General features: G+C 42.1%; 2 protein-coding genes across 4 annotated transcripts; one reads left to right on the plus strand and one right to left on the minus strand.

The window, feature by feature from the left end:
- Nucleotides 1–26688: 26688 nt before the first annotated feature.
- On the minus strand, nucleotides 26689–49562 carry bbs12 (Bardet-Biedl syndrome 12). 3 transcript variants are annotated; one of them, XM_043674053.2, is made up of 3 exons: nucleotides 49506–49528; nucleotides 49315–49395; nucleotides 26689–29208 (listed from the first exon to the last, which is right to left on the minus strand). In XM_043674053.2, exons 2-3 carry the CDS (start codon nucleotides 49339–49341, stop codon nucleotides 27049–27051), a joined length of 2187 nt encoding a protein of 728 aa, XP_043529988.1. In that variant the 5' UTR covers nucleotides 49342–49395; nucleotides 49506–49528; the 3' UTR covers nucleotides 26689–27048. The 3 variants fall into 3 exon arrangements, 2 of the variants coding, with proteins under 2 accessions (XP_043529988.1, XP_043529987.2); XR_015753357.1 differs by lacking the exon at nucleotides 26689–29208 and adding an exon at nucleotides 41090–45100 and having other exon boundaries at nucleotides 49506–49562; XM_043674052.2 differs by lacking the exons at nucleotides 49315–49395; nucleotides 49506–49528 and adding an exon at nucleotides 39141–41079.
- A 155-nt stretch (nucleotides 49563–49717) lies between these two features.
- Nucleotides 49718–82337, plus strand: cetn4 (centrin 4). The gene is made up of 5 exons (XM_043674055.2): nucleotides 49718–49872; nucleotides 66478–66633; nucleotides 72146–72274; nucleotides 72387–72524; nucleotides 81673–82337. Exons 1-5 carry the CDS (start codon nucleotides 49870–49872, stop codon nucleotides 81760–81762), a joined length of 516 nt encoding a protein of 171 aa, XP_043529990.1. The 5' UTR covers nucleotides 49718–49869; the 3' UTR covers nucleotides 81763–82337.
- The last annotated feature ends 61842 nt before the right edge of the window (nucleotides 82338–144179 follow it).

The raw sequence follows: 144179 nt of genomic DNA on the forward strand, positions 1-144179 counted from the left end.
CTATATCTTAGGAATTCTGATTTTAACGCTTCATAATCACATTTACCACTAATCGTGTTAATTAAACTATCTATGGATTCTCTGGAAGGTGAATTCTTCTTTTAAATCTAATTGTGAAAATGGAAACAATTACATTTTTATGTCGCAATACTTTACTAAAATGCCATTTGGTAATACCCTGTTAGTGTCACTCACTTTTAAACTACTTTTGTTAGCTCAATTACATTTAGCATGTCAATCTAGAATTATGCTTAGGGTCAATGCAAAAAATGCTAAATGTGATGACAAGGACATTTTTAAATTGTGTGAAGAGTGTCTCCTGTGTTTTCCCTGATTTACCTCATCATTTTCAACAATCTGAGTCCTACCAACTCAATGATCACCTGTTGTAAACATTATTTAAGTCCTTTAGCTCAGACTTTTGGAAATGTACATTTCCAGTAGGACACTCTTCTAGAATAACTCAGGCAAAGTTGTAGTCAGTATGTCAACCATGAGAAAACTTTCTTTTTCATTTTAATCAGCCCTACATTTTCTTTAATTTCTTCATGTATATTTGTAAAATCTTTACTATTTCCTTTCACGTTACCTTCCTGTGTCTTCATAACACTTCTTCACCTTTCTAATTTGTTTTGTTTTTCCTTATAGCTTCTACATTCAACTTTTTTTTGCATTAGTAGATCTGGATACTTACATTTCTTTAACAATATAATTGTAATTTCTTGACTTGTCCAAGTAAAATAGCTTTTGCAGTTTTACTTGCTGGAGGGAATATTTTGTCTGTAACTTAATTGCTAATGCAAGGAGTAGTCAGTCGAGTGAAATGACGTTTGTGCTTTTTTTCCAAAGTAGTAGTGTCAAGTATAATAAAATACATTACAGTTGGGGTTAGCCCTAAGCCTAGGAAAGTGAGTGTGGTGTATGGCAATAAGATGGGGTTAACCATAAGCCTAGGAATGGTAAATGTGGTGTAATGGTGATATGGGTCTTCTGGCCTTTGCTCCGCTTTTAATAAACATTTTCAAAATATGAAAATGTAGCAAATTCAGTAAGACATCAATATTATCAAACATCAGTTGCTAAATTTTACACATCTGAGTTAATTAAAACTTTTTTTAAATTTTAAAATAGATTTTAAGTCAAGCATATTATTCCAGTGCTAAGAAGGGTTTCATGACTTCAGTTATGTAAGGTCTATTTGTATATGTGACCCTGCCTTGAGAATGTTCCACACAGCAACAGTGTCTGGCCATATGCTTCGTGGTTAACACAGGAAGTTCACTACCACAAATAGGACACTGAGCCAAATCCTGGCAAATCAATAGTCAATGAAAATAGTTACTATATGATGAAGATGGAAGACAAAGAATCTCCTTAACCCAACTGGGCAAGCTACTATGGGAAAGTTAAGTCTGGTGGCCAAAGCAAACTAGTTGAAAAGGGAGGGAAAAACTCCAAAGACAGAAGATTCAAACACACAGCAGTCATTCTGGATTTATAAAACGTAGTTGTATTTGGGGTGTCATGCTAATTCTATAAGAAACGTGGCAGAAGTCCAAACTCGAACATGTTCCCACTAACTTGTACCTCCCCACTAACTCACACACCCATCCCTAGTCCCTTTCACAAAATCCCCAATCACCAGGCACCATGCACAGTCCCACAGACCACCTCAATTCACTCACTACACAATCTCCATATCCACACTCACTCACTCACCAGCCCTCAGCAGCCTTTACTTTATTTTATTTTATTCGCCCCCTCCCCCCCCCATTAATAGCCTGCCTCTCATTCAGAAGGTGTGTGAGAGAAAGCAGGCACAACGTACATTCTCACTGAGTTTATATTGTGAGCAAGCTTGAATAAATTACTCTCTGTTTCTTCGTCTAAGTCATTCATCTGTAAAAGGTAAAAAATCATCATAATCTTACCAGGTCAGAAGGCGGCTCTCCTGTTGGAGAGAGAGATAATTGGTGGTGGTCTCATCTGATGGCCACCATACCTCAGGCAAGTGGAGATGCTGACTAGGAAAGCTGGTAACCTCAGCTGAATCCATTCTCTTGGTTCATTCTGCAGCACTAACCAGTTTTGATTTGATTTGATTTATTATTGTCACATATACCTGGGTACAATGAATAGTTTTGTTTTGCACTCAGAACAGGCAGATCATACTATACTTAGAGCAATAGGGTAACAGAACAGAGTGAAGAAGCCTATGTAAAGATGAGGCGTGAAGGTTCAATTGGGGCGATTGAAAGTTATAAGGTAGCCAGGAAGGATCTGAAGAGAGAGCTAAGAGCAGCAAGGAGGGGACATGAAAAGTCCTTAGTTGGTAGGATTAGGGAAAACCCTAAGGCTTTCTATAGGTGTGTCAGGAATAAAAGAATGACTAGCATAGGAATAGGTCCAGTCAAGGATAGTAGTAGGAAGTTGCGTGTGGAGGCTGAAGAGATTGGGGAGACACTGAATGAATACTTTTTGCCAGTATTCACTCAGGAACAGGACATTGATGCCGATGTGAATATTGAGTCACAATTAATTAGAATGGACGGCTTCGAGGTATGTAGGGAAGGGGTGTTGGAAATTCCGGAAAGGGTGAAAATAGATAAGTCCGCTGGGCCTGATGGCATTTATCCTAGGATTCTCTGGAAAGCAAGGGAGGAGATTGCAGAGCCATTGGCCTTGATTTTTTATGTCCTCGTTGTCTACAGGAATAGTGCCAGTAGACTGGAGGATAGCAAATGTGGTTCCCTTGTTCAAGAAGGGAAGTAGGGATAACCCTAGTGATAGGCCGGTGAGTCTCACTTCTGTTGTGGGCAAAGTCTTAGAGAGAATTGTAAGGGATAGGATTTATGAACATCTGGATAGGAATAATGTGATCAAGGATAGTCAGCATGGTTTTGTAAAGGGCAGGTCGTGCCTCACAAACCTTATTGAATTCTTTGAGAAGGTGACTAAGGAGGTAGACGAGGGTAAAGCGGTAGATGTGGTGTATATGGATTTTAGTAAGGCGTTTGATAAGGTTCCCCATGATAGGCTACTGCAAAAAATACGGAGGTATGGCATTGAGGGCGAGTTGGAGGTTTGGATTAGGAATTGGCTGGCTGGAAGACGACAGAGGGTAGTAGTTGATCGTAAAGGTTCATCTTGGAGTGCAGTTACTAGCGGTGTTCCGCAAGGATCTGTTTTGAGACCATTGCTGTTTGTCATTTTTATAAATGACCTGGAGGAGGGGCTAGAAGGTTGTGTGAGCAAGTTTGCGGGGTACTGGGCTAATGGTCGGATACTTGGTAGTGTGGATGAGCAGAGGGATCTTGGTGTCCATGTACACAGATCTCTGAAAGTTGCCACGCAGGTAAGTAGTGCGGTGAAGAAGGCATATGGCGTACTGGCTTTTATTGGTAGAGAAATTGAGTTCCGGAGTCCTGAGGTCATGTTGCAGTTGTATAAGACTCTGGTGCGGCTGCATCTGGAGTATTGTGTGCAGTTTCGGTCGCCATACTATAGGAAGGATGTGGAGGCACTGGAACGGGTGCAGAGGAGGTTTACCAGGATGTTGCCTGGTATGGTAGGAAGATCGAGGAAAGGCTGAAGCACTTGGGGCTGTTTTCATTGGAGAAAAGAAGGTTTAGGGGTGACTTGATAGAGGTGTACAAGATGATTAGGGGTTTAGATAGGGTTGACCATGAGAACCTTTTTCCACATATGGAGTCAGCTATTACGAGGGGGCATAGCTTTAAATTAAGGGGTGGTAGGTATAGGACAGATGTTAGGGGTAGATTCTTTACTCAGCGAGTCATGAGTTCATGGAATGCCCTGCCAGTAGCAGTGGTGGACTCTCCCTCTTTATGGGCATTTAAACGGGCATTGGATAGGCATATGGAGGATAGTGGGCTCGTGTAGGTTAGGTGGGCTTGGATCGGCGCAACATCGAGGGCCAAAGGGCCTGTACTGCACTGTATTGTTCTATGTTCTAAGAATACAATGTTACAGCTGCTGAGAAAGTGCACAAATAGTGATAAAAATCACACAACACCAGGTTATAGTCAAACAGGTTTAATTGGAAGCACACTAGCTTTCGGAGTGACACTCCTTCATCAGGTGATAGTGGAGGACACAATTCTAAGGTACAGGATTTATAGCAAAAATTTACAGTGTGATGTAACTGAAATTATACATTGAAAAATACCTTGATTGTCTGTTGAGTCTTTCATCTGTTTGAATACCATGATAGTTTCACTTCTTTCATGTGTAAATCACAAAGGTCTGAGGCTGAATGTCCTGGACCACTGAAGTGTTCCCCAACTGGGAGGGAACACTCCTGTCTGTTGATTGTTGTGCGGTGCCCGTTGTTGTAGCCTTTGCTCGGTTTCCCCAATGTACCATGCCTTCGGGCATCCTTGCCTGCAACGTATAAGATAGACAACGTTGGCTGAGTCACATGAGTACCTGCCATGTACAAGGTGGGAGGTATCCCCACGTGTAATAATGGTATCTATGTCCACACTCTGACACGTCTTGCAGCCCCTACTGTGACAGGGTTGTATGGCGTTGTCCTCAGAGCAGGGCAACTTGCTACGAACAATGATTTGTTTGAGGTTTGGCGGTTGTTTAAAGGCAAGTAGTGGAGTGTGGGGAAGGTCTTGGCGTGGTGCTCATCCTCATTGATAATGTGTTGCAGGTCACGAAGAACATGGCGTAATTTTCCAGCTCCTGGGAAATACTGAACAACGAAAGGTACCCTGTCGGTTGCAGCACGTGTCTGTCTCCTGAGGAGGTCATTACAGTTCCTTGCTGTGGCACGTTGGAACTGGCGGTCGATGAGTTGGGCATTGTACCCCGTTCTTGTGAGGGCATCCTTGAGTACTTCCAGGTACCCGTTACGTTCCTCCTCATCTGAGCAGATCCGGTGTATGCATAGGGCTTGTCCATAGAGGATGGCTGTTTTAATATGTTGGGTAGAAGCTGGAGAAATGTAGCATTGTGAGGTTGTCTGTGGGTTTGTGGTAGAGTGTGGTGCTGAGGTGTCCCTCCTTGATATAGATGCATGTGTCCAAGAATGAGACAGGTAGTCAAGAGTAGTCCATGGTGAGTTTGATGGTGGGATGAAACTTGTTGATATCACTGTGTAGTTTTATCAGTGACTCCTCACCATGGGTCCAGTAGAAGAAAATGTCGTCAATGTACCTGGTGTATAATGTTGGTTGGAGATCCTACATAGAGAAGAAGTCTTGTTCGAACCTGTGCATAAAAATGTTGGCATATTGGGGTACAAATTTGGTCCCCATGGCTGTTCCATGTGTCTGGATGAAGAACTGGTTGTCAAAGGTGAAGACGTTGTGATCGATGATAAAGCGGATGAGTTGTAGGATGGTGTTTGGAGATTGGCAGTTGTTGGTGTTGAGTACTGAGGCTGTTGCTACAATGCCATCATTGTGGGGGATGCTGGTGTAGAGTGCTGAAACATCCATTGTGATGAGGAATGTTCCCGGTTCGACTGGTCCGTGGGTGCTGAGTTTCTGTAAGAAATCCGTAGTGTTGCAACAGAAGCTGGGGATCCCCAGTACAATAGGTTTCAAGATGCCTTCAACATAGCTAGAGAGATTCTCACACAGGGTCCCATTGCCCGATACAGTGGGACAGCCTGGTGTGTTGGCTTTGTGTACCCTCACAGACTTAAAACACTCTACACTCACTACACACACATATACACTCTCTCTCACACTCACAACCCCCAACCCAGACAGACAGACACACACACACACAGACAAAGACCCACATGCACACATATGTTTTGTGGGGTGAATTTGTACTTGCAGAGTTACATTATACTTTGCTCAAAAACTGGATGAATTCATGTAAAATTCTGTTATCTCACTTTTCAGATTAGAATCAATCTAAACATCATGGCATAGACAGAGAACACAGGGGGCTAACACCTTCAACATATTGTCTAGCTATCACCATTGTTACAGCTAACCTGAGAATGCAACTTTTTAAAAAAATGGCTTTGTGATTTACACATGAAAGAGGTGAAACTATCATGGTATTTGAACAGATGAAAGACTTAAGACACAATCAAGGTATTTTTCAATGTATAATTTCAGTTACATCACACTGTAAATTTTTGCTACAAATTCTGTGCCTTAGAATTGTATCCTCCACTATCACCTGATGAAGCAGCGGTGCTCCGAAAGGTAGTGTGCTTCCAATTAAACCTGTTGGACTATAACCTGGTGTTGTGTGATTTTTAAATTTGTACACCCCAGTCCAACACCAGCATCTCCAAATCACAAACAGGGAGATCAACATTAAATTTAAAATTTGAGAGGTCCATTCAGAAATCTAATAATGGTTGTCCAGCCAGCTGAGTTAACTCTTTCAGATAGATTGTAAGCAATTGAGGCCACAGCAGTGATCCTTGCAACACTCCTTGAGTTGCAGCTTGCCGATTTGAAAATGCTCCATTTATCCATATACTTTGCTTTCTGTTTGCTAAACAAGCCTCTATGTGGCCAATGTATTACTTTGAATTCCGTGAGCCCTTATCTTGCATTTTAACTTTTTTATCTGGTACATTATTCAATAACCTTTGGAAATCCATTCATTTTATCTGATACAGATTGGATCACTGCTTTGAAAAACACCTCCACTCCGTCCATAAGAATGACCTTGACCTGTACTGGCTTGCCATTTCAATAAATTCTCTTGGTCTCATGATAACATTTCCACGGAGCTGTTGCAGTGCTCCAACAAAGTTCAATGTAAGCTGGAGGTGGAACACCTTCTGCTTGGGCACTTTACCGGCTCAGGACTCAATATTGATTCATGAATACAATCCTTCATCTTGATTAAACAACCACCTCCACGATGGCTTGTTGGATTTGTTTCCAGCAGAGGTAACTTTTTTTTTCATTTTTGCAGTTATGATTTACACTAACTTTATTTCTCTACCTCTCCTTTATAGCCATAAGCACTCCTTTTGTCTTTTATTCTGGCCACCCTCACTATCTGTTCCACGTCAATAACTAAGATATCTTCTTTCAGTTCTGGAGAAGGCATATCGGACTTGATAGGTTAACTTTGTTTTTGATTCTCCACGGATGCTGCCAGACCTGCTAAGTTTCTCTAGCATTTTCTATTTTGATTTCAGATTTCTATCATTAACAATTTTTATTTACTTTAACTACTTCTCTCCCTTTTGTGTACTTCCATAAGTTCTTACAATCTATTTTTATTCCTGGTTAGTTTACTTTCATGTACTACTTCATTTTTGTCAACTTTTTCATCACCCTGATTTCTAAAACGTCCTAAACTTTTGGCTCATTCCTAATCTTTGGAATATTATAAACTTCTTCTTTTAAACTAATACTTTTCTTAACTTCCCTGGTAACCCAGCCTTTGCTGGGTTAATAAAGCAAAGAAATGTGGATGCTGGAAATCTGAAACAAAAACAGAAATTCCTAGAGAAACTAAGCTGGTCTGGTGTTGAGTCTCTGGAGACAATGCAGTTCTGAATAAAATTCATTGGACCCACAATGTTAACTCTGCTTTCTTTCCTTGCTGAGTATTTTTTTCTCAATGAAATGTATTTTTGTTGAAAAATTTGTATAATTTATGTCAATATTTACCATTGTACATTTTAAAATATTTGACCAAACAATCTCAGTTTACTCTCCTCTCATATTGATGTAATTAGATTATTTTAGTTTGTTTTAGTTTAAGATACTTGTTCTGAACTTGAGTATAAGAGTGTCCAACAGGAGTGATTCTTCGATGGACAAAAAGAGTTAGTGTGCTTCCTGCTTTTTCTGTGCTTGTCTACTTCTTATGTTCAAACATTGAGTGTGCTAATTCCATCATACACTCAAGCCTACTAAACCAGCTACATTCACTGGATTGATGGTGATCATAAACCCAAAAACACACAATGTTGAGTTGTACTGTAAAGAAAAGATAGTCACTGAGGAATATCTTTGTCTGGACATCATTGAATGCCTGTTTGCTATGGAGTAGCTGTATAGCAAACTAATAGTGGAGATTAGCAAAGTCATTGATTCTCTTATTACTTGCAAAGCTCACATTAATGATGTCAGAACACCTGAACTTATCTAGCACAGGAAAGCAGACCTACTGAAGGATTTGCACTAACTGCTCTGTCTGTTCTGGAGGAGGGGACTGTGTCTCAGGATATACATAATGCGATGATTTTGATCTTGTATTGGAACAAGGTTAACCAGAGCAAATCAGTAATTATTGGAGTATCCTTTGTGGAATCTCCCTGCTGTCTGCCACAGGGAAGATCATTGTAAAGATCCTCCACGATCAATACTTCCCAGTGAGCGAATAGCTCCTTTCAGAGTCACAGTGTAGTTTCTGCCTCACAGAAACATTTGGTTCAGTCAACTGTGAAGGCTAATAGAGTGTCCTTCTCAAATTTTATTGCATTCAGAAACTTGGTTCCATCTCCCGCCTATTCCATGATGATATGTAAACCAAGATCCTCACCAATGGAACCAACAGAGACTCTATTGTAGTTATACTGTCGACAAACAAGACTGTATCATTGTACTAATGCCAATTCTATCTTTCTTATTGCAATACAGGTCATTCTGCTATAACACGATTGAAGAATTGAGGATGCTGTTTCTAAAGCACAAACTTTTAAACATGTGTTGGCTGTAATGTGATTATATAGCCAACACTTTAAGCATTGTTTCTAAAGCGCTGTTTTCTATAATGCAGGGCTGCACAAGAACACAAGTGCCTGAACTACATCTCACCTCCAGCAAATTAACTCCAGGTATATGGACACTGTACAGAAGAAACATAAAATTGTTCAGCCTACTTCATCTTCAAACCAAAGCTACAGTCACTCCAGCTTCAGTAATGAGCTCTGGCATACAAATACAGCTTGTGTGTGCATTCCTCAGAAACTGAGCTGCAGACTATTGTTGACTTCTTTCCTGAAGCATTTGAGAAACTAAACAAACAGAAAATTAAGGGCCTCTTCCAAATATCCCACAACAAGTTATCTCCCTTGTTAAGATCTATGGTGAAATCCTGCAAAGTGTGGACCAATTGTCACTGTTTGGAAGCCCCCTCTTGACAAAGACAGACAGAGATGACAAAATTCATCATCACCTCCTATATGTTAGCTTAACCTTCGGCTGGCTGAGGAAAAGAGTGTGAGAACGAAAATCTTAAATTCAAGGCTGTGGTGTACCAGATAGTGGAGATCCTGACACTTACATATGCTTTGGAGACTTGGACAAGTTTAAAGCACTGCAGATGTATCATAAGCTCTACCTTCAGATGATCACCAAATCCAGTGGCAAGACAGGCAGTGTAACAGCAGGGTCTTCTTCAAAGCCAATTTGCCCAACTCTGAGGTCTTGATCACTCAAAACTAGCTTTGTTGGGAGGGACATGTCACTTTTGTGCTTGACGTCTAACTCCAAAAACAACTGCTCTATTCAGAACTTGATCATGACAGGAGACTCTCAGGAGAGTAGATATACTTTAGGGATGTTTTCAAAGAATCCCTGAAGTGGTGAAACATCCCTTAGATTGTTGGAATTCCTTGGCTTATGACCGACCAAAGTGGGAAAGGATAATTATGGAATGCACAAAGCACGTCAGGGGTCATTGTCATGAACATACTGAGGCAACTACATTGAAAACACTCAAAAAAGACAGAAAGCGGTCAAAGCTGTTGGAGTTAGCAAAATCGCAATTATTTTCAGAGTTTAGAGTTCAGAGGTACTGAAGTCAAGACTGGTAACAGTGAATACCACACTCTAATGTCAACTCCTGATGCATTATTCATTGCTCATGTACCAGGAATTCACCCCAAAATAACAACAGCAGTCTCGCAAACAGTTGCAAATTGTTCAGACAATGTTTCCACTGTGGTAGTGCTTACCCACACCAGACAGAGTGTCCTGCTTCAGTTAAACAGTACGAGGCTTGTGGGAAGCCCAATCATTTTGTTTGTATTTTTCACTCGCCAACAAAACCATCCAAGACTAAGGTCCAAGCAGGAGGCTGGAAGCACACAGCAGACCAGGCAGCATCAGGTGGTAGAGAAGTCAATGTTTTGGGTGTAATCCTTCAGTACCCATGTACAGAAGGGCCCATCTACACGTATCACAGGAAAAGGGTGAAAGTAGAGGCAGATGCTCTCTTTTAAACATGGCAAACAGTCACATGTGACAATGACCTTTTGGCTGTTTGGACATAGATGTTTTTATTGATGCAACACATCTGTCACTGTCATGGGAGACAATGTACAAGAAACTCCAGGATTGCCCTGTTCTCTGCAAACCAGGAAATGTGAAGTTTTCATTTTACAATGATAAGCCACTGAAAATTCATAGGATGTTTGAATCATCAATCTTATTCAAGGACATCTGAAGGCATGTTTATCAGTTTACACACATCTACAGATCAGCACATGATTTTCATCACATATATCATTCCTATGCATAAACAACATTCCCACATTGTATGCTCATTGTTTCATTGGTATGGGCAAACTGAAAGTTGTTATGTTTGCATTATGTTTAGATATCAATGTGCTCCCATTACTGCATCAGAGATGGCAAATACTAGTTTTCATGTCAGGAAGCAGAATGAAAAGGAACTCCAGTATGCTATTGAGCTTGACATTATTGAAAATTTGGGATAAGCCTACCTCTTGTCTTACTGATATAAGTTTATCAAGAATCCCAAAAATGACAGACAGTTTAGAATTTGCATTGATATGTGGTCAATAAACCAAGTCATATAATGAGAAAGACATGTGGCCCTGACAATTATGGATATCAGAGAGAAAGTGCATGGTACTAAACATTTTGCTAAACTTGACTGCACTTTAAGGATACAAAAGTTTGCTGAACATCAGTGATGACATCCTCATCTACCATGCAGTCAAATTGAATTCAAGATCCATTTACTTGCGACTCTATGACATCTTGGAGAATTCAAAGTCAAGCGCTGTTCAATAAAAGCAGAATTTTTTGATCACATGTTCAGTGGTGATGGAACATCACCTGATCCATGGAAAGTTAAAGCCATTACAAATGTTGTGGACCCTACAAACATGTAGAAAGCCAGAATCTGTAAGAAATCATAATGTACTGTAATGGTTTTGTTTCTGACCCCACCACGCTTTATTTTCCTATACCTGATATGACAGAAGTGACCACTAAATGGGAGTGGACTACATCATGTAAAGAGGTGTATACCAGATCAAACAATGGTTGCCAGCGAGTTGCATTAATACCAATTTTGACCCTGAGAAAAACATACAGGCGGGCTTGGATGCAGTTGCCTTAGGTGTTGTTCTCATACAAAAAGGAACTTATCAATTATGATGGCAAGCAAATCACAAACATTGTTAGGGCAAAGTAATTCACATAGAAACACTCTCAATCATGTTAGATTTATAGACCATTAGCAAGCATGTTCAACAATCCCCATAGAAAATTATTAACTTAAGTAGAGTTAATTAGAGTATGAGTTCCATGTCGAGTATCAGTGAAGCAAGCTCAACCTAGCTGACCATCTTTTGTGATATCCTTTGTCAATAGTTTGTGCTATTTGCCATGTGAAACAGTTGCTAATCCACATCTTACAACTTCATAAGCCAAATAATGTGCCAAAGTCACCAAATTAGCTGACTTCAAAACAAGGGTTACGAACACGTGTGAGGACTATTGAATCATGAAACTAGAAAGACAGGATCGAACAGCATCATAAAAATAATTGCTCACTTTGCAAGATTTGCACAATATTTGACTTGAGGATTTGACTGTGGAAAAATGGCATCATTGTTCCACAGTCATTTGAGGAAATGTGTTTTGATTTAGCCAAAATAAAGCAACTCCATAGGTTAAAGTATGGTTCCCAGGAATTGACCATATTGTTGAACATAAAATCAGTCAATGTTTGTCATCTCAAGTGACCACAACATCAAATCTTTGTGAGGCCCTCAAAATGTCCAAACTATGTTCAGGCCTACAGATTGAGGTGATCATTGATTTCACAGATTTGCCTACCAGTGAACACCTACTTATCACTGATAATTACAGCAGGTTCCCAGTCATGGAAATAGTTATATTAACTTCAACAAAAGTATTCATCCTCAAACAGCGAGAAATGATAATGGAACCCCATGGTAAACAATTATGAACTGTCAGCATATTACTCAACAAATTAAACTTTAATCCTCTTTCTAAACATCCCCTTACACACACACACACACACAGAGTGGGAAAGGAATTTAGTGACATAAAGAGTAGCAGAGATTACTCTTAAAATTCTTGTGCTTGTCAGAACCCTGCTTCTCGGTAATCCTTCTCCAAATGTTTACACTGGTTTGCAAGAGGCACAGAGTGGCTGATTTATTTATAAAATGTCTCTGATTTCTTAATTAAAATTTACAGTTTGTAGCAATTGCTGAAGGGAAAATAAACTAGTTTTCTTCAGGCTTAAAGTAGCTTTCACTGCAGACAACATAGAGAGCAACTGAGCTGGTTGGACGTTTGCTGTCTTTTCATTATCTTGTTCAGGCCCAAGCTGTTCAGTTACCTGAGAACAATCACATAGTTGTTGACAAGTTGTCATTAAAAACCCATCACTCGTCCACAGACCAATCAGCTATTTGTACCAACCAAAGCACTATCTGTCCATAATCCCTTGGCTCTAGTTCATCTGGAACCACACCTTAACCACTACCTGAACAAGCAGCTTACAATGAGTGTCAGCTTACTTGCTTTCAAAACAGTATCTTTCTCATTTCAGGCCACAATTAAAAATGGCCTTTACAATTTCAACAACAGGAATGGGTTCTGTTTCATACCTGGGTAGGTTATATGCAATTGACAGAGAAAGTTTCAAATGCTTTGATATATACTGTTATGATCTACATAGCAACTAACCGCTCTGAAAACAAGATTAATTTTCCAACAACTCATGGAAATAACCAAAGAATAAGATTTTATGTCTTAAGATTTTCACTGTATCAAACTAACTTAAACATTGATAAACATTATTTTGTAGGAAATTAGCACATCATGTTAAAGAAATGATGCTTCCATGTTCGATAACTAACACACTTGGCATAGGTTTCACAACTTCTTTCACTGTAGTATGTACTTCTGGCAGATGCGCAGAATAACAAGAACAAAATACTTTCTCACTTTAGATCAAAATATCCAGAGCTCTTTGAAAATTGTTCCATTCAACCAAAGTATTCCAGATCCAACTTTCACCAGGAAAACCCATTTTGATGATTCCCTGTTCTGTATATTTCCAAAAGCTCCATTAGTTCTGTCTCCTTAATTTTTATCAGTGATCTATACTTACAGTTATTCTGCTTGGTTATTAACACCAAACATTATTTACTCTGCTCCCACAACACTGGTTTCTTTGTCTCTATCTCTTTCTCTGAGTCTTGAAAATCAAGTGTTCACTTATTGTATTCTGGATTAGTGGTGCTGGAAGAGCACAGCAGTTCAGGCAGCATCCAAGGAGCTTCAAAATCGACGTTTCGGGCAAAAGCCCTTCATCAGGAATAAAAGGAATAAAAGCTTTTTACCTCGTTCACTTATTGTAGGTTAGTGTATCGAGAGGTTAGAAATGTCACTTAATTACAATATATTTCTGTTTAAGTTTCTTCCCCTTGGAAATCAGTTACATGAGCCTCTGCCCAAGTGGACTTTTTTGGTATGATCTCACCATTTCCTTTCTTGGAACTTTCTTTCACCTTCAGTTATAACAGGCATTTTAAAACACAGCTGCCTTATAGCATTTAGCGTTCATAGCACTGTTATAAAAATCTGAAACATGAAAGTGCTTTCAAGACATTATACCAATTTCTCAACAGCCAATCACCAAAGTGAAACTTGCAGTTTATGTTGGTGTATCTCTTAAAATTAAATACTCTACGATTTTAATGGGTTTGTTACCCTCACTTTATTTTTAATCATACGTTTATTAATAATATTTCTAATAGTAATAGTTCTAACTCATTTGATCTTTGGGTTCAGAAAACAATTATATATTCCAGGAGTTTATACTATCATGTAAATCTTGACATACAATAACTGCTTACGTTCAATCCTTGATACACATTATCCGATTCTCATGAGTATGTGCAGCAAGACTGAGCTAATTTATTCTTGGACAACAAAACTTCTTCAAAACTTGAACTATTTTACAGCACTTATATATGAATTGCATTTTCTCAGTCTTGTGATGTAATAAATACCTCCAAACAAATATACCATATCTGCTCAAGCATAATTAGATAGTCAAACATTGTGTTACCCTGCAAGGTTGCTCCAAACTAATGTTAGCTTTGATTTAGCACCCCCTTCTGTCAAAATATAGTATTAAATGATAAATACTCAAAGAAAGTGAAATGTACATCAATGCATAAAAATATGAAACATAACTTCAAACAAAATTGCACAAATCTCTCCATTCTTCCAGATATTATAGATTGGCGGGGGTGGGGTGGGATCCTCAAAAGCAGGGAGGCAAGTGCGAGGCTTGAACGACAAATAGTAATCAGAAATAACAAGTTAAAGAGACAGGTCAGGCTGGAACACAACAGGGAGCAAGGAATACCTGTCAGATTAAACTACATTTATTTCAATGCAAAAGGGCTGACAGGTAAGATCAATGAACTCAGTATGTGGTTAGGTATGTGGAACTGGGATATTATAGCCATTACAGAAACATGTCTAAGGGAGAGACAGGACAGCCAGCGTAATGTGTCAAGATACAGTTGCTTTAGGCAGGACAGAAGTGGTGGAAGGAGAGGAGGGGAGTTGCATTTTTGGTGAAGGTGAGTATTAGGAAGATCATCCAGTGAGGTTTTGTGGGTGGAGCTAAGAAATAATGTTATTGGGGTTGTACTATAGGCCCTCAAATAGTCAACAGGAATTAGAGGAATAAATATACTGGGAGATTGGGGAGACTTGCAGGAGTAATAGGGTTGTCATAGCAGGGGATTTTAATTTTCCTAATATGGACTGGGACTGCTAGAATGTTAAGGGCTTAGATGGGGTGGAATTTGTTAACTGGTTCAGGAGAGTTTCCTCAAGCAGTATATAGAGGATCCTACTCGGGAAGGGGCAAAACTCAACCTATAGGGCAGGACAAGTGACAGAGGTGACAGTAGAGGAGCACTTTGGGACCAGAGACCATGGTTCTATTAATTTTAAAATTGTAATGGGGAGGGACAGAACTGGTCCACCGGTTCAAGTTCTAAATTGGGGCAAGATGAATTTTGATGGAATTAGACAGGAGCTTGCAGGGGTTGATTGGAATAGTTTATTTTCAGGCAAAGGGACGTCCAGCAAGTGGGAGGCCTTTAAAAGTAAGATAGCTAGAGTTCAACGTCCATATGTTCCTGTGAGGGTGAAAGGTAAGGCAGACAGCAATAGGGAACCCTGGATGACATGAGGTTTTGACCAGAAGAAAGGTGGAGGTATGGCTCAGATACAGGCAACTGGGATCAAGGGAATCCCTGAAGTTGTACAGGGGATACAGGAGTTTACTGAAGAAGGAAATCAGGAGGATGAAAAGGAGGCATGAAATAGCCTTGGCTGAGAAGATTAGGGTGAATCCAAAGAGGTGTTTTAAATTTATTAAAGGAAAACGAATAACTAGAGAGACCAAAGTGGATATGTATGTGTAGAACCACAGGAGATGAGCGAGGTACTCAGTGAATATTTCTCCTGTGTTTACCGTGGAGAAAGACGTGAAGACTTGGGAACCTGGGAAAGTTGGTAATCATATCTTGGGGACAGTCCATATCACAGTAGAGGAGGTGTTGGATATATTAGAATGTATGAAGGTGGATTAATCAGCCTTGGACCTTCGGGTGACCATCCTCCAAGGTGGACTTCAGGGCAGGCAGCAGAGAAAAGAGGCCGAGCAGAGGCTGATAGCTAGGTTCAGTATCCATAGGGAGGGCCTCAACTGGGACCTCGGGTTCATGTCACACTACAGGTGACCACCATTGCACTATACACACACACAGATACTCCTACACACACACACTCTCTCACACACACACATAGGCAGTCCTATATACACACACACGGACACACATACACACAGACGCGCACACAGACACCCACACACACCCTTACAGACACACACACACTCCCACATGCACCCCCTCACAGACTTAAGACACTTTGCACTCACTACACACTCACATACGCTTTGTCACATTCACAATCCCCAACCCAGACATACAGACACACACAGACAAAGACCCACATGCACATGTATATTTTGTAGGATGAATTTGTACTTGCAGGGTTACATTGCACTTTGCTCAAAAGCTGCATGCATTCATGTCGAACTCTGAGCTCAAAAACTGCATGAATTTATGTAAAACTCTGTTATCTCACTTTTTAGATTAGAATCAATCTAAACATCATGGCATAGACAGAGAACATAGGGGGCCAACACCTTCAACATATTGTCTAGCTATCACCATTGTTAACAGCTAACCCGAGAATGTCACTTTTTAAAAAAAAGGTTTTGTGATTTACACATGAAAGAAGTGAAACTGTCACTGTATTCTAGTCTTAACAGATAATTAATTTTTCAATGTATAATTTCAGTTACATCACACTGTCAATTTTTGCTACAAATTCTGTGTGTTAGGATTGAGCCCTCCACTACCATTTGATGAAAGACCGCCACTCCGAAAGCTAGTGTACTTCCAATTAAACCTGTTGGACTATAACCTGATGTTGTGTGATTTTTAACTTTGTACACCCCAGTCCAACACCAGCATCTCCAAATCATGAGTAATCTCCTGGTACTGACCAGAAAAATCCAAGAACACTGCAAGAAGCTAGAGAAGAAATTGTGGGGGCCCTGGTTGATACTTTTGTATCAACGTTAGCCATGGGTGAGATCCCGAAAAACTGGAGGGTAGCACATATTGCGCCATTATTCAAGAAGGGCCGCAAATAAAATTATGGGAACTATAGACCAGTAAACTTAACATCTGTGGTGGGTAAGTGTCACAATGTTGGTCTTTATACAAGGTTACTATGCCCTTGAGTTTTCTTTCCAGAGAGGGGGTAATTGACCAGGCTCCAACTAGGCTGGGTTTGAAAAGTTTATTGGAGCTTTTTCTTTGTTTACCTCTAACAGGTAGTGCATCCGGCCTATGGCTTTTATGTCTTTAAAAAGAAACCAGTATAATCAAAGGGGAGTGGCCAGCTAGCTGTGTAGCTAGCCTTCATTTAAATTAGAGTTTTTGATTCAACTCAGCAGCAGTGTGTGTGAAGAAAGGCTGCAGGGACAAGTCCAGCCGAGTGCTCTCTCTCTCTAACTGCAAGCCTGTAAGCTCTGGTTTATATTACTTTTACTGTTGGTGCTAAGGGATGTATTTATTGGGACTGTTGCAAGTATTTTCAGAACATCATCATTAAATTGGGCTAGTCTGTCGGATGTTTGGATAGGATAAGTTATCCAGTATTCTATTTGCTGTTCTTTGTATTTCATTCCTTAGTTTTGTAAATAAATTCTGTTTGTTTAAAACTTGGCAGTCGGATCAGCTAATTCACTCCGGGAATATCCATGGTACACTAACTAAAACAAATAGCAAGGCTACAGTCTGGGATACCTGCTTAAAAATGTTTTGAGGGGTCATGCCTGGTCCATGACAGGCTGGGGGCTCTTTGCGAGATATAAACAGCGAGTGGTAGGTGTTAGTGTCTTTTATTTCAGGTGTTGATTTGGTTATATTAAACAGTGCTCGGAAAGCAATTGCTCTTTCAGTCACCAAGGAGATTCTGAAGGTTGAAGAAGTGACCTTGGGGGTTTTACAAAAGGTAAATAAAACCAAGCTGTGGGAATTAATAGACATGTTCGAGTTGAATTTACCTCCTAATGTGAGGAAAGATGAGATGATTGAAGCAGTGGCTCAGCATTTAAATTTGCTGGAAACCCTCTCAGGATCTGTAGAGATAGCTAAACTTCAATTGCAAATGAAGAAGCTTCAGTAAGAAGCAGAAATGAAACAGTTTGAGTTACATTTAAAAGCAGAAGAGAAAGAAAAAGAGTTTGAACTTCAGAAAATGACACTTAGAAAGGAAAGTCAGCTTAAAAGGATGGAGATGAAGGCTGAGGGTAGGCTTAGTGAGGGAGAGAGTGAGAATGAGCAAGCACCTGGTAGTCAAAGGCCTGGTGAGAAACTGTTTAAGTATGTTCAAGCATTGCTGAAATTTGATGAGAAGGACGTGGAAGCCTTTTTCAACTCATTTGAAAAAGTGGCTAAACAAATGCAGTGGCCAGTGACCATGTAGGTTTTGATGATCCAATCCACAATTGTAGGTAGGGCGGCACGGTGGCACAGTGGTTAGCACTGCTGCCTCACAGCGCCTGAGACCCGGGTTCAATTCCCGCCTCAGGCGACTGACTGTGTGGAGTTTGCACGTTCTCCCCGTGTCTGCGTGGGTTTCCTCCGGGTGCTCCGGTTTCCTCCCACAGTCCAAAAGATGTGCAGGGTCAGGTGAATTGGCCATGCTAAATTGCCCGTAGTGTTAGGTAAGGGGTAAATATAGGGGTATGGGTGGATTTCGCTTCGGCGGGTCGGTGTGGACTTGTTGGGCCGAAGGATCTGTTTCCACACTGTAATGTAATGTAATCTAATCTAGTGAGGTATTTGCCTCACTATCAGAGGAGGTACCTGGGGAGTATGAGGAGGTGAAAAAAGCCATCTTAAGTGCAAATGAGCTTGTACCTATAGACAATGTTTCAAGAATCTAAGGCGGGACCCTGCTCAAACCTATATTGAGTTTGAAAGGATCAAACAAAGTAACTTTGATAGATGGACAAGAGCTTTAAAAATATAGCAAACTTACGATGCTCTTAGACAATTATTTTGGAGGAGTTCAAAAATTCATTGCAAACTCATGTGGAAGAGCAGACAGTTAAAACAGCAATGTTAGCAGTTGAAGTGGCTGATGATTATGCGTTGGTGCATATAACACGGTTTGGTTTCCAGAATCAATTTCAGTCCATGAAGGATAGAAGTTGGGGCAAAGAGAAATCCTCACGTGCAATGGGAAAGACAGATCTCAGTGAAGATCATAAGGAGAACTCACCACAGGGTGAAAAGGAAACCCTTGAAGGGAACAAAGAGGTAAAAAGCTCTGGTGTTTTCATTGAAATAAAGTAGGCTAAATGAAATCACAGTGTTGGTGGCTAGGAAAAAGCCTGATGTAGGAAAACAGGACAAGTCTGGGAGTTTTGTTTGAATGGTAGCAGAAAGCACAGTGGAAGATAGAAAACTGCATCAGAGTCCACAAGCTGATCGGAGGTTGGTTAAGGAGGAAGTGCTAGATCTGCTTGGTAAATATACCAGCAAAGGTAAAGTTTATTCATACAGGCCAGGAGTAACAGGTAAAGAGATTGCAATATTAAGGGACACAGGATCCTCTCAGTCGGTGATGCTGAAGGATGAGGAGATATGTACTCCAGAAGGGCTATTACCAGAAAAAGTACTGGTAATGGGAATTCATGGTGAGACAAAAAGTGCTCAACTATGTAAAGTGAGGCTAGAGAGTCCAGAGGAGAGTGGATAATTTGTTGTAGGAGCACTGGAAAAACTCTCAGCTCCAGGAATACAATTTGTCCTTGCAAACGATATAGCTGATTCACCGGTAGACGTGCTGCCTTTTGTGGTTGAAAAGCCAGTGGAGACTCAGGCAACTGAAGCAATACAGGAATTTTACCCTGGAATCTTCCCTGATCGTGTAGTAACAACATCACAGAGTCACCAGTTGAAACAGGAGAGATTAAAATGTACAGATAAGGAAGCTGAAGTGGCATTAGCAAAGACTGTGTTCAATCAGGTAGTTGAAACAAAACAGGAGCAAATAGGTAATCATACTAATATCTTTAGCTCTACAAAACTCATTGAGTTACAGCGGAAGGATGAAAATTTAAAGCAGTTGTACCAAAAGGCACATACAGAGAAGGAATCTGAATGGGTGTTATTACCTGAAAAATGATTTCTTAGTGAGGAAATGGAGACCATCACATTTTCAAACAGATGAGAAATGGGCAGAAATTCATCAAATTGTCTTGCTAGTGCAGTACAAAAGGGAGATATTGTGAGTGGTGCATGAGCTACCACTTGGAGGTCATTTAGGAATGAGGAAAACACAGGCTAAATTTCAAAGACATTTCTACTGGCCTGGACTGCACAAGGATATGGTTGAATTTTGCCAGATGTATCATACATTCAGGTAATTGGAAAACCACAGGCGGTAATAAAACCTGCACCTGTGTGTGTGAAGAAAGGCTGCTAGGATAAGTCCAGTCGGGTATTGTCTCTTTCTCTCTAACTGCAAGCCAGTAAGCCCTGGTTTGTTTCATTTTAACTCTTTGTGCTAAGGGATGTGTTTACTGGGACTGTTGCAAGTAGTTTTGGAACAGCATCATTAAATCTGGATAGTCTGTTGGGTCTTTGGATAGGATAAGTTATCTGGTATTTTATTTTCTGTTCTTTGTGTTTCATTCTGTAATTTTGTAAATAAATTCTGTTTGTTTAAAATGTGGCAGTCAGATGAGCTGATTCACTCCAGGAATATCCACTGTACACTTACCTAAAGCAAATAGCAAATTTACAGTCTGGGCTACCTACATAAAAATATTTTGAAGGGTTGGGCCTGGTCCAGTACATAGGTTACTTGAGAAGATTCTGACGGATAAGATATACACATGCATTTGAAAAGACAGGGTTTGAATGGGAGTAGTGTCAAGATTAGAGTGGTGCTGGAAAAGCAAAGCAGGTCAGGCACCATCCAAGGAGCAGGAAAATCAACGTTTCAGGCTAAAGTCCTTCATCAGGAATCCTCACTTTCACCTTTGACTGGGAGATCATGCCTCAAACATTTGCTTCACAAAGAGTTATTTGATGAAGAGACCAGGAAGGTTGATGAGGGCAGGGCAATAGACGTAGGCCAAAGTGAGGACTGCAGATGCTGGAAATCAGAGTCTAGATTAGAGTGGTGCTGGAAAAGCACAGCAGGTCAGGCAGCATCCGAGGAGCAGGAAAACGACATTTCAGGCAAACGCCCTTCATCAGGACTGGTAGGCCTTCAATAAGGACTTTGATAAGGTTCCACATGGTAAGCTGCTCGGGGTGGGAAGGGAAATTGCGGTCTCTAAAGAAGGAGGCCATCTGTGGTGGAACTGGCCAACCTTTGCATAGGTGCTCACCTTCCACCCTACCAACCTTCGCATAAACCAAATCATCCGACATTTCCGCCACCTATCACCTTCATCCCCACCCTCATTCACCCATTGTACTCTTTGCTACCCTCTCCCACCCTCCTCTCTGACCTATCACCTTCATCTTCACCCCCATTCATCCAATGTACTCTTTGCTACCTTCCCCCAATCTCCTCTCTGACCTATCACCTCCATCCCCACACCCATTGTACTCTTTGCTACCCTCCCCCACCAACACCCTCCTCTCATTTATCTCTCCACCCTGCAGGCACTCTGCCTCTATTCCTGATGAAGGGCTTTTGCCCAAAAGTCGATTTTCCTGCTCCTCGGATGCTGCCTGAACTGCTGTGCTTTTCTGGCACCACTCTAATCCAGAACATAATTTACTGTGTCTGGTGCTCCCAATATGGTCTTCTCTACATCAGGGACTCCAAATATAAACTCAGGGCAGATTTTGCTGCACATCTCAGCCGGGCACACAATGACCAACCTGACCTCCCATTTTAATTCTCCTTCTCACTCCCTTTCCAACATAACCATCCTCGACCTCCTCCATTGCCACAACGAATCAGACCGCAAGTTGGAGGAACACCTCATCTTCCACCTGGGCAGCATTGAGTTCTCCAATTTCAAATAACCTCCCTTCCCACCCCCTGACTTTCTTCCCAACCCTTCTTCCATTCCTCTGATCGATCCTTCCTTCCAGCTACCAACCGGATTCATTCCTCTCATCAACCTACCAGGTCATACCCTCTACGTGTGTTCACCTATCACTACCTCTCCACCCTGCAACCCCACACTCCCCCACACCCGCATCTGCAGCTTGAGAAGATTGAGAAGAGACTTAATATGGGTATTCAAAAGTCTATGCAGTATAGGCAGTGAGAAGCTATTCCCACTGAAGAAAGAACTGAGAACAAGAGCGTGCAGATGTAAGTAATTCAGACAAGAAGCTATGATTGACACGAGAAAAAAACATTTCTATGCAGTCTGTTGGAGATTGGGTAAACTGACACTTCCAAATTTGGGTCATCACCTGAAAATGAAGAATTTCTAGAGCTGAAAAGATGGAGGCAGTGGCAATCAGTGAATTTATCCTTTAGGGGTTGGAAGGGATGTTGGTCTCTGAAATGGCACTGAATCAGATCATTCTTGAATTCTAAAGATGGTCATGCCCCGAGAGTTCTTACCTAGAGTGAAATTTGGGTTCTTAGTTATGTTTTAAAACCATAATTTCCATTTTAAATATAGTTCCTGCCTGAAATAACTTGGCACTGACAGCCCAGAGGTTTTAGAATGGCACTGACTGCACGTTAACAAGATGGCTAGAGATTGACATCTGTATTTTCTTCGCAGGTTCAATGTCAATTTTTAGATTTTTCAACTTTAAATACTTTCGAATGTTTTCTCACATTATTTGAGGAACATTAATGATATTAGTAACAAGGAATGTAAAGTACTTAATATTAGCAAAGAAATACTGGAGAAATTAATGGACTAAAGCCCAACAAATCTCCTCGACCTGATGGCTGATATCTAAGGGTTTAGAAAAGATGGCTCAGAGATAATATATGAACACATCGTGATCATCCAAAGTTCTGTAGGTTACAGAATGGTTCCAAGTTTGTTAATATTACCGAGCTATGTGGGAACCCACGCTGTGTGGAGGAATAAAACGTCTGTGTGATTGAACAAAAAAGTGACAGGTAGAGTATAATTTGGTAAAATGTAATTACTTTGGTAGGAAAAATATAATTAAAACAAAAGCTTTTTTTCTAAAGAAAACTATTATGTCTTTATGTTCAGGCAGATTTGGGTGTGCTTGGACAAGAAGCACAGAAAATTAACATGTAGGAACGGCAACCAATTAGAAAGGTTAATCTTTATTTTACAATAGGCTGAAGTACAAAAGTATGGAAGTCTTGATGTTCTTGTGCAACATTTTGATAAATCACCACTGGGTCTCTGTGCTGGATAAAAGATCAAATAGAATGTATCATTAAAATTTAGAAGGATAACTGGTGGTCTAATTGAAAGATATAAGATTCTGATAGGGCTTGACAGAATAAATGCTATGACATGATTCCCTCCAGTTGGAGAGTCTAGAACTCAAGGGATATAGACTCTGGGTAGCCATTGGGAATAAGAAGTTTCTTCATTCTGAGGTTTACAAATCTCTGGAATTCTCAATTTCTGGATCTTAAAAGATCCAAGGATTAGGATCCAAGAAAGCTAGACGTCATAGATCAGGTACAATTTTATTGTTCAGCCCAACGGGGTAGAGAGTCTGCATAACCTACTCTTTTTTTTTTGTCTGAAAAAGGTGCTTATATAAGTTAAAATGATAGTAAACATTCTAGTAACTATAGGCCGGTGAGTCTCACTTCTGTTGTGGGCAAAGTCTTAGAGAGAATTGTAAGGGATAGGATTTATGCACATCTGGATAGGAATAATGTGATCAAGGATAGTCAGCATGGTTTTGTGAAGGGCAGGTCGTGCCTCACAAACCTTATTGAATTCTTTGAAAAGGTGACGAAGGAGGTTGATGAGGGGAAAGCGATAGATGTGGTATATATGGATTTTAGTAAGGCGTTTGATAAGGTACCCCATGGTAGGCTACTGCAGAAAATACGGAGATATGGCATTGAGGGTGAGTTGGAGGTTTGGATTAGGAATTGGCTGGATGGAAGAAGACAGAGGGTAGTAGTTGATGGCAAAGTTTCTTCATGGAGTGCCGTCACTAGCGGTGTTCCGCAAGGATCTGTTTTGGGACCATTGCTGTTTGTCATTTTTATAAATGACCTGGAAGAGGGGTTAGAAGGTTGGGTGAGCAAGTTTGCGGATGATACGAAAGTCGGAGGAGTTGTTGACAGTGAGGAAGGATGTGGCAGGTTACAGCAGGATATAGAGAAGCTGCAGAGCTGGGCAGAAAGGTGGCAAATGGAATTCAATGTAGCTAAGTGTGAGGTGATTCACTTTGGGAAGAATAACAAAAAGATGGGGTACTGGGCTAATGGTCGGATACTTGGCAGTGTGGATGAGCAGAGGGATCTTGGTGTCCACGTACACAGATCTCTGAAAGTTGCCACCCAGGTAAATAGTGCGGTGAGGAAGGCATATGGCGTACTGGCTTTTATTGGTAGAGGAATTGAGTTCCGGAGTCCTGAGGTCATGATGCAGTTGTATAAGACTCTGGTGCGGCCGCATCTGGAATATTGTGTGCAGTTTTGGTCGCCATACTATAGGAAGGATGTGGAGGCACTGGAACGGGTGCAGAGGAGGTTTACCAGGATGTTGCCTGGTATGGAAGGAAGATCGTATGAGGAAAGACTGAGACACTTGGGGCTGTTTTCATTAGAGAAAAGAAGGTTTAGGGGTGACTTGATTGAGGTGTACAAGATGATTAGGGGGTTAGATAGGGTTGACAGTGTGAACCTTTTCCCGCGTATGGAGTCGGGTATTACAAGGGGGCATAGCTTTAAATTAAGGGGGGGTAGATATAGGACTGAAGTTAGGGGTAGGTTCTTCACTCAGCGAGTCGTAAGTTCATGGAATGCCCTGCCAGTAGCAGTGGTGGACTCTCCCTCTTTATGGGCATTTAAGCGGGCATTGGATAGGTATATGGAGGATAGTGGGTTAGTATAGGTTAGGTGGGCTTGGATCGGCGCAACATCGAGGGCCAAAGGGCCTGTACTGCGCTGTATTCTTCTATGTTCTAAAACAGTGTATTGTACTCATTGACAAGATAGATATACAAATAGCATTCTGAACATTTTAACATTGGAATTCTGTGTGTGCCCAACAAAAAAGTAAATATTTTAGGTTAGTGATGTAATTTAGTTTGATACTTCTTAATCAGTAGTTAGTAGTCCTGCCTCACAGCACCAGGGACCAGGAGTCAATCCCACCTTTCGGTGACCGTGTGAAGTTTGCACATTCTCCCGATCTCTGTGTGGCTTCTGCCGGGTATTCCAGTTTTCTCCCACAGTCCAAAACATGTGCAGGTTAGGAGGATTGGCCATGCTAAATTGTCCATAGTATTCAGGGATGTACATGCTAGGTGGGAAGTGTAGCGTTTCAGGGAGAGGGTAGGGGGATGGATTGTTGTGGACCCATTGGACTGAATGGCCTGTTTCCATACTGTATTGACTCCATGACTTGCCTATCACAATTTGGTACCAAAGAGCTTATCTACAATTATCAATCCAAAGCAATTATAAGAAAAATATTATATTCTTTCACATAACATATTCATTTTCCAACTATATGACAGCTTGTACATTGTGGAAAAGTGAGCTTTCATACATAAAATGGTATTTTCTCATTCAAATTTATTATTCCATTTAGAACTAGGAAGTGAACTAATCATTTTCAAAAGTCAGAATAAAATGTCAGCTTGTGATCATCTGGACTGGTAAATAAATCAGTTGAATAAAATAAGTTTATTTAATGTTCATTGTTTTATTTTTAAAAAAACTCAAATCTTACAAGGTTTGGTTTTCTGAGTTTGCATCTTCTAAATGATGGAGTAAATCACTTAATAATGTACTATCTACTTCCTTTAAGGAAACTCCATCAAAAGAACATTCAAATGTTTGACCAGAATCCTCTGCACATTGAAGATAATAAAAGGTCAGGTGCATTTCTGGGAGCTGATCCCACTTCAGTGATATGTAAGCTAACTTTTCCAGGAGATAGCTAATTAAGGGGAAACCTCTTAATTCAGGGTTTCAGATGAAGATCAGAGGCTGGAGCACATTATATCTTGGCAGCTACAATCCCCTCACACTACAGAACCCACTGCTATTGTGAAGACAGTAGAGGCGTGTCTGTTGTTAAGGGCCAGACACATGGAGCAATAGGGATGTATGGCAGCAACCATCAGTGCTCACGAAGCAAATTGAAGCTTGGCTGCATATGGCAATTGGAGACATCCATTTCAACAATTTTATTTGTCAGCGGCAAGGTTGCGATACGAACAGATGTCTGCTATTTGGTGCCAGTGAGCTCCCTAGTAGCCTAATAGGTCACGGGATTCTGATCTTTGAAGCCATCTCTTCGCTCGACAGGAATTGACACAATTAGAGATAGCGGTCTTTTTTGATCGTCATAACTGGAGTATCATCGTAGTCCACCTCCAGCAAATATGTACAGGGTACTCAATCTGACTTGTAACTGTATAGATTACTGCACAGCCTGTACAACTTTATAATCCAGTCACCAAAGGAGTGGGAAGATTCTGATCTACGTGTGATATTTACTACTATAATGGCTAACATTAATATTTTCTAATCAACCTATTTAGAGATGTTATTACACATCTCTGCTGTGGGTGGAACTTGAACCCGAGCGTCTTGAGACATTTGAACTTATTGGTTAGTACAACATACTTTGCAAAATAAATTCCAGCTGTCTATATTTTATTGTATCAATTTGCTAATTTGTGTTCTATAACAAGAAATAGAAGTAGTGGCAATCCAACAAGTAAACCTTTTACAGTAAATTTAGAAGGACCAAAACCTCCTGTAATGGGCTGAGTACCTCTGCTGGCAGCTTAAATATCTTGCTGTCCACATTCACGACTAGATTAAGCTTTCAATCTGTTTGTACACATATGCATGTCTTCTTTTGTTTTAAGTGTATCTTTTCTAACACCCAGGTGGTGTGCGTGCAGATGTAGGGCACAGCGAAGAACGAGTGCAGAAACCTTTATGCCTGACTTCTATTTTGGAAACTGCATACTTGCTGATCTTGTTATTCATGCTATAGGAATGTTCCCTCTCTTAATTGGTCTTCACTAACTGTATAGGCTTTAGCTTTGGTGCCAGTGATAATTTCAGCATCTGCCCGCAGTACCAGTAGCACTAGATTCAAAGCCCTTCGCCAAGCTTCTATCTTAATTGTTACATTGTCATAGACTTCATAATCAAAGCAGTCATCACTCAGACTGCTACAGGAACTTCTACATGGTATACCGACTTTCACATGTTGCTCCGATAACTCTGAAATGATAGGAAATGTTCCATTACTATCGTGAAGGCACTTTTGCACTTCTGACAAAGCATCTAGTGGTGTTTCATACATGCCAGTATTAAACATAGCAGTCACAAGATACTCAGTCAAGCCATCAGCCAAGGCTTGCAAGACTTGTGATTTGAACAATACTGCAGTTTCTGCAAACCATGAAGAACGATGCGTTCCAATGCAACTCGTTTCATTAATTCCAAGGGTGCAAGGAGAGTTTTTAAGTATTTGCTGCTTTAGATGGCATAGGCAGGCAAGTTCAGTGGCCCCTGCACCAGGAAAGATGCGTCTTTCACTAAGGGCATGTTTTAGACGGTATGCACAAGTCCAGAATTGGTCCACTAATGTCTGCAGCTTACACCTTAAGGGGCTACAAAGCACTACTGTGATCACAGCAGTTGTATATGTATTTATCTGAACAGCAAATCTTTCTCCTAAATTTGGTATATTTCCATGTCCCATTTTCCATAAACATAGATGTGCTCCAGTTCCAACGCAATTCTCTTTTACTTGCGTAATATAAGTTACATGGATGCCTTCCATAGCCTTTGTTAATCTTTGAAATACAGGTTCTTTAACTTCTTGAATAACTAAAATCTTTTCTTGCAGACACTTATTCATTAAATATGGAGATGTTAGTCCTTTCACCAGAATCAAATTAATATGAAATTTATGAAGTATATCCATTGTTCTACATAACCATTCTTCTTCTAAAGTTTTGGAAATGTCCTCAACAGTCTGAGTGACCACTTTTATATCTGAAATTCTGTTGAATCCTGGATGACGGTACTTATCAGTCAAATCTCCACTTATAAATATAGTATGAAGAGGCAAAGTTGCCAAATCCTGGACAATTTCAGACTGATCTTCTGAAATTAATGTGACAAAACCAGGACTAACACAGGACTCATGCTCAGGTGGCCCTGGTAAGAAATACGTAACCAATTTATCAATGTTAAATTCTGGGAGAGGTCTTTTCTTAATAGTTTCTTGCAAAATACTTTGAGTCTGAATTTTGTAAGCCTCTATTGCTAATTTCATCATCCTATGGTTTCCGTGGCTCAATGATAAAGCCAGGGCAGTAAAGCGAGTAGAATCAGCTGGAGTGGAAAAGGAATCCTGTTGAAAACTATTTGACAAATCTGGCAACGCTTCTTCTTGTCTGTTTATATTTGAATTCACAAAGTGTCGGCTCATGTTTATTCTTGCTTTTGCTTGGTTGCGTGTATAACTTGGGTGACCTTGGTCAGAAGAGGCATGAGTAATTATATTACTTGAAAAAGACAACATAGAGGAGCCATGCTCATTGCTAATGCTGTAGTGGTTTCTGGAATTCATTTTTATTGATATATTTGACTGAAAGTGAGCATGTTCCTTTACAACTGATTGCATTTCGTTTGTCGGATGGGTGGGAAAGCTAGTTAAAGTACATGATAATCTATCAGCTTTAATTGTTTGCGACCTTTGTTTACACTGTGAGTTTTCCAAAATGCTGTCTATGGATATCTGACGTGATATTAGTATTTCAAAGCAATGTTCTAGCCCTCCATACATCTCAGATACTATGATCGGAATTGGAATCCCTTGGTTTATGCAATTTAAAACTGCTTTACTCCATGCTCCTGCAAGGAATAGGAGAGTGGATGTTCCACTTTTGTATTGTTTGTGGTGTGCTTGTATTGCTTCATTCAACAACTGTCCTACTGGACAATCCAACTGCAGATTCTCCAGAAGTCTGAAGGCAGAGCAAATCACGATAGTTTCACTAGTCTCATCATCTACAATGAACTTGTACTTTTTTGAGCCAAGCAATGAACTTCCTGATGCAGCCACTGCAGAAATCTGCTCCAGACCGAGGTGAGATTTCTGGTTTAGTAAGCTGCACTGTATTCCAACAGACTGTAAAGAGAAGAGAAAACCAGAATTACACTTAGACAGTCAGAATTTTGTAAATTTAGCCCTTTTCCTCACCCTTTGTTCAATGAAATGGTGGTAACCTGCATCATGGGTATTTGTTGTTGTGATATCAATATATTGTAAGAATGATCACAGTACAATGTCTTGGAGATGCAAATTGTGGGCAATGATTGATGAAGTTGCCTGTACAGCAAAGTACAAAGAATTCAAAACAAAGTTGGGGAAACTGAAGCAAGGAATTTTTAGCGAAGACCTAAAAATAGTATGGTTAACTGAAACATGACGAAATAAAGAACGAGACAGATGTAAATAAAGTCAAGTAACTAAACATATCGATTAAAGATTGATATGGGAGGAATGGGTTTCAGTGCATAGGGATTGGCACTGAGTACTGAAATAGAAGGGAGCTGTTCCAGGCAGACAGGCTTCATGGGAACCATGCAGGTACCAGTGTCCTGCTTAATTAAATAACTAGAGCTGTGGACAGGGCTTTAACCTGATTGGAAGGGGCAGGAGAGGACTAGGGTGGAAGAAGGATACACAGAATCATAGAACCTGCCCCTATCCAGCTTTGCTTGTTAGTGGCTCCCTGACCACATAGGTTTTTCATGGTGGTGGACAATATTGAATAAAATTATTTGCACAATGGTGTTTTCACTGAGTCCTTGCACTTAAACACAAAAACACCCCAAGGGATTCAGAATCTCTTCAGTTCAGGGGACACAACCAGTAAAGAAAAGAAAAATAGAATCATAGAACCCTCACAGTGTAGAGGGACGCCATTTGGTCCATTGAGTCTCCACCAATCCCTCGAACAACATCTTACCCAGACCCAGCACCGTACCATATCCCGTAACCCTGCATTTTCCATGGCTAATCCACACAGCCTGCACATCCCTAGACACTGTGGGCAATTTAGCATGGCATATCCATCAAACCTGCACATCTTTGGACTGTAGGAGGAAACCAGAGCACCCAGAGGAAACCCATGCAGACACAGGGAGAACATAAAGATCAGTCCTCAGCAGAGCCTCACCTTCATCCCCCTACGCTCCCCAAACTCCACACAGTCACCCAAAGGTGGAATCGAATCTGGGTCCCTGGTATTGTAAGACAGTGCTAACCAGTGAGCTACTGTGCTACCCTAACAACACAGAAACAGATGAAAAGGCAGGTAGAGAGGATGACACAACAAATTTACAGAGGGATATGGACAGACTAAGTGAATGAGCAAAAACTAGGCAGATAGAATATAATGTGGAAAATGTACGGTAACCACATGACAGGAAGGATAGAAAACCCAAATCTGAACATTATTTAAATTGAGAAAGGCTGTAGAAAGAAAGCTGAAAAATGTGTTGCTGGAAAAACACAGCAGGTCAGGCAGCATCCAAGGAGCAGGAGCATCGACGTTTCGGGCATAAGCCCTTTTTCAGGAATGAGGAGGGTGTGCCAAGCAGGCTAACATAAAAGGTAGGGAGGAGGGACTTGGGGGAGGGGTGTTGGGAATGCGATAGGTGGAAGGAGGTTAAGGTGAGGGTGATAGGCCGGAGAGGGGGTAGGGGCGGAGAGGTCGGGAAGAAGATTGCAGGTCAAGAAGACGGTGCTGAGTCCGCCGATCTCCGACCCCACGCCCAACCCCGCCTCCACTCCTAGCTCCAGCCCCACACCTGGTTCTAGCTCCCAGCCCTGCCATATTTTCACCATCCCTCCAGACCTCCCCCCTCTCCGATGAAAGATCAGTCCTCAGCAGAGCCTCACCTTCATCCCCCTACGCTCCCGGATTAACGAGTTCAACACGCGGCAAGACATCGAACAATCCTTCCACCGCCTTCGCCTTCACGCCTACTTCTTCAACCAGGATTCTCGCCCACCCTCTGACGACCCCTTCTCCCGCCTCCAACACACTCCAACCACCCGGACACCTTGTGCTGGCTCTTACCCACCCTCAATCTCTTCATAGCCAACTGCCGGCGCGACATTGACTGCCTCAACCTGTCCACCCCTCTTACCCACTCCAACCTCTCACCCTCGCAACATGCAGCCCTCCACTCCCTCTGCTCCAACCCCAACCTCACTATCAAACTAGCAGATAAGGGAGGCGCGGTGGTAGTTTGTCACACCGATCTGTACATTGCTGAGGCTAAACGCCAGCTCGCGGACACCTCCTCCTACTGCCCCCTTGACCATGACCCCGCCTCCCACCACCAAACCATCATCTCCCATACCATCCATAAACTCATCCCCTCTGGGGATCTCCCATCCACCGCCTCCAACCTCATCGTCCCACAACTCCACACCGCATGTTTCTACCTCCTGCCCAAAATCCACTAACCTGACTGCCCCGGCCGACCCATTGTCTCCGCCTGCTCCTGCCCCACCGAACTCATCTCTGCATAACTCGACACGGTCCTGTCCCCCTTAGACCAAGAACTCCCACCTACGTTCGAGACACCACCCACGCCCTCCAGTTCCTCCATGATTTTCGCTTACCCAGCCCCCAACACCGTATCTTCACCATGGACATCCAGTCTCTATACACCTCCATCCCCCATCACGAAGGACTCAAAGCCCTACGGTGAGGGGGGGGGGGGGGGGGGGGGGGGGGTGAGGGGGGGGAGAGAGAGAGGAAGGGGGGAAGAGAGAGAGGAAGGGGGGAAGAGAGAGAGGAAGGGGGGAAGAGAGAGAGGAAGGGGGGAAGAGAGAGAGGAAGGGGGGAAGAGAGAGAGGAAGGGGGGAAGAGAGAGAGGAAGGGGGGAAGAGAGAGAGGAAGGGGGGAAGAGAGAGAGGAAGGGGGGAAGAGAGAGAGGAAGGGGGGAAGAGAGAGAGGAAGGGGGGAAGAGAGAGAGGAAGGGGGGAAGAGAGAGAGGAAGGGGGGAAGAGAGAGAGGAAGGGGGGAAGAGAGAGAGGAAGGGGGGAAGAGAGAGAGGAAGGGGGGAAGAGAGAGAGGAAGGGGGGAAGAGAGAGAGGAAGGGGGGAAGAGAGAGAGGAAGGGGGGAAGAGAGAGAGGAAGGGGGGAAGAGAGAGAGGAAGGGGGGAAGAGAGAGAGGAAGGGGGGAAGAGAGAGAGGAAGGGGGGAAGAGAGAGAGGAAGGGGGGAAGAGAGAGAGGAAGGGGGGAAGAGAGAGAGGAAGGGGGGAAGAGAGAGAGGAAGGGGGGAAGAGAGAGAGGAAGGGGGGAAGAGAGAGAGGAAGGGGGGAAGAGAGAGAGGAAGGGGGGAAGAGAGAGAGGAAGGGGGGAAGAGAGAGAGGAAGGGGGGAAGAGAGAGAGGAAGGGGGGAAGAGAGAGAGGAAGGGGGGAAGAGAGAGAGGAAGGGGGGAAGAGAGAGAGGAAGGGGGGAAGAGAGAGAGGAAGGGGGGAAGAGAGAGAGGAAGGGGGGAAGAGAGAGAGGAAGGGGGGAAGAGAGAGAGGAAGGGGGGAAGAGAGAGAGGAAGGGGGGAAGAGAGAGAGGAAGGGGGGAAGAGAGAGAGGAAGGGGGGAAGAGAGAGAGGAAGGGGGGAAGAGAGAGAGGAAGGGGGGAAGAGAGAGAGGAAGGGGGGAAGAGAGAGAGGAAGGGGGGAAGAGAGAGAGGAAGGGGGGAAGAGAGAGAGGAAGGGGGGAAGAGAGAGAGGAAGGGGGGAAGAGAGAGAGGAAGGGGGGAAGAGAGAGAGGAAGGGGGGAAGAGAGAGAGGAAGGGGGGAAGAGAGAGAGGAAGGGGGGAAGAGAGAGAGGAAGGGGGGAAGAGAGAGAGGAAGGGGGGAAGAGAGAGAGGAAGGGGGGAAGAGAGAGAGGAAGGGGGGAAGAGAGAGAGGAAGGGGGGAAGAGAGAGAGGAAGGGGGGAAGAGAGAGAGGAAGGGGGGAAGAGAGAGAGGAAGGGGGGAAGAGAGAGAGGAAGGGGGGAAGAGAGAGAGGAAGGGGGGAAGAGAGAGAGGAAGGGGGGAAGAGAGAGAGGAAGGGGGGAAGAGAGAGAGGAAGGGGGGAAGAGAGAGAGGAAGGGGGGAAGAGAGAGAGGAAGGGGGGAAGAGAGAGAGGAAGGGGGGAAGAGAGAGAGGAAGGGGGGAAGAGAGAGAGGAAGGGGGGAGAGAGAGAGGAAGGGGGGAGAGAGAGAGGAAGGGGGGAGAGAGAGAGGAAGGGGGGAGAGAGAGAGGAAGGGGGGAGAGAGAGAGGAAGGGGGGAGAGAGAGAGGAAGGGGGGAGAGAGAGAGGAAGGGGGGAGAGAGAGAGGAAGGGGGGAGAGAGAGAGGAAGGGGGGAGAGAGAGAGGAAGGGGGGAGAGAGAGAGGAAGGGGGGAGAGAGAGAGGAAGGGGGGAGAGAGAGAGGAAGGGGGGAGAGAGAGAGGAAGGGGGGAGAGAGAGAGGAAGGGGGGAGAGAGAGAGGAAGGGGGGAGAGAGAGAGGAAGGGGGGAGAGAGAGAGGAAGGGGGGAGAGAGAGAGGAAGGGGGGAGAGAGAGAGGAAGGGGGGAGAGAGAGAGGAAGGGGGGAGAGAGAGAGGAAGGGGGGAGAGAGAGAGGAAGGGGGGAGAGAGAGAGGAAGGGGGGAGAGAGAGAGGAAGGGGGGAGAGAGAGAGGAAGGGGGGAGAGAGAGAGGAAGGGGGGAGAGAGAGAGGAAGGGGGGAGAGAGAGAGGAAGGGGGGAGAGAGAGAGGAAGGGGGGAGAGAGAGAGGAAGGGGGGAGAGAGAGAGGAAGGGGGGAGAGAGAGAGGAAGGGGGGAGAGAGAGAGGAAGGGGGGAGAGAGAGAGGAAGGGGGGAGAGAGAGAGGAAGGGGGGAGAGAGAGAGGAAGGGGGGAGAGAGAGAGGAAGGGGGGAGAGAGAGAGGAAGGGGGGAGAGAGAGAGGAAGGGGGGAGAGAGAGAGGAAGGGGGGAGAGAGAGAGGAAGGGGGGAGAGAGAGAGGAAGGGGGGAGAGAGAGAGGAAGGGGGGAGAGAGAGAGGAAGGGGGGAGAGAGAGAGGAAGGGGGGAGAGAGAGAGGAAGGGGGGAGAGAGAGAGGAAGGGGGGAGAGAGAGAGGAAGGGGGGAGAGAGAGAGGAAGGGGGGAGAGAGAGAGGAAGGGGGGAGAGAGAGAGGAAGGGGGGAGAGAGAGAGGAAGGGGGGAGAGAGAGAGGAAGGGGGGAGAGAGAGAGGAAGGGGGGAGAGAGAGAGGAAGGGGGGAGAGAGAGAGGAAGGGGGGAGAGAGAGAGGAAGGGGGGAGAGAGAGAGGAAGGGGGGAGAGAGAGAGGAAGGGGGGAGAGAGAGAGGAAGGGGGGAGAGAGAGAGGAAGGGGGGAGAGAGAGAGGAAGGGGGGAGAGAGAGAGGAAGGGGGGAGAGAGAGAGGAAGGGGGGAGAGAGAGAGGAAGGGGGGAGAGAGAGAGGAAGGGGGGAGAGAGAGAGGAAGGGGGGAGAGAGAGAGGAAGGGGGGAGAGAGAGAGGAAGGGGGGAGAGAGAGAGGAAGGGGGGAGAGAGAGAGGAAGGGGGGAGAGAGAGAGGAAGGGGGGAGAGAGAGAGGAAGGGGGGAGAGAGAGAGGAAGGGGGGAGAGAGAGAGGAAGGGGGGAGAGAGAGAGGAAGGGGGGAGAGAGAGAGGAAGGGGGGAGAGAGAGAGGAAGGGGGGGAGAGAGAGAGGAAGGGGGGAGAGAGAGAGGAAGGGGGGAGAGAGAGAGGAAGGGGGGAGAGAGAGAGGAAGGGGGGAGAGAGAGAGGAAGGGGGGAGAGAGAGAGGAAGGGGGGAGAGAGAGAGGAAGGGGGGAGAGAGAGAGGAAGGGGGGAGAGAGAGAGGAAGGGGGGAGAGAGAGAGGAAGGGGGGAGAGAGAGAGGAAGGGGGGAGAGAGAGAGGAAGGGGGGAGAGAGAGAGGAAGGGGGGAGAGAGAGAGGAAGGGGGGAGAGAGAGAGGAAGGGGGGAGAGAGAGAGGAAGGGGGAGAGAGAGAGGAAGGGGGGAGAGAGAGAGGAAGGGGGGAGAGAGAGAGGAAGGGGGGAGAGAGAGAGGAAGGGGGGAGAGAGAGAGGAAGGGGGGAGAGAGAGAGGAAGGGGGGAGAGAGAGAGGAAGGGGGGAGAGAGAGAGGAAGGGGGGAGAGAGAGAGGAAGGGGGGAGAGAGAGAGGAAGGGGGGAGAGAGAGAGGAAGGGGGGAGAGAGAGAGGAAGGGGGGAGAGAGAGAGGAAGGGGGGAGAGAGAGAGGAAGGGGGGAGAGAGAGAGGAAGGGGGGAGAGAGAGAGGAAGGGGGGAGAGAGAGAGGAAGGGGGGAGAGAGAGAGGAAGGGGGGAGAGAGAGAGGAAGGGGGGAGAGAGAGAGGAAGGGGGGAGAGAGAGAGGAAGGGGGGAGAGAGAGAGGAAGGGGGGAGAGAGAGAGGAAGGGGGGAGAGAGAGAGGAAGGGGGGAGAGAGAGAGGAAGGGGGGAGAGAGAGAGGAAGGGGGGAGAGAGAGAGGAAGGGGGGGAGAGAGAGGAAGGGGGGGAGAGAGAGGAAGGGGGGGAGAGAGAGGAAGGGGGGGAGAGAGAGGAAGGGGGGGAGAGAGAGGAAGGGGGGGAGAGAGAGGAAGGGGGGGAGAGAGAGGAAGGGGGGGGAGAGAGAGGAAGGGGGGGAGAGAGAGGAAGGGGGGGAGAGAGAGGAAGGGGGGGAGAGAGAGGAAGGGGGGGAGAGAGAGGAAGGGGGGGAGAGAGAGGAAGGGGGGGAGAGAGAGGAAGGGGGGGAGAGAGAGGAAGGGGGGGAGAGAGAGGAAGGGGGGGAGAGAGAGGAAGGGGGGGAGAGAGAGGAAGGGGGGGAGAGAGAGGAAGGGGGGGAGAGAGAGGAAGGGGGGGAGAGAGAGGAAGGGGGGGAGAGAGAGGAAGGGGGGGAGAGAGAGGAAGGGGGGGAGAGAGAGGAAGGGGGGGAGAGAGAGGAAGGGGGGGAGAGAGAGGAAGGGGGGGAGAGAGAGGAAGGGGGGGAGAGAGAGGAAGGGGGGGAGAGAGAGGAAGGGGGGGAGAGAGAGGAAGGGGGGGAGAGAGAGGAAGGGGGGGAGAGAGAGGAAGGGGGGGAGAGAGAGGAAGGGGGGGAGAGAGAGGAAGGGGGGGAGAGAGAGGAAGGGGGGGAGAGAGAGGAAGGGGGGGAGAGAGAGGAAGGGGGGAGAGAGAGGAAGGGGGAGAGAGAGGAAGGGGGAGAGAGAGGAAGGGGGAGAGAGGGGAAGGGGGAGAGAGGGGAAGGGGGAGAGAGGGGAAGGGGGAGAGAGGGGAAGGGGGAGAGAGGGGAAGGGGGAGAGAGGGGAAGGGGGAGAGAGGGGAAGGGGGAGAGAGGGGAAGGGGGAGAGAGGGGAAGGGGGAGAGAGGGGAAGGGGGAGAGAGGGGAAGGGGGAGAGAGGGGAAGGGGGAGAGAGGGGAAGGGGGAGAGAGGGGAAGGGGGAGAGAGGGGAAGGGGGAGAGAGGGGAAGGGGGAGAGAGGGGAAGGGGGAGAGAGGGGAAGGGGGAGAGAGGGGAAGGGGGAGAGAGGGAGAGGAAGGGGGAGAGAGAGAGAGGAAGGGGGAGAGAGAGAGAGGAAGGGGGAGAGAGAGAGAGGAAGGGGGAGAGAGAGAGAGGAAGGGGGAGAGAGAGAGAGGAAGGGGGAGAGAGAGAGAGGAAGGGGGAGAGAGAGAGAGGAAGGGGGAGAGAGAGAGAGGAAGGGGGAGAGAGAGAGAGGAAGGGGGAGAGAGAGAGAGGAAGGGGGAGAGAGAGAGAGGAAGGGGGAGAGAGAGAGAGGAAGGGGGAGAGAGAGAGAGGAAGGGGGAGAGTGAGAGAGGAAGGGGGAGAGAGAGAGAGGAAGGGGGAGAGAGAGAGAGGAAGGGGGAGAGAGAGAGAGGAAGGGGAGAGAGAGAGAGGAAGGGGGAGAGAGAGAGAGGAAGGGGGAGAGAGAGAGAGGAAGGGGGAGAGAGAGAGAGGAAGGGGGAGAGAGAGAGAGGAAGGGGGAGAGAGAGAGAGGAAGGGGGAGAGAGAGAGAGAGGAAGGGGGAGAGAGAGAGAGGAAGGGGGAGAGAGAGAGAGGAAGGGGGAGAGAGAGAGAGGAAGGGGGAGAGAGAGAGAGGAAGGGGGAGAGAGAGAGAGGAAGGGGGAGAGAGAGAGAGGAAGGGGGAGAGAGAGAGAGGAAGGGGGAGAGAGAGAGAGGAAGGGGGAGAGAGAGAGAGGAAGGGGGAGAGAGAGAGAGGAAGGGGGAGAGAGAGAGAGGAAGGGGGAGAGAGAGAGAGGAAGGGGGAGAGAGAGGGAGTGGGGAGAGAGGGTGTGCGTGCGCGAGACACAGAGGGGAGGGAGAGAAAGAGTGTGAGGGAGGGAGAGAGACAGACAGAATGAGGGGGATGAGTAGAGAGAGGGTGCGAGGGAGAGAGAGAGAGAGAGAGAGAGAGAGAGAGAGAGAGAGAGAGAGAGAGAGAGAGAATGTGAGGGTGGGGGAATGACAGAGTGTCTCTCTCTCTCTCTCTCACAGGGAGACAGTGTGTGAGGGAGAGAGTTTGAAGCAGAGAGTGAGTGTGAGGGAGGGAGAAAGAATGTGAAGGTGGGAGAGAGAGAGGTGGGGGACAGAGAGAATGTGTGAGGGAGAGAGACGGGGCAGAGAGAAAGAGTGAGTGTGAGAGAGTGAGTGAGACAGAGGAAAAGAGAGTGAGACAGAGGGAGGGAGAGAGAGTGTGAGGGTGGGAGAGAGAAAATGTGGGGAGGGAAGACTAGAAAATGTAGGGTGGGGTAGAGAGAAAGAAAGGCAGAGAGGAAAGAGAGAGAAGAGAGAGAGAGACAGAGAGAGAGAGAGAAAGACAGAGTTAGGGGGAGCGGGAGAAGTGAGAGAGAGAGAGACAGACAGACAGACAGAGAGAGAGAGAGAGAGAGAGAGAGAGACAGACAGAGTTAGGGGGAGTGAGAGAAGTGAGAGAGAGAGACAGTATGGATAGAGAGAGAGACAGACAGACAGACAGAGAGACAGTGTGAGGGATAGGGTAGGGGGAGAGAGAGAGAGAGAGAGAGAGAGAGAGGAGTGTATGAGACAGAGAAAGAGAGACAGAGAAAGAGAGACAGAGAAAGAGAGACAGAGAAAGAAAGAGAGAGCTATAGCTGTCACACTATATTCTGCATTCCGTTCTATTTTCCTGATGTACTTATGCAAGGTATGATTTGTCCGGTTAGCACGCAAAATGGTACTTCTCACTGTATCTCAGTACATGTGACAATAATAAATCAAATGAAAATTAACGTAAAGACTTAGACAAACTAATACTAAGATAGAAAGATTCCACATTGATGGAGATGAAAATTGAGAAGAGATCCATTATGTTCTAGGTGTATTCCACAGACAACAAACTAGTGGAAGAAGAAATATGCAAGTAAATCTACGAAGTAATAAAGGCATTGAATAGTAATCATATGAGATCATATATAACTCCGCACAAATAGGAAGAACAGATAGGTAAAGGGAAAAGTGAATGGAAGTTTAAACTATGTATAGCACTTCCTTTTTATCCAGTATGTAAGAAGTCCAACGAAAAAACAAAGCACTGCCAGTAATGGGAAATAAACTAGACTCGATAAGAGTAGCAAATTTAGGAGGAAAACTTGGCACAATAATGATGATAAAATTATAAGGTTTAAGATAAAATAAAAAGGGCACAAATAAACTTAAGGTAACCAAAGCAATACAAAATATAATATAAAAAACAGCAGTGGGAAAAAGGCTTAACAGTTCAGAAGAAATATCATTCATTAAAATGCCAGAACTAGCCAATACTGAGATGTGAGAAGAATAAGGACAGGTTTAAAATTAAAACTGAAGTAAATGATAACAAATTAGACCATAAGGTAGAGAAGCAGAATCCATTAAGCCTGCTCCACCATTCGATCATGGCTAATGTTTCTCAACCCCATTTTCCTGTCAGCTCCCCATAACCCTTGATCGCCTTTCCAATCTAGAAAACCACCTAGCTCTACCTTAAAGAGGCTCAATGACTTGGCCTCCACAGCCCTTTGCAGCAATGAGTTCCACAGACTCACCACTCTCTGGCTGAAGACATTTCTTCTCATCTCAGTTCTCAAGGGTTGTTGCTTCATTCTGAGGCTGTGCCCTTGTCCTAGTCTCTCCTGCTAGTGGGCACATCTTCTCTAGGTTCACTCTATCCAGATCTCTCAGCATTCTGTAAACACAAATGAGATTTCCGTTTCCCCCCTCCCCATCCATCCTTCTAAGCGCCATTGAGAACAGACACAGAGTTCTCAACTGTTGCTTGTACGACATGCCTTCATTCCTGGAATCATTCTGGTGAACCTTCCCTGCATCCCTCCAAGGCCAGTATATCCTTCCTTAGATACGGGGCTCAAAACTGCTCACAATATTCCAAATGCAGTCAGACCAGAATCTTATAAAGTCTCAGCAGTATATCCCTGTTCCCCTGTTCTTGTACTCTAGGACCTCTTGAAATTAATGCTAACGTTGCATTTGCCTTCCTAACTGCCAAGTGAACCTGTAATTTAACCTTAAGAGAATCCTGAACTGTGTTATGAAGATGTGGGTGCACGGTACCTTTAAAGAGTTAAAAGCTAGCAGAACTACATGATACAGCACCAGGTGTTCTGAACAAAATATAATGTAACCTTTTCGTTTAGTAGCTAGGGTAACTGGCTGCGGACAAAACAGATTCGAATTAGGCCAATCAGTTTAAATTATACCCTGATAAATACCAAACTCCAATCCAGTTTGAATTTAGTATATTGACAATCTTAAAAGCAAATGGCACAATCTGATGCTTTGGGTATAAGACTGGAGAAAATTGAACAGTTGGGAGAAGAGCTGCCAAGCCACCAGCATCTGCAGACTGCTGGAGAATAGCTCTCTTAAAGGTACTTTTATCGATCAGTGACCTGTAAAACAGAAATCCCTAAGAAGATGATAGAGGAAGAGAAGATTTGACATCTGGCTGGTTTTGAAAACTTGAAATTTTGGTAAATCTTAATCGGGGGTTTTATCAGACTAGTATTGTAGAAGGGGAAGGTAAAAGATAGGTTCGAGGAAGGAGTTGTAAATAGTTGTTAGTTCATTATTCTTTGTTATGTCTTAAGAAATAAAGTTGTTAATTTTTATCTCAAATAGTTCTTGGCCTCTCAAAGTTTCACAGATTACTGCACGGGATAAATCTTTTCTGTGCTGCTGGTTTAAAGTAAGCAAGAAGGTTTACCCTGTGTCGTAACAACAGGAACTTCCCAAGTCCTTTTGTGTTTCAGATTTCCAAAGCCTTGCCCCATTTACAAAATAGTCTACACCTCTATCCTTCCTACCAAAGTGTATAATCTCACATTTTCCCACACTAGATTCCATCTGCCACTTTTTTGCCCTTTTTTAAAGTTTTTCCCAGTCCTTCTGCAGCTTTCCCAGTTCCTCAACATTACCTGTCCCTCCACTGATCTTTGTGTCATCTGCAAACTTTGTAATACCCTCAGTTCCTTTGTCCAGATTGTTAATGTATAACGTGAACAGTTGTGGTTTCAACACAGATCCCTGTGGAACTTCACTTGCTGTCATCCTGAAAAATATCACTTTATCCAACTCTCTGCCTTCAGCCAGTCAGTTAATGCTCTATCCATGCTAGTTCCTTGCCCCTAACACCATGGGTTCTTGCCTTATTTAGCAGTCTCCTGTATAGCACCTTGTCAAAGGCTTTCTGGAAACCCAAATAATCATTTCCACTTGCTCTTCTTTGTCTAACTTTATTGTTATCGCCTCAAGGAGTACTAACAGATTTCTCAGGCATGACCTCCCATTGATGAAGCTGTGCTGACTCAGCTCTATTTTACCATGCACTTCCAAGTACTCTGCAATCTCATACTTAATAATGGACTCTAAAATTTTACCAATGATCAAAGTCAGGCTAACCAGCCTATAATTTTGGCCTGTATATGGAAGTGCACGGTAAAATAAAGCTGAGACAGCACAGCTTCATCAAGGGGAGGTTATGACTGACAAATTTGTTAGAATTCTTTGAGAAGGTAACAAAGGTTAGAGGGTTTGCACTATATCGAAAGGCTAAACAGGCTGCGGCTATTTTCCCTGGAGCATCAGAGGCAGAGGGGTGACCTTATAGACAATAGACAATAGGTGCGGGAGTAGGCCATTCAGCCCTTCGAGCCTGCACCGTCATTCAATATAATCATGGCTGATCATTCCTAATCAGTATCCTGTTCCTGCCTTATCTCCATAACCCTTGATTCCACTATCTTTGAGAGCTCTATCCAACTCTTTCTTAAATGAATCCAGAGAGTGGGCCTCCATTGCCCTCTGGGGCAGAGCATTCCACACAGCCACCACTCTCTGGGTGAACAAGTTTCTCCAGAGCTCTGTCCTAAATGGTCTACCCCGTATTTTTAAGCTGTGTCCTCTGGTTCGGCACTCACCCATCAGTGGAAATATGTTTCCTACTGCCAGACTGTCCAATCCTTTCATAATCTTATACGTCTCAATCAGATCCCCTCTCGGTCTTCGAAACTCAAGGGTATACAAGCCCAGTCGCTTCAGTCTTTCAGTGTAAGGTAATCCTGCCATTCCAGGAATTGACCTCGTGAATCTACGCTGCACTCCCTCAATAGCCAGAATGTCTTTTCTCAAATTTGGAGACCAGAACTGCACACAGTACTCCAGGTGTGGTCTCACCAGGGCCCTGGTGAGATTTTAAAGGAGTCTATAAAATCATAAGGGGCATGGTTAAGGTGAATAGTCAAGGTCTTTTCACCAGGGTAGAGGATTCCAAAACTAGAGGGCTTAGGCTTTAGGTGAGAGGGGAAAGATTTAACAGGGACCCAAGGGACACCTTTTTCATACACAGGGTGATGCATATATGGAATGAGATGCCAGAAAAAGTGGTGGAGGTTGGTACAATTACAATATCCAAAAGGCATCTGGATGGGTATATGAATATGAAAGGTTTAAGAGGGATATGGGCCAAATGTTGACAAATGGGACTAGATTAATTTAGGATATATGGTCGACCTGGATTACTTGGACCAAAAGGTCTGTTTTCCTGCTGGAAATCTCTGTGATCTAAGTGGTCCAAAGTCCATTCTTGCCTCTCTCATCTTTTATATATTTGAAAGAAATATTTTATATTACTAGCTAGTTTACCATCATATTTCAACTTCTTCCCCCCTTATTGCTTTTTTAAAGTTGTCTTCTGCTGGTTTTTAAAGGTTTCCCAATCGTTTGGCTTCCCACTAATCTTCATTATATTATACTCTTTTTATCTAGCTTTAATGCTGTCTCTGTCTTTCCTCATCTACCATGGTTGTCTCATCCTTTTTTAGGATGTTTCTTTTTCCTTGGGACGAATTGCTGCTGTGCCCTCTGATTTATCCTCAGAAACTCCTGCCAATATTGACCAACTATCTTCCTTTCAGTTGTGAGGAAGGGTCACTGGACCCGAAACATTAACTCTGATTTCTGATCACAGATGCTGCCAGATCTGCTGAGCTTTTCCAGCAACATTATTTTTGTTCCACCATCTTGCCTGCTCAGCTCCCCTTCCAATCAACTCCGGCTAGGTTTCCTCATGTCTTTGTAGTTAACTTTACGCAATTGTAATACTTTTAGATCTAATTTCAGCTTCTTCCTCTCAAACTGCAGGGTAAATTCAATAATGCTATGGTTACTGCTCCCTAGGAGTTCTTTTGTCTAAAGCTTTCAATCAAGTTTGCCTCATTACACATCACCAAATTCAGAATTGCCTGTTCTCTAGTAGATTCTATCACAAGGTGCTCCAAACAAAAAAATTTGTAGACATTCCACAAATTGTTTTCTGGGATCTGCTACTAACCTCATTTTCCTAGTTTACCCGCATATTGAAGTCCGCATGATTATTGTAATAGCACCTTTCTTACATGCCTTCATTTATCTCCTGATTTATTTTCTGCTTCAAATCCTGACTATTGCTAAGAGGCCTGTACATAACGCCCGTCAGGGTCTTTTCTATTCAAAAGGGCCACAACACATTGCAGTACACCAGAACTGCAAAAAGAAGAAGAGGAACACCTATACAAGGTATTCGCCAAAAACGGATACCCGTGCAACTTCATCAACAGATGCCTAAGAGAAAGACCACGGAACGAGGACATACCACAACCAAAAGGACTAGCCACACTACCATACATCAGGAGCATCTTGGAACTAACAGCCAGACTACTGCGACCCCTAGGACTCATAACGGCACACAAACCAACAGCCACGCTCAGACAACAACTCACCAGAACGAAGGACCCGATACCCAACATGAGCAAGATGAATGTAGTGTACAAAATACCATGCAAGGACTGCACTAATCACTATATAGGACAAACAGGAAGACAGCTAACAATCCGCATACATGAACATCAACTAGCCACGAAACGACACGACCAGCTATCCTTAGTAGCCACACACACAGACAACAAACAACATGAATTCGACTGGGACAACACTACTATCATAGGGCAAGCCAGACAGAGAACAGCCAGGGAATTCCTAGAGGCATGGCATTCATCCACAAACTCCATCAACAAACACATCGACCTGGACCCAATATACCAACCACTACAGCGGACAGCTGAAACTGACAACCGGAAGCGGCAGGGACAGACCACTATAAACACCGGAGGAAACATCAAAGAAGCGCTTCGCAGGAGGCTCCCAAGCACTGATGATGTCGCCTAGCCAGGGGACGAAACGTTTGCAACAAAAACTTCCAGCTCGGCGAACAGAACCACAACAACGAGCACCCGAGCTACAAATCTTCGCACAAACTTCGAGGGTCTTTTCTCCTTTGTGGTTCCTCAATTTTACACTTAGATTCTATGCCTTTTGGCCCTATATTGCTCTTTGTCGATTTAATTTAATTTGTAATTGACAAGGCAACCATCTCCCCCGCAAGTACCGTGCATCTGCCTCTCCCCTCAAGATCCCAGCCACGATCCCCTTGTAGCCATGTCTCTGTGGTGCCCACAACATCGTACCAGCCAATTTCAATCTGTGCTAGAAGTTTGTTTACCTTTCTTTGTTTACTGTAAGCATTTAAGTATAACATCCTCTGTCCGCTATTGACTACCGCCCTTCTTATTGTCCCTTTCACTTGTCCCCTATCTGCTACACCTGAAGTTAAATTCCTGACCCCTTGCAAATGCTCTGTCCTATTATTTGTTCTGGATACTTTTATAGCCTCTCCTGAGTCTAAACAATTAGGAATGCAAATGATAGTCCTCTGTTCTCAATCATCACAAAATAAATTGCCATCCTGCAAAGATGACGACCATTGCTTGGGAGGTGTACCCGTGGACAGCAGCTCACAAAATCCTGCTGGTGTCATCAAAAGGTCCATGTAAGTAATTAGAGATGAGGAACTTCAGGAGTGTGGCAACCTTGAGGTCCACTGGCATTGCATGTCCACCTTGCCAACTGGGAACAAGATCTTGCTCCAAAACAGTGCTCTGACAGAAGAAATTTCTCCTCATCTGGGTCTTAAATGGAAGTCTTCTTATTTTGACTCCTATTTATAGATTCCCTCAAAAGGGGAAATATCTTTGCAGCATCTACCCTCTTATTCAAGACATTATCTCTTGTACAAGGTCAATATCCTTAACCTTTCCTCATAAAATAATCTCTTTATCACAGAAGTCAGCCTATTGAATCTTCTCTGAGCCTGAGCACGATTTACTCACTTTTATCTTAAGCTCTGTTGCAATAAAGGCCAATCACTTTTCTACTTATTTACTGTATCTCCATAGCAACATTTTGAGATTCATGCATGAGGTCACCCAGATACCTTTTCAGCATTTTGCAGTGAACCTCCACTAAATGCTCTGTTATCTTAGCTAAAGTGTACAGCCTAACATTTTTCTACATTTCACCTCTCCATTTGCCATTTTATCTCTGACTCATTATTCCTACTTACATATTCCTTTGCAGGCTCTTTGCACCAGTTTGTAGAGCTGTAGCTTAGAACCTTTGTTAAGAAACAAGAATGGCAACAGTAGTAGATAATATCACCAGTTGCACAGAAGCAAATTGTATCAAAGCAATTTCAGATAACAGAGTTGAATGCATGCTTAGAATAAATAGATTTCATTCCTGGGACTCTGGCAAATTGTATAACTGAGGCTGTAGAAAAGACTTTCAACTACTTGGAATGGGGTTTGCATGAGGGGAAGGTTTGAGAAGATAAACAGAAAGAACAAGACAAATGTCTTGATTGCATGATGGGAATACATTGACAATAACCAGAGTGTGGCAGGAAAGAATGGAGTGTACAAACATAAGAATGCACCAGCAAATAAGGTCAGTTGGTATAAGTTGTAAAGAGACAGAAGTAAAGGCTCTTTAGCATAAATAAAAATAAATCGTTATGATACAGCACAACTGTAGCAACCATTCATTTGGTTTCCTCGTTCAAATCATTGATTTAGATTGAGGTCTTAGCACTCTTTGAGGATGTAAAAGCAGAAAAGGGAAGTCAGTATTTGATTTTCTAAAGGCATTTAATAAGGCTACCATCCATAGGATTATTACAAGATAAGAGCTTATGGTGTTGGGGGTATTTGGCTAACCAACGGAAAACAGAATAAGGATAAATGAGTCAATTTGAACTTGGCAAACTAATTGATGAATGATCGCTCTAGGACATACACTGTCTCCAGTAATCATCAATGCCACTGTACTATTTGCTGAACGCCTCTTTTCAGGAATATTTGGTATCCAGTCACGTCCTTTTCATAGCCAGATCTCTGGTTCATATTCTCCCTCAGCTATGCCCGTCTGAAACTCCCCAACATTCTTCACCACACTGCATGTCCACAGCCACATGCACAGTAAACCTGATTTAGATCTATTGCATCCTTGCTCTGTATGACCCATTTGGTACCTTACTATGTATTACTCTAGTACACGGTGAGTCTTCCAATTCATTGACCACCTTGTTTCCATTCCATAGAACGTAGCTTAAACCCTCCCCAGTTTTCCTTACAATGCACCTTGCAAGGAAATTGGTCTGTTCAGGTGCAGCCCATCTGGCCTGTATAGACTGCACTTCTCCAAATCAGTCCAGAAAGTTCAATTTCCTGCACATTTTCGTCAGTCATGCATTCACCTGCTCTATCTTCCTATTATCTCAAAGAAATACCACTCACGTGCCTACATATCTCACACCCAACCAAGATGGTAGCAGAGTAGCAGGGCTGTATGTGGGGTCTTGCCTAGACCTCATCCACTCCCAATCTGCTTTCGGTATTTTTCTTTTTATTTCTGCTCTTTTTCTTTTGTTTTTCTTTTCTTTGATGGGTTAATTGGCTGCATTGGCGCAGCAGCGAAAGTGGGCTGTGCACAATGGTAGCAGTCTCCCAGCAGTCAGAGTGGCGGTAGTTGATGCCACTCCTCCCATTATTTTGAAGTTGTGGTAGTAGCAGGAAGGACGTCCTCCCAGCAGCCAGAGCTGGCAGCAACCTCTTCAAAATGGAGACACCAGCAAGGCGATATCTTGGATAGGGGTGCCTGGAACTAGGCTCTTAGCATGGTGGCAGCCTGGCCTGGCCAGGCAATGAACCAGGGGACCCCTGTTTTCAGTAGGCCCAGAGAAGGGATCTCCTGGCGCAAACAAAGTGGCAGCTGCAACATGGTAAGCCTGGAGTGGGGTCTCCTAATGTTGGCAAGGTGGCAGCATCATGGTATGCCCAGAGCAGGGAATTATGGCATAATCGAGGCAGCAGTAGAGCCAAGGACTCCTGATTGCAGCCAATGTAGGCCGTGTTATCAGTCAAGGACTCCTGGTTGTAGGGCAAGTTTGGATTCAATATGGGACTCTGCCTTGGCGAGGTGGTCCCAGTGGCAAAAAGATGGCACTTAAAGAGTCGCGACTCATACATTCGTGGGTCCTGCACAGCTGGCAGCGAAGCAGTCGATAGAGTGGCAGCACTGGTGTCGCTGGTGAACTGGCTCAGAATTCATGGTGCAGGTGCCAGAATGGAGATACACTCTCTTTCAGATATATCTTTTTACTCCTCTTTTTAAAAACCTTTTCAAAATGATGCCAGATTGTGGCAACAGTTAAAGCTTTTCACTGTATTCTAAAATATTATTCACTGTAAAATACAAGTGACAAGAAACCATTCAATTCAATTAAGTTCCAAAATTTTAGCTCCCAGATCTAACCTTTGGTTATCTATTGCAGAAAGATGAGGTAAATCTTTTTTTAAAAAAATAGGTTTTCTTTGAGAGCCATTTATAAGTCTGGGATGAATGTAGAGTAATCCACCTGGTGGAGAAGTGAGGGCTGCAGATGCTGGAGATCAGAGCTGAAAACGTGTTGCTGGAAAAGCGCAGCAGGTCAGGCAGCATCCAAGAAACAGGAGAATCGACATTTCAGGCATTCCTGAAGAAGGGCTTATGCCCGAAATGTCGATTCACCTGTCCCTTGGATGCTGCCTGACCTGCTGCGCTTTTCCAGCAACACATTTTCAGCTCTAATCCACCTGGTGGGCCAACTGCCTCTCTATCATATGTCAGTGCTCATGTGACCCTAGAGGGAAAGTATGAAATAAAAACAGAAAATACAAGAAATACTCAGCAGTTCTAGCGGTATCAATGACAGGGAAACAGACTTAATAGGCTTGATTTTCAATAGTTGGCTGAGGGTGGAATGCTGGAATGGTTAGCTCAATTGACTGGATAGCTCATTTGCAAGATAAAAGGATGCCAATAACATAGGTTCAATTCTGGCATTAACGGAGGTTACCATGAAGGACACTCCTTCTCAACCTCTCCTGTTGCCTGAGGCATGATGACCCTCACGGTAAATAACCACCAGTCATCTCTTGCTATGGTCTGGCATGACTGTGGCAAATTTACCTTTTATTTGTGGGGTAAGAGGTTGGATGTTGGCATGCTTTGAAAAAGTGCTCCCAGACAGAGTTTTAAATTTTCAATGCCCCTTCAAAGTGGTTCTCTTTATAGAGATTTTAGGGTGCAGGTTGAGGGATAATACTGAAGAGCATGTTGATGAACTGAAAGGACTGGTGAGTTGAATAACAATATTACTAACATGGTATGCTTTAAGTAGTTTGCCCCCACAACTCATTATTTTCCACATGCTCCTTCCTCCACACCCCAACAGCCAAACAACTGACCCAACTCTCCCCTCAGACAGTCAATCTGCTTTATTCTCTCACCAACTGTGCCATCTCCACTCACTTGATCCTCATTTGTACTTTCCCACAGTGTGAGACTCTCCAATCTACACAGTCCAAGATTTGGGACCGCTTTTTCCCCCCATCCCAGTCAACCAAGTACCAAACAAGGTAGCTTTGAGAATTTGACTTTCTTGGAGACTCAGGTGCAGACCATAGCCAACAGTCCCACCGCTGAGGAGTCAGTATGTATGGATGCTATATGCTTGCATGAACAAAGATATAAGCATAGTGGAAAATGGAAAGTCCCATGCAATATCCCAGTAGTTGCTCGAAATGGTGAACAAAGTTAAAAATCTCACAACACCAAATTATAGTCCAAAAGGTTTAATTGGAATGGGGTAAAAACAATGACTGCAGATGCTGGAAACCAGATTCTGGATTAGCGGTGCTGGAAGAGCACAGCAGTTCAGGCAGCATCCAAGGAGCAACTCCTCGGATGCTGCCTGAACTGCTGTGCTCTTCCAGCACCACTAATCCAGGTTTAATTGGAAGCACACTAGCTTTCAGAGCGTCGCTCCTTCAGCAGGTGGTAGTGGCTAGTGTACTTCCAATTAAACCTGTTGGACTATAACCTGGTGTTGTGTGATTTTTAACTTGGTACACCGCAGTCCAACACCGGCATCTCCAAATTTCGAAATGGTGATCCGAGAGGTCAATGTACAGACACAACGTAAAATTATAGTATGCTCCCTGGGCCAGATGGCGTTCTTGCAATCCCGATCAAAGATTAAATTCAACATTTCTGCTCTAAGACTTTCACCAGAACACAATAACGAGCATATTAACATGGCCAGGTTTGTTAAACTTTCATGTGGATCGCAATTAGATTTTCTATTGGGATATGATCGGATTGGTGACTCCTCACGAAGTGACTTGCAGGTGGAGTTTCTTTCTCATGACGATGCGTCAACTTTCATAGGTCAATTAATACAAAGCGGAGCCCACACCTTCAGGCACCGGGCTGAAGGTCGGTCATTACCTGTGAATAGCCGGCCACCTGCTCCATTCGCTGCGCAGCCGCCTCCTGATCCCAGCTAGTTATCGGGCCAAAATCTCCGTTCTAAACAACGGAAATGACACATCTAAGTTTTTAACCCTCCAGTTAACCACCCAAGTGTTGGCCAAAAAACATATAAATCATTAAACAAAAACCGCCACTAAGACCCGTACAGTTATTGATGTTGGGTAACCGTCTGCGCGCCTGCGGCCTGTTTGAGTGGGTTGCTGCGATACCAAGCGCGCGCCTTCCCCGCCAAAATTGACGTGATTGGTTACGCCCACTCCCGGAGATCATTGGTTCGTTAATCTGCGTCATCACCCAGCCGGCCTGGCACCAGTTTGTGAATGGTCAGCTGGGGTGCCGGTTAAGGTGACGTCAGCGCGCTCGCCCCGATTGTTGACGACTGAGTGTCCGTTTGTCTGGGAAACGAAGTGAGGTCCTCGAGAGTTTGTTTACGTTGGAAAGATAAAACGGTCGGCGCAAGATATCAGCTTCGGGTTTTGTTTTATATAGTTTAACTGCTTGCTTCGGACAATGGTAAGGTTGGGTTCCCTATTGGGTTGATTATTTATTCAGTAATTTACTGAATAATTAGTTTTCACTTTCCTCCACTTTATAAAACGTGTCAGAGGTGCCCACTGAGAGCTCCTGGTCCAGTTAACTATTCTTTATCCAGAAGGATTTATTGATTTCAATAAGTGGACCCTTGTTTCTTGGTGTGTAATTCATAATTAAATCTACTACTGCAAGTTTCGGCTAAGTCAAGTCAAATCAAATCAAATCAAATTTAGCCTATGTTAATAGGCTTTAAAACAGAATTTTACTTTACAGGAAAATAAGTTATACTTTCAGTTAAATATTTACAGATCCAAAATATTGGTTATGATTCACTCGATCAAATGGGCATGCCAAATTTCAGTCTCTCGAATGATCCCTTTATTGAAAGTTGAGGCGAAAGCAACCATGTCATATGAGTCCCAGCTTTAAACTTTCAAACGCCTTAATGTGCAAATTGTCATTTTATACGAAGCAGCTCTATTTACAACTTCAGAAAAACGGCTGTTTTTTTTTTGGACAATAGTTGGTATAAGGTGTTCTGGATTATAAACTTTTGGCCTAGTAACATGGAGAATGTGGTAGTTTGAGAAATTGTAGTTATGTACTTTGAAGATTTGGAAATAAATTGCTTATTTGTAAGAAGACAACTAGTTCACTAATATGGCTTTGGGGAAAAAAAACCTGCCCTCCCTACAAGGCCAATGTCTTTTGAAGCTGTTGTGTTTGGTGTCCATCAGCTTCTGGAATTTAAAAAAAAATGACCAAATTCCAAAGTAAAGATAGATTTGTATCTAACCAGAACAATGTACTGTATACATGATTTGGATTCTTCAGGAAACCTTAAATCAAATGCAGAGTAAATGAGACAAAGCTACTCCAAGGAGGCCACTCCACGAGTGAAGAGGCCTGAGGAATCAGACGAGTAGTATTTCTCTGAAGTATCCCTGCAAATCACTCAGTCGCTTAAGTTGCAAAGCAAAATAAGCGCCAAACTAAACTTGACATGAACTCAGAACATTCCAAAGGCATACCTAGCCAGTCAATTTAAAAATAATTTCCCTCACTAACATCTGGGGACTGGTGCCAGAGGTGGGAGACTACTCTCATAGATTAGTCATGCATTCACAGAACAACCTGATTATGATGACCACCAGAAATTAGTGTACAATAGCTAGTACTCATTGAAATCTTCAACTTAACTCCATAAGTTAATAATAACACCTGTTGTGGTAAGTAGGTAAGTGCTGAATTTTGCTTGTTGTATTCTTTAGACCCAGTTTTTTTTTAAAATAAAAGTTAGCTTTAGAGGGATGGCAGTGAAGGCAGTGCAATGTTCCTCCTGCAACATGTATGAGGTGAGGGATGCCATCGACGTCCCTGCCGATTACACTTGCAGGAAGTGCACCCATCTCCAGCTCCTCCAAGACCGTGTTAGGGAACTGGAGCTGGAGTTGGATGAACTTCGGATCATTCGGGAGGCAGAGGGGGTCATAGATCAGAGTTATAGGGAAGTAGTAACTCCAAAGATGGCAGATAGATGGGTGACAGTGAGGGGGACTGGGAGGAAGCAGCCAGTGCAGGGACCCCCTGCGGCCATTCCCCTCAAGAACAAGTATACCGTTTTGGATACTTGTGGGGGGGATGACTTACCAGGGGTAAGTAACGGGGCTCAGGTCTCTGGCACGGAGCCTGTCCCCGTTACTCAGAAGGGAAGGGTGAAGAAGAGCAGAGCAGTAGTAATTGGGGACTCGATAGTTAGGGGCACAGATAGGCGGTTTTGTGGGAACGAGAGAGACTCACGTTTGGTATGTTGCCTCCCAGGTGCAAGGGTACGTGATGTCTCTGATCGTGTTTTCCGGGTCCTGGAGGGGGAGGGGGAGCAGCCCGAAGTCGTGGTCCATATTGGCACCAACGACATAGGTAGGAGGAGTGCCGAGGATGTTAGACAGGCTTTCAGGGAGCTAGGTTGGAAGCTCAGAGTTAGAACGAACAGAGTTGTTGTCTCTGGTTTGTTACCCGTGCCACGTGATAGAGATTCGAGGAATAGGGAAAGAGAACACTTAAATGCGTGGCTACAGGGATGGTGCAGGAGGGAGGGATTCCGGTTTTTGGATAACTGGGGTTCTTTCTGGGGACGATGGGACCTCTATAAACAGGATGGTCTACACCTGAACCTGAGGGGCACCAGTATCCTTGGGGGGAGGTTTGCTAGTGCTCTTGGGGGGGGTTTAAACTAACTCTGCAGGGGCATGGGAACCCAGATTGTAGCTTCAGGGTGCAGGGCCTGGAGTGTAGGGAGGTTAGGAACATGGCATCAATTTCCAAGGAGGGTGTCTGTAAACAGGAAAGTGGCTTGAAGTGTGTATACTTCAATGCAAGAAGTATACGAAATAAGGTAGGTGAACTTGCAGCGTGGGTTGGTACCTGGGACTTCGATGTTGTGGCTATTACGGAGACATGGGTAGAACAGGGACAGGATTGGCTGTTGAAGCTTCCAGGATTTAAATGTTTTAGTAGGATCAGAGGTGGGGGTAAAAGAGGGGGAGGTGTGGCATTGCTTGTCAAAGATAGTATTACAGTGGTGGAAAGGACGATGGATGAGGACTTGCCATCTGAGGTAGTTTGGGCTGAGGTTCGGAATAGGAAAGGTGAGGTCACCCTGTTAGGAGTCTTTTACAGGCCTCCCAATAGTCCTAGAAACATAGAAGAAAGGATAGGGAAGGTGATTCAGGAGATGAGTGACAGTAATAGGGTGGTTGTGATGGGGGACTTTAACTTTCCTGATATTGATTGGGAAAGCTATAGCTCAAGTTCGTTAGATGGGTCAGTGTTTGTTCAATGTATGCAGGAGAGTTTCCTGACACAATATGTAGACAGGCCAACAAGAGGTGAGGCCATACTGGATTTGGTTCTGGGTATCGAACCAGGCCAGGTGTTAGAATTAGAGGTAGGTGAGCACTTTGGGGATAGTGACCATAATTCGGTGATTTTTACTCTCGTGATGGAGAGGGATAAGTGTGTACTACAGGGCAAGAGTTATAGCTGGGGTCAGGGAAATTATGATGCAGTGAGGCATGACTTAGGATGTGTGGCTTGGAAAAGTAGGCAAGAGTGTAAATGATATGTGGAGCTTGTTCAAGGAGCAACTATTGAGTGTCCTTGATAATTATGTACCTGTCAGGCAGGGAGGAAAGGGTCGTGCGAGGGAGCCGTGGTTTAATAAGGAATTGGAATCCCTTGTTAAATGGAAGAGGGCGGCCTATCTCAAGATGAGACGTGAAGGTTCAATTGGGGCGATTGAGAGTTATAGGGTAGCCAGGAAGGACCTGAAGAGAGAGCTAAGAGCAGCAAGGAGGGGACATGAAAGGTCCTTAGTCGGTAGGATTAGGGAAAACCCTAAGGCTTTCTATAGGTATGTTAGGAATAAAAGAATGACTAGGGTAGGAATAGGTCCAGTCAAGGATAGTAGTGGGAAGTTGCGTGTGGAGGCGGAAGAGATTGGGGAGACACTGAATGAATACTTTTCTTCAGTATTTACTCAGGAACAGGGCATTGTCGTCGATGTGAATACTGAGTCACAAATAAGTAGAATGGATGGCTTTGAGGTATGTAGAGAAGAGGTGTTGGAAATCCTGGAAAAGGTGAAAATAGATAAGTCCCCTGGGCCTGATGGCATTTATCCTAGGATTCTCTGGGAAGCAAGGGAGGAGATTGCAGAGCCATTGGCCTTGATTTTTATGTCCTCTTTGTCTACAGGAGTAGTGCCAGAAGACTGGAGGATAGCAAATGTGGTTCCCTTGTTCAAAAAGGGGAGGAGGGATAACCCTAGTAACTATAGGCCGGTGAGTCTCACTTCTGTTGTGGGCAAAGTCTTAGAGAGAATTGTAAGGGATAGGATTTATGCACATCTGGATAGGAATAATGTGATCAAGGATAGTCAGCATGGTTTTGTGAAGGGCAGGTCGTGCCTCACAAACCTTATTGAATTCTTTGAAAAGGTGACGAAGGAGGTTGATGAGGGGAAAGCGGTAGATGTGGTATATATGGATTTTAGTAAGGCGTTTGATAAGGTTCCCCATGGTAGGCTACTGCAGAAAATACGGAGATATGGCATTGAGGGTGAGTTGGAGGTTTGGATTAGGAATTGGCTGGATGGAAGAAGACAGAGGGTAGTAGTTGATGGCAAAGTTTCTTCATGGAGTGCCGTCACTAGCGGTGTTCCGCAAGGATCTGTTTTGGGACCATTGCTGTTTGTCATTTTTATAAATGACCTGGAAGAGGGGTTAGAAGGTTGGGTGAGCAAGTTTGCGGATGATACGAAAGTCGGAGGAGTTGTTGACAGTGAGGAAGGATGTGGCAGGTTACAGCAGGATATAGAGAAGCTGCAGAGCTGGGCAGAAAGGTGGCAAATGGAATTCAATGTAGCTAAGTGTGAGGTGATTCACTTTGGGAAGAATAACAAAAAGATGGGGTACTGGGCTAATGGTCGGATACTTGGTAGTGTGGATGAGCAGAGGGATCTTGGTGTCCATGTACACAGATCTCTGAAAGTTGCCACCCAGGTAAATAGTGCGGTGAGGAAGGCATATGGCGTACTGGCTTTTATTGGTAGAGGAATTGAGTTCCGGAGTCCTGAGGTCATGATGCAGTTGTATAAGACTCTGGTGCGGCCGCATCTGGAATATTGTGTGCAGTTTTGGTCGCCATACTATAGGAAGGATGTGGAGGCACTGGAACGGGTGCAGAGGAGGTTTACCAGGATGTTGCCTGGTATGGAAGGAAGATCGTATGAGGAAAGACTGAGACACTTGGGGCTGTTTTCATTAGAGAAAAGAAGGTTTAGGGGTGACTTGATTGAGGTGTACAAGATGATTAGGGGGTTAGATAGGGTTGACAGTGTGAACCTTTTCCCGCGTATGGAGTTGGGTATTACAAGGGGGCATAGCTTTAAATTAAGGGGGGGTAGATATAGGACTGAAGTTAGGGGTAGGTTCTTCACTCAGCGAGTCGTAAGTTCATGGAATGCCCTGCCAGCAGCAGTGGTGGACTCTCCCTCTTTATGGGCATTTAAGCGGGCATTGGATAGGTATATGGAGGATAGTGGGTTAGTATAAGTTAGGTGGGCTTGGATCGGCGCAACATCGAGGGCCAAAGGGCCTGTACTGCGCTGTATTCTTCTATGTTCTATGTTCTAAGTCTGTGGTATCGAACCAAGTTTGGGCAAGGAAACATTCTGTTGATTTGCGTTGATTTGCATTCACTGCCTTCCCACAGCTCATAAATCAATATGTTAAACATATTGAAGTGCTGTCTCCGTGGTCCTCCTCAGCCAATTCCTGACATTTCCACCCCATCACACAATGGATACTGATATTTATTCAAGAGTGCGGAGCTCTAAAAGCACAGCAGGTCAGGCAGCATCTGAGAAGCAAGAGAATCAAAGTTTTGAGCATAAGCCCTTCATCAGGAATGCTGATATTCGTTTGATTCAAAATGCAGAACTAGACTAATTAGTGCCTGAAGCATGTTTCTCATGTAGTTAGATCATGGTTTGAGACAAACAAGCTGCAGATGTTGGAATCCAAAGTAGACAAGCAGGAGGCTGGAAGAACCCAGCAAGCCAGGCAGCATCAGGAAGTGGAGAAGTCAACATTTTGGGTATAACTCTTCAGGAATGGAGGTGGGGATAGGGGCAGCTGCAGATAAAGTGGGTTGGGATGGGGAGAGGGGTGGAATGGTGACGTAGAGATAGGTGAACACAGGTAGTGCGTACGACCTGGTTAGTCAATGGGAGGAATAAATCCAGAATCCAGTTAGTAGCTGGAAGGAAGGGTTGGTATGTGGAATGGAAGGGAGAAGGCAGGGCTCCCAATAATCCCCCAACTCTCTTCCCAGCGCCCTCTTTCAAACATATTCCAGAAATTAATTACCTTGCTTGTCCATCTTTTCCAATCTATATTAAAGCTAAAATCCTCCATTAATAATATCAGATACAGCTGAGAACAGAAGTGAGTCAAACAGTCAGGGACAAGGTGGGACTAATAAATTAAACTGCATTTATTTCAATGCAAGGGGCCTAACAGGGAAGGCAGATGAACTCAGAGCATGGTTAGCAACATGGGACTGGGATATCATAGCAATTACGGAAACATGGCTCAGGGATGGGCAGGACTGGCAGCTTCATGTTCCAGAATACAGATGCTACAGGAAGGATACAAAGGGAGGCAAGAGAGGAGGGGGAGTGGCATTTTTGATAAGGGATAGCATTACAGCTGTGCTGAGGGAGGATATTCCCGGAAATACATCCAGAGAAGTTATTTGAGTGGAACTGAGAAATAAGAAAGAGATGATCACCTTATTGGGATTGTATTATAGACCCCCCAATAGTCAGAGGGAAATTGAGAAACAAACTTGTAAGGAGATCTCAGCTATCTGTAAGAATAATAGGATAGTTATGGTAGGGGATTTTAACTTTCCAAACATAGACTGGGACTGCCATAGTGTTAAAGGTTTAGATGGAGAGGAATTTCATAAGTGTGTACAAGACAGTTTTCTGATTCAGTATGTGGATGTACCTACTAGAGAAGTTGCAAAACTAGACCTACTCTTGGGAAATAAGGCAGGGCAGGTAACTAAGGTGTTAGTGGGGGAGCACTTTGCCAGCGACCATAATTCTATTTGTTTTAAAATAGTGATGGAAAAGGATAGATCAGATCTAAAAGTTCTAAATTGGAGAAAGGCCAATTTTGATGGTATGAGGCGAGAGCTTTCAAAAGCTGATTGGGGGCAGATGTTCGCAGGTAAAGGGATGGCTGGAAAATAGGAAGCCTTTAGGAATGAGATAATGAGAATCCAGAGAAAGTATATTCCTGTCAGAGTGAAAGGGAAGGCTGGTAGGTATAGGGAATTCTGGATGACTAAAGAAATTGAGGGTTTGGTTAAGAAAAAGAAGCAAACATATGTCAGGTATAGACAGAATAGATTGAGTGAATCCTTAGAAGAGTATAAAGAAAGTAGGAGTATACTTAAGAGGGAAATCAGGAGGGCAAAACGGGGACATGAGATAGCTTTGGCAAATAGAATTAAGGAGAATCCAAAGGGTTTTTACAAATGTATTAAGGATAAAAGGGTAACCAGGTAGAGAATAGGGTCCCTCAAAGATCAACGAGGTAAAAACAATGACTGCAGATGCTTTTGCCCGAAACGTCGATTTTGCTGCTCGTCGGATGCTGCCTGAATTGCTGTGCTGTTCCAGCACCACTGATCCAGAATCCCTCAAAGATCAGCAGGGCGACTTTTGTGTGGAGCCACAGAAAATGGGGGCGATACTAAATGAATATTTTGCAGCGGTGTTTACTGTGGAAAAGGATATGGAAGATATAGACTGTAGGGAAATAGATGGTGACATCTTGCAAAATGTCCAGATTACAGAGGAGGAAGTGCTGGATATCTTGAAACGGTTAAAAGTGGATAAATCTCCAGGACCTGATCAGGTGTACCCGAGAACTCTGTGGGAAGCTAGAAACGTGATTGCTGGACCTCTTTATATCATTGATAGTCACAGGTGAGGTGCCGGAAGACTGGAGGTTGGCAAACTGGTGCCACTGTTTAAAAAGGGCAGTAAAGACAAGCCAAGGAACTATAGACCGATGAGCCTGACCTCAGTGGTGGGCAAGTTGTTGGAGGGAATCCTGAGGGATAGGATGTACATGTATTTGGAAAGGCAAGGACTGATTCGGGATAGTCAACATGGCTTTGTGCGTGGGAAATCATGTCTTACAAACTTGATTGAGTTTTTTGAAGAAGTAACAAAGAAGATTGATGAGGGCAGAGCAGTGGATGTGATCTATATGGACTTTAGTAAGGCGTTCGACAAGGTTCCCCATGGGAGACTGATTAGCAAGGTTAGATCTCATGGAATACAGGGAGAACTAGCCATTTGGATACAGAACTGGCTCAAAGGTAGAAGACAGATTGTGGTGGTGGAGGGTTGTTTTTCAGACTGGAAGCCTGTGACCAGTGGAGTACCACAAGGATCCTGTACTTTTTGTCATTTACATAAATGATTTGGATGCGAGCATAAGAGGTACAGTTAGTAAGTTTGCAGATGACACCAAAATTGGAGGTGTAGTGGACAGCGAAGAGGGTTACCTCAGATTACAACAGGATCTGGACCAGATGGGCCAATGGGCTGAGAAGTGGCAGATGGAGTTTAATTCAGATAAATGCGTGGTGCTGCATTTTGGGAAAGCAAATCTTAGCAGGACTTATACAGTTAATGGTAAGGTCCTAGGGAGTGTTGCTGAACAGAGAGACCTTGGAGTGCAGATTCATAGCTCCTTGAAAGTGGAGTCGCAGGTAGATAGGATAGTGAAGAAAGTGTTTGGTATACTTTCCTTTATTGGTCAGAGTATTGAGTACAGGAGTTGGGAGGTCATGTTGCGGCTGTACAGGACATTGGTTAGGTCACTGTGGGAATATTGCCTGCAATTCTGGTCTCCTTCCTATCGGAAAGATGTTGTGAAACATGAAAGGGTTCAGAAAAGATTTACAAGGATGTTGCCAGGGTTGGAGGATTTGAGCTATAGGGAGAGACCAAACAGGCTGGGGCTGTTTTCCCTGGAGCATCGGAGGCTGAGGGGTGACCTTATAGAGGTTTACAAAATTATGAGGGGCATGGATAGGATAAATAAGCAAAGTCTTTTCCCTGGGGTCGGCGAGTGCAGAACTAGATGGCATAGGTTTAGGGTGAGAGGGGAAAGATATAAAAGAGACCTAAGAGGCAACTTTTTCATGCAGAGAGTGGTACGTGTATGGAATGATCTGCCAGAGAATGTGGCGGAGGCTGGTACAATTGCAACATTTAAGAGGCATTTGGATGGGTATATTAATAGGAAGGGTTTGGAGGGATATGGGCCAGGTGCAGGCAGGTGGGACTAGATTGGGTTGGGATATGTGGTCGGCATGGACAGGTTGGACCGAAGGGTCTGTTTCCATGCTGTACATCTCTATGACTCTAAAATTACTCTGCTATTGCCACACACTTGCCTAATTACTGAAATTATACAATATAGCTTTCAGAGCTGCTTCATAATACTATTACAGTTTAAAATCCTTTATTGTTCCTCAGTGCCATCCATATGATCTCCACTGAATGCTGTGCCTTCGTTCGATCCTCCCTCTCCATTTGAAATAAGTCCATGCGAATTCTATCTGATCCTGTTTCTGCATTCCAAATGCTTTGCTATTAATAATGAACATTTCATAATGAACATTTTCCCTATGACCAATGTCATGCTAAGTGGTCTATAATTCCCTGTTTTTTCCTACTTTATTTTAAACAGTGGGGTTACATTAACTTTCCTACAATCCAAAGGAACTGTTTCAGAGTTCATGGAATCTTGAAAAATGATCAATATGCATCCAGTATTTCTAGGGCCACTTCCAAAAGTACTCTAAGTAGATTAAGTACTCCTTAAATAGATTGTCAGACTATGGGGATTTGTCAGCCTCTCATCCCATCAATTTCAGCAACACCAAAATCCTAATAAAATCGATTTCCTTCTGTTCCTGTGTCTCACTGGACCATTGTTTGTAAATCACTACAAACTACCATTAATTCAGCTACTTAATAAGAAATCTCAAAGACAAGCAAATACTGAAACAGTGGTTTAAACTTTATTACATGTAGCAACCAAAATATGACATGTTAAGCAAGTTAGGTCTCAACTCAATTTGGATATTGCCCGCTTAATAGTGGAATTTAGCTACGATTCAACCAACAGTGTCCATTTCTGGAACTGTCCAAAGTTCAATCCTTGTGCAGTGTCATTCTTTGGAGTTCTGCTGCTGAATTGTTCTGGTGTTAGATTCTTATAGAATTTTCTCGCTTTCAAGTTTGTGGTGTGACATTAGTGATAATTCTTTCATCCCCAATGTTGTTTATACTTTTGGAGACCTCAAGTCTGTAGCTAACCGCCTTATGAGAAATAGCTTCCCTGTTCCTTGTTACATTCAGGGTTTTGAGTCCGTTTGTTACTGCCTGTCCTGCAATTAACCCTTTACTTCAGAGCATTCCTTCTTACAGACAGTCTTAAAAGCCAGGTGCCAACTCAAAGACACCTTCTCCTAGTGGCCCCTCAACTATGACCCCACCCCCCCATCACCAAATCATCATCTCCCAGACCATACACAACCTCACCACCTCAGGAGAGCCCCCACCCACAGCTTCCAACCTCCTAGTCCAAGAACCCCGCACTGCCCGATTCTATCTCCTTCCCAAGATCCACAAGCCTGACCACCCCAGCCGACCCATTGTCTCAGCCTGCTCCTGCCCCATCAAACTCATCTCCACTTTCCTCGATACTATCCTATTCCCCCCTCGTCCAGGAACTCCTCACATATGTTCAAGACACCACCCACGCCCTCCACCTCCTCCAAGACTTCTGTTTCCCTGGCCCCCAACGCCTCATCTTCACCATGGACATCCAAACCTCCATCCGCCATCACCAGGGCCTCCACGTCCTCTGTTTCTTCCTATCCCAACGTCCCAACCAGTACCCTTCCACATACACTCTCATTCGTTTGGCTGAACTGGTCCTCACCCTTAACAGTTTCTCCTTTGAATCCTCCCACTTCCTCCAGACATAAGGGGTAACCATGGGCCCCAGCTATGCCTGTTTCTTTGTTGGCTACATAGAACAGTCATCTTTCTTAGTTATGGAAATGTGTTGCTGGAAAAGCGCAGCAGGTCAGGCAGTATCTAGGGAACAGGAGAATCGACATTTCGGGCATTAGCCCTTCTTCAGGAATGAGGAAAGTTGGTCCAGCAGGCTAAGATAAAAGATAGGGAGGAGGGATTTGGGGGAGGGGCGTCGGAAACACATTTCCATCTCTGATCTCCAGCATCTGCAGACCTCACTTTCTCCTCAAATCTTTCTTAGTTACACCAGCACTACTCCCCACTCTTTCTCCGCTACATTGTTGACTGCATTGGCGCCACCTCTTGCTCCCGCGAGGAGGTTGAGCCGTTCAACAACTTGACCAACACATTCCACCCTGACCTTAAATTCACCTGGACCATCTCTGACAACTCCCTCCCCTTCTTGCACCTCTCCATCTCCATCAATGACGATCGACTTAACTCTGATAATTTTTACAAACCCACCGACTCTCACAGCTACCTGGATTACACCTTGTCCTACCCTACCTCCTGCAAAAATGCTATTCCATATTCCCAATTCCTCTGTTTCTGCTGTATCTGCTCCCAGGAGGACCATTTCCACCACAGAACACACCAGATGACCTCCTTCTTTAAAGACCGTAATTTCCCTTCCCACATGGTTGAAGATGCACTCCAACGCATCTCATCCACGTCGCGCACCTCGGCCCTCAAACCCCATCCCTCCAACTGCAACAAGGACAGAACCCCCTTGGTCCCCACCTTCCACCCTACCAACCTCCACATAAACTGCATCATCCACAGACATTTCCATCACCTCCAAACGGACCCCACCACCAATTTCATTTATTGTATCCGTTGCTCCCAATGCAGTCTCCTTTACATTGGGGAGACTTGACGCCTTCTTGCAGAGAACTTTAGGAAACATCTCCGGGACACCCTCACCAATCAACCCCACTGCCCCATGGCCAAACATTTCAACTCCCCTTCCCGCTCTGCCAAGGACATGCAGGTTCTGGGCCTCCTCCACCGCCACTCCCTCACCACCGACGCCTGGAGGAAGAACGCCTCATCTTCTGCCTTGGAACGCTTCAACCCCAGGGCATCAATGTGGACTTCACCAGTTTCCTAATTTCTTCTCCCCCCAGCTTACCCCAGTTCCAACCTGCCAGCTCAGCACCGTCCTCATGACCTGTCCTACCTGCCAATCTTCCGTCCCACCTATCTGCTCCACCCTCCTCTCCAACCTATCATCTTCATCCCCACCTCCATCCACCTATTGTACTCTTGGCTACCTTCTCCTCAGCCCCACCCCCCTCCCATTTATCTCTACACCCTGGAGGCTACCAGCCTCATTCCTGATGAAGGGCTTTTGCCTGAAACGTCGATTTTCCTGCTCCTCGGATGCTGCCTGACCTGCTGTGTTTTTCCAGCACCACTGTAATCTGGCCTCTGATCTCCAGCATCTGCAGTCCTCACATTCGCTTAATTGCCCATTTGTCCTGAGTCAGCAGGTTATTGAGCAGTATTATCCCCTTTTTCCCAGGAAACAGCTTGTTTATGTTCTTTCAACCCTTTCCTAGGGATGGTTAATTAATTTTTAATTAGGGTCATGAACCTAATTGGAGGAAACTATAATGGTATGAGGTGTAAGCCATGCTTGATAAACTGGGTAGCATTACTTAAAGAGATGACAGTGGATAGCTTTTAATTCCTTTAACTCCTTGTCCCTTTCATCTCGGGGAATTAATTTATTCCAGAAAGAGTTATTTCTGATTCTTTCAATCCATGAAGCTGTTGAAGTTTTGAAGTTTATATTGTCACACCATGTGTTCCCAACATTTTTGGCACATTATTAGCATCTTTCTTTGTGAAGACAGAATCAAAATATATGTTTAATTGGTCTCCAACTCTTCATTTCTCCATTGTAGCTTTTCCTGTTTCCTCAGGGACCTATGTTTGTCTTTATTAATCTTTACCTCTTTACCTAAATTAGAAGTTTTTACAGTCAGTTTGTATGTTTCCTGCAAGCTTACTCTTGTACTTGATTTTTCCTTTCTTAATTAATCCTTTAATATTCTTTTTCTGAAATCCAGGTCTGCCTCTCTTCTAGGCCAATCTGTATGCCTCTCTTTGAGTCTTATACCATCCTTAATTTCCCCTGGAAATTTGCCATGGCCATTTCACTTTTCCCAATTTATTTCTGTTCATCCAGACATGAATGAACAATTGTTGCATTTCCTCCATGTACTCTTTAACTGTTTGCCTTTGTCTGTGTTGATGTACTCTTTTAACTAGCTTTGCTATCCCATCTCCTTTTCTTCTCTTCTTGGGTATTCACTTCCCATCTCAGGGCACCTTTATAGCCATTTCTCCACAATCCCAACTATATCATATCTATTGCATTTATATCTATTTGTGCAGCTAATTCATCCGCTTTATTGCAAGTGTTTCACATATTAAGACACAAGACTTTAAGTCTTCTTGTCTTAACATTTTTAGTGTTGTCCACCTTTACATTGCACTACTGCTTGAATTCTCTGCTGTTCATTTTTCTTACTTTCAGTTCTGTCTTTGATCTTGTCCTTGTTTCCCTTTCCACTATTTTCAGGTGTGGATTCCCATTACCTTTCCACTTTAGTTTAAATACGTAGCAGATGTGATCAGTTTTTATTTGTCAATCTAAAATGCCATTAGGCTCATTTTAGTTTCCAATTTTTAAAAAATTTTCAAAGGATATGGGTGTCACTGGCAAGGCTAGCACTTATTGCACCTAGAACATTTATCTTGAGTTGCACTTGAATGTGTGGCTTCCTAAGGCATTTCAGGCAGCTGTTAAAAGTCAACCATATACTGTGGCTGTGCAGTCATATGTAAGCTAGAGCATTTAGGCATGGTGGATTTTCTTCTATACAGGACATTAATAAACCAGATTAGATTTTACAACAACTGATAGCTTTCAGTCTATTGAATTTAAATTTCAGTAGCAACCATGGTGAGATTTGAACCCATGTTTCCAAAGCATTAGTCTGAACCTCTGATTTACTACTCACCCCTATTATAAACATATGGCTCATGGTTAATGAAAAGAACAAAACATAAGATGTGCATTTTGTACCATACACTTATATGGGGAGGTGATGGCCTAATGGGATTATCACTAGACTATTAATTCGCAGACCCAGGTAATGTCCTGGGGATACAGGATCAAATCTCACCATGACAGTTGTTAGAATTTGAATTCAATAAAAATTGGAGATTAAAAAAGGTTGATAATTGTCCAAAAAAATCTAAGTGATTCACTAATATCTGTTAGGGAAGGAAGTCTACCATTCTTTTCTGGTCTGGCTTACATGTGTCTCCAGACCCCAGCAATGTGGTTAACCTCTGGGCAATTAGGCATCAGCAATAAGCACTGGCCTGGCCAGTCTTGTTCATGTCCTGTGAATGGATTTTAAAAAAAGTTTATACCAAACCGGTTTTGAAGTAAACTTGATAATTTTTATTTAAGTTCAGCATTGGGTTTGGGGAATCAATGTACAATTTGTGATTGATGTCAGTATATAACTCATTTAAGCACAATAAAACCCTTTATCCGAAATCTGAAAAGCTCCAAAATCTGAAGTTGTTTTGTGAAATTTTTACATCATTAACAAGGTTGTTTGGCATACAACAGTTAACCCAACTCCACACCCACTCGATGCATGTCACTCAGATGCAATATGGGGGGAAGTGGCCCAACACTGCCAGGCCTCAATTCTGTCTCAGGGCCCTTTACTTACAGTGAGTCTGCTGTAAGATTTTTTTAAATTTCAGTTGAACTATTACTTATTCTGGAATTCAGACGATTCCAAATTCTGCAAACCAGCTGGTCCTGAGCATTTTGGATAAAGGATTGTGTACCTATACTTGGAACACACTAATTAGATATAGCTAGTATTGTAAAGGTGGCAAAACATGGTTGTCAGCAGAGTCTCAAGATATTGGGACTATTTTGACTGTAGCAGAAAAGACTGAAGGAAGATGTAATTTTTTTTAAGTTATGAAGAACTTAGATGAAATGAATAATGAAAGATGCTTTCCTCTGTGTGAAAGTCCTTCAATTTAAAACCATCACTGACAGGAAGAAGGGAGATTTGAAGCAATCCTTTTATGCAAGATAGTTTTGGGAAACAGGGACTGTTTTAAGGGAAGAGTACATATTTGGGTCTGAGAGAGATTTGATGTTTTGGGAAGAGACCAGGACAAAGTTAGTTTTAGATAGTCTTTACAGCAGAACAATGTTCTTATTCTTCTGTATTTTTAATTGGGGATTGAAATGGGAAATGGAATGTTTTAAAAATCAAGGATTGTAAAGGGATTACTGTACTTTATAAAGTAAGTCTACCGGCACACATTGTTTACACTGTTTACATTGTTTAAACTGTTTACACTCTTATTTGTTCTATTAGTTGGGGGCTGTTTAGTTGTAGGTGACCATGAGCCAGGGAGTGTGTACCAAATGTAGTTCAGTTGGAAACAAGTGGCCAATTGATTTGTGGAATATTAACCAGTTGCTGATATCAAACGCCATCTGCCTACTGACACAATATGTTGACTCCCAAGTAGCTGTACAGCTTGTGGGTGGGACCAAGGTAGTAGAAGCTTTTGACATTTGGAAAAGAAAAGGCTATTATTTCTGCAGTAACAAAAGTACACTCTAAGAAAGCCAATTTATTTTCCCTCACCAGTTGCTATAAGTTGTGACTTTTAACCAATGTCTGAGATATTCTAGTTTGTGAGTCAGTTGTTCTGAGCCTCCTGGAAGGAAGTGAAAGACAACTTGAAGAAAGTGAGAGAGGGGGAGAGATTGATCGATGAACAGGATGTCCAGTCCAAAAGGATCATCTCAATGCTGTTCTAGTTTTCCCCTTCTACCCTTAGCACCCAAGTTTTTTATGTCTGTCTTTGTGAATAGGCAGTTTTGTAAGGAGGCTGTGTTTTAACTATTGGACTTATATTGTGATGGTCCGTATCGATTACCTGTGGTTAGATCCTATTTATTTATAATAAATAGTAACACTTGTTAAGATTATTAACCTGGTTGATGGTTTTTGTCAACTTGAATCTTAAAAGACAGGCAATTGGGAACTCTTATGCATCTTCAACTTCTGTGACAACTCTTGGAATAGTGGGCTTTGATTTCCAGTGTGGTCCCCCAGTGAGCTGTAATGGTAGCAAAGAGCTGAAAGATGCATGAAATGAATGATCACCTGATTGATTTATTGTCACGCTTACTTCAGTACAGTGAAAAGCTTTGTTTACGGGCAGTAAAGGCAGATCATAGTATTCATGGTTGTACAGATCATAGGGTGCAAACATTTAAGAGTAAGACATACAGGTTGTGTTGTGTATATATAGGATATAAATGAGGCAAGATAAATATTAGCAAGATCAGCATTATTTGAAGTTAGAGAGTACATTCATTAGTCTAATAACGGCAGGAACGACGATGTTTTTGAACCAGCAGTTGTACGTGTTCAAGCTTCTGTATTCAAGTGGAAGAGGTTGTAGGAGAACATTACAGGGGTGGGTTGAGTCTTTGATGATGTTGGCAGCCTTTCTGCAGCAATGGGATGTGTCAGTGGAGTCCATGGCTTCCATGATGGTCTGGGTTGTGCACACCCAGCTTCTGTAGTTTTGTACAGTCCTGGCCAGCGCAGTTGCTTTACCAGGCCATTATACATCCAGATAGCATGCTTTCTACGGTGCATCTGTAAAAGTTGGTAAGGATCCTTATGGGCACCTGTGCTGTATGTCTCCGTGGCTATATTAAAAGAGTGCAAGTAGGTTCTGTTTGTGCAAATCATCGGCATTTAAAAACACATATCAATCACAATTTGTTTTTCAAAAATTGTCTTTAGGCATCAAGTTTTAGGAAAACTGGCATTGGATCATCACAACGCAAAAGGGCTGGGCCAAGACCTGATCTAACAGAGGAACAAAAGCAAGAAATTCGTGAGGCTTTTGATTTGTTTGATACTGATGGTTCTGGAACTATTGATGTAAAGGAAATCAAGGTACTTTAAAATAATACAATCATCACTGTTATGCAATATTTAGTAATCATTTAAAAACACACAACGCATATGACATTAAAAGTGGCAGTGCAGGTGGAGCAAACAATTAATAAAACATATGGTGTCTGTTAATACGGACAAGTCAGATTCCGGAATGAAATATGCCATCATAGATTATATGTTAATCCAGTGGTTATTTGGCAAGTTTTGAGAAGATTTGTAGCTCAGTTGAGGCTCTCAATGTATGTATGCTCACTGAGCTAGAAGGTTTGTTTTCAGATGTTTCATCACCATACGAAGTAACATCTTCAGTGAGCTTCGGGATGAGGCACTGGTGGTGTAGCCAGCTTTCAATTTATGTGTTTGGGTTTCCTTGGGTTGGTGATGTCACTTCCTATGGTGACATCACTTCCTATGGTGATATCATGTCCTGTTCTTTTGCTCAGGGATTGGTAAATGTATGGTATTCTAATCAGAACTCTATTAACAAACACATTGACAAGGATCCCATTTACCACTTCCTGTGAAAAAGAACAGGAACTGACATCACCATAGGAAATGACATCACCAACCCAAGGAAACCCAAACACATAAATAGTAAACGGACTATACCACCAGTGCTTCATCCGGGGGTTCACTGAAGATGTTACCTAGTATGGTGATGAAACGTCTGAAAACAAACCTTCCAGTTCAGCCGCCAAACCTACATCCAGTGGTCATTTGTTGAAACATAGTCGAAGTTTATTGTGTCACAGAGCAGATATTTATTCCACAAAAGATGAAAAACAAATAATCTAGACACAGTTTGAAATATTTTAAATGAAACACAATAAAACAAACTCTCATGTATTCTCCAAAATCATCAACTTACTGTGATTCAAATCGAGATAAATTACAACTCTATATGTTTAATGTTTAAGTTTGAAATCGCTGATTGTCTTCTAGCTCTTTGCTATGAACTGTAAACTCTTCTTACATGGATACTCTCAAAACTGAAAGCTTAGACTTTCTCAGCTTTTTAATAGACTGAAGATTTCTAACCAAACACTCCAGGTCTGGAAGCATTCTCCTGTCCAAAGGAAACAGTACCAACTTTGCTAATCTAACTTCATAACTGAAGGTTCTCATCCCTGGAGCCATTCTTGCAAATCTCTTCTGCACAGTCTCCAATGTGTTCACATCTTCATGAAGAACTGTACATAATATTCACCTGAACATATTAAAATCATTCTTAGATTTTGAATTTTAGAATAGTATCATATGGGGTTGACTACTTGCCTGACCGGTGATTTCTTAAAAAAAACTATATGAGACAGTCCTCCCGGAGCAGTGATCTAATCCAATATGTGTTAGAGAGCAGGGGCTCCTGAGTGTTGATGGGAGATTTGTTTTTACTATGTGGTTTATAGCCAGTAGGATAAATATTCAGAGCCATTAGCTTGTTTTGGGTTCAGGATAATCAAGGATTGACTTTAAATTGGAAAGCCCAGAGATTAAAAGATTTTGGGAAGCTCCCAGGAGATTTGACTATTAACAGAAGCAAATATAATTATTGTCCTAAAGAAGGAGTACAGAACAGTTCAGGGAAATCACAGCTACCTCAGTAGAAAGGTTTTGTTTGTGCAAACTGTACAAGAACAATAATGTTTGCTTCTGAGTTGATTTTATATTGCATCTTATTGCATCTCAAGATGAAATGGGATTTTTAAGATCTATTATTGTCTTAATGTTTGAATAGCATTTTGATAATGCAGCCTCTCAATATTGTACTATAATGTAAATTGGAATTATATGCTCAACTTTAAGGTTAGTTTTGGGCCCAACATCCCCTTGAACCTCACTAATACCTGTGTACAGATTATAGTACTTTTTTAAATCAAATGATTTTGACTATTTTTTAAAATAAAATTTGACAACTTTTAATTAAATGTAATTATTGACAGTCGTTTGACCTTCATGATAATGCATCATATTGATGCTGCCAATGTAACTAATTCATCACTGCAATCTATACATTTAGTACAAAAAAACTACTTGGAATGTGATTTTTCTTAAAAATTGACATTAGTGTGCTGGATGGTACTGGTGAAGAAAGGTACTCAGCATGCATAGTCATTGCTGAAGCTTAAACTATCTCCTTGCACCTAAATGTTTTGACTGATCTTCTCTCACAGTGAAGATTGAACAATCACTGCTCCTTAAACTATGCCAGTTACTATGGTTCAAAAGCATATCATGTTATGTAAAATGCTGAGCTGTATAAACTCAAAATTGGTTGCTGAGCCAAAATACTAGATTGGGTGTCTCCTGTTTAACATTCAAAATTGTAAAGTAGGATTAACAACATCATTCCTGGATTAGATAGAAATCAAAATGCCTTTCAGTTGGTTTCTAGAACATAGAATATTACAGCGCAGTTCAGGCCCTTCAGCCCTCGATGTTATGCTGATCTGTGAAACCAATCTGAAGCCCATCTAACCTACACATTTTCATTATCATCCATATGTTTATCCAATGACCATGTAAATGCCCTTTTACGTTGGCGAGTCTACTACTGTTGCAGGTAGGCACTCCACGCTCTAACTACTCTTTTTGAGTAAAGAATCTACCTCTGCCCTATATCTGTCACCCCTCAATTTAAAGCTATGTCCCCTCTTGCTAGCCATCACCATCAAATAAAAAAGGCTCTCACTGTCCGCCCTATCTAATCCTCTGATCATGTTGTATGACTTGATTATGTCACCTCTTAATCTTCTTCTCTAACGAAAACAGCCTCCAGTCTCTCAGCCTTTCCTCATAAGACCTTCCCTCTATACCAGGCAACATCCTGGTAAGTCTTTTTTGCACCCTTTCCAATGCTTCCACATCCTTCCTATAATGCAGCGACCAGAACTGTATGCAGTAGGGCTGCACCAGAGTTTTGTACAACTGCAGCATGACTTCATGGCTCCGAAACTCAATGCCTCAACCAATAAAAAAAACACACCGTACATCATCTTAAAAAACCTATCAACCTGGATGGCAGCTTTTAGGGATCTTTGCACATGGACACCAGGATCTCTCTGCTCATCCACACTACCAAGAATTTTGCCATTAGCCTAGCAGTCTATTCCTGTTACTCCTTCCTAAGTGAATCACCTCACACTTCTTGGCATTAAACTCCATCTGCCACCTCTCAGCCCAGCTCTGCAGCTTACCTATGTCTCTCTGTAACCTGCAACATCCTCCGCACTGTCCATAGCTCCACCAACGCTTGTGTCATGTGCAAATTTTCTGTGCCCTCATCCATGACATTTATAAAAATGACAGTGGCCCCAAAACAGATCCTTGCTGTACACCACTAGTAACTGGACTCTAGGATGAATATTTCCCATCAACCACCACCCTCTGTCGTCTTACAACTGGCCAATTTCTGATCAAAACTGCTAACCACCCTCAAACCCAAGCCTCCGTATTTTCTGCAATAGCCTACCATGACGAACCTAATCAAATGCTTTACTGAAATCCACAACCACCACTTTACCCTCATCTATCTGTTTGATCACCTTCTCAAAGAACTCAACATGGTTTGTCAGGCATGACCTATCCCTCACAAACCATGTTGACTATCCCTAATCAACTTAGAATTTATAACAATATAGAAAGGACTATCCCTTATAACGTTTTCCAACACTTTACCCACAACTGAAGGAAGGCTCACTGGTCTACATTTACCATGGTTGTCTTTACTTAACTTCTTGAACAAGGGGACAACATTTGCTATTCTCCAGTCATCTGGCGCTACTCCTGTAGACAGTGACGACATAAAAACACAAAGCCAAAGGTTCTGCAATCTCCTCCCTGGCTTCCCAGAGAATTCTAGGATAAATCCCATTCGGCCCAGGGGACTTATCTATTTTCACACTTTCCAGAATTGCTTACACCTCCTTTATGAACCTCAATCCCACCTCATCTAACAGCCTGTATCTCGTTTATCTCCTCGACAACATTATCTTTTTCCTGTGTGAATACTGATTGAAAAATATTCATTTAGCGCCTTGCCTATCTCTTCAGACTCCACGCAGAACTTCCCACTGCTGTCCTTGACTGGCCCTAACCTTACTCTCGGCATCCTTTTATCCCTGACACACCTGTAGAAAGGTTTAGGGTTTTCCTTGATCCTACCTGCCAACAATTTCTCATGTCCCCAACATCCCCCACCCAGGATATTGGTACCCCTCTAGTTCAGGTGTAGACCATCCTGTTTGTACAGGTCCCACCTACCCTTGAATGATCCCCAATTATCCAGGTATCTGAATCCATCCCTCCTGCACCAACCCTGTAGCCATGTGTTCAACTGCTCTCTCTCCCCCTATTCCTCACTTTGCTAACATGTGGCATGGGTAACAAACCAGAGATAACAATTGTTTGTGTTAGCTCTAAGCTTCTACCTTAGCTCCTTGAATTTTTGCCTTACATCCCCATCGTTTTGTTATGTCGTTAGTGTCTATGCGGACCAGGACTTGGGGTTGCTCCCCCTCCCCCTTAACGATCCCAAACACCGAATCCGAGACATCACGAATCCTGGCACCTGGGAAGCAACGCACCAACCATGAGTCTCTTGTTGGCACAGAATCTCCTATCTGTCCCCCTAGTATGGAATCCCCAATGACTAATGTTCTATTCTGCTGCCCCGTTCCCTTCTGAGCGACAGGGATAGATTCTGTGCCAGAGACCTGCATCCCATGGCTTGCCCCTAGTATGTCGTTCTCCCTCTCCCCAACAGTATCCAAAACTAGCCGCAAGAGATCTCTGCCTGTTCCCTTTCCGTCCCCTGACTGTAACCAATCTACCTTTCTCCTGTACCTGAGGTGTGACTACCTCCTTGTAACACCTCTCAATTACCTCCTCAGCCTCCCAAATGATCTGAAGTTCATCCTGCTCCAGCCCCAGTTCCCTAACATGGTCTCCAAGGAGCTGGAGTTAGGTGCACTTACCACCAATGAAGTCAGTAGGGACACTAGTGGTGACCCTTACCTCCCACATTCTACAGGTGGAGCATGCAACTGCCCTAACATCTATTCCCACTGCTCTGAATTCCCACAGAGACTACTGGAAAAATAAACTAGTAACCTTACCAAATTGGCACACGGCACCTTTTACTGATTAGAGGAGGAGGATGGGTGGGAGATACTACTGAAGTAGTGTTTCGTATAAAGCAACTGCTTAAATATACTACCTCACTTACTCAGCCGTCCTGCATCCACTCCTACTCAGCGCATGCCCCACCTATTCACAAGCTAAGTTTTTAAAGGATTAATTTACCTTCCCAGCAGTCCCTGGTCCTCACTCTCACCACTCCCAACTGTTAAGACATGAAATGCTTCAGTCATATTGCACTTTGCCGTTTAAAACATACTTGTGTCACCTTCACCTGAATTCCATAAATTTGGGTCAGAAGATCTGGCCAATTGCATCAGTATTATAAAGTTGAATGATAACTTGTGATAATTTTTGATAACTTTATTTTTAGGTTGCCATGCGTGCATTGGGATTTGAACCTAAAAAAGAAGAAATAAGAAAGATGATTTCAGATATTGACAAAGAAGGATCTGGTAGCATTGATTTCAATGACTTCTTAGCTATGATGACTCAGAAAATGGTGAGGTGTTATATACGTTTATAAACAATCAGAATTATTGTTCAGATCTTACTAGTAGTGAGAGGTTAATCAAGAATCTGATTAAACTAGTTTACCACTTCATTTATCTCAGAGTGAGAAAGATTCCAAAGAAGAGATTTTGAAAGCATTTCGGTTGTTTGATGATGATGGCACTGGCAAAATATCATTCAAGAACCTTAAGAGAGTTGCAAAAGAATTGGGTGAAAATCTAACTGATGAGGAATTGCAGGTAATTTTTAACAATATTTTATCTGGGTAGTAAGCTATTACTTGTATTAGCCACATGGATGTAGTATTTAAGACATTATCAAGGCTCAAAATTCAGTCTTAAATTTTTTTTCACTTGCAGTACATACTGACTGACGATTATTTGGCTGGAAGGATGGCCAACTGACTTAAAAATTAAGAGATGTAGCAAATGCATGAACCAAAATATGTCACCGCTTTACTTTTCATAGTCAGTTTTTTCAAACTTAATTCCTCTAATTCTTTCTCTTTTCTGCTTTTCTTCGCTATTCATTATTTGCATTTAGGCTAAGCCTGACTTGCATCAAGCTTTTGGGGAGGTGGTTTGTTGACATGAAGCCTAGGAAGTTATCTCACATGATCTTGTAAAACACACCTCATTAATTACCTGCCCCACCCCATAGCATCCATCCCTTCTATTTTCCACCATGTTACCATGCATCATTTTTGGAATGACTTGCCAATCAACAGATATCCCAGAATTCACTGTCATTCTGGGTGTCAGTGTCTTATTAAAAATCCTGTTGTTCACCTATCAATCTGGAGCTGCCCTGCACAGTTGCTAACTTTTTCCCTGGATATGGCAGCAGGGAACTTGCTTTGCAGACAGGGTCCTGGACTGGTATAGGTGTTTAAGTGCGATTTCTTTCTTCTCAGGACCAGCAGTAGGACACCAGTCTATGCTTGCTTGGTCCGAGTTGCCACTCTGGTTAAAGTAGTTTCAGCTGTCTGGAGGACTGCATAGCTCTGTGAGAAGAAGAGAATGTCTTCCTCTACTCCAATGGAGTAAGGTTCACCATCTTCTCTTTGATACCTCAGACTCAATCCATCTCTCCGACCAAGGCTCATGCTCTATAACTGTAACTATTTTCTGCTACATCTTCCCTGATCACTCTCACCCAACCAATCCCCGCCAGCACTCACCCTGCATGCCTCTATGCACTGACTCGGGATCTCTCTCCACCTGCACAGAAAATAAGTGCTGTGCCACTCATTCTCATCATCTGTAATACCTGCCTCTTTCATTCCAGAAGTAAAACTGTCCATAACAGGGCACAATAGAGTCTGAATGGTAGTGTGCTGCCAGTCGTTTGGTTTGCTCTTTATGAGGAGAGATCCAAGCTAACTGCCCAGAGTTGAGTCTGCTGTCCTTGATATTGTGTTGAGACTCCCGATGTGAATAAGGCAAGACACTAAACATATGAAGTTGGTGTCTCTGGTTGAGGGAGTAAAGCACAAAAAGGCAAGGAAATGCAAGGCAGGGAGGTTTTTAGGATCAAGGTGGTCTCAGTGTGAATAAATGCTATGACAGCAAGGGAGGGGCCTGGAAATGCAGCCTGGTCCAGTCCATTAGCTGGGTGCATGTAACCAAGCTTGGAGTGTCCTTGCTGCAGCATTACGATGATAGCTGCCAGGGCATCCTGTGATTATAGCATTGAAGTGCAAAAGGGACTTGTAAGTGAATTGGATATCTGCCATGAGGTTCTTCAAGACTGGGCTATGGCAGATGACAATGTTAGTTGTTGTGTATTCATGGCTGCTGCCTATGGACCGTGCCTGGTGCCTGGTTTCCAATGTGAAAGTTATTTAGAGCAAGTGGTGAGCTGTATCCATTTCCTTGACGACTTTTCCTGACTTCTTGCTGTTTGTTGAATTTGGTAAGTGGGTATCTGCACATAAATGATTTAAGTTGTGGTATTTTTAAGGTGCTTAACAAGTAGTAATGACCATCCGTAGGTATGTTACTGTTGCTAAGCAAGAATGTTGCCACACTGCTTGTGAAAAGCATAAAAGATGGAGCAAAATGATCTTGACATCAAGCTGGACCTTGCCCTCCTTGTTGCCTGATAATGCTACACATCTCGCCAATGGTCATGTTAATCAGACCCCTAAAGGATTCTGCCCAGTGTTTGATTTATCATTGTTTCCCAATTTGTACTTTGCTTATTCTTATGAAACATTTTTCTTTTTGTCACACTTCTTTCCTCTCACCATATGTTCTTTCCATTTGTTTCTCCTTACCTTAATATCTTAGACGTTTTCACTCTTACTGCTTGATTTTGTTGATTCTTCTGATTTATTTTTCAGTAACTCTTTCTTTGTTACACACTAACAACGTTGTGAAGGGCAAGCATTGAGTTTTCTGGAGCAAATTTCTCTTCGTGTGAGCGCCTCCTACACCACTAGCTCTTACAATTGCAGGTGTCATTATTAGATGGTGACGTTTACTTTCTTTAATTTCCTGCTCCACCCTCCCTGCTCCCCAATCATGATTTGGTTAGTTAGCTACTGGTAATCTAAAGTTCATAATTTGGGGAATTGTGGTTGATAACCCACATCCTGCCGTTTTATGCTGAGTGCACCTACAGGCTGCACTATAATTCTACTTTAGCTTCATGTTTTGTATTCACTCTTTCAAAGTTGGTGTCATCATGAAATCATAGAACAGTGCAGTACAGAATAAGTCCATTTGGCCTTTTGTGCTAGTTCCTTTGTAGAACCATCCCGCTAATGCAATTTCCCTGCTTTTTCTTTCCCCTATGTCTCTGCAGCATTTTCTTTCCTTCAGGTGTGTACCCAATTCCCTCTTGAGGCTACGATTGAATACGTATCCACCATCCTATTAACAACATGTTCCAAATCCTAACCCCTCTTCTAAATAAGACTTTTCCTTGTGAAGCCTTTGATTTTTTTTGCTAACTACCTTAAAATCTGTGCCTTCTGGTTATTAATGCATTAGTTATTAGAAACCCATCCTTTGCTTATTCTGTAAACTCTTCTCATTTTTAAACAGTCTTTAACTCTTTCTGCTCTAAAGAGAGCAAGTCCAAATTTTCCAACCTATCCACCCAATTGCAATCCCTTGTATATTATACTAAATCATTTCTGTAGTGTCTCTAAATCTATCACAGCCTTCCTAGAATGTGATGGACACATTTAAACAGTAGTCAAAAAGTGTGGTGCTGGAAAAGCACAGCCAGTCAGGCAGCATCTGAGGAGCAGGGGAGTCAACATTTCAAGCATAAACTCTTCATCAAGAATGATGAAGAGCTTATGCTCTAAACATCGACTCTCCTGCTCCTTGGATGCTGCCTGACCGGCTGTGCTTTTCCAGCACCACACTTTTTGATTCTGATCTCCAGCATCTGCAGTCCTCCCTTTCTCCCAGATTTAAACAGTATTACAGCTGAGGCCAAACTAATTTTCCTAGCTTTTGTACTTAGGACTTTGGGCTACATAAGGAGACATATCTGTTTTAATAATTCTTTGTCCATCTGTCCATCTTCAAAGATTCATGCAAATCCTTAAATCTCTCTTGTCTTGCACCTTTGATGTGTATCTACTGGGAACTTCTTACGTGTGAGGCTGAAGGATTCCTCGAATACATTTCCAGGAGGTACGCTGAGTGAACAATTGAGAAAAAGAAGTCAGTCTGTGTAATCTGGAGGTAATGTAGGATCCCTTGAGAATATTGAACTGACAGTTAAGTAGGCAGTTCTGAATGATTGCATAAGTTGTGATCATTTGAAGGAAATGAGCTATGAGCAATGCCTGGACACCATAGTATTCATAGTTGTTAATACAAGCAGCAGATATGAAATACCATGACATTAGCAATTGAGGATTCCAGTGAGCATCACAGACAGATAATTGTTTTGCAGAGTGTCCTACAGGGTTGAGATCTCCAAGTTGCAGTGTAAGTACTGTAATTGAGCAAATTATTTTGAGAAAGAAAAGTAAAACAGCAAGACATTCATGGTTGTAGTGAAGCCAGCTGGGGTCCTGGAATTAGGAGATAAAATTAAGAAGACCTCAGGATGAGTGATCTCAGGATTTCTTCCTGAGTTTACTGTATTAATAAGATGAAGAATAATTGTGTGATTGGTAAATGTAAAAAGGAAAAGTTCAAATTTCTGGGTATTGGGACTGTTTCTCTGACCAACAGAGCAGTGTTCAGAATAGGTATGCTTCACCTGAACAGTGTTACCAACTCTGGAGGTCTGATCATGTGATGTCTCAATGTTATGATGTTTGCCTACTTAAGATCAGGTCCTCTGCATTTAAGAAAAAAATAAGGAATTGCAGATACTGGAAATCAGAAACAAAATTAGAAATTGCTGGAAAAATTCAGCAGGTCAGGCAGCATCTGTGGAGAGAAAGCAGAGATAATGGTCTGCATCCAGTAATCCTTCTTCAGAGCACTATCTTTGTACCTTACTGTGTACATGTGGCTGTTTTATATAGAATTTTAAGCAATAGGAAATCACTCTACAGCAAGGACGGCACGGTGGCTCAGTGGTTAGCACTGCTGCCTCACAGTGCCAGGGACCTGTGTTCAGTTCCCACCTTGGGCAACTGTCTGTGTGGAGTTTGTACATTCTCCCCATGTCTGCGTGGGTTTGCTCCTGTTTCCTCCCACAGTCCAAAGATGTGCAGGTTAGGTGAATTGGCCATGCTAAATTGCCCATAGTGGGAGATGTATTAGTTCAAGGGGTGAATGGAGGGGAACGGGTCTGGGTGGGTTGCTCTTCGGAGGGTCGGTGTGGATTTGTTGGGCCGAAGGGCCTGTTTCCACACTGTAGGGAATCTAATCTAATTTAATTTAAGTGAGAAAAAAAACAAAAATGACAGAAAGACAATTACTTTAAGAAATCGGAGAAATTTGTGATGTGGAGATGAATCAGAGATGCAGGAACTTTATTTCCTCAGTAACTCTCTTAAATTCACTGATAACCAATAATTGGTTCTTCTCAATAGTGTAATCATACAATAGTTCACTATAAAACACTGGGATTTACCAGATATTGTGAAAAATTTCCAAACTTTATTTTGTGTACAAACAAGTAACACAAATGTATCTGGCCAATCACCATCTCACTGGTAACACATTTGGAATTAAAAGTGGGTCTTAGGTAGAGTCATAGACTCCCTACAGTTCAGAAAGAGGCTATCCAGCCATTGAATCTACACTGACTCTCTGAAGAAAATCCCACCCCATCACCACAACCTCTCATTTGGTTTTTACCATAGCTAACCCACTTAACCTGCACAACCCTAGGCACTAGAGGTCAATTTTCTTTAAGCGTGGCACATCCGCTTAGAGTCATAGAGATGTACAGTACAGAAGAAGACCCTTCGGTCCAACATGTTCATACTGTCCAGATATCCTAACCTAATCTAGTTCCATTTGCCAGCAGTTGGCCCATATCCCTCTGAACCATTCCTATTCATATACCCATCCAGATGCCTTGTAAATATAGAAATTATACCAGCCTCTGCCACTTCCTCTGCCAGTTCATTTCATACATGAATCAATCTCTGTCTGAAAAAGTTGCCCCTTGGGTCCCTTTTAAAATTTTCCCCTCTCAATCTAAACTTATGCCCTCCAATTCTGGACTGCCCGACCCCAGATAAAATACCTTGTCTATTTACCCTATCCATGCCCCTCATGCTTTTATAAACCTCTATAAGGTCACTCCTCAACCTCTGATGCTCCACAGGGAAAACAGCCCCAGCCTTTTCAGCCTCTTCCTATAGCTCAGACCTCCAACCCTGGCAACATGCTTGTAAATCTTCTGAATCCTTTCAAGTTTCACAGCATCCTTCAAATAGGAAGGAGACCAGGATTGCACACAATATTCCATAAGTGGCCTAACCAATGTCTTGTACAGCTGCAACAACCTCCCAACTCCTATATTTAATGCTCTGACCAATAAAGGAAAGCATATCAAATGCTTTCTTCACTAACATATCTACCTGTAACTCCCCTTTCATGGAACTGTGAACCTGCACTCCAAGGTCTTTGTTCAGCATCACTCTGCAGAACCTTACCATTAAATGTATAAGTCCTGCTCTGTTTTACCATACCAAAATGCAGCATCTCACATTGATTTAAATTAAACTCCATCTGTCATTCCTCAGCCCATTGGCCCAAGATCCCATTGTACTCTGAGGTAATCTTCTTCGTTCTTCACTACACCTCCAATTTTGATGTTGTCTGTAAGCTTACTAACTACACCTCCTGTGTTCACATCCAAGTCATTTATGTGAATGACGAAAAGCAGTGGACCCAGCACTGATCCTTGTGGCACTCCACTGGTCACAGACCTCCAGTCTGAAAGGCAACCCTCCACCACCACCCTCTGTCTTCTACCTTTGAGCCAGTTCTGTATTCAGATGGCTAATTCTGCCTGTATTCCATGACGTCTAACTTTGTTAACCAAAGCTGCGCTTTTCCAGCAACACACTTTCCAGCTCTGATCTCCAGCATCTGCAGTCCTCACTTTCTCCTAACTTTGTTAACCAGTCTACCATGACGAACTTTGTTGAATGCCTTACTAAAGTCCATATAGATCACGTCCACCACTCTTACCTCCTCGATCCTCTTTGTTATTTCTTCAAAAAACTCAATCAAGTTGGTCAGACATGATTTCCCACGCACAAAGCCATGTCGACTATCCCTAATCAGTCCTTGCCTTTCCAGATACATGTAAATCCTGTCCCTCAGGATTCCCTCCAACACCGATGTCAGGCTCACCGGTCTATAGTTCCCTGGCTTTTCCTTACCATCTTTCTTAAATAGTGACACCACGTTAGCCAACTTCCAGTCTTTCGGCACCTCACCTGTGACTATAGATGATACAAGTATCTAAGCATGGGGCTGAGTAATCACTTCCCTAGCTTCCCACAGACCTAATCAGGTCCGGGATACACCTTTATGCAATTTAAGATATCCAGCACCATTTTTTCTGTAATATGGACATTTTTCAAGATGTCACCATCTATTTCCCCACATTCTATATCTTCCATGTCGTTTTCCACAGTAAATACTGATGCAAAATATTTGTTTAGTGTCTCCCCCATCTCATGCACCTCCACACATTGGCTGTCTTGCTGATCTTTGAGGGGCCTATTCTCTCCCTAGTTATAATATTGAAGGTGCAGCAGGGGGACATTGCATAATCAGCGTTTTGATAATAATTGGATAATCTTATTTTTAGGAGTCAGTAGAAATTGGTCAAACCAAATGGACAATTATTGTGCTATTTACATTCACCCACATCAGCCTTGTTTTCTTGTCTCATCAGACAATAAGAAGAATGACACTGAAAGAATGGTGCACTGTACTCGCATATTGGTTTAAATTCTGTGTCTCCAAGTTTCTGGAGTGAAACTGGAACACACAGCCTTTTTGTTCAGAGTCAAAAGCGATACCACGATACAGAGGATTTAATGGCAATCAAGACAGAAATAAAACAAAATGAGGGAGCAGAAAGTAAAATAAAAATAGAAAAGCTAAAAAAGAAAAAAATTACTGGAAAGTCCCGAAAATAGAGTATGGTTGCCAAATGGACAGCGGCAGGTTTATATCCGAAGCATTGAAGTTTTAAAATAGAACTGATTAGTTGATGCCAAAAATTGCAATGGGCATATAGCATTAAGAAACATGGCATACAATAAGGTTAGACTAGAAAATGAACATTATTATTCCTTTTCAATATTTTGTAAATAGGATAGGAGAAAACAGGTCATCAGTGTTAATCAAAAATTCTATTACAGCAGCAGAATGTAAGGGTTAGAGGTAATACTAAACCAGACTGGATATATTTGGTTAGAGATTTGGGAATAAGATAGAATAGTTAGGCTATTGGTAGTTTATTGTAGACTATCAAACAATATTGCTATTTATTATCTATTATTGAACTCATGAAGGAAATATAAGACATATATGAAAATATATGAAAACAAATTTAGAAATAAGAAAACTGAATAATCCATTAATAATTATCCAAAGATATATGGGGCCGAAAGTAGGAAAAGTTTTGAGATATCACTACGATGATGTAAGTTTTGCAAGAGCAGTAGCAGGGCCACTGACTATATATTCAATATTCATTGAATGTTGGTGAAGTCTGAGTGGCTGAACATGAATCAAAAGTTTATCACTGTTTCTGGGTTTGCTTCCTAGATCTTTAATTTTATCCAATAATAGAAAAGAGACAGTTGAATCTAATTCTAGATAATGAAATGGGGCAAGTACATAATTACATTGCATTTTACAGTACAAAACATTATTTGGCCCAACAAGTCTACACCAATGTTTATGCTCGATACAAATGTCCTCCCTCCTTTATTTCATTTTACTCTATTAAACAATAAAGGGTAAAGTTGCTGAAGTCACAGAAGACAATAGGGCTTCTTTCCCATTAGATTTTAATTATGCATCAGCCTATCTAATATCTGCTTTTTAAATATGGTATATATCAATTAAAATTGAATTTGACATTATTATGTGAAAATAGATGAGTATATTCAGGGGATTAAGAGATGTACTGTGAGTTGCAAGTTTCTGGAGTTTTCTAATTAACTAACATCTCTCCATCATTTGCTTTGCACACAAGCAAACTTGCTCTTGCTGTCCCTGCTTTTAAGATCTTGCTGGGTTTGCACAATGATTTCCAATCAAACTTCTCACAAAAGTTAAGGATGAAATTTATCAGCAATTACATTTTTAACAATGGCATTGCAATATCAACTATCTCAATCAAATTCTCAGATCCATAAAGGAAACAATTAAGATTATTCAATATATTTCTCCTGCATACAGACTATTGTTTGAGTTTTAAAAAAAAATTTTTAGTTTTCCTTTTGTTTTCTCTCTTAATCCAGTTGCTTAAATTCCTCTCCTAATCCAATTTGTTGTGTTCCAATTAAATTTTACTTTTGGTTCTTTATTTGACTTCAATTAACCCAATTTAGTTTTCCTTCCTTCTCCCTTATTTCCATGTTTCTTTCTTAATCCATAAATCTCATTGTCTAGGCAGAAATATTTGTAACTACTGTTCATTCAGGTCCCCAGATCTCTCATTGGCTTGCAATGTCTTTACGAGCTTGTATTTTCAACAAGTTACATAAAGTACATAAACACTTTGAACTGAGGGGTGCAGGAAAAAGTCTGAACAGCATATGTCACATGAAACCAAAGACCTGGCCCACCGAGTTATCTCCCATAAAGCAATGATCCATGTTCACTGTAAAAAGTGGCACTGGTGATCTGCAAGTACGTTAGTCAAATAGGAAGAAATGCTACTTCAAATAATATTTAAAAATTTGTTTCAATTCATAAACAGGAAATGATTGATGAAGCTGACCGTGATGGTGATGGTGAGATAAATGAACAAGAATTTTTGCGGATCATGAAAAAAACAAGCCTCTATTGATTTTATATTGTTCTACAGTCTTAGAGTAGTACTATTTGTGACTTGTTTTTATTTAAGTAATAAAGAATGAAGAAAAGCTGTTGAGTTTTGGTATATTTGAATTCTTAATCAGTTATTTAATTTTAATGCAGGAAATGCAAATTTTAACAAGTAATACACATTTCACTTTTATTGATCGTTTACTCATTTTCATAGAAGAGATCTAAAAATTACATTCTGCTCATTTTTTAAACTCTCTGTTGCTCCACATTGTATTGCACAATTCAGTTTCTGTAGTATTGTGAAATAGCAGTTAATAATGACCTTTTCATTTCTGATCATTACATTCCACTTTATAAAAACAAGTGTCTTTAAGTGTCACAGAAGTGCAAATGTCACAATTAAAATTTCTGGCAGTACACAGTCAACGGGTCATGTAAATTAAAAAATGTAAGCATTCTGATAAAACTGTGTTATGTTCTTAAGTGAAATATTAACGCTATGTTTTGTAACTATGTAACGGATATTCTTGCCAGTGGTGTTGTTCAAACCACTCCTGTTTATCGGTTGTTTTTAAAACAAGTTATTGGAAATGGTCTGGATTTGTCTAATTGTTATTCAGATAACATTAATTTAACAGTTCATCTGGTGGAATCAGTGGATAATGGGGAACTGTAGTTTGAAGTAAGTGTATTAAGTGTAGTAGGATTTTTAAAACAACTATTCTCATTTTATACATTTTGAATTCTGAAAAATAATAAACATTATTTTTATAAAATCAAAATGATTTGAATGGTGGAAGTCTAAAATAAGAACAGAAGAAGCTGTAAAACCACAAGATCTGTGGACAAAAAAGATTCTAAACAACTTCTATTTAAATTCCTCTCACTTTCCACAAATAAACTATGTTGCACTAGGTACCTACATGGGTCACTGTTATGCCTGCCTTTGTTGCATATGTCAAACATTAATTATTCTAGTCCTACTCTGGCCCTCAACTCATCTCTTCTTTTTTCCAGTACATTGATGACCAATGCTACCTCTTACACTTGCCATGAATTGGAAAATTCCCTGGATAATTCAATCCTATAAGTAGTATAGACTGAATCTGAGGACGTGTTCCTTCAATTGCAGACTTGTTTTCCTTCATTGTTGTTGATAGGATTATCCCGCATATAGGATTATGCGGGAAAGAAGCAGCCTGTGACTGGAGGAGCAGCAAGAACATATGAGCAAATATACAAGTTAGGAGTCAACCATTCAGTCCCTGGAACCTGCACCATCATTTAATAAGATTGTGGCTGATCACATCACAACTTTAACTCCCCATTTCTACTTAGAGTTACCAAGAATCTATTCACCTCTTTCACCATTCACCATTCCATTGCCCATTGAGGAAAGGTGTTCCAAAGTGTCATGACCATCTAAAAGAGAGATTAAATCCTCTTTACTATTGTCTTAAATAGATGACCGCTTACTTTAAGCAATAACCCCTAGTTCCTGTACTCAATATTCTGACCGATAAAGGAAAGCATACCAAACGCCTTCACTATCCTATCTATCTGCGACTCCACTTTCAAGGAGCTATGAACCTGCACTCCAAGGTCTCTTTGTTCAGCAACACTCCCTAGGACCTTACCATTAAGTGTACAGGTCCTGCTAAGATTTGCTTTCCCAAAATGCAACACCTCGCATTTATCCGAATTAAACTTCAGCTGCCACTTCTCAGCCAATTGACCCATCTGGTCCAGATCCTGTTGTAATCTGAGGTAACCTTCTTTGCTGTCCTCTATACCACCAATTTTGGTGTCATCTGCAAACTTATTACCTATACCTCTTATGCTCACGTCCAAATCATTGATATGAATGTCGAAAAGTAGTGGACCCAGCACCGATCCTTGTGGCACTCCCAGAAAAGGAAACATACTTTCCACATTCAACCAGTCAAACCTCCTCACAATCTTACTTGTTTTGCTGGCAGTCAGGAAGGCTGCTGAGGCTGAGGTGTGTGGACAGCTTGGGATGGTGGGGAACGAGATGCAACACTTACCAGACCAAAGCCTGGAGATCAAGTGCTGGGACTTTGGGTGTAAACATTTATGATGTCTTATCTCAAAATGTCTCACATAGCATGAATTACTTAAGCTGTATTTGACTATGTTAGAGAGGTGAAAATTTAGCTTTGAAAGTATGTTCCTGGTCATAGCTTTTGAGTGTAGAAGTGTGTGTCAGTTTTTTTTTAAACTTCTGCTGTTGATGTATGACTGTCAATTTAAGTACAATAATGTCTGGGAAATTAATACTTTCCTTGCATGCTCTGATTTGAAGTTTAATGTAGCAGTGATGATTGTTGAGGATTTTGCTGAATTTTTCTAAACCTGCTTCTGTTTCAGTCCACATACTAAAATATTAATGCATATGCAGAAAATGATGTTGCTACTGAATTCATAATCCATTAAAGGAGTTAGTGAGTGTTTAAAAAAGAGGCATAAAAACCAAAATGTAACTCCTGAAAATGAGAAAAGTAGCTGTCGAGAAAACATCATGATGTGGCTGTACAGGACATTGGTTAGGCCACTGTTGGAATATTGCGTGCAATTCTGGTCTCCTTCCCATCGGAAAGATGTTGTGAAACTTGAAAGGGTTCAGAAAAGATTTACAAGGATGTTGCCAGGGTTGGAGAATCTGAGCTACAGAGAGAGGCTGAACAGGCTGGGGCTGTTTTCCCTGGCTGTACTCTTCATCAGTACTGTAGAAATATACCGACTTTTAAGCAAGGCAGGGAAAGGTAGGAGGAGAAGAATTTAAAAACTATGATGGAATGGAATGCAGGGGAAAGGTGAAACAATGTTAAAAGGACAAGAACCAAAGAATCTCTGCAGAGAGATCACCCAATTATTGATTTGCCTTCCCAGCGTAGAGGAAGTTAGATTGTGAGCAGCAAATAAAGTACACCCAACTGAAAAGTACAAGTTAATCGCTATTGTTCCTGAAATGACTTTGATTGTGAAAATGGAAGAAGTAAAAGGAGATGTCCTGTGCTTCTGTCAGAAAGGAATTGGGTGTTGGGGGTGATAGAAGAATGGACCACTCTGAAGAAGGGTTATTAGACTTGAAATGTTAACTACATTTCTCTCTCCACAAATGCTGCTAGATATGCTGAATTTCTCCAGCAATTTCTGTTTTTGTTAGTGGACCACAATATTGTGACAGACCTTTTGAAATGCAGGAAAGGGACGTAAGGTAGGAATGACAGAGGATGGTGTTTTGAATGTGGATGTTGTTGGGTTGGAAGATGGAAACCAGGAAAACCCATCATTGTACTGTGGCTGTAATGGGAGTGAAAGCAGATGTTCAGGAAATGGAACAGACATCGTTGAGAGCCGTGCCAAGAAAGGTTGATACAATATTACTGGTATGAAGGATTTCATTGTTAGAACTGATGAACTGGAAGAATGAAAGAGAGTCTCTTATAAGAAATAGGGATGTGAGGTAGTCTAGTTGATGAGCTTATAGTGAATATTGAGAGGCAATCCATCCTTGTAAGTGGGAACTGAGAAATCATGCGAGGAGGTAGAAATGGAATATGAGGAAATCATGGTCACTAAAATGTTTTGTTCAAATTGAGATGTAGGACATGTCATCAATAAATTCATCAAAGTACTTACAAGAGGAAAGGAAGAGGTCCTATGCGGTTGATATATTCTACATACTTCAGTTTTATGCAGGAGCTCATACTCATCAGGATCTCACTTAGATTCACCTTACAAAGCTTTTAAACTGAGGTGACGAGACTGAAAAGATAATGTCCTCAGTGCCACCCTATTGACAATAAATGATCTTGAATGATTCACATAGCCTTCTGTTGTTACCACTGGTGTTTTGTTTGCTTTCTTCCTTAAATTAGAAATGCATTTTTGATGGTTTGCATAGTGGTTGCGATATTAAGCCATACTGATGAGATTCAGTCTTTGAGTTAGCTGTTCTCAACGAGTAGCAAAGGCTTCAAAATCTGCATCAGGAATCCTAGGATAAGTAGCGAAAAAATGCTCAAGTTATGTGTTCCAGCAACTAACAGTGGCGCGTATAGATGTATATACAATAGATACAAGCTCCGGGTAAGCATAGCTTCATTATGTTGTTTCTCCTTCCCCAATGCTTAAGTTCATTATTGCTTAAACTTGTTTAAGCTTGAATACTTTTTAAAAAAAAATGTTTGGATGAGGTATGGGGAGTTGCCAGAACCCATGGGAATCCACCCAACTGTTGAGTCAGTGCCTTCAGGGGAATGAGAAAAAGGAATCACCTATGATAAAAAGGTAAGTCTCATTAACGATATGGATGGAACTTTCCCTTACTTTATAGCGGTGGGGAAAAATTCTGTATGTTGGGAGTTCAAATCATTGTCTGTATTGAACTAATTGCCAAAGGAGGAAACTGGTTTACTAAATCTAAAGTAGTTTCAGGTATGAAATCTTTGAAGATATCATCTCATTTACACTTGTTAATGTTTCATGTCAGTAGTTTACAACAGTTATCTAAAGGGAAGACCTTAAAAAGTGATCAGTATAACTCTCAAGATCTTAAAATGGCAATGCAAATTTTTAACCATAACATGAACCCTGAACTAATCATTTGATTGCTTCTTAATCCAGCGAAGTGGAGAATAGTGACATTTGCAGACTGATACAATTTAAGCATTTTATTGTCTCCTGTGACACAAAACAAAAAGTATTTGCCACAGGTCTGTTTCACAGCTTCTTATTGAATTTTGTGTGGGTGGATGGTTGGGTTTTTTTTTGCGGTTAGGTTTTTTTTGAGTTGAAATGCTTTGTCTTATTAAGAACAGTAGATAAAGAGGTTTCACAAATGAAGTTGCATCAGAGAAAATAGCATTTGCCCAGCTGATTGCCCCAGTTCTAGGAAACCTGCGCAGAATTGCTTTTAGGTTGAGAAACTCACTGCTAAAATAGTGCTTTCTACACTGCGGTTCTGACCATCACTCTGTACTGAAGCTGACTTTCAAACATTGATTGGGTAGTGCCTACCTTTGATAATATGGGAAAAGTAGATTAAAGCCTTACCAATTGGATTAAATTATGTAAACTCAACAAGTAATTTCTGGTTAACATCTGCCTGATCTCAGACAGGTTGCAGCTCAGTATGGGGAGCATCGCAGCTGGATTCATGGTAAGTGCTGGACTTCGAGACTCAAGTGGCCAAGTGTAGGACCCCACAACCTCCAGAGAAATAACAAGAGCTAAGCAGGACAAAAGCAAAGTCGAACACTGTCGAGCCTTGACTTATGATAAGCACAGGCTGAGAAGAAGGGGAGCGCACTACACCAACAGTTCTTTCTGTGGCCCCAAATAAGGTGGCAACCTTAGAACTTTGGGTTTAGTTGTAAGATCTACATTGATTATAATTATAGTCTGAGACAGTCATTTGCGATACAAATGTAACTATGCTGGTAATCCAGCTAATTTTCTGAATACATGGGTTCAAACCCCACCAAGGTCAATAAAAATCTGGAATTAAAAACTCATCTAATGGGTGACAACTGTCAGTTGTCATAAAAGCCCATTTGGTTCACAGATGTCTTTTTACCTGCTCTGGCCTATATTTTATTCCAGACCCATAGCAATGTGGTTGACTCTTAACTACCCTTCCAGCAATAAATGCTGGCCAAGCCTTCGATGCCTACATCCCATGACTGAGTAACACAAAACATCTGAAAGTTTACTATTCTTGACTAGTTACACGACCCAATCCAGGTAAGAATATGTTTTCACAAATTTTACAGAATGTATAAAGTTTATCACAGTAATTTTTTTCTTTAGTACTTGTAATCAAAGCAGTGGTTTTACAGTCTATTCACTTTAGTATACCAGTTCGCAACACTGACTGGGTACAGGTCTCTTGTTCTGTTCTATGGACTGAATTTCATCTTCAGTTATTGACCTTTCATCCTGTGTAATGAACCACTAAACCTCAGGACTTTTTATCTCTTACTGGCCAATATCTGTGCATGATCAGAGCTATAATGAACTCTAATTGGTTTAATCGTGTATCATCAATCTAAGATTTCCTGAACAAAAATGCCCAATTCCTGATTAGAGTCAGAGGTGTACAGCATGGAAACAGACCCTTCAGTCAACTCATTCATGCTGACCAGATATCCTAATCTAATCTAGTCCCATTTGCCAACACTTGGCCCATATCCCTGTAAACCCTTCCTATTCATATACCGGTCAAGATGCCTTTTAAATGTTGTAATTGTACCAGCCTCCACCACTTCCTCTGGCAGCTCATTCCACACATGCACCAACTTCTGTTTGAAAATATTGCCCTTTGGGTCCCTTTTAAGTTTTTCCCCTCTGACCTTAAATCTATGCCTTCTAGACCCCCTCCCTCCAGGAAATGACCTTGTCTATTTATCCTATCCATGCCCCTCATGATTTTCTAAATCTCTAAGGTCACCCCTCATCCTCCAGTGCTCCAGCCTATTCAGCCTCTCCCTGTAGCTCAAATCCTCCAATCTTGGCAACGTCCTCGTAAATCTTTTCTGAACCCTCTCAAGTTACACAACATCCTTCCAATCAGAGAGAGACCAGAATTGCACACAATATTCCAAAAGTGTTTTTTTAAGTGTTGTAATTTGTACGAGACTCCACCGCTTCCTCCGGCAATATTTCAAAAGTGGCTTGACCAATGTCCTGTACAGCCGCAATGTGACCCTCCCAACTCCTGTACTCAATACTCTGTCCAATAAAGGAAAGCATACCACACACCACCTTCACTATCCTATCTACCTGTGACTCTACTTGCAAGGAATTATGAACCTGCACTCCTCGGTCTCTTTGTTCAGCAACACACTCCCTAGGACCTCACCATTAAGTCCTGCTCTGATTTGCCTTTCCAAAATGCAGCACATTTATCTAAATTAAACTCTATCTGCCACTCCTCAGCCCATTGGCCCATCTGATCAAGATCTTGTTGTGTTCTGAGGTAACCTTCTTCGCAGTTCACTACACCTCCAATTTTGGTGTATCTGCAAACTTACTAACTATACCTCCTATGTTCATAGCCAAATTATTTATATAAATGATGAAAAGCACCTAGCACCTTGGTGTTCACATGTTAATCATTTTGTAAGTTTACCTTTTCTCTGACAGCTTCTCTATCTTACTTTATCAACTCCATTACCAAGATATGCAACACATATGTGCCAACGCAGAGAATTTAGTGTTACCACTTTTTAGTAATATTTGGGATGATAGTTAATACAAAGTTCCAAACAACAAGATTACAAAGCTCACTATAGTAGTTAATTCCAAAGTAATAAACAGACACACATATCCACACCCATATTCCTTGGTTTCCTGAGAGAAAAACATCTGTTTAACTTAGCCTTAAGTATATTAATATACTCAACGATGAAGCATCGACAACCATCTGGGGTACACAGTTTCAAAGATTCACAATTCTTTGAGCAAAGAAATTTCGTATCACAATCCTAAATGATCATTCCCTGCCCCTTGTGTTCTAGATTCCCCAGCTGAAAGAACAGAATTCTGTGTTTAATTTGTTTACCTGGTTCTTCAGAAACTTAAAAACCAGATCTGCTATTCTTCCAGAACTGTTAATTTCCCTCCAGAATCATGTAGGTCTTATTGAGATCAACTCCCCTGCCCCCGGCCTCTACACATGTCTCTTGCAAAATTCAGAGACCGTAAGCCCAACTTGGTCAGTCTGTTATCATAGGATAACCTAATTTCCCAAGAATTATTCTATTGAATATTTGAATTAATATATCCAACATTAGTATATCTTTCTTTAGAGATGGGGCCCCGGGACTGGAATTTGACTATTCAATGAAGGTGCAAATTGAGTCACAAAGCACAACTATGGAAAAAAGATTTCTCTGCCTTTCTGACACCACGCTGTTACATTTGGCCTTTTCATGAGTTGAGAAGACCTTTGGTTCAAAGCACACATGCAAGTCTTAGCTACCATCAGCAGATATCAATTGTAGCTCCAAACTCTTAAGGTGTCAGGTTCCCTTTCATTTTGTTCATCTTTATTTTGACATAGATGCAGCACCAGGTTCCCTTCAGTACACAGAGGCAAAGATGCAGCAGCCTGAAATACTTTGTTTGTCTCACGCCCAGCGCTAGGGAAGGAGCTATTACAGCACTCATAACTAGCGATATTCTGATACTATTCTGCTTCCGGGGGTTGGCGAGTCCAGAACTAGAGGGCATAGGTTTAGTGTGAGACGGGAAAGATATAAAAGAGACCTAAGGGGCAACTTTTTCACACAGAGTGTGGTACGGGTATGGGATGAGCTGCCAGAGGAAGTGGTGGAGGCTGGTACAATTGCAACATTTAAGAGGCATTTGGATGGGTATATGAATAGGAAGGGTTTGGAGGGCTATGGGCTGGGTGCTGGCAGGTGGGACTAGATTGGTCGGCATGGACAGGTTGGACCGAAAGGTCTGTTTCCATGCTGTACATCTGTATGACTCTGTGAACCTTCCATGAATGTAAAGGTCAAACTGAAAGGCAGAAGAAGGTGTTGAGATGCCAAGGGCAGGGCATTGAAGGCATCCTGCAAACAAATGCTGATGAGGCTTGCTACAATTTTTATATATTAGCAGCATGAAAGATTTCATTTCGCTAGGTTAGTTTAAAAAAAAAACCTTCCTTTTCCAGGGTAATGGGCACTGGAACTAAGGTAAATTAGTTTACTGAGGTAAACGGTGCTCTGCTCAGAACTGACTGTTGGCTGTAGGTGCTTTCATCAGTTTTCATGATATTTAACAAGTGATGATTTGATCAGGGTATCTGTCATCATGCAGAATAGTTTTCATATGCTTTATCTCAGCATGAAGTCAGGAGATGGCTAGTTTCCTCTACTTGCCTTCTTCAGTTGAGTTTTTTCAATAACTGAATACTTTCATGTCTGGGAATTGCTTCTAGCAACATTTATATTCCTGGGTGGGAGATAAACCAAAGCTTGTGTACCTTTAACAAAGTGTACTTAGAAGAAGCAGTAAAGATATGGTGTTGTACAGGCTATCTTATGCTCATTGCTGCTCATCTCACATCTGTATAAAATAGTTTTTTTTTAACTCGTTCAGAAGATTGGACTTTGCTGCTGGCCAAGCATTTATTGTCTTGAGATGTTGGCAGTGAGCTGCCTCCTTGAACTGATACAGTGCTTTTGCTATAGATTAACCCACGATGTTGTTAGGGCAGAAATTCCAAATGGCGGTCCATCTTAAACTTCGATTTTAGTATTAAATTGTTTAACTATTTAAATAAAAGGCATACCTAAAAATGAGGTGTCAACCTGGTAAAGTTATCAACCAGGCTTATGTGTGCCAAACAGTATAAGCAGCAAGTGAGAGATATGGCTAAGTGATCTCCCATTCCTGAAGAAGGGCTTATGCCCGAAATGTCGATTCTCCTGCTCCTTGGATGCTGCCTGACCTGCTGCGCTTTTCCAGCAACACATTTTTCAGCTCTGATCTCCAGCATCTGCAGTCCTCACTTTCTCCTAAATGATCTCCCAACCAATGGATTAGATTTAAGCTCTGCAGTCCTGCCACATACAGTTCTGAATGGTGGTGAACAATTAGACAACTCACTGGAGGAGGAGGCTCCACAAATATTTCCATTCTCAATTATGGAAGAGACCAACATATCAGTGCAACGCATTAGGCTAAAGCATCTGAACAATCTTCAGGCAGAAGTGCCAAGTGGAGATTCACCTCGGCCTCCTCACAGATATTAGTTTTCAGCCAATTCAATTCATTCTACATAATATCAAAAAAACAGTTTGGAGGCACTTATACTGCAAAGGCTATGGGCCCTGACAACATTCTGGCAATGGTACTGAAGACTAGGGCTCCAGAGCTTGCTGATCCTCAATCCAATCTTTTCCAGTGCAGTTATACAGTACAATAGCATCTATCTGACAATGTGGAAAGTTACCCAGATGTGTTCTATACATAAGAAGCAGGACAAATCTAATCTGGCCAATTACTACCCCATCAGTCTGCTCTCAATCATAAGTAAAGTGATAGAAATTGTCATCAAAGTATGATCATGCAGCATCTGCTTAGTGACAACATACTCACTGATTCTCAATTTGGGTTCTGGCAGGGCCTCTCTACCCCTGACTTACAGCCTTTGTTCAAATATGGACAAAATTGTTGAATTCCAAAGGTGAGCTGAGAATGACAGCCCTTGACATCAAGGCTGCATTCAAATGAGTGTGGCATCAAGGAACCTGAGCAAAACTGGGATCATTGCAAATTGTGGAGCAAATTCTCTGCTGGTTGGAGTTATATTTGGCACATAGGAAGATGGTTGTGATTGTTGGAGTCAGTCATCCCAGCTCCAGGACACCTCCACAGGAGTTCCTGAGGGTAAGATCCAAGGCCCAATCATCTTCACCTGCTTCATCAATGATCTTCTCTCCACCATAAGGTCAGAAATGGGGATGTAGACTGACAAATGCACAATATTCAATGCCATTTGATTCCTTGGGTAGTGAAGCAGTCTGCTTGATTGGGATTACATCAGCAAGCATCCATTCCCTCTACCACTGACATTCAGTAGCAACAATGCGTACTATCTACAAGATGCATACAGATATTCACCAAAACCCCTTATACTGATGACCACTTAGATCGCGAAGGACAAGGGAGCAAACTCTTGGAAGCATAACCACCTGCAAGTTCCCCTCCAAGTCATTCATCATCCTGACTTGGAAATATATTGCTGTTCCTCTAGTGTTACTGGGTCCAAATCCTGGAATTCTTTTCCATAACAGTATTATGGTATCCAAAATATGAAGAAAATAGATTTTGGTCAGTTTTTATTTTTCTAGTAATTCGTATGGTGAAATTAAAGCCATTCTGCTTTTCCTGGTTGTGATGATCACGCAAGTTCAACACTGCATGACTGAAGAGTTTATCTGCATTGCACATATTCTGCAATTCATTCAACTTCTCAATGACACTTAAAGCAATTTTAGAACCCAACTGGATTGCAATATCACCTTCTCCTTGTTTTTTCAAATAAATTATTTCCTTAGATTTTGTGTTTATCTCTCTTGCTGTCACTATTTTCACATGCTATTCTATTTCTCTTCCTGACTTTTAAGTCTAATTTACTTAATTTATTTGTAAGTCATTTGCTCCAGTTTGATTTCTTTCTTTGTTTAATTTGTTTGAGGAAATAGAGCATGGGATAGAATTATTTATGAATTCTCAAATGCAATCTGGATATCGTACTATTTGGTTTGCATTCCTAGCAATGTGCAGCACGAAATTATTTCTCAGGCCCCCTGGAGGCAGAATTTCATGGCTGGGGTATAAATACGGGGGTTCTGTTGCAGGATGACTCCCTGACACTTTCCCATCCTTTTAAGTGTTAATGAGATGTGGATTTCATTGGCTAGGTTGGTATTTATTGCCTATCTCTAATTGCCAGGAGGCAGTAATGAGTCAAACACGTTGTTGGTCTGGAGTTACATGTAGTAGGGATAGCAGAACTCCTTCCAGAAAGGAAATTATGACCCAGGTAGGTTATCACCCTATATCAAAGTGTGTGTTGAATACACATCCTTAGAACATTAGCCTGAGTTTTTGGCTTACTTGCCCATTGACATTGCCATCGCACCATCACCTCACCAACTGCAGGGGAATGTCCAAAGGACAGGTGAGGGAAGAAAGTTGGTACTCCAAAGAAATAGTTGGTCAATTATGTCACCTAAGAGGCAATTTAAGGGTCATTTTCCTACAGCGAGGTGATATTCCTGACTTTGGATTGGTTCACCCGCCTGATGAAAGCAAACCCTGCAGGCTCTCCAGCAGCAGGCTACAGGTCCTGCTGAGTTCTTTAAATCCAAGCCGCTCCCAGAGCAGCAGAGGCAAGATGACCATCACCTCAGCCAGGAGACTGCCTATGATAGGTAGGGTCTCCCATTGAAAAAAGATTTTTAACCAAATGGTTTGGGCATGTTTTTACATACCTCTGGGGCAGGTGGGACTTGATGCCTGAGGAGGGGGCACTACAAGTGCACCACAAGGCTCTCCTCCCACTAGTTTAGCAATGAATGTCCACGTCTTCTGATAGAACCCTTGTTATCTGCAACCTAGTTAGTTTGGGCTCTCACAGAGACCTATTAGAGTCATAGAGATGTACAGCACGAAACAGACCCTTTGGTCCAACTTGTCTATGCCAACCAGATATTCTAACCTAATCTAATCCCATTTGCCAGCACTTAGCCCATATCTCTCTCAACCCTTCCATTCATATACCCATGCAGATATCTTTTAATGTTGTAATTGTACTAGCCTCCAGAACTTCCTCTGACAGCTGATTCCATACATGCACCACCCTCTGCGTGAAAAGGTTGCCCCTTAGGTCCCTTTTCAATTTTTCCCCTCTCACCCTAAACCTATGCACTTTAGTTCTAGACTCCCCTACCCCAGGAAAAAGACCTTGTCTATTTATCCTATCCATGCCCCCCATGATTTTATAAACCTCTATAAGGTCATCCCTCAGCCTTCAATGCTCCAGGGAAAACAGCCCCAGCCTATGCAGCCCCTCCCTATAGCTCAAATCCTCCAACCCTAGCAACATGTTTGTAAATCTTCTTTGAACCCTTTCAAATTTCACAGCATCCTTCTGATAAAAAGGAGACCAGAATTGCACGCAATATTCCAAAAGTGGCCTAACCAATGTCCTATACAGCTGCAACATGATCTCCCAACTCTTCTACTTAATGCTCTGACCAATGAAGGAAAGCATACCAAACGCCGCCTTCACTGTTCTATCTACTTGCAATTCCACTTTCAAGGAACTGATTGATTACCTCAAGGAAGAGAGTGCAGACATCATTGGGAATGGGTCCTATGCATGGTGTTAATATTGTTTAGGTCTAAAGTTGAGATTAAGAATTCTGTGGGAAGTACTCTTCTGGTAACTTTTCAGATGGCATGATCAGTTCGTCTGTCATAATCCTCACTTCTGAATGACTGGAAGATCCGAATTTTAATGATTAAGGCAGATACAGCTGTATAGTGTAAGCTTTGTTCATAGACAGAGCTACTGTGTTGCTTTATGATACTAAAAGGAATTGGGTAAAAGAAGAATTGCACATTTTCATTAAAATAAATTGAAATGTAAGTTTGTTTATTAATTAGAAACAGAAGGAAGAAGAAAGTAGTTACAACAGTCATTGGACAATGTCTACGTGTTTAGAGTCATAGAGATTTTCAGCATGGAAACAGACCCTTCGGTCCAACCCGTCCATGCCGACCACATATCCCAACCCAATCTAGTCCCACCTGCCAGCACCCGGCCCATATCCCTCCAAACCCTTCCTATTCATATACCCATCCAAATACCTCTTAAATGTTGCAATTGTACCAGCCTCCACCACATCCTCTGGCAGCTCATTCCATACATGTACCACCCTCTGTGTGAAAAAGTTGCCCCTTAGGTCTCTTTTATATCTTTTCCCTCTCACCCTAAACCTATGCCATCTAGTTCTGGACTCCCCAACCCCCGGGAAAAGACTTTGCCTATTTACCCTATTCATGCCCTTCATAATTTTGTAAACCTCTAAAGGTCACCCCTCAGCCTCTGACGCTCCAGGGAAACAGCCCCAGCCTGTTCAGCCTCTCCCTGTAGCTCAGATCCTCCAACCCTGGCAATATCCTTGTAAATCTTTTCTGAACCCTTTCAAGTTTCACAACATCTTTCCAATAGGAAGGAGACCAGAATTGCATGCAATATTCAACAGTGGCCTAACCAATGTCCTCTACAGCCGCAACATGACCTCCCAACTCCTGTACTCAATACTCTGACCAATAAAGGAAAGCATACCAAACGCCTTCTTCACGAGCCTATCTACCTGCGACTCCACTTTCAAGGAGCTATGAACCTGCACTCCAAGGTTTGATGGGTTTGGGGATGGTGAGATAGTTAGTGACAGATCCTTAGAGAAGTACAGTCACAGCACTTATGCAAGATTGTGCGCTGGTTCAATTACTTACATTTTGGTGAATTCAGGGAAGCTGATGATTGTGTTTTCATTTGGTGACTCCCATTTCACAAAGTGATCAAGAGAAGTTGCAATGATGCTGAGATCAAAGGAAAGTTCATGACAGGTAGTGTAATCCGCTCCAAACTCTGCTTAGCTGGCCACCACGGGGCTGGAAATAAAAAAAGGAACCATTAAAGTAACAGCCGAATGCAATATTTTGGCAAACCTCCCAAGCAGTCTCAGCTTGACTACAGAGAAAATGTAGGAATTGGCCTCGACGGTGAGTTGTTTTGTAATAGGCTGATAAGCTGAAATGTTTCCTTTGGCCAGCAACATCAAACACCAGATATTCCAATCAAATGAAACTTAACCAACATCAGGCCATCTCAGGAAGCCAATGTGTCTGTCACCTTAAATAGGTTGGCTACAAAACTGCATCTATCTAGACTAAAGTGTCTCCAAATCGACAGTAGGAGTGAAGTACAATTGTGCTACATGAAGGAGAGTAGCTATAGTGGATATGATAATGAGTGCTCCATGTGCACTTCTTACTTCAGACTCGTGCCTTGTGCCATGGTCTATAATTGACTTCCTAAAGATGTAAATATTCTCACCAAATGATAGAGGTCCATGGAACACATTGAGAGACTTCAGTGCAGCATTATAGGTGATGTCAAGATGTTGAAGAGATTGCATAAACCTCCAAGCATCTCGTTTGCTTGACCATTCAAGAACTACCTGCCCTCAACTGACAGCAAGTGCAGATGCCCATGTGAATGCAGCTTTTGCTACACAGCTTCTGAGAAAAGCCAGCTGAAGCCACATGCTCACTATAATGAATATCGTCTCAGGTCAGTTAATGCCATCACTGGCTTGGACAAGCTATCAGCCAACCCCTTGTCTTATGTGGACCGAAGGGTCTGTTTCCATGCTGTACATCTCTATGACTCTATGTCCATGCAGACCACAAACTGGATAATTCTGGATACACCAAATGTGCAAATCACTGGAAGAATCCAGTCAAAAAGGTTGAAGATGGTGGTGACTTTGATAATCCCAGGTAATGCATAAGCATCAGATCCATTAGGGAGAATTTCTTCTTTCAAAGATATGTAGATGCCTGCAACCACTTGACACAATTCGGTGTCTCCTGACTCCTGAGACACTGGTTGAACACACTGTTTGACAGAAATGTTTCCTGTGAATGGCACGACTCAGCTGGCTCCATTCCTGATTCAGCTCTCTGAGATGGGCAGTCACATTTGTGTGGCTAGCAGGCTGCTTTGTCATGTTGCTCCTCAACTGAGGTCTGGACTGTAGGCTGTAGAAAGACTATAATGTTTATCATTTTGTTTTATTTATTTATTTTCCTACTTTAGAATTTTTAGGTGTTTTTCTTTATCTCTCTATTTTTGTAACTAATTTGTAACTAGATACTTTGTACCTAAGATGCTGCAGTGTTTGGCAACATTGTACACTTTTCACTGTATTCCCATTCTTTTGTACTTAGTACATGTGACAATTAAACCTAATTCTAATTCTAATTGTAAAGACTAGGTCAGCATAAGCAGCACTGGATCTGATTTGATAGAATAAACTTCCAAAGTCTAGAACGAGTTTCCAAAGTATTGAATAAACTTCCAAAGTGTAGAAAGTTGCCACAGCTAAAGTGAAACCAGTTAACAAATGGCAAGTAACAATTCTGCCACACAATGACCACAAATATTCACCAACAAGTAAAAGACTAAATACTCCCAGGCATCAATGGCATCACCACCATTGAATCCCACACAGTCAAAACCCTGAGGGCTGCCTCTGACCAGATGTATAACTCATAAAAATTCTGTGGTTATAAGAGCGAGGCAATATATCCTGCAGCAAGTAACTCTCATCCTGACTCAACAAAGCCTTTCCACCATCTGCAAGACAGAAGTCAGAAGTGTGATCAAAATGCTGTTCACTTACCTGGATGATTGCAGTTTAAGAAGTTCAAAGCAACCCACTTGATCAACACTACAAACATAAGCTTAAACCTTCACTCCCTGAGAGATTGGAGTGAAAATATTCACCCAAGCATATTCAAATTCCTTTTTTGAAGAAGTCATATTAGGCTGAGCTATAACAGCTCTGATAACTTCTGCTTCTTTTTATCCATTTTTCTTTCCTGAGAGACAAACTAACTGGCCAAGCCATTGGATTGAATTTATTTTTATTGCAGATGGATAACAAGCCAAATAGGGAGGGGGGTCTTCAAATATTATAGCATTAACTTTGTTAATAACCACATTATTCTTTGAATTACATTTATCTATTGACCGCAGTTTTTCTGGTTCTGAGTAGAAGAATTCAAACTTTCTAAGTTTGGAGAGGTTTGATGTTGTTTTGCATAGGCAAATCTAGAAAGGGTAAGCACCTGTACTCAGCTTTATAAAACTTTATTTCAGGCCACAGAGAATTCAAGAGCTGAAGGAAATAGTGAATTAGAACTGTTATTTGCATCCTCATTTCTTGCTCAGTAAATCCAGGTGTCTGATCAGAGAAAATAGAATGATCCAGACTAACACATATTTGCAGAAACTGTTTCTGTCATCTCCTGGCTATCACAGTGATAAGCAATTAATTTACAAAAGTTAAGAATGGTTATGTATGTCATTTCCTTTTTCCCTGTTCTAATGAAAGTCAAACCTCTCCAAATGTTTAAGATTATTTACCTCTACTCTGAAAAGATGCAATATGATTAATGAAAATGTACTTAGGAGATTAACAATTAATTTTGCTCTGTGACATTGATGGCAAATAAAATTTTAAAGAAAAAATCACTTTGCATAATGTATCTTTTATTTATATGATTTACCGTTACAGCTTAAACTTATTGTTGATGCCTTCACATAATGGCAATATATTGTCTATGTAACAAGTCAATATATATTAGTAGATATGATTGAATTTAGTTTCTATACACAAAGGCCAACTTATGATTTATGCACAAATAGAAATTGCTAGAAAAGTTCAGCAGGTCTGACAGCGTCTGTGAACTGAAATCCGAGGGAACATTTCAGGTTGAAATCAGAACTTTGTTTCTGATTTACAGCATCCACAGTTCTTTTAGTTTTTATTTATGATTTATACAATTTGCCTTTGCCAGGGAGGGGATAATTTACCCTTCTCGATTTCTGAAAAGAAAAGGTAATGTTTCAGAATTATTCTTTTCCTCCTATCTTACTTTATAAATCTAGCAGAAATATTATTCAAGATGCAACTCCAATAAAAACATTGAAATGTTTAGATTTATGAATGAGATACTGAATAAGATAACTAAACTGCTATGCTGCACAATGAACACTAGAGATCTCTATAACTGTGTTAGTAAAGAACACATCACTCATAAGCACACTAGAATTGGAATCAAATGTATTCAAAGAAATAATGAAACACTGGAAAAGCTCAGCAGCTCTGGCAGCATCTGAGGAGAGAGAAACAGAGTTAACATTTTGTGTCCAATATGATTTATCTTTAGTTCTGACTTTGTCTTGAAACGTTAGCTCTGTTTCTCTCTTCGCAGATGCTTTCAGATCTATTCAGTTTCTCCAGGAATTTCTGTTTTTATTTCAGATTTCCAGCATCTACTGCACATCAGCTTCTATTCAAGGAAGGCTTGCCACATGAAACTGGCTGCAGATGAAGTCTGAACATAGAGGGAGTCGTATTTTAACATGTAACAGACTATTATTCAAGGCATCAATTATCATTTTTTCACAAATTTCTTTATTTTCACAGGATTTTCATTCTTTTATCAAACTTATTTTTGTTGAGTGCTTGTTGTATATCACATTTTAATGGTAAAAGATTTGGATAGGTGCTGTTTTGTAAATTTAGAGTTTCTTAAAAAAACAGTGGAACACCTACAGCTATCCATCACAGATCAGCTGACTATTTTCTAGTTATTAATATGGTCATTGGTTTCTGTGGGTGAAAGTAGGTCTCCCAGCTCCACTCATACCTGTACAAGACTGAATAAAGCTGGATCAACCAGTAAAACCTTTCTCTTGACATTTAGTCAAAATGGCAGTATTTCTGCTACTTTCATATTTATCCATATACTGTATCTCTCTCTATACACCTTTATGAATCATAGAATTTTACAGCATAGAAAAAAGTGATTCATTGAGGTTAGTCTGCTCTCTGAAATAGATACTCACTATGTTGCATACTCCTTTTTCACTTGTACCATTTCATTTTTATGTCTTTCAAAAGTTTTAATGGATTCAAATCAGTCATTTTGTTGGGACATTTCATATCTAAATGGTCCATTGCATAAATATATTGTTTTTCTTTATTTTTCCATAGAGTCTGGTATTTGTTACCCTTTATAATTGTCCTTCAACCTATTGGCTTACTAAGCAATTTCAGAGAACATTTGACATTCATTCATAGCTGTGGATATGGAGGCAGGGCATGGCCAGACTGGGTAAGGGCAGCAGATTTCCTTCCATACAGGACATGAGTGAACCAGACTGGGGGTCTTTACAACAATTGCAACAAATTACCAAGGCTAGCTTTCTGTTCCAGATTTTCATTCGTTTAAATCTAAATACCACTAGTTGCTGTTGTGGGATTTGAACCCCTGTCCTCAAATTAGCCAGGACTCTGAACTACTGGCCTAGTCATGTTGCCTCTATGATATTACTGCCTATTATCTAAAATTTTAGGCATTCATGAACCTAAGCACCTGCTGTACTTACTTTAAAGTTTTAATTTTCCCCAAACACACCACCTTTTATTTATTTGTAGTACAGCAGATATATTTGCATAATTTTTGAATTTGCTTGTCTCATATTTTGAGAATAGATTCAAACACTGAGGTTTAAAACAATAACAAAAGTAGATAATGCCGAAATACTCAGCAGGAAAGAGCAACATTATAGAGACTGAAACAGAGTTAACATTTCAGGTCGAAGACCTTTCATATGAGCTAGAAAAAGTTCAGTTTTTGAGCAAGAATCAGAATCTCTACAGTATGGAAGCAGGCCATTCAGCCCATCAAGTCTGCACCCACCTTCTGAAGAGTCTCCCACCAAGACCGATGACACCCCCCCACACACACACACACACACTCTATTCTCACACTTCCCATGGTTAATCCACTTAGCCAGTACATCCTTGGATACCTTAGCATGGCCAATCCACCCAGCCTGCATATTATTAGACTGTGGAAGGAAACCGGAGCACCCAGAGGAAACCTACGCAGATACAGGGAGAACATGCAAACTCCACACAGATAGTCACTTGAAGGTGGAATTGAACCCAGGCCCCCAGCACTGTGAGGCAGCAGTACTAAGTGACTGTGCCACTCTGAGAGGTGGACCAAAGTCAAAAGGACGGTCTGTGATAGCGTGGAAAATAGGAGAGATTGAGTGACAGAAAGGTTAGCTTGATCAGGCAAGAAAAGAAATAAATATACCTGGAGCAGGTGTGCTATTATCTGGAAGCAAAAATAAGAGAAAAGAAGGAAAAAATGGAAACACGGAAAGAAAAGGAAACAATGTTGTATTAATGTTTGAACCTAAATTAATCTCAGTGTTAAATCTGGAATGTATAAAGTGTCTAATCGAAAGATGAGGGTTCTGTTCTTCAAGCTTCTACACAGCTTCAGCCTCCTATTGTTCAAAAGCCTATTACATTTCCCAGTTCTTACAAAAAAAGTCTTTGATCTCAGCCATTAACTTTGCTTCAAAATCCTGGAACTCCCTCTCAAACAGCATTGTGACTGTTCCTTCACCAAATGGGTTGCAGCAGTTCAAGAAGCTACTTTCTCATGGACAACTAGGGCTGGGCAATAACGTCTAGCTCAGTCAACAAATCTTACACCCCTTGAGTAAATAAACAGTAGGAAATTGCTGTCAATTCAATTGTTACTGATATTGATAGATTTTTGTTAACCAAAGGTATTGTGGGATGTGGGACAAAGACAGGTATGTGGGTTGAGATTACTGATCAGTTATTGGATCCACTTGAGGGGCTGTATGACCTGTTTCTATTCCTATGTCCCTAACGTTGTGACTCGAAAAGCAGTGTCGCGCATCCACGCGTATAACCTCATGGGAAGACGGGAATAATGGGGCTTGTCATTCACTGCAGCAGTATTTTAAATTTACACAGTCATTTAAATTACTATCACTTAAATAAAAATGTAGCTTTATACGTGGAGATCTTACATAAGATATCAAAAGGCTATCAAAGTTTTAAAAGGATTTAAAGGGTTTTTAAAGTTAGCATAAATCAGTAATTGGGGGCTGAATCTTAATTTGTTTTAGCTAAGCGTGATTTATGCTGTGAGCACCCAGTTAGGCTCAGAGCAAGTAAGCAGTATGATAGCAAATGAGCAAAGACATAGTCTTTTCCAGTTCATGAACTGGATACATATTCCTGTGTCCTTACAGCAACATTGTGATGATTGTTGCTAGTGCAGCATTAAAATGTAGAAGTGGGTCATAGAGTTGCCATGCAGATTCTTGGAATCTGGTACATGTTGGATGCTAATGTCTATGGAAATGGTGCCCATGGGGTATGCTGTAAGATGTCGGTGCCTGGTGTCCAACATGAAGGTTCTTTGGAGCATGGTGTAAGCTGACGTCACCAGGGGCCCGCTTCAAATGTCAAGAATTCTCAACATCTTGTTTGCTTGGCGTATTTGGCAGGATAGGAAGCTAAATAGTAATAAGCATGGTTCTGCTATTAATAAGACAATTAACAAGCTATAATCCCCCTGAATTGGCAAGTCACTGCTGCGTAGAAAGGAAGTCACTTTTCCACTCGGCAAAAGTGTAAAAAGTGCTATGGATTGCTTCGGACATTGACAAAGGCCTGTTGGAATTCCTACATGATTCTTCCAACAATCTCATCATAGGCCACAACATTCAGGCCTTATAAGATCCTGCTATACGAGTCATATCTTAATCTGGAGTGAATTTTAATGTGATTTCATGGCAAGTTTTATTCCAACTAATTTGAGTCAGATTAGTCCCATCTTTAGGTTTCCAGGCCAGTTCCTTATGTTACAACATAATGGAATACTGGTTCATGCAAATACCACAAATGCAGCAATGGAGCAATGACTACAATATAACTACATGTCTTAGATATGAGTTGATAACTTGTAGCTGTGCAGAGCATAAAGCAGAGTATACAATTAATTCCTCATCTGCCCTGACATTTCAGCATTGCTGTTTTGTCGCTTGTTGTCTTCTACTGCCTCGATTGTTCTTCCCTTCTGCTTCTCTACTTAATGCCAGGGGTTTCCTAGAAAAATTCCCCAGCAAAATGACACATCTCTGACTTCGAATCTGTTTTCCAGACTAAAAGTTACAGAAAACGTTTGGCCCAATTAGTGTTGCCATGATTCATATTGCGCCATAACATCTTGAAAATATAAAAACACCAATGGTGTGATAAAAGGCAGTTTATCATAACTCATCCATGTTCAAGTTAATTGTGATCATGTTTAAGCTGGATCTATGGTAAAGTTCTTACTGCAGCCACTTGTACTGAAAGATCATCACAGAGGTGCTATCAATGTAGTTTAAGTGATTCCCACATAATCTTCAGTCTCAATGGAGCAAAAAAGCCTCATTACTGCAGTTTGAAATCATTTGAATTGACTGTTATTTAAAGTAATGAAATTAGACTTGAAATGTCACTACTAAATAATTATCATATGCAATCTGAAGTAGATCTCTCAGAGTTAGCGCAAAATTATTTAAGCAACTTCATTGATCTGCATGTATTTATTTACATACTCATGTTAAGGGAACTATTTTAAATAAAATCTCAGTTTATGATACATTGTTAAGCTAAAACCCATTAAAATATTTGTTTTGTCTGTATGAGTTAGGCATAGTATATATTGTCTTGACTCTCAACTTTTATTTATCTTGGTCTTAGTCCCGTATTTCCCTCCCTAAATTTCTTCATCTCAGTCGCGCTCGCTGCTTTTTTAAGACACCAAGTTATTTCTTTGGCCACCTGTCCTAATATATCTTTATGCATTTTGGTGTCAAATTTTGTTTGATAATCTTTCCTGTGAAGCACCTTATGACATTTTATCACATTCAAGATACAATATTGAAATTGAAATTCGTGTGTGTAGCAATAGCAGAACTGGGGCGCCTAAATTAAGAACAGATGTTCTCAGGAAAATGTGTAACAGAAATGTGGAAGTTGTTTAAGGAGCAGTTGGTGATAGTGCAGGATAGGTTTGTCCCACTGAGGCAAGGAACGGATGATAGGGTGAAGGAACCTTGGGTGACAAGGGATGCATCTAGTCAAGAGGAAAAAGGAATCTTACTTAAGGTTGAGGAGGCAAGGATCAGACAGAGCTCTCAAGGGTTATTAGGTAGCCAGGAAGGAACTGAAGAGTGGACTTAGGAGAGCTCGAAGGAGGCATGAAAAAGCTTTAGTGAGTAGGATTAAGGAAAACACTAAGGCATTCTACACTTATGTGAGGAACAAGCAGATGGCCATACTGAGGGTAGGGTTGATCAGGGAGGGTCGAGGGAACTTGTGCATGGAGTCAGAGGAGGTAGGAGAAGTTCTTAATGCATACTTTGCTTCAGTACTCACTACTGAGAGGGAACTTGTCATTTGTGAGGACAGTGTGAAACAGACTGATATACTCGAACAGGTTGATGTTCAGAAGAAGTTTGAAAAACATAAAGATGAATAAGTCCCCTGGGCCAGATGGAATATATCCTAGGTTACTACAGCAAGTGAGGGAAAAGACTGCTGTGATTGGAGGGTGACAAACGTTATTCCCTTGTTCAAGAAAGGGAATAGGGATAATCCTAGGAATTACAGACGAGTCAGTCATATATCTGTGGTGGGCAAATGATTGGAGAGGACTCTGAGAGACAGGATTTATGATTACTTGGAAAACCATAGTTTGATTAGAGATATTAGCATGATAGGATAAATAGACAAAGTCTTTTCCCTGGGGCTGGGGAGTCCAGAACTAGAGGGCATAGGTTTAGGGTGAGAGGGGAAAGATATAAAAGAGACCTAAGGGGCAACTTTTTCACGCAGAAGGTGGTATGTGTATGGAATGTGCTGCCAGAGGATGTGGTGGAGACTGCTACAATTGCAACATTTAAAAGGCATTTGGATGGGTATATGAATAGGAAGGGTTTGGAGGGATATGGGCTGGGTGCTGGCAGGTGGGACTAGATTGGGTTGGGATATCTGGTTGGCAAGGACGGGTTGGACCAAAGGGTCTGTAACCATGCTGTACATCTCTATGACTCTATCCAGCCTCTTCTTATAACTCAAACCCTCGATTCCCAGCAACATCTTGGTAAATCTGTTCTGAACCATCTCCAGTTTAATAATAACCTTTCTGTAATAGGCCACCAGAACTGGGCACAGTACTCCAGAAGAGACCTCGCCAATGCCCTGTATAACCTCAACATAACGTCCCAACTCCTATATTCAGAGGTATGAACAATGAAGGCAAGCATGCTAAATGCCTTCTTATCTACCTTATCCACATATGATAAGGTAAACTTCAAAAACTTCAAAGAATGTACCTGATCTCCTAGGTCTCACAGTTTTATAACATCATCCAAGGTCCTATTTTTAATTGTATAAATTCTAATATGATATGATAAGATTCATAAAGTAAATCAAAAATGTACTTTACTGATGCTGTAAGTGGTGTAATTTATAGTATATGACATTGGTTATGCCTTTCAAGTAATTCTGGGGTTTACCTTCATTCCTTTTGGTGGGTGGAATTTAGTGTGATGGCTCATTATGGTAAGGAAAGAAGCCATCCGTAGATGGAGGCTGAACTTTGGGTGTGGGAAAGTATGGCTTTTGGTGATTCTGCTCCCTATTCACTATTTGTATGTCCCGATCCCAATCTGTTCACCTTTCCATTATCCACTGTCCTTTGTACGAGACCCTCACACTCACCTATTACTCTGTCTTATTCCCATCACCCAAAAGACGAACAAGAAGCCCGTGGTTAACAAACTTAAATCAGCATCCATGTTTCCCTCCCCCTTCTGCTCCCCCTGTATAATCATTGCTTTAAAACTCAACAAAATCAAACTATAACAAAAAGTAAAGGACCTGTGTGCCTTTCTATTTGCAGGAGGAGAAATTACTTTGTGTCACTTTTGGAAATTTAATAGCAGTTGGGAGCACTAATTGCTGGGCATTATTGCCAGGACTCAAATGTTCTCTGGGTGAGAAACCTGCAGACACTCACGACTAATTTCTCGACAACTTGAAGGTATCGAAATACACTTTGAGCAAAAGTGCTACACACGCTTCCCTCAGTTTTCTAGATTTGGAGATGCTGGTGTTGGACTGGGGTGTACAAAGTTAAAAATCACACAACACCAGGTTATACTCCAACAGGTTTAATTGGAAGCACACAAGCTTTCAATTTCAATTTTCTAGGACTTTTATAGTCTAACCAGTTGGCCTTATAGGGCTTACAGGATACGAGTGATTGCTAGCTTTTGCTAGTTAGGATTATTCAGAGTTCTGGAACCAAGATGGAATTGAGAGACAATTGAGTGGTCAATATCTGGTTGAATAGTGGAACGATCTGAGGAACTTCTCCTGTTCCTGTCAATTATTCAGCAAAGCGATCAACATCCAAAGACAGAAAAAAAACACATTCATGTTTGGGATAGAGAGCTGCATTCAAACCTTGCCAAAGCAGCACCAGCTGCTCTATATTACAGAAGAGAGTCTACTTACTTTTTGAAAGAATCAATTTAATATTAACATTGAACAACTCTTTTTTTTAAATGTTATCATCCCAGTAGGCGGCATAGTCTTATTCTGAACATTTGGTTTGATTTAGTAATGTGGTCCTCAGTATTTGTGCAAACCTGATAGTATCAATACCTGATTTACAACCTAAAACTTGATTTCAAGTTGAAAAACATGATCGGATGGAAGAATGCGGTTATTATTCATAACACGGAATTAGTAATAGACAAGTCAAATCTGTTCATGCCTCAAATGTCAAGATCATGCATCAGGATATGAACATGTCACTGTAGACACATTTTTAGTGTTTATTTTATTTTTCCATTGTAAATGTGGGTATAATGGCAAAAAATTTTGAAAACTCAAAAGATAATGGAATGAGAACAGAGGAAACTTAAGGTATATCATCAGTTTATGACAAGCTATCATTTTTGACCTGGTCAATGTTGATGCATAGGAAAGGATTTTCTTTCTGATTATGAACAGCCAGGGCTGACTTTTCAGTACAGAGATGGGAAAAAGGAATCAGGTTTGTTAACAGGTCAGAAATCCAGCCCAGATGGGAACCTGATTAAAATTCAGATCTTTGTACGGGTAATCACTTACTCCTAATGGAGCATGTTTTCTTGTGAATTTAGAGTCAGGAGAAGCAGGGACAGAGGAGTCGGACAAAGTGTGAGGCTCATTTGGATTTCCCATGGCAGCCATCGCTGGTGCTGGTTGTCCTGAGCAACAGTTCTCTTGTTTGAACAAAGGCTAACCATGACATGAGAGGAGTGTGATAGGTCACAAAGGAACGCTGGAGGTTAGCTCATGACATTGTCCACCCAGTCTTATCTCACTACTTTCCAAACTTTATTTGCAGGATAAACTCTTGCTTAATTGATGCAAAAGTGGCCAAAATGCTGGTGGTTATGAGGGAGAGGAGGGAGATTCCCTTGTTCACTGATATCTCCCTCAGCCTCCTCTTCTTCTTTCTCACTTACCTTCAATCCCCAGTTCTCTGCTGACTATCCATCTCTTTCCAGGGCTTCACCATTCTCAAGTTCAAGGTCAGAGTGACTTTGGCATCTGACAGAATGTGGTAGCAAATGCTGCAAGGCATAAGGTCATCAGTGACAAGCACATGGAGGTTTTGTGGCCATTTACCTGGAGAGTCACAGTCTGCTATGACACAGGGTCTCAGTCTTCCTATAATGAGAGTACAAGTTCTGTTGACTTTCTATCCCCTTTTCTTTCTCCTATCTTTCTGCCCCTCAGAGCTCCACTTTCCCTGCAGTGATTCATTGTGTAAAATCTAACCATCATGTCTCAATGGCAGCCTTTCCTCAAACTATATTGCTACTCAGTTGTGATTTGCAGCCTTTCCCTGTCCTTTTTTGTCTCTATGACATTTGTGGTGCTAATTCAATGTTGAGTTCGCCTGCATGCTGGTACCTGCACAGTAACAAGCGAACTATCTTACCAAATTTCCAGTTCCCATTGCCCAGCAGGTAAGGCATCACTGACTAACTTCCATTTCTAACTCAGCTGATTGAAACTAAGAACTCCTAAACCCTTTGCATCCTTTCAAATATTTGTCTACCCCCTCCAAGTTCTTTTTTTATATCAACTTTTATGGATATGTGATGACACACCTCCATGATCAGCAAAACCTGAAGTACGACATTATCGTGGAACTTCTGGCTTAGATATAAGGAAACAATATTGTGCCACAAAATCAACTCAGTGGAAGTGCCAGAAATTGTATTCTGGAACTGACAAGAGACCAATATTGGCATTTCCAGGCCACCAAGCCTATGTTCCCAAATTCAGAATCCCCAGTGTTAGTCTCAAGCACTCTCAGGTCAGCTGTAGAGATTGGGAATTCTGTCAAACTCCCTATACACCAGCTAGGAGATAAGAATTACTTTGGTTTGCTATTGGTCATAAATTTATAAACAGAGATATAATTCATCTCACTGCACCATTAATATAATTTTTTTCTACTTACAGTCAATCTATCATCTTTTTGGTCACTTTGAGTCATATAACTTATTCCCTGCAGATGTCAATGTAGACTTGTGTGAGCAATGCTCACTTGAAAGTTTATTCAAAATGCTTGTGATTATTATGGGTACAGACTTTGCATCCAGAAAGCAAGAGGAAATTCAATTGTATAAGTGTGGGTAAAATGCAAATCCAGGGACATAAGCTTCAAGTCCAATATTGACACAGAGTTTAAGTTGGCAGATGCCAAGGCCTAGGAACCCCCAAGAACATGAAAGCCTTCTGTTGTTGGTGTTTAACTTGCTAAAACAATGCAGCTAAGCAGGACAAAGCAAACCTAAGCTTCCCACTGAACCAAGTAGAGAATGCCAGAGAAACTCAACAGGTCTGGCAGCATCTGTGGAGAAGGAAATAGAGATAACATTTCAAGTCTGGTATGACTCTTCATCCCACTGCTTAATCTTCTAGCTCGATGGTTGCAAGATGACCTGGGGTTAAGGGGGATTAATTCCAAACCCTCAGTAACAGGTCTAGCCATCCAGAATTTGTTAATCAGCCTGACATGTGAGTCCAAGTATAGTCAACTACTGGCATCAATGGATACTTACGTGATAAGGCATCAGATTTCAGAGTCTGTTACAGAAGATAGATTCAGTTCCAGTCTTAAAATGTCGGAGTTGCCTTGTTTCCAAAGTGATTTGTTTTAATGTAAGTAAAATGCAATTCTAGGGAATGGTAGCACAGTGATTTAAAATAGACAATGCTGGAAATACCCAGCAACTGCAGAAAGAAACCAAGTTAACACTGCAGATTGGTGACCTTTCTTTAGAGTCTGAAAAAAGTTAGAGATGTTACAGGGTTAAAGCAATTACGGAGGCAGGGAGTAGGGCAGAGAAGGGTAAGAACAAAAACAAACTCCGTGGAAGACAAAAGAGATTAAATGGCATAGGAGATGATGGTGCAGACTAATGTGGCAAGTAAAGAAACTAAAGCTGTGTTTAGAGCTCATCTTAATTAGAAAATGCAGAACCATTACCTTTAGTTGCCATCCAAAAGTAAAAAAAGAGGGAGCAATTGTTATGATCTTAAGTTGTTGTACTGAATGCCGAGTCTGGAAGGCAGTAAACAGCTTAATTGAAGGTCAGGGTATTGATCTGAGTTTCACTGGAGCAATGTAGGAGGCTGAAGATATTGAGGTCAGACTGGAGTGGAGAATTAAGATGAAGGCACACCTGACGGAGGTGTTCTGCAAAGCTGGCACTCTAAACCTACACTTAATCTCCCCAGTGGAGAAAAGCCTCTTTCTGAGCAGCAAATAGAGAGTATTAAATTGAAAGAAGTAAAACATTGCTTCGACTAGATAGTTTTGGAACTTTGATGGTGAGAAGGGCAGGAATAAAAGGGCAGGTGTAGCACCTCCTCTGCTTGTTTGGGAAAGGAAGGAGAGAATCTAGGTATCTTAGAAGGAATAATCCTTTTGGAAGGCTGAAAAGAGAAGGAAGAGAAAGATGCTCTTGGTTTAAAACTACTCCTTGAAATGGCCAGCAGGCCACTCAGTTAAGGGCAAGTAGGAATGGACAATCATTACTGCCCTCGATCCTGTGAATGAACAGAAAACTATAAAATTGTTTTACTAATTCACTGATTTACTCTGAAGCTGCTGGCAACATTTAGAATCTTAGGTCAGGGTAAGGTATAAGGATAATGCATTTGGAGTCCTTACTACCTGATTTTCCTCATTTCCCTCCATCCTATTCACTTTAGAATGGATAACATAATGATTGCACATTCCTTGCAATCCATAAAAGCTTCCCCTATGAAGAATAATCAACTTCAGAAATCACACAAACAAAATCAGACACTGAATTCTAGCAACACACAAATAAGTGCTCCAGATACTCACTCTAACCAATTGGCATTGTTGGTTGGGAGTGGAACAGTTTTCAATTAAATAGGTCATCACCTATCATTTAGTGTGGAGGAACTTCGATAAAAATATTGAGTGCCTTACCTGTAACTGAAGTAATGGCTAATTTCACTTTCTAAGACTTAATAAGACTCACAACAAGAAGTATTTAAATCCAAGAGTGTCACTTTTCACTCAGTAGTTACTTTGATCTTTCCAATTTCCAGGAATCTTATGAGAATACTTATGTTGGCATAAGGGTGCTGCTTAATATTGTCAACATTGAGAATCACAGAATTTACAGGCCTTCTGGAAGTAGTGGCTTCTCTATCTTTGAAAACAGAACTGTTAATATCAGTGACAAACATACTGCTGAGTGAGTAGCAATCTTTCGGTAACATGACTGAGTTCACTGGTTAAGTAACCACAGAGGATGACCAAAAACATCCAACCAAATCAACAAAATGAGGGACTGGAGCTACATATAAATCACTGTAAGCTAGACCAATGCCAATAGATACAGGGCAGAGTTAACAAGAAGAAATTGCATAGTCTAAACATCCAATGTGTGCAAAAGAGATTGCTTCTTATAACTCAAAAGATATTGTCTAGTCCAGAATTTCAGGATACTAGAGAAAGTTCTTATTTAAACAGAGCACCTGTCTTTCATGATGGACCTTTAAACATTTAAAGCCTCTCTTGCACCCCATCCAACCAAAGCCTAATAATGGTATGAAGCAAATGCCTGAAATAAGAGTTCCTCTCTTAAAGAAGTTCAGGAAATTAATGGTTCTCCAGAAAAGGAAATGGACAAACCATGTGGCCCAAAAGGAACAATGTTCTCCACAAAGGATAGCTGAAAGATAAAGACATTTAAAAGGGACCTAAGAGGTAACTTTTTCATGTAGATGGTGGTGTATGTGTGGAATGAGCTGCCAGAGAAAGTGGTCGAGGCTGGTACAATTACAACATTTAAAAGAGTTCTGGATAGATTAAATTCCTTACAGTGTGGAAACAGGCCCTTCGGCCCAACCAGTCCACACCGACCCTCCGAAGAGTAACCCACCCAGACCCATTTCCCTCTGACTAATGCACCTAACATTATGGGCAATTTAGCATGGCCAATTCACCCAACCTGCACATCTTTATGACTGTGGGAGGAAACCGGAGCACCCGGGGAAACCCACGCAGACACGGGGAGAATGTGCAAACTCCACACAGACAGTTAGCCGAGGCTGGCATTGAACTTGGGACCCTGGTGCTGTGAGGCTGCAGTGCTAACCACTGAGCCACCAGATAGGTATATGAATAGGAAGTGTTTAGAGAGATATGGGCCAAATGCTGGCAAATGCAACTAAATTAATTTAGGATATCTGGTTGGCATAGATGAGTTGGACCGAAGGGTCCATCGCCGTGCTGTGCAACTTGATGACTCTTTCCTCCATTGATGAAATGATCCATGGATCAAAATCAAAGTCAATGGCTCCCAAGTAAACAAATAGCCATTCTTCCAAGTCTGAAGAAATTGTATCTGGGCAAATTGTGAACTATCCAGACAACCTACATTTGGAGAGTGAGTGATTTGGAGGGAAGTGAGGTAGTGATAAATGTGATATAGTGTTATTTATATATGACTTCATAATAAGTCAACTATGGGCAAAAAAACTCAGAAGAGATGTTGTATGAATTAATAGGTCTATAAAAGGTAATATTGAAGTTCCATTAGCTCTAGTTTCTATACATATAAACAAAGAAGGACACCACTTTGACTGGAAATACACATATCCTAGGGTATGTGAAAGAAAGACACACACGAGAATACTTATAGGCATGGCATTCTAACTAGAACTCCATCAATAAACACATTGATTTTGAACTTATGTACCTTCCCTTGAAAAAAAATCCAGAAATAACATCACCCATCTTAAGAAACCAAGACCTATAAATAGAGAAATGGGGCATACCACTAGCGCTTCACCGGAGACTCTCACTGATGATGTTACCTCGTCATGGTGACGAAATGTCTGAAACAAACCTTCAAGCTCAGTGAGCTAATTTACATACTTACCATCAAACTATGCTACAAATCTTCTCAAAAATCACTTCCGTCAGCTCAGTACAATTTGATGGTGTCACACACAGTCTTTGGATGAAGGCAATGAGTTTTTCAGTGGCCTTCACACCTAGCAGATATATTTTGTACAGCTTCTAAGAGTAAGTAATTATGCCAGACTTGCAATGTTGTTGTACTTATGGATTTCATGCCTAAAAAGATCCTGTTAACCAAAACAAGTATCTCTTCTGTTTAGATTCACTAGTGGTCCATCCTCTACCACTGACAATGAGACATAGTGCAGACAAAGGAGGACTGGTGGCAGCACACTACGTCGAACAATCCCTACTCTGTGCCTCATACTGGCAACAAAAGTGGCAGTTCGTATGAAGGCTAACAGTGGCAACCAAATACCCCAAAAACAACATGTTAAATGTGACATTTTCAGTATTATTGTAACGGGGCTAGAATAGCAAGTTCTAAAGGGGAGGAACAGAGACAGCACATGACCAGAAAACAATTGCAATGAATGTAAAAAGTGAGCATAGCTCATCCATGGCCTCCTTACTGAAGTGAAGATTCATACATTGTTACTTCAAGAAGTTAATGTAAGACAAGTGCTTACAGAATATTACTGTGCATATGGAGTGCTGTTCTCCACCTATCATTGGATATGTTGTACCTTGCCCTGGCACCAGTCTATCTGCACCAGCCAAATGCAACATCCCAGGATTTGAGAGAGTAGCCCTTGTCACTGACCAAACAAAAGGGCACCTGTGACTGTTCCAGAGTGTAGGGGTTGTGACAGCTCCCTGATAAGTATGTGTAGACCTGCATAATCTGGCTGGTGTGGTCACAGATGACCTGCATATTCATGGAGTGTAAGCCTGACCTATTTGCCAGCATTGCTGTTTGCTGATAGGGTGCTCTCATGGCTACATGGCCATAATTGATTACACCCTGCACTAGCAGATATCCTGCAGTGCCAAAAACCAACACTGCCCAAGCTGCCTGATCCACAACTTCCAACAGGAAATCAATAAATAAGCTAACCTCAGTAAATAGAGCATCACTGACCACACAGATCTATTCATGAACTGATGCTTGTGAGACTGTGCAGAGGTCCCTAGTGGATCCCTGAATTGATCCACTCACACAGAAATTGAGGATCGCTGTTACCTTCAAGGCAACTGGAATGAGATCCCCTCCTACTCTGAAGACAGCGATGCTTATCCAGCAGCTGACAAATGGAGGTGACGGCTTCCCAAGAAAGCATAAGACATTGTTGACACTAATTATTTGTTTTTTGTAGATACAGTCAGTTCTGCTATAATGCAGTTGTTCCATTCTCGTACAACCCCATGTTATAAGAAAATCTTGTAATAGCAGCACCAATTCATCCACTAGAGCCAGAATTGTGTTTTAACCAACATACACTTTAAAAGGTTGCACTATAGAAACATAGTCCCCAATTCGTCAATTGTGTTATAGAGAATTCGCATTAACAAAATACACCTTATAGCAAAACGACCTGTACCTGCATCACACCCTGCTTCATTCAACTATCCCCATTTGTCTGACTGTTCTTTCTCCTTCACCAGTCCCCAGATTGAGCCCCAGACATTAGCTGAGTGCATTATTGATTATGTCCTGGACAGACCCTTTAGCAGCTCGGACTGACTACAGGCCCACGACAGCCAGATATACTGCAGCACACTCCGAGACTGACTGGAACAAATCCCCTGGCCTGATTGGAGGACACATTGGACAAGGCAACTCCCTCTTCATTGCTTTTGTGATTCCCGTGGTTCAGCCATAAGCAGCCCCTATTTGCAGTGTGGTATGTTAAAGCAGGCCCTTTGATTTGATTTAATTTGATTTGAACATAGAACATAGAACATTACAGCGCAGTACAGGCCCTTTGGCCCTCGATATTGCGCTGACCTGTCATACCAATCTGAAGCCCATCTAACCTACACTATTCCATGTACGTCCATATGCTTGTCCAATGACGACTTAAATGTACTTAAAGTTGGCAAATCTACTACCATTGCGGGCAAAGCATTCCATACCCTTACTATTCTCTGAGTACGTCCATATGCTTGTCCAATGACGACTTAAATGTACTTAAAGTTGGCAAATCTACTACCATTGCGGGCAAAGCATTCCATACCCTTACTATTCTCTGAGTAAAGAAACTACCTCTGACGTCTGTCCTATATCTATCACCCCTCAATTTAAAGCTATGCCCCCTCATGCTCGCCATCACCATACTTGGAAAAAGGCTCTCCCTGTCCACCCTATCTAACCCTCTGATTATCTTATATGTCTCTATTAAGTCACCTCTCAACCTTCTTCTCTCTAATGAAAATAGCCTCAAGTCCCTCAGCCTTTCCTCGTAAGACCTTCCCTTCATACCAGGCAACATCCTAGTAAATCTCCTCTGCACTCTTTCCAAAGCTTCCACGTCCTTCTTATAATGCGGTAACCAGAACTGTACACAATACTCCAAGTGTACCAGAGTTTTGTACAGCTGCAGCATAACCTCATGGTTCCGGAACTCGATCCCTCTATTAATAAAAGCTAAAACACTGTATGCCTTCTTAACAACCCTGTCAACCTGGTTGGCAACTTTCAAGGATCTGTGTACATGGACACTGAGATCTCTCTGCTCATCTACATTACCAAGAATCTTACCATTAGCCCAGTACTTTGCATTCCAGTTATTCCGACCAAAGTAAATCACCGCACACTTGTCCGCGTTAAACTCCATTTGCCACCTCTCAGCCCAGCTCTGCAGCTTATCTATGTCTCTCTGTAACCTACAACATCCTTCGTCACTATCCACAACTCCACCAACCTTAGTATTGTCTGCAAATTTACTAACCCACCCTTCTACGCCCTCATCCAGGTCATTTATAAAAATGACAAACAGCAGTGGGCCCAACACCGACCCTTGCGGTACACCACTAGTAATTGGACTCCAGGATGAACATTTCCCATCAAACACCCCTCTGTCTTCTTTCAGCAAGCCAAGTACTGATCCAAACTGCTATATCTCCCACAATCCCATTCCTCCGCATTTTGTACAATAGCCTGTGGGGAATCTTATCGAATGCCTTGCTGAAATCCATGTACACCACATCAACCAGTTTACTCTCATCTACCTGTTTGGTCACCTTCTCAAAGAACTCAGTAAGGTTTGTGAGGCACCGACCTGCCCTTCACAAAACTGTGCTGACTGTCCCTAATCAAATTATTCTTTTCTAGATGATTATAAATCCTATCTCTTATAACCTTTTCCAACACTTTACCAACAACTGAAGTAAGGCGCACTGGTCTATAATTACTAGGGTTATCTCTACTCCCCTTCTTGATCAGGGGAACCACATTTGCTATTCTCCAGTCTTCTGGCACTATTTCTGTAGACAATGATGATTTAAGGATCAATGCCAAAGGCTCGGCAATCTCTTCCCTGGCTTCCCAGAGGATCCTAGGATAAATCCCATCTGGCCCAGGGGACTTATCTATTTTCACACTCTGCAGGATTTCTAATACCCCTTCCTTGTTAACCTCAATCCCATTTAGTCTAGTAGCCTGTATCTCAGTATTCTCCTTGACAACATTGTCATTTTCTAGAGTGAATACTGTTGAAAAATATTCATTTAGTGCTTCCCCTATCTCCTCTGACCCCACACACAATTTCCCACTACTATCCTTGATTGGCGCTAATCTTACTCTCGTCATTCTTTTATTCCTTAAATACCTATAGAAAGCCTTAGGGTTTACCCTGATCCTATCTACCAACAACTTCTCATGTCTCCTCCTGGCTCTTCTGAGCTCTCTCTTTAAATCTTTCCTGGCTACCTTGTAACCCTCAAGCGCCCTAACTGAGCCTTCACATCTCATCCTAACATAAGCCTTCTTCTTCCTCTTGACCAGAGATTCCACTTCCTTCGTAAACCACGGCTCCCGCACTCTACAGTTTCCTCCCTGCCTGACAGGTACATACTTATCTAGGACACACAGGAGCTTTTCCTTGAATAAGTTCCACATTTCTAATGCGCCCATCCCCTGCAGCTTCCTTCCCCATCCTATGCTTCTTAAATCTTGCCTAATCGCATTGTAATTGCCTTTCCCCCAGCTGTAACTCTTGCCCAGTGGTATACACCTATCCCTTTCTATAATTAAAATAAACATAACAGAACTGTGATCACTATCACCAAAGTGCTCACCTACTTCCAAGTCTAACACCTGGCCGGGCTCATTACCCAGTACCAAATCCAATGTGGCTTCGCCCCTTGTTGGCCTGTCTACATACCGTGTCAGGAAGCCCTCCTGCACACACTGGACAAAAACTGACCTATCTATAGTACTCATACTATAGTGATCCCAGTCAATATTTGAAGTTGAAGTCCCCCATGACAACTGCCCTGTCTCTCTCACTCCTATCGAGAATCATCTTTGCTATTCTTTCCTCTACATCTCTGAAACTATTCGGAGGCCTATTGAAAACTCCCAACAGGGTGACCTCTCCTTTCCTGTTTCTAACCTCAGCCCATACTACCTCAGTTGACGAGTCCCCAAACATCCTTTCTGCAACTGTAATACTGTCCTTGACCAACAATGCCACACCTCCCCCTCTTTTACCATCTTCTCTGTTCTTATTGAAACATCTAAATCCTGGAACCTGCAACAACCATTCCTGTCCCAGCTCTATCCATGTCTCATTATTTATTTATTGTAGTCACATTACCTAAATTCAGTGAAAACCTTTGTTTTGCGAACAATAACAAATAGATCATAATACTCAAGAGCACATAGATCATAGGATGCTTAGAGTGAGGCATACAAAGTTATAGCTGTGCAGGAGCTATAAGGTTCCCCTGTTTGCTGATTTGCCATGTGCCAGTTGGGCTTGGGGATGGCCCAGGAAGTCAGCATGTCTGAGACTTCTTAAATGCTTCTCGATTGGTTAGGAGTTAATCGGGAAGGCCAATTAATTCTGCCGAATTGTAGTATTAATAAGATGCAAATACATGCAGTTAGGGTTTTGCCATCTGCTGGTGACATAATCAACCTGTCACTCAAGGGACGAGAACTCAATTGCTGAAGTTTATCTCTACAGTGAGTATTTGGTTTTTTTCAAAATGATCATGGCTGATCATCCAGCTCAGTGCCCTGTTCTCATGTTCTCCCCATATCCTTTGGTTCTCTTTAGCCTTATGAACTATATCTAACTCCTTCTTAAAAACATTCAACAAGCTGGCTTCAGTTGCTTTCTGTGGCAGAGAATTCCACAAGCTCACTATTCTCTGGGTGAAGAGATTTCTCCTCATCTCAGTCCTAAATGGCCAACCCTGTATCTTTAAACTGTGACCCCTGGTTTAGGAGTCCCCTGCCATTGGGAATATCTTTTAACCTGTCTAGTCCTGTTAGAATTCTCTAAGAGGTTTCTAAGAAATTCCCTTCATACTTCTAAACTCTAATGAATATAATACTAAATGTATTCCTCTCTGAGTGAAAAAGTTGCCCCTTAGGTCTCTTTTATATCTTTCACCCTAAACCTATGCCCTCTAGTTCTGGACTCTCCGACCCCAGGGAAAAGACTTTGTCTATTTATCCTATCCATGCCCCTCATGATTTTATAAACCTTTATAAGGTCACCCCTCAGCCTCCGACGCTCCAGGGAAAACAGCCCTAGCCTATTCAATCTCTCCCTATAACTCAAATCCTCCAACCCTGGCAACATCCTTGTAAATCTTTTCTGAACCCTTTCAAGTTTCACAAGAATTGCACGCAATATTCCAACAGTGGCCTAACCAATGTCCTGTACAGCCACAACATGACCTCCCAACTCCTGTACTCAATACTCTGACCAATAAAGGAAAGCATACCAAACGCCTTCTTCACTATCCTATCAACCTGACACTCCACTTTCAAGGAGCTATGATTAGATTAGATTAGATTACTTACAGTGTGGAAACAGGCCCTTCGGGCCAACAAGTCCACACTGCCCTGCCAAAGCGTAACCCACCCGTACCTCTACATTTACCCCTTACTTAACACTACGGGCAATTTAGTATGGCCAATTCACCTGACCTGTTCATCTTTGGACTGTGGGAGGAAACTGGAGCACCCGGAGGAAACCCATGCAGACACGGGGAGAACGTGCAAACTCCACACAGTCAGTCGCCTGAGGCGGGAATTGAACCCGGGTCTCTGGCGCTGTGAGGCAGCAGTGCTAACCACTGTGCCACCGTGCCAGAGCTTATGAACCTGCACTTTGTTCAGCAACACTCCCTAGGACCTTACCATTAAGTGTAAAAGTCCTGCTAAGATTTGCTTTCCCAAAATGCAGCACCTTGCATTTGTCTAAATTAAACTCCATCTGCCACTCCTCAGCCCATTGGCCCATCTGATCAAGATCCATCTTCGTACATCAATCCTGTTGCCCCAAGAATCAGTCTGGTAAACCTTTGTTCCACTCCGTCCAAATCCTGAACATCTTTTTTCAGATAAGGAAGCCAAAAGTGCACACAATTGCATGTGCAGTCTCATCAAGGCCCTATACACTTGCAGCAAGACATACCTTCAATGCTCAAGTTCTCACTATAAAGGCTGTTACGACAGAGCATTTGTCTTCTTTGCTTCCTGCTGTACCTGCATGCTCACTTCCAGTGACTGGTGTACAAGAACACTCAGGTCTTGCTACATTTACCCCTATCACAACTCAGATAATAGTTTGCCTTCCTGTTCATGCAACCAAAGTGAGTAATCTCATATTTGTCCATATTAAACTTCATCTCCTATATGTTTGTCCATTCACTCAACTTGCTTAAATTATATTGAAGCATTTCTGCTCACAGCTCACCCTCTCACCCAACTTTGTATTACCTGAAAACTTGGAAAAATTACATTTATTTCCCTCATTGGCATTTATTATGAACAGTTGGGGCCCAAGAACTGAACCTTACGATATCCACTAATCACTGCCTGCCATTTGAAAAAAAACTGTTTATTACTACTCAGATATTGGGCTCCCCGCATTCCTAATGAAGAGCTTATGTTCAAAAGGTCAACTCTCCTGCTCCTTGGATGCTGCCTGATTGGCTGTGCTTTTCCAGCACCACACATTTTGACTCAGATCTCTGGTTAAAAGAGATTTGTGGACCTTCATGATGTAATTGAAGGCTAATCTGCTTATTTCAAGGGTGACCTATCCAGTTTCTGACATGTGCTGTTGTTGCTTGCTGTGAAGAACAGGTTAAAATCATAATTTGAAGAAGATAACAGGACCTCAATGGTTCCATTCTGCCAAGCCAGTCAGGTTAAAATCATTGCTTCAGGCTCTTGATCACCAGATCTCTTAGATTTACTGTTCTTCCAATTCTCAGTCCTGCAACCATTGGAAACTGTTTGCCTTTATCCACTAAGTTCCATAATTCTGTCATTTAAATACTTCAATTTCTCGGAGAACAGTTGAGAAACTGAAGCAGCATCAAATGTGAATCATGCTAACCAAGTAATGCTATGAATGTGTACATAAACTCAACATGTTTAATGACAAATACATGGATTAAAAGGGAAACTGACAGTTGTAAACTGTTATCCCTTTGTCCACCAAGGTGTGAAGACTGTTAGCATTTTGACATTTTAACTGTTTCAAAATGGTGGTTATATATCAAAAGTGTTCCACAGATAAATACATTTGATTAATACACTTCTGTTGTCATTAATCTTTGGTAAAAGTATGCATTAGATAATCTGCAAGTCATTTCTGAAGTTGGAAAATTGTGGACTGTGCAGTTGGGAAAGACTCAACTGATTCTGACAGGCAGCGTTTTATTTCAAGAAAGTGTAAAATGACGGCCCTCTGAAAACATTATTTTAACTCCTTGAGCTTGAGATGTATTTAAGTTTATTTGGTCTTAAATAAAACCAGAATAGCTGTTTAAAATCTTGGGAATTAAATTGCCTTGCTCCTGAAAGTGGTGCAGGGGCTGCAATATTTGATTAATATGTGGCCATTGCTTTCTGTACAGGCAACATATCAACTTCATATTGCTTGCAAAACTCTATGCCTGCTACTCTATCACAGGATCAACATATGGTAAGTTGCTGCATGCCTAGTTAGGGGAGTTCATGTTTGTTCAAAATCAGCACCAATTAATCCTAGCCTTCACTTTGTTGAGAAGAGCTAACATTCTGACTGAAGCAGATAGTCCCTTATGGAAGAGAATCTGAGCTGGAAGAAGAGTGAATTATGGTACCATGGGGAGATAGGCTTTTTCATAGTGCACTGAATACTCTGGTGGAGAAGACCATCGGGTGGAAAGAAGAATATCCAAAGATGCCCAGGCATGCCTCCAATTGAACTTCATGAAGGTAATGGAAAAAGGTTACTGTAGCTCTCAGTGTGAGGAGTCAGGTCCCGATAATCCAGTTATGCTGTCATAAGAAGGTCATTGAACCACACAACTGATCAAAGTAAGTGAATGTATCCTAAGATGCCATGTACCATCAACTGCACTACTAACCTCACACATTGCTTGATGCACTAACACTTCATCTACCAACAACTTATATTGATCACACCTCAAAATGAGGTTTCCGTAAGACTACAAGATACAGGAGCAGAATAACGTTATCGACCCATCGAGTCTGCTTTGCCATTCAATCATGGCTGATGTGTTTCTCAATCCCATTCTCCTACCAACTCCCCAGAGCCCTTGATCCCCTTACTCATCAAGACCCTCTCTATCTCTGTCTTAAATACACTCAGGTCTCAGACACTCTGTCTTAAACACACCCAGGTCAGAGCTATTGATGCTAATAAATGTAGTTATTGTACTTGGATTTCCAGAAAACATTTGATAGGGTGCTGCATCAAAAGTGCATGGCATATGGGGTAGCATGTTGGCACAAGTAGAAGATCTGACTAGCTAACAGGAGACAGAGAGTAGGCCCATATAGGACACTATATCTATCTATCTCTGTCTTAACTACACTCAATGACTTGGTCTCCACACCCTCTAGTGGATCATACCTGAGGCCTCCTCCAGAGATGCTTTGCATCAAAGATGCCAGCCTTCAACCAATTCAATTCTGCTATGAGATATCAAGAGACAACTGGGGGTTACTGGATACTGCAAAGGTGATGGGGACTGACTATATTCTGACAGTAATATTGAAGATACGTATTCCAAATTTAACCTTACCCTGAGCCAAGCTATCCCAGTACAGATACAATATGGACATCTATCAGGTGATGGAGAAAGTTGCCCAGATTGTCCTTTCCACAAAATCCAAGAGAGATCACTCCCTAGTCTAGTTTTGATCATCAACAAAGAAATGAAAGGGAAAATGAACTAAAAAGCTTAACTCCTGAAAGTGAGGTGAGAATGATTGCCTTTGTTGTCAAGGCAGCATTAGACCAAGTGTTGCATCAAGGAGTTTGAATCAGACCCAGGAGAAAAACCACAGCTGGTTGGTGTCATACCTGGCATATAGGACGATGGATGTTGCAGATTAATCATCAAGTCTGAGGATGTTGCTGTAGGAGTTCCTCAGGGTAGTATCTTACATTCAAACCAACAGCCACTCTCAGACAACAACTCACCAGAACGAAGGACCTGATACCCAGCATGAGCAAAACCAACGTAGTGTACAAAATCCCATGCAAGGACTGTACAAAACACTACATAGGACAAACAGGAAGACAGCTAACGATCCGCATCCATGAACACCAACTAGCCACGAAACGACACGACCAGCTATCCTTAGTAGCCACACACGCAGATGATGAGCAACATGAATTCAACTGGGACAACACTACTATTATAGGACAAGCCAAACAGAGAACAGCCAGGGAATTCCTAGAGGCATGGCACTCATCCACAGATTCAATCAATAATCACATCGATCTGGACCCAATATACCGACCACTGCAACGGACAGCTGGAACTGACAACCGGAAGCGGCAGATTCAAACCACCACAAATGCCGGAGGAAAGATCACAGAAGTGCTTCACAGGAGGCTCCCAAGCACTGAGGGTGTCACCTAGACAGGGGACGAAACATCTGCAACACAAATTCCCAGCTCGGCGAACAGAACCACAACAACTGTTCACGACCTTGGGGGGACAAAACGTTCCATTGGTTGAAATATATCAAGCAGAAAGAAGATAGTTGTGGTTGTTGGAAGTCAATTATCTCATTCCCAGGACATGCTTAGCACCTTTCTCAACTCTGGCTATTAAAGCAGTATGTATCCATGTGCAACAAGACTTGGACTGCAACCAGGCTTTGGTATATGGCACAAATATTAATGGGATAGGGAATGGCAATCTCCAACAACAGAGAATCTAACCATTTCTCATTGATATTGATCAGAGGGAAGTAACATTGATAGATTAAGTGGATGGGCAAAACTGTGGCAAATGCAGTTCAATGGATGGAAATATGAGGTCTGAACGAAAAAGCCAAAGAACTGGGGATACTGGAAATCAGAAACAATCTCAGAAATTTCTGGAAAACTCAACAGATACAGATTACAATAGACCAGATTGAGTGAAATACAGGTAAATCTCCATTTTACCTGGAAGGTGTGTCTGAGGCCTTGGATTGTGACGGGGGAGAAAGTAAACAGGCAGGTGTGACATCTTCTGTGATTGCAGGGGAAGGTGCCATGGGGCTAAGGGGTGGTGTTGGGAATGGAGGAAGAGTGGACTAAAGTATCCCAGAAGGATTGTTCTGTGCGAACAGCTGACGAGGGAAGGAGAATATGTATCCAGTGCTGGCATTCTGCTGGAGTTGGAGTTGGCAGAAATGGTAGCTAATGATCCTCTGGATGTGGATGCTGGTGGGATGGTAGATGAGGAAGAGAATGACCCCATTGCTGTTGTGGGTATGAAGTGAGGGAGTGAGGGCTGAGGTGCTGGAGATGACTTAGGCACTGGCTGAGGGCCCTGTCAATCACAGTGTTGGGAGACCTTGGTTGAGGAAGGAGGTGTATATTTGGGAGGCCCCTTTGTCAAAATTAGCATTATTGAAACACATATGATAGAGACAGAGAAACTTAGAGAATGGAATAGATTACAGGAAGCAAGATGGCACAATGGCTCAGTGATTAGCATTGCTGCCTCACATTGTGAGGGACCTAGGTTCAATGTCACCCTTGGGCAACTCTCTCCCCTTATCTGCATGGGTTCCTGTGGGTGCTCTGGTTTCCTGCCACAGTCCAAAGATGTGCAGGTTAGGTGGATTGGCCATGCGATGTAGGATAGGGGGGAGGTGGTGGGTCTGGGTGGGATGCTCTTCAGAGGGTCAGTGTGGACTTGGTGGGCTGAATGGTCTGCTTCCACACTGTAGGGATTCTATGATTCTAGTCTATTTTATTCTAGGGTGAGGAAGTACAGTTGAGGTAACTGTGGGAGTCAGTGGGTTTGTAGTGGATATTGGTGGCTAGCCTATCCCCAGAAATGGAAACAGAGATGTCGAGGAAGGGAAGGGAGGAGACAGAGATGGACCAGGTGAAGGTGAGAGTAGGGTAGAAATTGGAAATTCAACAGTTTAGTCTACTTTATTCACTATTCACAACTGTTTAAAAATTCATTCATGGGATGTCATCACTGGCTAGGTCAGCATTTAGTAACAGTCAACCACATTGTTGTGAATCTGGAGTCACATGTAGGTCAGACCAGGTAAAGATGGCAGTTTTCTTTCGTAAAAGATGTTAGTGAATGAGATAGGTTTTTCCTCACAATTGACAACAGTTTCATGGTCATCATTAGATTTTAAATTTAAGATTTTTATTGAATTCAAACTTTGCAATCGGTCATGGTAGGATTTGAACTTGGTTCCCCAGAGTATTATCTGGATCGCTGGATTCACAATCTAGTGACAATGCCACTAGGCTGTCTGCCTTCCTCTACACTGGGGCGATGAAGTGCATGTTGAGTGACCACTTTGCAGTAAACCTACATTTTGTCTGTAAAAATGACCCTGAGCTTCCGGTTGCCTGCCACTTCAGCACACCAATGTGTTCCCTGACCAACGTCCCTGTCTCAGGCTTGCTACAGGCTGGAAGAGCAACATCTCATTTGCCACTTGGGGAGCCTGCAGCCTTCGGGACTCAAGATCAACTTCAATAATTTAAGGGGCTGAGACCTCCCATGTCCTTACCCCCAACCCCCACCAGGACATGTGCTGCTCCCACAAACAACCCCTTGTAAATCGCTAAGGATCCCCATTGGCAGCTATTGATTCTCCCACGCTGACCTTTACCCCCTCCTTTGTCTGCTCAACTGTTTCTCTCTTTCTCTCTCTGGGCTCCATTTCCACCCATCATTTACACTTTCCTCCACCCACCACCCCTTCTCTAGTATATACAGAGGAACCTCGATTATCTGAAGGACTCAGGGGAGAGTATTTCATTCAGTTAATCGAATGCCAGATAACATAGTTTAGCCAAGCATCGGGCCTTGTGATCTTGTCAAATAATCCGATGTTCGGATAATCGAATGCCGGATGATCGAGGTTCCTCTGTATACCAACCTTTCTGAGCTACGATCAGTTCTGAAGGAGGACCCAAAACGCTAACTCTGCTTTCTCTTCACAGATGCTGCCAGACCTGCTGGGTTTTTCCAGCAATTTCTGATTTTGTTGTTGTTGACTTTGAACTGCAGATGGACTAATCTGGTGACAAACCAGTAACTCAAAGCAAGAACAAAAGATTTCAAGATGCAAGTAAAGAAATTATGAAAGCGAATGGATAGATAGAAAAGAAATTAAAGAAGCCAATGAAAAGTTGGCCTTCAACACAAACAGGCTGGAATACAAATGATAGAACTTATGCCACTGTGCTTTAAAGCTCTCATTAAACTCTATGTAGAGATTCTGAGCACTTTACCTCATGAAAGATGTAATGGCCTCATGATATATCTTCACCAGAATGACAATGGGGTCAAAATGATTAAATCACAACCAAGCTTCTTCAACTAGGCCTGTATTTCTTTAAGTATAGAAGATTAAAGTCTGATTGAGTTAAGCTGTTTAAGATGCTTCATGGAGTTGAAGGAAAGATAAGGAGAAATGACTTCCTCTGGTGGGGGCCCTAAGGACAAGAAGCATAACCTTTAAGCCATTCAGAAATGAAGTCAAGAAATTTTGAGTCACCCAAATAAAGTATAATGGAAATCATGAACTCTTGTCGCTAAATCGTTGTGGATTCTGTGTAAACTGAAGCTTTTAAGACTAAGATTGTCAGATTTCTATTAGTTAAGGATATAAATCCATCTTTTGGAGATCATAAACTGTGAGGAGGACAACATAGAACTTCAAAAGGATATAGACAAGAAAGGGTATAGAAGTGACAGATGAAGTTCAATACAAGGATGTGTGAGGTGATGCATTTTGGTAGGAAGAACATGGATAGACAATCTAAAATGAGGGTACAATTGTAAAAGTAGTGCAGAAGAAGATGGCAGGACAGGTGGAGAAAACAGTTAACAAAGCAAACAGTAGACTTTATTAATAGAGTACAAGCACAAGGGGCTGATGTCGAATTTATATAAGGTGGGTATTCAACCTCCACTGGAATATTGAATACAGTTCTGGATGCCACACTATAGGAATGAATTGGAGAGAGTGTAGATGAGATTTACAAGAATTGTTCCAGGGATTAAAAAATTCAATTATGAGGGTAGATTGGAAAAGTTGGTACTGTTATCCGTGCAGAGAAGAAGGAAAGAGGAGATCTGATAGAAGATTTCAAATTCATGTGGGAACTGGATAGATAAATTAGGGAGAAATTATTTCCATACGTAGAAGGATATGGCACAAATTTGACAAGAGAAACTTTGACAGGAATGGTTCAGGTCTAGAATAGACTATCTGGAAGTGTGGTAGAGACAAATTCAATTGAGGCATTCAAGAGGGCATTGGATAATTATTTAAATCAAAACAATATGTAAGGATATGGAGAAAAGGAAGGAAATGGCACCAAGTTGTGATACTTATTTGCACAGCCGGTGTAGACACGATGGGCTGAATGGCCTCCTTCTCTGCTGTAACCCTTTTGAGATTCTGTAATTGTGGTGCAAAGGCAAGTAAATGGATATGGGTATCAATCATGACCTGACTGAAGGGTGAAACAGGATTGTGGGGCTAGATATTTTATTCTTGTTCCAATCTTTCTGCATTTTGAATGCTTAGATCAAATATTCTCTTAGCCTTCATTGTGCTAAGAGAATGACCCCAGCTTCTCAAAGTTCTCCAGTCTTCATACTTGGTATCATTCACGGAATTTCCTTCTACAGGCACCTACAAGATGTAAAGTGTGGTTCTCAGAATTTATCATAATCCTTTGGCAAGACCTAACCAATATTTTAGAAAGGTTTCGTGTAAATTTATTGTTTTTATATTCTATTCCAAAATCTAAAAATTCATTTTTTCTTAACAGCCTAGTCAACATGTGCTGCAACCTTCAAAGATTTGAGTACAGTACATAGACCCCCGAGACTCTCTGTTCCTTTACATCCTTTAAATGTGTCCTATTGTGGATAGTAAAAGCAAACAGACTGAACCAGTTTTGTCCTCCTGGCCTTTTGACCACAACAGAATTGTTTTAATTTTTTGAAAGGTCAAAAATTTATTCATGAGTATCACTGGCTAGGCCAGTATTTATTGCCTATTATTGATGAATCATCAATATTTAATCATTATTGCCTTATCCTGAATATAGAAGGTCAATTACTAAAATGATTCATTGCAGATTCCCTTTAAGGTTTAGTTATTTATTGTCATATTCAATCCGCAGAGTGGTTGTACGTGACTTCACACACTCACATACATGCACACTAAAGAGTTTAAGTTCAAAACAGGGGCTTCAATTCTAAGAATATTAAAAAGAAAATAACATAAATATCAAGTCAATTGAATATGAGAGTTCACATGTCACAAAGTTTCTTTAGAGACACATCAGCAGTTTCTGGCAATGTTTGCAGTCAGTCTACCAATTGTGTTTTTTCAGTTAAATTCAAGTTCTTCTAGAAAGCAGAATTCAAGGAAGTTTCTAACTTTAGAAGTCTTAGTTGTTAACATGAAGTTTTCTGTTGCTTCAATTGGCTGGTGTTAACAGCCACACTAATTCAAAAGTTTGGAATGGATGTTTAAACTTTTTGAGGATTTCAAAGAAATTTCAATCACAAGACAATGAGTGAACCAGCCAAACATGTCCCTCTTCAATGTCCTGATAGAAACTTCCAGAAATGTAATTAACTGGCATGCTGGCCTGGAATAGCCACCTTAAAGAATCAAGCAAAGTCAATTTATTAAAGCAATTTGAAATAATAATTTGTAATATTCTTTATGTTCCTATGGAAATTATATTTCTGAACCCCTCTAGAAAATAAAGAATTTTATTTCTTTGTTTAAGCACAATCTCTTAGCCTTGAAAGCTAGTTGGACTACACCTGGTGTTGAGTGATTTTTAACTTTACCTGGAAGGAGGAGAGCATCCTGGGAGAGGACCAAGGCAACACGGTTGTGAGCATTTTCATAAAAGGGAACAAGTCCAACTGTGGTAACTACAGGGGTAACTCCATGCTGTCGAGTGTTGGAAAAGTCATCACCAAAGTCCTCGCCAGCTGTCTCCTCTCTGAGGCTGAGGAGCTCCTTCCAGAATCACTGTGTGGCTTTCGGCCTTGGACGGGCACAACAGACATGATTTTCACCAGGAGAAATGCAGAGGAAAGAACCTACCCCCCCCCCCCCCCCCCCCCTGCCGTACATGGCTTTCTTCACGCTTACAAAGATCTTTGACACCGTCAGTCAGGAAGCATTATGAAGCTTCCTTCTCTGCTTTGCCTACACCTTTACTTTTGCCACCTGCTCCATAATGATACGCAAGTCATGGTAATGACAAATGGCTCCATCACAGACCCATTCCCCATTCGGATCGGTGTCAAGCAGGGCTGCATCATCACCCCAACACTGTTTTACATCTACCTTGCTGTAATGCTTCATCTCACCAGTGACAAGCTCCCTGCTGGAGTGCAACTAATTTACAGAACATATGGGAAATTATTCAGCCTCTGCTGCCTTCAAGCCATAATCAAAGTCACTCCAACCAGTGTCATCAAGCTGCAATGCGCAGGTGATGCTTGCATATGTACGATCTCAGAGGATGTATTCCAATCATCATTAGCACCTTTTCGGAGGCACACGAGAGCTTGGGTCTCACCCTGAACATCCACAGGACAAAGATCCTCCACCAACCTGGCCTATCATTGTGGAGTGAAACCACGATCATCAAGGTCCAGAGGATGTCGACCACTTCCAATACCTCGGGACTGTCTTGTTGACCAAAGCAGTTATTGATGAAGAGATCCAGCACTGCTTCCTGAGTGCTAGGTCAGCCTTTGGCAGCCTGAGGAAAGGGGTGTTCGAGAACAACAACATCATATCCCACTCCAAGATCATGGCTTACAGAACTGCCTTTCTATATGGCTCTGAGATGTGGACTATCTACAGCAGACACCTCAAGGCACTGGAGCAATGCCACCAATTGCTGCCTGTGCAAGATCCAGCAAATCTGTTGGAAAGAAGGATGCACCAACACCAGTGTCCTCGACCAGGCAAGCATCCCTAGCATCGAGGCACTGACTACCTTCGATCGGCTATGATGGGTTGGGCACATTATCCACATGAGACTCCCCAAGCAGTTACTCCACTCCCAGCTTCAAAATGGCAAGCGAGCCCCACTTGGACAGAGGAAGGGCTTAAGAGGTACCCTGAAAGCCTCGCTGGTGAAGTGCAGCATTCCCACAGATACCTGGGAATTACTGCCTCAAGACCAGCCAAAGCAGAGGAAGAGCATCCGATAAGGGTTTAAGCACCTCGAGAACTGCTGTCAGGGAAAAGTGGAAGTCAAGCCAAAGCAGCATAAGGAGCATGCTGCTATGCCAATGCCCGACCCATGTGTAATAGAGCCTGCGATAACCTCACTGGTCTGTACAGTCATGTAATAGTTTCACCCTGAGAGTGGAAAAAAGTCAACCTCATGTGCAAGGGACTGCCAATAACAATGATATATTTGACTCTTTCACATATAAAGCTAACAGGTGAACTTCTGTACCTGGATTAGTGGTGCTGGAAGAGCACAGCAGTTCAGGCAGCATCCAAGGAGCAGCGAAATCGACGTTTCGGGCAAAAGCCCGTCATCAGGAATAAAGGCAGTAAGCCTGAAGCGTGGAGAAATAAGCTAGAGGAGGGTGGGGTTGGGGAGAAAGTAGCATAGAGTACAATGGGTGAGTGGGGGAGGGGATGAAGGTGATAGGTCAGGGAGGAGAGGGTGGAGTGGATAGGTGGAAAAGGAGATAGGCAGGTAGGACAAGTCCGGACAAGTCATGGGGACAGTGCTGAGCTGGAAGTTTGGAACTAGGGTGAGGTGGGGGAAGGGGAAATGAGGAAACTGTTGAAGTCCACATTGATGCCCTGGGGTTGAAGTGTTCCGAGGCAGAAGATGAGGTGTTCTTCCTCCAGGCGTCTGGTGGTGAGGGAGCGGCGGTGAAGGAGGCCCAGGACCTCCATGTCCACCCACACCAATCAACCACACCGCCCCATGGCCCAACATTTCAACTCCCCCTCCCACTCTGCCAAGGACATGGAGGTCCTGGGCCTCCTTCACCGCTACTCCCTCACCACCAGACGCCTGGAGGAAGAACGCCTCATCTTCCGCCTCGGAACACTTCAACCCCATGGCATCAATGTGGACTTCAAAAGTTTCCTCATTTCCCCTTCCCCCACCTCACCCTAGTTCCAACTTCCAGCTCAGCACTGTCCCCATGACTTGTCCGGACTTGTTCTACCTGCCTATCTCCTTTTCCACCTATCCACTCCACCCTCTCCTCCCTGACCTTCATCTCCTCCCCCACTCACCCATTGTACTCTATGCTACTTTCTCCCCATCCCCACCCTCCTCTAGCTTATCTCTCCACGCTTCAGGCTCACTGCCTTTATTCCTGATGAAGGGCTTTTGCCCGAAACGTCGATTTCGCTGCTCCTTGGATGCTGCCTGAACTGCTGTGCTCTTCCAGCACCACTAATCCAGAATCTGGTTTCCAGCATCTGCAGTCATTGTTTTTACCTCGAACTTCTGTACCTGTCTCATTTTACCTCACACTGTTTCAGTGACTATTCTTGATATTAAGCAGCTTCACCTGAATATGGCATCAGGGTGCTGGGAAAACTTGAGTTACTGTGAACCAGAGGGAAATCTCTTTGCTGGTTGGAGTCAGATCCAGTAGGGAGGAAGATTGGAGGCTTGTCATCCCAGCTCCAGGATATCACTGCAAGAGTTCTACTGGGTAGATATGTTCAAACCAACTTGTTCAGAGATGTTATGACACACATCTGCAACAGTTGGACTTGAACCCAGTCCTCTGGCTCAGAGATAGGGACAACACTGTGCTACAAAAGCCTTCAGTTCCAAAGGGTAATGTTTTAGGCCCAATCATCTTCAGTTGCTTCATCAATGACATTCCTTCCATCATGAGGTCAGAAGTGAGGATGTTTGCTGATGTCTACTGGTGCTGATGCATTCCATGTCCAAATCCAGCAACACTTGGACAATATCCAGGTTTGAGATAACCAGAGGCAAGTCACATTTGGGCCACATAGGTACGAAGGATAGATCATCTTCAACAAGAGGGAATCTCATTGTTGCCCTTTGAATTTAATGGCCTTACCATTCATGATCAAAATCCTGGGGGTTACCATTGACTAAAACTGAATGGGACTGGTCATATAATTACTGTGCTACAAGAGGAGATCAGAGGCTAGGAATCCCACACTGGGTAACTCACCTCCCGACTCCTCAAAGCCTATCCACCATCTGTGAGATACAAGCCGGGAATGTGATGGAATAATGTTCACTTTCCTGGATGAGCGCAGCTCCAACAATGCTCAAGAGGCTTGATATCATTCAGGACAAAATAGCCCATTTGATTAGCACTACATCTACAAACATTTATTCCATCCACCTACAATGTACAGTTTCATCAGTGCATACTATCAGCAAGATACAATTCAGAAATTCACCAAGGCTCCGTAGACAGCACCTTCCAAACCCACAAACACTATCATCTAGAAGGAAAAAGGCAGCATGGGAACATCACCACCTCGAAGCTCAACTCAAAGTCATTCACCATTCTGAAATGAAAATATATTACCATTGCTTCAGAATCATTGAGTCAAAGTCCTGGAACACTCTTCTTAATAGCATTGTGGGTCTGTTTACAATAAGTATTCAGTGGTTCAAGGAGGCAACTCACCACAAACTTTTCTAGGCAAGGACAATAAATGGCAACTAGGAAAGGACAATAAATTTTAATCCAGCCAGCAAAGCCCACATCCCCGAATGAATTAATGAAGGTAAATGTTATCAAGTCGATCATCTCTGCTGACAGTGCACAAAAGCTCAGATTAGAAACATTTTCAGTCACCAAATTTTTAAAGTTGTTACCACTGGAAGGAAATTTAAAATTCACATTGGGTCCTAGAGATAACTTATGTTTTACTGAGCAGTCATGGATATGAAATTCTCTTGATTGGCTTTTTGGAGAGAGAAGTTTTACCCCTTTTTAGATTACTTACAGTGTGGAAACAGGCCTTTCGGCCCAACAAGTCCACACCGACCTGCCAAAGCACAATCCACTCCCCTACATTTACCCCTTCACCTAACACTACGGACAATTTAGCACAGCCAATTCACCTAACCTGCACATTTCTAGACTGTGGGAGGAAACCCACACAGACATGGGGAGAATGTGCAAACTCCACACAGTCAGTCAGTCACCTGAGGCGGGAATTGAACCCAGGTCTCTGGCACTGTGAGGCAGCAGTGCCACCGTTCTGCCCTTGTGTGACTGTATTCAAAATCCAGGAGCTTTTTGACAGATCACTAAAGACTTGAGTCTCTAGGATAATGGAATGGACAATTTAAGTTCCAAACCCTTGGGAGGTGGTGTTCTGGATTAAGGGGTAATGATATTATTAGTTCAGTTGTTATGGGATCAGCTGGACCTCAATCAGTTTCATGTCTTTTGGATCATCCACGCTCACTGGCGGCTGACTAGCTTACAGATTCATGGAGTCATAGAATTGTACAGTATGGAAACAGACTTTTCAGTACAACTCATCCATGCTGACCAGATACCTTAAATTAATTTGGTCCCATTTGCTAGTACTTGGCCCATATCCCTCTGATTTTGAATTAGTGGTGCTGGAAGAGCACAGCAGTTCAGGCAGCATCCGAGGAGCAGCAAAATCGACGTTTCGGGCAAAAGCCCTTCATCAGGATTTTGCTGCTCCTCGGATGCTGCCTGAACTGCTGTGCTCTTCCAGCACCACTAATCCAAAATCTTGTTTCCAGCATCTGCAGTCATTGTTTTTACCATATCCCTCTGAGCCCTTCCTATTTATATACCCATCCAGATGTCTTTTAAATGTTGTAATTGTATCAGTCTTCACCACTTCCTTTGACAGCTCATTCTGTACGCACACCACCCTCTGCATGAAAAACTTGCCCCTTAGGTCTCTTATAAAACTTTCTCCTCTCACCTTAAACCTATACACTTAATGGTAAGGTCCTGGGGAGTGTTGCTGAAGAAAAAGACCTTAGAGTGCAGGTTCATAGTTCCTTAAAAGTGGAGTCACAGGTAGATTGGATAGTGGAGAAGGCATTTGGTATGCTTTCCTTTATTGGTCAGAGCAGATCATGTCCAGAAAAGATTTACAAGGATGTTGCCATGGTTGGAGGATTTAAGTTATCGAGAGAGGAGGAACAGGCTGGGGCTGTTTTCCCCGGAGCGTCGGAGGCTGACCTTATAGAGGTTTTAAAATCATGAGGGACATGGATAGGGTAAATAGACAAGGTCTTTTCCCTGGGGTGGGGGATTCCAGAACTAGAGGGCATAGGTTTAGGGTGAGAGGGGAAATATTTAAAAGGGACCTAAGGGGCAACGTTTTCACGCAGAGGGTGGTGCATGTATGGAATGAGTTGCCAGAGAAAGTGATGGAGGCTAGTACAATTACAGCATTTAAAATGTAACTGGATGGATATATGAATAGGAAGGGTTTAGATGGATATGGGCCAAGTCCTTGCAAATGGGACTAGATTAGGTTAGGATATCTAGTCAGCATGGACAAGTTGGACTGAAGAGTCTGTTTTTGTGCTGTACATCTTTATGACTATGACTCTATGTCCTCTAGTTTTAGACTTTCTGACCTTGGAAAAATGATCCTGGTTATTCTCCCTATCCGTGCCCCTCACGCTTTTGCAAGCTTCTATAAAGTCACTCCTGGCCTCCGACACTCCAGAGAAAATAACCAAAGCCTATTCACTCTCTCCCTATAGCTTAAACCCTCCAACCCCGGCAACATTCTTGTAGATCTTTTCTGCATCCTTTCAAGTTTAACAACGTAATTCCTATAACAGGGAGACTGGCATTGAATACAGCATTCCAAATGTAACCTAACCAATGTCCTGTACAGCTGCAGAATGCCATCCCAACCCCACCAAGGGGATTACGGACCACAATTACTTAATGTAGGCGGTCAACCACTTGTAAAGATTTTCTAGTTTATTAATTTGTTAAGTGGCAGTACCCTTGATATGTTACATTGGTTAATTAGGCAGAAAACTATGTAATCTGTAACAACAAAACTGAAAACCTTCCCTCTTGGTCCATCTTCTATCTAAATGTGGCAGCTGTTGAATGAACACTGACCCTCTGAAGGGCACTGATCTCTAATAGAATCTTAGGATCCTTACAGTTAACATGATTGAATTTGTTAAAGTACCCACTTTCTAGGGTTGGTAGATTTTGTTATGTTAATCATCAATTTGAATCCTTGTAGCCAAGGGACACAGGAAAATTTCTAATTTCATCAGAAAAACTGCTGCTCCTTTGTCCACCTTCATCAAAAGATTATTTTTCATTTTTTTCTGGGAAAAAAACTTTAATTTTCCTAAACACTATATGATAGCAGGGTACATATGGCGGCAGATAGTACTTTGACGTCAGCTTATGGAACATTGTGGCCTTGATGACCTTTATTATCACCTTATTTCTGCCTTTGTTTTTTTGTGTGTTTTGAGAAAGAGGACAGCACTGTAGCAGCAATTAGATGAGATCTCATTCTGTACAGGAAATACTAGAAAACTTCAGTTTCAGTAGGATCCCAATTTCTAACACTTCTCAAAAGTAGTTTTTAAAAAATGAATATATTTGAGATGGTTAAGGGCTTCAGAAGTTGTTTCTAGTTAGGGAAATGTATATGATTACAGTCAGATTTTCCTTAGCAACCACAAGCATATGATCTCCCCATACATGCCTGAACAATAGTTGGAGCTGGGAAGCCTTTCCTTTCTCTCGAGCTTCCCTCTCTTTTTCCCTTACTTTTTCCCTTTTTCTTTCCCACTTTTGGGTTTCTTGTTCCTCACTTTTTTTCTGAAACTCTAGCTCTATTCTCAGCTATTCCAGCTGGATTTTAACAAGGGCTGGACAATCTGTTTGGGTCCTAACTTATGTACTACCCTTTCTGGGTTTGCATTGAGGTCAAAATAATTGACCAGCATCATGAGTAATTCAGATCACTTTGTCTCATTGGTTGCTTTTATCTGTTTTACCTTAAAAGCCACTTTCAATCATTCTATGCTTCAGCATGCTAATGAATTGCCTTTTTAAAAATTCATTCATGTGTTGAGAGTTTGATTTATTTCCCATTGCAGAGAGCAGTTAGGAGTTAATCACATTGCTGTGTCTGGATTTACATGTAGTCCAGACCAAGTAAGGACTGCAGTTTCCTTCCCAAAAGGACATTAGTAAACCAGATGGGTTTTTTTTCTGACAATCAGCAAACAGTTTCATGGTCATTATTAGACTCTGAATTGCAGATTTTTAATTGAATTCAAATTCCATCATCTGCCATGCCAGGATTCACATTCAAATCCCAGAACATGACCTGGGTCTCTGGATTAATATACCAGCAATAATACTACTAGGTCATCACCTCTTCAGTTCTCTTCTTCTGAATACACCTTTGCATTATAGTCTGCTATTTTATTTGAGTGTTAGTATAAGAAAATCTACTGCTTTTAATGTCAGATTCAACTCATTCTTCAAAGAATTATAATAAATTGCTTAACCATGATTTCCCTTTCACAAAACCCTCTTGACTCTGTCTGATTGCCTTGAAGTTCTCTGAAGTGCCTTGCTATAATTTCTTTAATGCCAGCTTCTAAAATCTTTTCTTTGATAGATGTTAAGCTATCTGGCCTGTAATTTCCTCTTTACTGTCTCTCTCCTTTCCTGAATAAAAGAGTTACATTTACAATTTTCCAATTTAATGGAGGCTTCTCCAGATCCAGTGATTTTCGGAAAATTAGAAACAATGCATCAACCAGTTAAACAAAATAAAGAACTGAGGATGCTGGAAATCTAGAACAAAAACAGGAATTGCTAAGAGAAACTCAAATGGTCTGGCAGCATCAGTGGAGAGAAATCAAAGTTAACGTTAGGATCCAGTGACCCCTCTTCAGAGGACTACTAGACTTTCTGAGTTTCTCCAGGAATTTTTGCTTTTGCATCAATTGGTGCCTTCTTTCAAAACTTTGTTATGAAGCTTATCAGGACCTTGGGACTCGTCATCACACAACTCCAGCAATTTACTCAGTCCTGTTTTCCCGGGGATTGTAATTTTCTTTGCCTTTATTTTGTCCATTTGTCACTTGTTTCCTGACACTTTTTTCTTCAATCTCTCTTAACCTTTAACTGACTTGCCCTTCTGTTCCACGTGCCCCTCCCCTCCTTTCAGCAGCATAAAACTAATGACTTTTCCATATCTCTTCAGTTCCATGGAAGAGTAATTAGTCCTGAAACATAAACTCTGTCTCCCCACAGTTTCTGCTAGACCTGCTGAGTTTCTTCAATGTTTGCTGTTTTTATTTCAAATCGACAGCACTTTCATTTTATTTCATTATAGAACTCTCAGTTCAATTGAATATTTAGAGTTCAAGTGGTTAGAATTCAGAGCTGTAAAGATTTTAAAGTTGGATGTATAGCTGGTGGTGTTTGTAGATAGACAGTTGGCTTTTTGGGGTGACTTCAAGTTCTTTTAGAAGCAGGTTGGCCAACATTTTTAACTTTAGACAGACCGTGGGTACTTATATTAGCTGGTATTAACAAATTGGAACATATATTTAAAATTTTCCAGATTTCCAAAGGAGTTTCAATCGTAATACACTGGGTATCATCAGACAATATGTGAACAGTTCAGCCATGTTCCTTTGCACTTTACTAATAGAAGCTTCCAGGACTTTGGCCAACTTGTACATCAATTGATCTTATAACAATTGTCATTTTAAAAAACAAATAAAGATAGCTATTTGTAATACCCTCCCTGTCCCCATGGATATGACATCACCAATTAATTCACACCTCTGCTCCCTTGTGCTCCAGTGTGCAACAGTCGCACTTAATCTGCATTAAATTTCACTTGTCAGATGGATTTGACTCAGTCTGTCTTTGACCTCCTGATTCTGTTACTACTGTCCTCTTTGATTGCTACATTTCTGAGGTTATGCCCTGTTTACCCAAGTCAAGGTCACTAGTTCATGTTCAAAGAAGTATTGGGCCTAATATCCTGTTCCTTGGGGAATATCAAAAATAAAAACCCATGCTGTGAATCAGAAACAAAAACAGAAGTTGCTGAAAAAGCTCAGCAGATCTGGCAGCATCTGTGAAGAGAAATCAAAGTTAACTTTTTGGGTCCAGCGACCCTTCCTCAGAACCAATATACATTTCCCTCTAGTTGAAAAAAAACTGATTAACCATATTATTTTGTTTTCTTCCTTGGCCAATTTATATTTATACTGCCAGTGTTCTTTTAACTTCATGGAATTCAATTTTGCTAATAAGTCTATCTACTTTGTCAAATGCCTGTTGAAAGTTCATGTACGCTGTCCTCAGGAACCTTCTCTGTCACTTTATCAAAGAATTTGGTGAAGTCAGTCACGTGCAATTTGCCTTTTAACAAATCCATACTGACCTCCATTTATTAACCCATATCTTTTCAAATGCCAAAAAAAATTATTCCAGGTTTATTGTCTTTAAAAGGTTCATCACTATTGACACTACATTGACTACAGCCTGTTGTTGCTAAACACACAATATACCCCTCTTGTTATTTTATATACAGAGTTGCAACATTTGCAATCCTGCCAGCATGTGAGGTGGCACGGTGGCTGAGTGGTTACCACTGCTGCCTCACAGTGCCAGGGACCCAGGTTTGAGTCCAGCCTCAGGCGACTGTCTGTGTGGGGTTTGCACCTTCTCCCCATGTTTGGGTGGGATTCCTCCGGATGCTCCAGTTTCCTCACACTGTCCAAAGATGTGCAGGTTAGGTGAATTGGCTATGCTAAATTGCCCAAAGTGTACAGGGATGTGTAGATTAAGTACAGTAGTCAGGGGACACGTAGAGTAACAGGGTAAGAGAATGGGTTACTCTTCGGAGAGTCAGTGTGGACATTTTAGGCCAAATGGCCTGTTTCCACACTGTAGGGATTCTATGAAACCCAGTTTGTCATCAGAGCCTTTGCAATTTCCCTATTTCCCTCAGTAAAATAGTGTACGCCCCATTCAGACTTTTCTAGTTGAGGACTCAAACCTTTTTAATAACAGATGGTCTGTAACCAAAAAATAGATAATAGAATCATGGAATAGTACCGCATAGATAATGACCCTTTCATCTCAGGTGACTGGCATAGAACTGAAGGGAAGAGAGTGAGTTGTTTTGATCTAGAATCCAAAGCCTTTAGGAATGGGAGAGCAAATTCAGCAGCAGTACCATTCAAAGACAGCTGCAAAAATACTTGAAGGGAAGACAAATTACTGATTTATCAAACAGGAAAAAGGTGATTTTTTTTGTTTTTATCAAAGAACATACTTGTGTCAACTGGCTTCCTTGTTGTACTGTATCAATCTACATTTTCACAAAAACAATTACAAATGCTCTCAAACTTTTTCAAGTTGAAAACCCCTCTGCTCAGCAACAGCCACTGAAATAACTATTCCCAGCTTAGAATGCTAAGATGGAGCCAAAGAAAAGTTGACACAACTTTTGCCCACATTTGGCCCAGTTCACGAAGACGCAATAAAAATTGCATTTCTGCAAACAATGATTTTTTTCTTACCTTGGAACACAAATAGAAAGCATTGGCTCCACATAAGGTGCTCTTCTTTTAGCATTTTCCCCTTCCATGCATGGAAATGTGAATTAATACTAGTTCATGATTCCTCAACTCTTCATCCTATAATCACATGAAACACACCAGAGTGAGCATGTGACTCCTATGTGTTTTCATTGAGAGTTTATCACTGCAACCAAAAAGATGGAGAGAATAGAGATTGGAGTGGAGCAGGAGCTGTGAAAGTAGAGAATGAGTGAGCAGGCTGTGTGAGTATGGGGAGCCAGGATAGTGTTTGTGAGAGTGGGAAATTGCTGTTCATAGGTTGTGAGAGTGGGAAGTTGTGCAGTCAGGGAAGGACGCTGTGGAGGATGGGGTTGGGGATGTGGAATCATGATGGTGGTGGGGAGTTGGGTGGTGCAGGGTTGTGAGCCTGGCTATTTTATGGGATGGGCTGTGACAGTTGGTATTTGGGTAGGGGACAGGGATGTGGTGAGGAGCTAAAAAACCTTTTTAAAAACACAGATAAGACAATGAATATAACACTGAAAAGGATGACGAGAAATGAGTATTAGTCCATGCTGAAAAGTTTTGAAAACTACTGGTGCCAGATTTCTGACAAACGAAATGATGAGTCTCATGGCTACCTCCAGTAAAAATTTAGATCCAATGAGATAAAATCAGAATATGCCAGTAATCTTATCCAGTTTCACATGGGCTTTATACTAGTCTATGGGGGTTTATTACACTGGGCTGGAGGAATAATAGCTCCAAAGAGCTTTACCTGAGAGTCGCTTTTACCTGAGAAAAGATTTGCCTAAAAGCAGCTTTTTCTGACTGTGGCTTTACATAAGACTAATTTTACCAAAAAGCAACTTCACCAAAGAGTTATTTTATGTAAGAGTGGCTTTATTCGAGATTGGATTCACCTGAGAACGACTTTACCTAAGAATGCCTTTACCTAAGAATGCCTTTACCTAAGAGTGGCTTTACCTAACCGCAACTTTACCTAACTGTGGCTTTAACTAAGAGTGACTTTACCTGAGTGACTTTATCTAAGAGCAGCTCTACCTGACTGCAACTTTAGCTTAAAGCAGCTTTATTCCAACTTTACCTTGAAGGAGCTTTACCCAAGAGCAGTTTTACCTGAGAGAGGCTTCACCTTTTTATATTTACTCACAGGATGTGGGATTTGCATAGTTGGGCCAGCAGTCATTAACTTATCATTAGTTGTCCTTGAGAAGGTGGTGGTGAGCTGCATTCTTGAACCGTTTGAGTCTATGTGCTGTATTCGCATCCACAAAGCCATTAGGGAGGAATTCTGATCCAATGACATTAAAGGAATGGCAATCTCCTTGTCAGGCTGATGAATTGTTTGGAGTGGTGCTTGCCAGGCATTGGTATTCCCAGGTAACTGCTGCCCTTATCTTTCCATATTAGCGTGGTCATCAGGTTATTGCTTAAGAAACCTGAGTAAATTTCTGTTAGACTTCATGCAGATGGTACATGCTGCATGACGTGTTTGAATGTCAGTGGTAGATGGACTGAATGTTTTTGGATGTGGTGCAAATCAAGTGGGCTGCTTTGTCCTGGATGGTGTCAAGCTTTTTGAGTATTGTTGGAACTGCACCCATCCAGCCGAATGGGGAGGATTCCCACACACTGCTGACTTGTGCCTCATTAATTCAACTATGTACAAGGGCAGAACTTATCCAGTTAATGGTAGGCCCCTGGTGAGTGTTGTCAAACAGAGAGACCTAGGCATTCAGATACATAGTTCTTTGAACATTACATCATAGGTAGACAGGCTGGTAAAGCATTTGGCACGCTTGCCTTTATTTCTCAGACCATTGAGTATAAGGGTTGGGATTTCATATTGTGGTTGTACAGGATGTTGATGAGGTCACTTTTGGAGAACTGTATACAGTTCTGGCCATCCTGCTTTAGGAAGGATGTTATTAAATTGAGGAGGGTGCAGAAAGGATTTACAAGGATTTTACCAGGCCTGGATTGTTTGAGTTATAAGGAGAGGGTTGCTTTTTTACCATTTTATAGCTTAACCACCCAGGATTGCACCCTACATATCCCAGAATGGGTGCAAATAATTTTCTGAATATCTATTGCAGCAGTACAACATATTGCTCTGTGAGATTCTATTATATTATCAGTATTTTGCATCCTTACATTCTCTACTATTGAGAAGGATCAGGGTAACTTATCTGTAGCAAAACCATCATCTCCAAGTTCCTTCCAAATATGTTCCATCCTGACATTGACTCACTTTTCATTGTTACTGGATCAATACTTTGGAATTTCCTACAGACCACTTTCCTAAGACATTACCACCGGAAATGATGTCACCAACCCAAGGAAACCTAAACACATAAATAAAAAGCAGGTCATACCACCAGTGCTTCACCAGAGGCTCACTGATGATGTTACCTGTTATGGAGATGAAACATCTGAAAACAAACCTTTCAGCTGAGCGAGTGAACTTACATCCAGAACAAAGATGTCCCACTGCTACCTTCTTAGTGCAACTAGAAATTTGTCACATGTTTGAGGCCTTGCCATACCATAGAACAAAACAATATTATCTGATCATTTTTATTTTCCTGAAGTATTTTACACATATTAGGATATTATCCTTTATTGATTAAATTATTTGTTGCGTTTTCTGTTTATTTAGATGAAATAAGGAAATCTGTTATGTTGTTTAGCATATCCTGGATCTAAGCCTTATCTTGTTTTGAGTAGCTGTTTCTTCAGTTGGAGAGTTTACCAAAGGTCAATGCTGTGGTGAGTAACAGGATAATAGGGAAACAGATCAATGAACTCTGTCTAAATTGAAGTGTTAAAGTTCCTCTGACCTTTTAGTGTGCAGATCAGTACTACTCTTCATAGCTTGTCACTTTGATGATCCCATTTCATAGATTCTGTGTTCTACTTTGTAATACAGTATTCATGCTTTTATATTTTCAATATAAATATGCACATCTTATATTAATGCTACATAAATTTTGCAGAAGTAAATTTTTCATTCTCAATCAAATTCTATTTTGAAGCATAAATTTTTGTCATAGTAACATGTTAATGAAAGGACAGATAAACACTTTCAAAGAGAGTTTTCCTGTGGAATATTAAGAGCTTTTAATAACAGCTATTTATTTGTAGTATTCTTCTTCTTGTATCGGGAGAGGAAATATCTGCGCCCTCATCAAAAAAAATGCCATTTATTAAAACACAACATGTTACACTGCAGAATGATTACGTGTGATCTTCAACAGAATATCTGCTTCCACCCAACACTCTCATTTTTACATCCTGGTTGCTCACTAAAGCTCGTAGCCCTTTCTATGACTGGCATCTAAGACAAAGCTATCACAAACACAAGTGGGTGGACTAATGTACAGGTGCAGATCTGGAAGGATGAAGTAGAGAGAATGTACTTACAAAAGCAAAATTAGCAAATATTGTGTGGTACTACTATATTTGCAAGTACCACTTAGTACATCTGTGGTAAATGGCCTACTACATTTGTAGGCAGTTTTCATTAAGTGTGCGGTTAATTCATGTGCAGTTATACTTTGTTTTCGCGGTTACAAATGCCTATCATGTCTGCAGTCAATGGATGCTAACTGCTATTTATATGTTAAGTGCTTAAGATTAATTTCTTTGCACATGCACTTAAAATGATTTGCATTTACAGTGATTACCTACAATGATACTAGTGTCATAAACTTGATTTCCATTTTAAACACAAATTACAATGACAATGAATGTTGACATTTTGTACCTTATGAGGCTAATAGACAGTCCCAGTATTTTAGGTTGGCTGGCAGCATTTCACATCGATATATGAGCTGATAAAACCCGGCTGCAATATATGAATAGAGTCGGCTACTTCAAAAGTTCTATATGAAGCAAAATTCTTCATTTTATGTTCATAAAACTGAAATCTTAAAAATACGCACAGTTGCTGTAGCCTATATATTTGACTCTATAGTTTGCGGCAATGAGCATCAATGGAATTGATCTGTCACATTTTGCTATCTTATTTATGCTGAGTCATATGTTTTGCATAAGTTAATTCTTTTTCAGTTATTTTCTCAGAATCAGGGTCAGAATTCTAATGGGATGAATGTAACAATAGCTTCTCAAAACTTTTCAGAAAATAGGTGCCTTTGCTCATCTTTGAAATGAATCAATATCTTTGCTGGATTTATGTTGTAAACTTGTGAATGTAAGACAGTACTTGGTGAAATGGTCTATACATAGGAACATATGAACACTAGGCCTTTCGACTCTTTGATTCTGGATCAGTGGTGCTGGAAGAGCACAGCAGTTCAGGCAGCATCCGAGGAGCTTCAGCAAAATCGACGGTTCGGGCAAAAGCCCTTCATCAGGAATAAAGGCAGAGAGCCTGAAGCGTGGAGAGATAAGCTAGAGGAGGGTGGGGGTGGGGAGAGAGTAGCATAGAGTACAATAGGTCAGTGGGGGAGGAGATGAAGGTGATAGGTCAGGGAGGAGAGGGTGGAGTGGATAGGTGGAAAAGGAGATAGGCAGGTAGGACAAGTCCAGACAAGACAAGGGGACAGTGTTGAGCTGGAGGTTTGAAACTAGGATGAGGTGGGGGAAGGGGAAATGAGGAAGCTGTTGAAGTCCACATTAATGCCCTGGGGTTGAAGTGTTCCAAGGGGGAAGTTGAGGCGTTCTTCCTCCATGCGTCTGGTGGTGAGGGAGCGGCGGTGGAGGAGGCCCAGCACCTCCATATCCTCGGCAGAGTGGGAGGGGGAGTTGAAATGTTGGGCCACGGGGCGGTTTGGTTGATTGGTGAGGGTGTCTCGGAGATGTTCCCTAAAGCGCTCTGCTAGGAGGCGCCCAGTCTCCCCAGTGTAGAGGAGACCGCATCAGGAGCAACGGATACAATAAATGATATTAGTGGATGTGCAGATAAAATTTTGATGGATATGGAAGGCTCCTTTAGGGCCTTGGATAGAGGTGAGGGAGGAGGTGTGGGCACAGGTTTTACAGTTCCTGCGGTGGCATAGGAAAGTGCCAGGATGGGATAGTGGGTCATAGGGGGGCATGGACCTGACCAGGTAGTCACGGAGGGAACGGTCTTTGCGGAAGGCGGAATGGGGTGGGGAGGGAAATATATCCCTGGTGGTGGGGTCTTTTTGGAGGTGGCGGAAATGTCGGCAGATGATTTGGTTTATGCGGAGGTTTGTAGGGTGGAAGGTGAGCACCAGGGGCGTTCTGTCCTTGTTACGGTTGGAGGGGTGGGGTCTGAGGGCGGAGGTGTGGAATGTGGACGAGATGCGTTGGAGGGCATCTTTAACCTTTCAACTCTTTGAGCCTGCTCTATCATTCAATAAGAACATGCCTG

Source organism: Chiloscyllium plagiosum, unplaced genomic scaffold, assembly GCF_037043375.1.
Source record: "Chiloscyllium plagiosum isolate Xiang-an unplaced genomic scaffold, Cpla_swu_hap1 HiC_scaffold_36, whole genome shotgun sequence".
In the NCBI taxonomy this organism is placed as follows: Eukaryota; Metazoa; Chordata; class Chondrichthyes; order Orectolobiformes; family Hemiscylliidae; genus Chiloscyllium; species Chiloscyllium plagiosum.

What these genes read in the sequence shown, in the direction of transcription:
- cetn4 (XM_043674055.2), top strand. An exon ending in CTATGATGACTCAGAAAATG is followed by an intron (nt 72,275 to 72,386) that starts GTGAGGTGTTAT and finishes CATTTATCTCAG; the next exon opens with AGTGAGAAAGATTCCAAAGA. An exon ending in TAACTGATGAGGAATTGCAG is followed by an intron (nt 72,525 to 81,672) that starts GTAATTTTTAAC and finishes ATTCATAAACAG; the next exon opens with GAAATGATTGATGAAGCTGA.
- bbs12 (XM_043674052.2), bottom strand. Translation starts at nt 39,197, where the DNA reads ATGAAGCAACAACCCTTGAGAACTGAGATGAGAAGAAATGTCTTCAGC. An exon ending in ATGTCTTCAGCCAGAGAGTG is followed by an intron (nt 29,209 to 39,140) that starts GTGAGTCTGTGG and finishes TTCTCTTTACAG; the next exon opens with TCTGTTGGAATACAGTGCAG.